This window comes from Sinohyriopsis cumingii, chromosome 5, assembly GCF_028554795.1.
Source record: "Sinohyriopsis cumingii isolate HCF-2022 chromosome 5, ASM2855479v2, whole genome shotgun sequence".
Taxonomy (NCBI): Eukaryota; Metazoa; Mollusca; class Bivalvia; order Unionida; family Unionidae; genus Sinohyriopsis; species Sinohyriopsis cumingii.
In genome coordinates this window covers 92,729,145-92,850,716 of record NC_142965.1, presented here as the reverse complement: position 1 = coordinate 92,850,716, position 121,572 = coordinate 92,729,145, and the positions used below count along the sequence as shown (strand labels likewise).

Genomic DNA, 121,572 nt, shown 5'->3' with positions numbered 1-121,572 from the left:
TTGCTCATCAGATCTGTTCGCTTGAAGTACATTGCTAGGTAGAATACCAACTTGATACTTCAGGAGTTCTCCTTCTAATTTATCGGCAGCCTTTCCTGCAGCAAGGTACATCAAATGACATGGACAACCTGATTTGTACACTGATGGAGGCAAACTATAGAATGCAGCTCCTTTATGAATTCCAGTCATCGTTTATGCATTATTAGCTGAAAACCCCATACAGTTCTACCAACTTATGTTTATTCAAAGCAGTATCAGGCAATCAAACATGTTTTCGCCAGTGGAATGTACTGTTAATTCTGGTAATGACAGAAGAACATACTGACTTTGATCGTTTCACTGTCAAAGTCTCTTACACAGACCGAGTACAACTTTTTGTCATCATAATCACTACCCCTGTCTGTGGCAATACTAAATGGCCCAATTTTCATGCCTTCTGCACCTTTAACTGAAGTATGCTCTGCTAAACACCAAACAATATTAGATTGTTTTGTTCTTGCACATGCATATATTCTCCAATTCGGGAATCAGAAAACAGCCTTTTAAACGATGGATCAACGTAGTCTTTTGCAGATAGCGGTAGTGCGTGTTCTATTAAGAAATCGGCAAATAACGCCTCTGCATGTATGAAATTTGTGTCCACAATTGAGTTCTGTAAAAAGAAATTACTTTAGTATTAGAGTTAGTAAAACGAACTATTTTAAGATTTCTTAGTTTTACCTCCATGACCAATATTAAAATTCTTTCCACACAGCCTGTGTAGGATTAAAGTTTGATCCGGTCGGGGCATTTTTCAACGGCCGTGATCATAATTTCACGTTAAAATGTGACCGTTTTTAAATGTCCTGTCAAATAAAGACGCAGGTGTAATATTAACTTTCGACCCTCATTGAATTAGAACCCTTTCGGACATTTGTCAAAGGCCATGATTGCATCAAAATCATTACTGAGGAACAAAGTGGATGTTAAATTCAGTCCTTCAAAAACACATTTGAAGCTACATGGCTCACATTTTCAGTCGGTGTCGTACCGTTAAAATTTAAATAGTACAACTGTAATGGGCGTGTCGCTGCCGTAGAATGGAACGCTGTATTATGTAATTCATGTATTCATCTTGGAATCGTTTTTTCGTTTTTTTTTCTAATCCATCTGTGAAATTATTTGAATTTTTTTTCTCTAACACACGCATAGACAGGAATAAATCTGACGACTTTTAGCGCCAATACCTACAGACTGGTTCTGTGCCAGATATTATGAATTAAAACAAAGAATCTGCACTCAAAGATTAAAAGTTAGAAAACTAGTATGTGCTCATCTAACTAAGCCATAAATCTGCTATCAATATAAACGAAGGGTAAAAAGTTTGAAAGTGAAACCAGCATGTTTATTGGTAATAAGGGCAGCTGCTATAAATAGAACATAATACTGTTAGGAAAGTGCATGCAAGTCTCTGGACAATAGTACTCCTATGTCGTGGTTACGTGGGATGAATGGGATGTTTAAAAAAATGAGAAAACAAATTATTTTTATTTTTATTTTATGGGAATATACCGAAAATGCGTAATCCGATGACATTTACTCGTAAATGACAGCGAAAATTGGTGAACCTAATGGAAATAAATATATTACTTGAACCAATGCTGCAGAACAAAAGTGAATGTTTATGTTTTGTAATTGGATATAATGCATATTGTATTCAAATGTACATTTTAGGACGTATATGTTTCTATAATTATCGTAATAGGTGATTTGGAACCAAAGTATATACAAACATAGGTCGTAGACTTCTTTTATTAAAAACAGTCTAGATACTGTCCATCATATCATTCTTCAATGTCTGCCTCACAATGGATACACAGTGAATAAGTATTAGTAGTTAACAGGCCCTTTATATAGCCTAATTTGTGTGTAAGCTTTCTATAGCTAAATTCATGCATTAACCATTAAGATACCTCGAACACTGTACAACCTAGATAAACCTTACAGTTTATTTTATTGTTTCTCAGACTTAGTAACACCGAGTCATTGTGAACAAGTGTTCAACGTGCCATATATAGAGTATATTAGTGCTGCCGAACACATACATTATTTATTTTCATCAACACTTCTGAACTATTCTTCTTTTCCTGAGATTATCCACCTGTTTACCGGACACATCATTATTCCTCAGTTTGAATAAGTCCTGATTGTAATAGTGTAGAAAGTCTTTCTCGAAAGTACAGGTTCGTTCAGTGTAACACATTAATGTTACATTAAATACAAGATTTAACACACCACTGTTTATCAAAAAAGACAACTCTGTAGATGTAGTCTTAGATATTTAACAGACCTATAAGTAAAGGTTTAGACTTATAAAGAGTATGACATATTTATTTTAAATTTTAATGTACCGGAATGTTTGGATTCCGTGGGTAATGTTGACTGGTTAACGTTTTTCAACTACTTTTGCAAGGGAGATAACTCATTTTCATGTGGAAGTAATTGATCTGGGACAAATTGGCAGTTCTTGAAAGGCGTAATCGAATCTTTGAATCCATTTCTTAAACGCTACCAATATCAAAGTGACAAAATATGTTTATAAAATATATTGTCTATGTATCTAACTGGTTCATTGGTTTCCAATTAAATGATTAACATAGATATATTGACACATTACCATTGCATAAATGTTATTGTTATCAAGCTACTTTATATATTAACTTAACCTTGACATTTCATATTCACCATCGTTATTAAGCTCACCTTCTTTGCCCATGTAGTGTCAATTTTATTTGAACATGTTATTCCACTTTCGATCGTATGTCCGTCACATGTTTTATTCAAGACATTTTCTGGACCCACATGTGCTTAAACATATTCTTTCAATTCCGCGCCAAACAGTCAGGCGCTAATGTAAAGTAATGAGTGTAATATACTCAAGACTGTTAAAAGACTGAAATTCCATCAATTTCAGTTACCATTAGGATGCGCTCATAAACGATTCTTTTAGCTAAATTCTATCTTTCAGTATCAACTAATCCTGGCCAGCCCAATCTATATATGCCCTATTTTATCTTCACCCATGTCCAGACTGGTTCCCATTTTTGCATACAATTAATACCCTGCGTCCTATAGCATCAATGTATCGATCTCAGAGTAATATCCTGAAGATCTCCAAGAGTTGCCGGGTTAAACTGTTCCATGATATAATGAACATGCAGTTAATAAACAAATAAACATGTTTTAATGTCACCAGGAGCGGAAGTAGTTTTGATTGTTCCACGATTATCACTATAGGACTTCTGAACAGAATTTGTCTCGTAACAAAAGATCAAATTGTCTCTTTGAGGAAATTTCTTTTCTCATGGACGAGTGCAACCAGCTTCTATATTCTAACTACTATAACGGCTAGACAGCAAAGGAGACAAAATGCAACACACACACACACACACACACACACACACACACATATATATATATATATATATATATATATATATATATATATATATATATATATATATATATATATATATATATATATATATATGGATGGGTTTATATTCTGCATTTTTTTCATTCGTTGTCTAGCTATGTTCAGCTGCATATTCGTCAACTAACTATAGTTGTCCTAAGTCCCATGATTAAGATTGGAACATAATCTTGATTGCCAACGTCTGGTATGTACGTGTCTAGCAAGGGCTATTTTTCTGGGAGAAGGTTTAGCCTTGTTAAATGATCCATAGATCTTATTTATGTCCTGATAGATGAATCCAGATATTGTTTTATTCATGACTTCTCGAAATTTTCACAGCTCCAGAAGGCTCCCTCCTAGTTAAGAATACCTATTAAAATATGTTTCTCCTTGCTAACACCACGGATGTCAAAAAGTGTGCCGCAACAAATGTAGTTAACGATAGACTCCTACACGTATATTCAAGATTACAACTAGATAATGTGTTCAGGGCAGCAAAAGAGTCCCCACCTTGCAAACATGGCAGCCGACAGTATACTAGTATTGCCACGTATACTGGTCACCATGTATAGCCTGTATTGTGCTGCAAAATGTCGTTAAGTCATAAAACTACAAAACACATATCGTTTATGTATTTTGTTACCATTTCCGCCTACATGTATGTCCTCAAGCTTACGGTCTAGCTAGATATTATTTTCTCTTACATATATAGGATTTTTTAATTTCAGCGTGCAGTAGCAATATCATCGATCAATTTAATTTTCAGTGATGTCCTTTGTTGTGTAATTTAGTCAAATTTCGACATAATCAAACAAAGTTCGAATGGAATGATATATGTTTAGCACATTTTTTATATAGATTTACAACCAAAAAATCAGACTACTTTAAAATTTCAAAGAAGGAGATCTGGACAAATGGAAATTGAAGGAGCAATAACTGGCCGAGTTTGACTAAATGCAGTTTATCCAACGAATCAAATCCAAACGTTAACAAACGTTTTTCAATGAGCAATATCATCTGTTTCGTCCCAGTTTTCAAATTTGCACAAAACACACACATACACACACAGATATATATATATATATCTCTGTGTGTGTATGCTTGTGTTTTTTATACATATATCTGTGTGTGTATGTGTGTGTTATATATATATATATATATATATATAACACATACACACACAGATATATATATATATATATATATATATATATATATATATATATATATATATATATATATATATATATATATATTAATTTATTTATATATACCTAATATATTTAATGAGTAAATTTCCACTATTGCGAATAAATAATAATTTAGTAAAGTCATAAGTTTAGTGGCGGAATAAAATGTACTCGATCCCGTAATCAATCAATTTGAATACTTGATATGGAGGCCTTAGCTTAGAATATACCACTAAAATAGTTTCATTTTCAACATAATTGTTTGGATTCATAGCATTCTAGATAGGTGTCTACATGATTTAAAGCTTGACTTTGTATAGTGTGTGTCTTGTAACAACACTTAATATGGATATAGCTTTAAACTCTGCGTCGCTGACATGTATAATGTAGGCAGCCAATCGTATCAGACTGTATGTTATTAACTAACATTCAGACCCACCTTCCTAGGAGTCCATACATATTTGCCAACATGATGAAGATGAGCCCACGCATGACAAAACTGGTCTTCTCCACGACTGTCTTAGTGGGACTTATCTTCGCTCTTTGGAGTAAGTATTATGTTACCTTAAATGTGTAGTATGCAGTATCTTAAAATTTAATTTTAACTGATCTCTGTCAAATCGGTTGTCATTTTGGTTGGTTATGTGCTCTATCATCATAGGAGGAGTAAAACATGGCCACTGGCAATTTGCTTTCGCGGTTTGTTTCGATGAAATGTTTTACTTCAGTTAACTTCCTTGTACTCAGTTTGTACACGAGGGAGAATATCAATGTCCCTTTTTATCCGTTTATTTGTCATTTCATTAATATTGCCGCCAATAAAGTATATCCTCAATTGTGTTTTTTAGCGAGATATTAATTTGCCTCAGTTGCTGAGTTTTATACGAATATTTCATTTAGGCTTGTGCTTGCAACAGCCTTGCATATTTTTTTAAATGTTATCATTTATTGTATTATGTAGAAAATGACCTTATGTATTATTATAGTTTTTATCATTGTCCTTTTGCAACATGTTACATAATTGTCATAAACATGGCATCTTGCATCAGAGTTAATTTCCAATGCATTTAGCAAAGACGCTAAGTAATATATCAATGAAGGCATGGAACTATAAACTATATTAAGAGTTTCATCAATGTTACTGGACGTGATACTAATGGAAGATAACGAGTAAATTGCGTATAATTATTGATTAATTCTATTAAGAAAGAAGAAAGTATAAGCATGTTTTGTACAACTATTAAAAGATATAAATGCATACTTACTCCCCAGACGATATATTAATTGCATAACTCCTACTCTGTCTACCCTGTATTTGGTTTACGCGGAATAAATCATTTTGTATGTCCCTTGAAATTTAATTATCGTTTGTAATAAGATGTTTTGATTCGACTACGAAGACTTCTTCATGAAAGCAACATAGCTTACAAGTGTTATAGTCCTTGGAACCAGTATTCATTAATTCCATTATATTTCCAACGGTACTTTGATTTCTATTTTCTTAATGTTTGTAGACACGTTAATATAAAATTATATTTCCCCAGCTTGTGTCTGTCTGTCCACTTTTTTCAATACATATATATTGTACTTGTACTTGATTTCCATATATAGGAGGCTTAAGTATTTATTTAGCTGTAGTAGTGCTGGAGATTAAGGATAGGGATCATATATCACGTGTCGCGTGTCGCTTCTGATTTCAACTTATAACAGACGTGGAAGAAAAGGTAGGCTTTCAATGTCTTCAGTTATATGGCAGTTTCGTTTATAGTAACCGTGAGAGTAAGTAGCTATAATCTGGGGTATCACTATTCCCATAAACACACATGGATAACATGAGTGTCACCAAAGTCGCACTACGTTATGATGGTTAACCGACGACTAAAGTTTTTCGAAGTAATTTGTTTGCGATGTTTACCTCGATGATATTCTTATCACAGTTATATTCCTTCCACACCGTATGCAATACGAGTAAAATGTAAATAGGCTTATTATCAATATGTGTCCGTTATTATGTGTTAGCCCGGGTGGTAGTGTAGCTTAAGGACTCGTTGTTGCCGAGGAGCTTGACGCATCCATCGTGGGCGTTCAAAAATATTGCAAGTAGCTTCCCGTGGGTCAGACGTTCTTTCCCAGGTTCTTTCAGTACCACGTATACTGCTCACCATGTACAGTATGTCGTGTGCTGCAAAATGTCGTAAAGTCATAAAACCACAAAACACATATCGTTTATGTATTTTGTCACCATTTCCTCCTACATGTATGTCCTCAAGCTAACCGTCTAGCCATATATTTTTCTCTTACATATCTAGGATTGTTTTTATTTCAGCGTGCGGTAGCAATATCATTGATCAATTTAATTATATATATATAAGATCATAATCAGCAGTTTGCTCTACTGACAGGGAAGCATATATATCTCGGGATTCGCCAAAACGTGCACTCTGTTATAATTGAGTTCAATGCTCGTTTGGCGTTTCTAAATTTCTTCAGTGTTTTCAAAATGAGGACATTTTTTATCTACTTCTTTTTCTCTAGGAAGTGGCTCTTAGGAAGATCTAAATTTGGGAATGATCTTTTCACCTGCCAGCTCAATATATTTAAAATCTGAATTGAAACAGCATTTCTTTCAGTTTGAACTTGCATTTGTCTCTCTTTCTATCCTCTTTCTCTAATTGCTATTACATTTATTTATATTTCTCTTCTTTCTCCACTATTAGTTTCTTCTTTCTGTAACTGCATTGTCACTAACTACTCTTTCTCCAAATTGCATGTGCATTTGTTTCTCTCTCCTCTTTCTGAAATTACATTTGCTCTCTCTTTCTTCTCGTTTCTAACGGCATATGTATTTCCCGAAGCTCAAGCTTTATTAACTCTAATACCCTCGCTTATTTGAATTTTAATTCCTTTACTTTTATGTTAGATGTTGATACAGACGTACTAATCAAATCCAAAGCACGTTTATCCAAGACATTTTTTCCCCACCAAATATTGCACCAAAATATGTTGTATTTCTTGCTTCGTTAAAGAACGTTTTGCATCAGAAATATCATTTTTGTTTTGGCAAGCTGAAGCAATTAATTTGTTTCCAAGAAGTCTAACCTTTCCTGGGTAGGATTTGAATTAAAATCTTCACTTTATATGACTTTGTAAAAAATGTTTGTTGATGTCGCTAACGATTTCTAAAATCTGACATAATACTTAGGATTTTAAAAAGTCCGAAACTAGGATAATTTAAATTTCAAAAATAATATTTTATGAAATATTTTAGCATGATTCGTCTTCCGGAAAGAAAAAAAACTCCATTATTTGTTACGAGAATATGCTCTTACAATAAATAACAGAAAAGTGTGAAAGACAACAAATATTGCAAAATTGAACAATTAATTTATTTTCCTAGAATACAAAGTGAAAAAGAGAACACAATTTACGGTATACAATGTAGTGTCTTGAATAAAACACAGTATAAATCTCGAAGAAATCCAAAGCTGAAAGCGATGATGTGTTTTTATAGCTCATGGAGTGGAGTACTGACGTGTCAACAATCGTTTCTTGGACCACAATAATATAATACCAGGTTTGAATATACTATATTTCAGTGAATGTCTTTATCCAAAATTAGAATCAGAGCCCGTTTGTACTTCCAGAGGAAATAATCACATGAAGTCAATAATTTGAAGAAAAACAAATTCAACCCAAACTGGTCACACCATAATGCAAAATTAAGACGCTAGATGTTAAAGTACGAATGACCAAATACTCAAAATCACTTGATTATATGGTTATCTGCTTGATATCAGGTGAAAAACATTACCTAATGGAAAATGACGTTCAAGAATGATCTAATGAGCCTTGTTTATTTTCCACAATAACCTGTAAAATGCACTTAGAAAGCCCCAAAACCCTGCCCCAAATCAACATATGTACATCTCCTTTTTTCCGGAATAAAATCCTGATGTTAAGTTCATATAGAAATAGAAAAATGAAGCTATTATTAATTGTTTACATAAACTGAAGTAAAATAAAATTTAAAAATTTAATCAGGTCAAGCAGAAAGAAATTTCATTTAGGACCAGGTCAAGTCCAGCAAATAATGCTACATTAAAATAGCATGTAATGAAATCAAACAATTTAAAACTAACAAACAAATGATTAAATTAAATACACATAACACATACAAAGGTCAGTATCTGTCTCATTATTGTTTATAATCCCACTGCTTTTTGACGATGATTAGTACAAACGTTCACTCATAACTATCCATGTATGTATGCTTGAGAGAGTGAGGCAGATAAACAGATAGGCAGACAGACAGACAGAATCAATAACAATGGCACTATTGACAAAACCCTGGAGAGGACGGAGTCTTTTGTGGTCTATCATTTTCGATCTTGCCGGTGTTCAGTTGCTGGATTATAAATGCCATATACCTGTTATCGTTTGTTATAACTTGAAAAGGTACATGCATTTTGTATATTTGCTTGTACTTGGTTAAAGTTGGGCGAGAGGGACTATTGCTCCATGTTTCAAATTTAAGTATAAACGAACGGTTCCATTGTGGGTCTTACCACTGGTAGAAGTCTCTATACTCTTGCGTAAACCGCCTATTTGAACGTTTTAATGTCAATGGACTATTTATGTGTGCATATGTCTATGTTCGCTCAGTCTGTCGGGTACACTCAAGCGTGATTTTCCATGGCATTTAATACAATTGTTTTTAGAAACCTGGGGAAAATAAATGCAATAATGTGGCACGAAATGTAGAGCTGATTATATTAACCCAACATAAGCATGAGTTTGATGGATAAATACCACCTATTGAAGATACAAATTACGAGATAATGTTGATTTCAAATTGCTTATGCCAATCCATGATAAGATCGTAGTTACGGAAACATTATGCACCGAGCTAATTCATTGAATATATAATGAGAATCCAATGCCAGTTGCCCCACACGTTGCATAGTTTACAGCTATTGTCCTTCCTCCATTTCGGTCTCCTTCTCCTATTGTTTTCTCTTATAAAATTAATAGAAATATGTCAATATTTTTTAATTAGTCATCATCACATGGAATAGTTTCTTACTATTATTAATAACACAAACTACGTTTTTCACACGAATAATGCATAATAAAAACTGCTTTTGTCGCAAACATCTTGACCATTTTTAAATCTTCTCGGTACACAGTATCTAAGTTATTCTGTTATTATCTATCAAAGTACATGCTCCACAATTTTTGTGTGTGAAAACATGATGAACCAGCACATAAAGTACCTTCCCTGGGACGATTTAGCAACAGTACTACGGAAAGACATCACTATACACAAACATGAACGAAATGTTTTAAATAAGACGAAACAAAATCTTACAGTACCTACTCCTTTTGCTCACTACCCAGTCCAATATTTAATCTAATATTAATATGAATTGGCATACGTCATTTCAAGGTTTAGTTATATGTTTACATGCCTCGAAGAAGATTAATGTTATCATGCCAATCTGAATGACCTAGTTTATTTGAAGTATAGAGGTGTGAGAATATAGAGTACATGTAAGAAGGAGAAATTTTGATGTCTATATAGATATTCGTAAGTGTTTTCCGTTAATTCTACCTAATTTAATACAAAAATAAAACTCGGGGAAATCAACGCATATATATGGCACGAATTTCTCCAAAAATTGCGTCTAGTGACCTTTCATGATTATATCGACCACTTAATATTGAGGAACTTAAAACAATACTCTGTGTTTAGTATTAACGAGATGTTGATTTTTAACTTGTGATGCCTCGGTAATGATAATCACAGAGAGAGCAATGCACACGGGAACAAATACATTTGTATTAATATATCGTACTGTATTGTTTTGTTGTATACATTCTAGAAACCATTTGATATAAAGATAACAATGATTGCTCACTCATACTCTTGACAATACATGTATCCACAATGATATTGTCATTCGCTGTAGTAATAACACCACGCCATGTACGTTGTATATTTGTCCCTAGGTGATGTATGCTTTAATTGTTATTGTGGTCTCTGTTGTTTTTAAAAGTTCGTATAAAGTTTTATAAGTTTAGGATCAATCATCAGCAAAAGGACTAATTTTATGGAGTCATGAATAACATAAGGAAAATTTTCCTCCGGGCAATAACATAACCAAAACAGCTTTGTTCCCTAATGTTTTGAAAACGTTTAATTCATCTATACAGTATATCAACTTTCGGCTATTAGAAATGTACAAAATGTTTACATGGTATTTCGGTGAAGATATATCAGAAATACATAAATCGTCATCGTCTAGCAGGAGCCCCGAGTGGCTCAGTGGTCTAGAGCGCTCACTGTTACCAATCCTTGCCATCTCACCTCTTTCCTAGCGGGTTCGACCAATGTGGGTTATGTAAGAAACCTTGCCAATTGGTGGTTCTTTCTGAGGTGTTCCTTGGGTTTTCCTCCACCATTTATGCTGAACGCCATGTTCAGCCTATCTTGAAATATGGCGTTAAACTTAACAACAACAACAATATTTCTTGTCTGGGGCGATTCTAGTCGTATTTTGCACCATGTCATTGCTAAACATAAACACGAGTGATACGTTTCAAATGACGAGGGAAATTGGTGTCAGAGGTAATCAAATGAACCTAATGGAAATATGCATATTATCAAAATCAATGTTGAAAACCAAAAGTTAAGTTTAAAAAGGCATGTAATTGATTTAACGCATATTATATTCAAATATACAATTTATAGCGTATATGTTTCGGTAATTATAGTGATATATGCTTGTTGTTGTTCTTATCGTGGGATTTAACGCCATTATTTCAGCACACGATAGGCTATACATGGCGGCCAGTATTAATGGAGGAGGAAGAACCCTGGAAAATCCCGGAAAGAACTATCGACCCACGATACGCTATTAGCAAGCTTTCTCACATACCCACATTGGCCGAATCCAAGACTCGAACCCACGCAGACAGAGATGAGATGGCAATGATCCGTAACGGAGAGTTTCTTTAGACCACTCGGCCTTCGGGGCCCCTCGACAGGTGCTTTGTAGCCAACGTATATACAAATATTGGCGGTTGGTTTATTTCATTAAAGCCAGTCATAATTAAAAAGGAAATACATATTTAAGAAATAGAAAACAATCTCTCATCGACACAAGTTTAATTTTGATATGATTAGGGATCGACGATGACAGGGCATAATCCTTTGAAAAGAAAAAGACCATACGTTCTGCATGTGACCATACTAGTTAAGGAAACATATGTTCCGACACAACCTGCACATTTTAATTGGATATTTCTTTGGAAATAACAATGGCAAAATTAACAAACGTTGAATGTTCTCTCGTACGTTTGTACATTTAGCACCACATCGGTATTACGCTCTGAAAACCTAACTCATTACCCATCTATGAATGACACCATTAGCTGTGTAAACAGTTATTTTCATGCATGTACATGGTGCTCATAAATTTAGCATATCGTTGAGGCATAATGTACAATGTTGCAGCAATGCTACCTAGATATACGTGCATGAAATTCTAAATTCAGAGCTGTTTGAATTTAAATTCAAAACATATTGGGCGACTCTCGTGCCTGCTATGTTTACAAAATTGAAACGGACAGAACAAGTGTTGTTTATTACCAGCAGTCAACTGACAAGCTGCTTTTTCCTCCAACCGCATTTCAACCTTATTTGATTCTAAAATGTTGTTTCCCAAACAGAACGTTTCTCATTTTCTCAACTCCACTGCTTGAATTGCTGCAGACCAATAGCAATGCACCCTTTTTACGATTTAGTTTGGAAGGTTGGAAATAGGCCTGTATAAAATATTGTCATCGGGCAAAATATCTTCAAATTTAGATCGAAACAATAGAAACATGGTACGATAACTGGCATCTTGTTGGAAGGTCTGTCATGTATCTCTGTTGATTTAATACAGTCGAGTAAATGAGGTTAGAACGTATGTTCACTATACACTAGTAACTTCCTGATGAGTGTTAACAAATTATAAAAGCAAAACTAAATCTGAAGTTTGGTTTAAATTGCAGAAACAAATAATGCGAAAAAGGATATGGTTCATCTCGCTGGATACGACAATACACATGAATATTTCTAAAGGCAATTGTTTACATTTGGAAGAGGGTTCTATTTTTGCAAGATCAATGATTCCTAATTTTCATTTTGTAGCGCAGCTATATGGGAGGATTGGGTGCCGGGGGCCAAGTTAACGGCCACCAACCCATTTAAATAATGAGCGCAGAACGATCTTAACATGTCCAGGACACGAATTCTATCGCGCATACCACTTATCTCTTGGTTTATCGTCCCCCTCTACACAATTATATTTCTGGGTCCTCTCATTAGGTTTTCGCCGATGTTTTTTTTATTTTGTCGTCCAACAGTAATGGCAAAGAAAATAGTTGCAAACTGCTAGTATATCAAAAGCATTCATGTTGAAATATACTATTTGGTTTTTCTAAAATCATTTTGTCATACTTAATCATCAAAACGTAAGTTGTTAAGAAATTTACAAAGCATGTTTACAGTGACAAACATGGAAATTAAATGAGAAGTTATAATGAAAATTGGGAATCACTGATCTTGATAGATACTATTTAGTCAGCCGCAACATCTGTACAATTATACATGATAGCGCCAGGTCGGTTAGTGTTGCACGAGATCACATCCATTCAACTTCGTATGTGTCTACTTACAGGGAACACCTTACTATTGAATCTAAGTAGAGTCCGCTAAACGTTTGAAAATGAATGCTCATATAGAGAACTAACTCCCATGGAAGGAAACATCAATATATAACTCAAAGGAACCTTTACTATAAGGAAGAATTGGGTGAAACGTGTTTGTATTGAGTTTTAATACATCAAGCTAACATTGGTTTGTGTTTTATGGCACTGAAATACAAGTATATTGTTTAAGGACACACAATCACAGTCCTGGATATATCGTGCTAACTAGTAGCATAGTTCTAAAAATATACGCAAGAATACTTGCAAAGTTCCTGATTTAAACGTTCCATTTATGTAATGTAAACATAAATTCATAACAAAATAAGTTCATGAACAACGGACGGCTTGCTGATTTGGCAAATCAAATATAATTAACTACAACAAAAATGCTCATCTACTTGAAAAAATACAAACACATTTCTTTCTTATAGATCAAATGCTGCCGATAACTTCAATAGTAGAATTAAATGACATCATGAAAACTAAATAACTGCTAGGAGGTTAATAATTGACAAAGGTACATTTCCCGTTACATTCCATTGCGTTTCCAGGTTATATAAAGATTCAAATCCTCAATATTCTCATATATTTTAGTCTAAAACCTTGCTTGAAAAGGAAGTATCTTTTTATGGCTTTGTGAAAGCTCGAGGACTGTTTGTAGGTGCACATTTATGATTACGAACCTAATACCCAGGCTTCAAACATGGAGCAATAACATTTGACACAAATATATATTTCTTCAATACTCTGCATAAGTGGAATCTTACTAAAGACAAGGAGAAATTGCTCAAAATTATGTCAGAATAGGATATAGTTCCGTAATAAACGTGGTCTGTATCTGTCAGTGTCTAACTACACACCTCTGAGTTTGTTAAAATGTGAAACTAGCTTTTTACGGCCTATGTTCCCAGCAATTTGTTTTTTTCCGTATAATGTTATTTCAGAGTACTGTCATCTGATATTTAATGCTTACAGGAGTTCATATTATCTAGAAAAATACTGAATGGACAACAATTGAAAATTTCACAATGGAATTTTGCACAGAGAAAGAAAAAAATATATTTATATATACTACTTTTAAACTATATCCCGCTTCTCTCGTTATTTGCTTTTTTATTTATCTGTTTATATTTCTCTCTAACGTGTGAGTTTTCTTCTTTGCCATATATTTACTTTTCCATTTATCTCTACCTCGTTTTACAATTCCATCATTTTTATCGGAAACTGAATCTTTGCTTTTTCCAATTCTATGTTGGTTTTTTTAACTATAAATTCCATCATTTTTTATCGGAAACTGAGACTTTGTTAATTCCAATTCTGTGTGGTTTTCTAACTCTAGATTCCATTAATTTCCAATCAATCCCAAGCGATTATTATCAAAAACTTGATGTCAAGACATTTTTTTATTTCTTGTGCTTTGATAAAAATAATTGCACATAAAAAATATAAAAACGCCTGGCAAACAAAAGCAATTGATCTTTTTAAAAGGCTCTAATACTTTTTGGATTGGCTTTGGAAAAAGAATAACTAGATGACATTGTGAATGTTTGCTGGTTTCACTAAAGATTTATTAAATGCGTCTAATAGCTTTATAAGGGACAATAATCATTCCCAAAATAAGCAAATCTAACTGTTAATGATAAATTTCAATTACCTTGAAATGTTTATACAAATATTCAAATACCTTACGAGTCCCAAATTATGCTACAACGGTATGGTCTTTAGACATCACACCTGAAAAAAAGCAACTCGTTTAGTAGAATTCAGAAAATAATGCATATCCCTAAAAAACAAAGTGAAAAAAACAAAGTGACAATTTAAAAGACACTTACAGTATTGTGAATAAAATCCCAACTAAGCTTAAATATTATGTCATAAGCCCAAAGTATATACTGTTCCAAATGCATTTCAAAAGTTTTGAATCTTCTGGTGTACAAATAGTATTTAATTTAATTGATCTACCAATAGTATTCATTGTGCTTCATTAGCACAATGTTACAATCATGTATGCATTTGAACGAGTCCTAGATTATATTATCCATAAGTAGTGTTTTAGTAAAAAAGGTATTTAACAACTTTGTAATTTCAATGAGTAATTTAAATAAATATCTCCTCTCAAATTGTTTCAGAACACAATTATAATTATACCTGATCTTAAGATAGGAATGGACACTTGACGTACAAAATCGCCACTCCTGACGTATGTCACAATAACACTGGTAGAAAGTAAATCCGTGCATCATCAACAATGATCATCTTCCTTAAGTATTGCTAATCCATCATGCGCAAAACCTTTCTGATCTTCAAATGAATCTTCAAAATATTATAAACATCTGAGGAATGAATGCCCGTGATAATATAACATTATCTGCTACGGTGTGTCAAGCATCTTCACATGAGTATCATTAAGACGAATAAATTTCTTTGAGATGTATTGTATTATCCCTTCAGTTAATACATTATTATCACTAAGACGAATACATTTCGTCGAGATGTATTGTATTATCCCTTTAGTTAATACATGAGTATCATTAAGACGAATACATTTCTTCGAGATGTATTTTATTATCCCTTCAGTAAATACATGCTTCAAATCTTATGTTCATTCAGAAAAATAAGCAAATTACAAGTGTTTGGTAATTTGTTTTTAATCTATAAAGCAGCTGGTAAATGGTATAACTATCAACACCGAAATAAGTGTCATTTACAATAGTAGTTATCGTGCAATGAACATCTTTAAAAACGATAAAGTTTCTGAAGCATCGGATATGACATAGCATTACGTTCCCAAACCTTATGCCACTAGGTCTTGATGTCAGTAAAATAGTATCTTAAGTAAAGAATACTTTTAAAGCATGGTCCTTTTGTTTTTTTGTAGTCGAATTGCTTCTTCTTCTGCGACAGTTTACGTCACTGCCATTTATCTATGTTAAGTCACTCTCAGTGAATTGCATGTATCTCGCTTACTGTACCTGTATCTTTAGATCGTTTTACTGAAAGTCATTTTCTCTATCGATGGACAGAACAATAATTGACAGATTCAAAGAAACAAAAACGTTATAAGAAAGTATTTAGAGAGTTTAAAATAGTCATCGTTCTAACAATGTTTATTAAACCATTTCGAACCTTTACTTGTTTCATTATGTTATCGATGACTTAAATCAATTGATTTTTTTATTGTTTTTTATGTTTACCTTACACTTTTCAGTCACGTTCAAAGGAAATTGGGTCAGGTATTACTCACCTAAACCCTTGACAAGAAAGCAACCAGACCTAATCGAAGAAGGTTAGTATGTACTTTATTAGGAGTATTATATTACTCAGTGCATAAGCTACGCCGTTATCACCCATGCTAACCTTACTGTTTTATCTCAGTCCAGTCATCTCAGACCAGTCGTCTTAGTCAAAGTATCCACGCGCTCAGAACTACTTTTTTTTAAAAAAGAAACCCTTTTTTGTCTTCTGCTGTGCCTGACGTACTAAAATCAAACAACACCAACAATATCAACAAATATATAACGAAAACATAGTAACTTAAGGTAAATCGATCTTTGAGAACACACCATGCAAAAGCATTTCGAGAGAGACACAGACACACACAATGTCGACCTTTTTGGTATTATGTTAATGAGGGCTGTGGTGTGACCGTTGCGTCCAAAGTACACAGTCTATATGCGTGAGCAAAGAAAAATAAAACCATAAAACGTCGCATAATAATGACGTATTATCACATTTAATATATGGATGTTATATGAAATTGACAATAAATAATTAATATTTATTACAAGAAACTTTTATTTTCATCACTTCCAATTTTGAAAAGTTATCTTGTAAATAATAAAACGATATTGGCTACTCAGCTGTACTCTATTTATACTTGGTACAAGCTGTAACGAAGAGTAACATCTTTCTTTAGATTATTCATGGGAAACAACAACAACACAACAACCACAAATATAAAACAAAAACATAGTAACTTAAGGTAAATCAATCTTTGAGAACACACCATGCAAAGGCATTTCGAGAGAGACACAGACACACACAATGTCGACATTTTTGGTATTATGCTGGTTCGTTCCACACATCATAGAAAATTGTATCCTATATACAGGCCTAGCTCATTACATTTTCAGGTCGGCGTCATTAATGTAGCTAAAGGTACCTAACTAGTTTTAAATACTTCGTGTGAAACAAATTATATATTGTTAACTACATTTAATGACGCTGACCTGAAAAATGACTGCTACAAATATAATAAAATTCTCAATGCTGCGTGAAATGAACTATGACAGAAAACACTGATCCATCCACATAGTCTAAAGACATATACACTTCAGAGCCTGCTAACTCTCTTAACAACTACGGAAAACTTAGTAACAGTACGGAGAAGTGTTATATAAAACATGCTTTATTATAATTGTGTTAGGCATCCATATTGTGCCCCGGCTGAATCAAACATATACCTACAATATTTAACGAAAGAAAATGCACTTACCAGCCAGAAGGAACCATTTGTCCGTCAGCACATTAAACCATAAGCAAATTTCACTGTAGCAGTTGCCATATTTACAGGACAGAAAAAGAAATGTTCAGGGAATCTGTAAACTTCAACGTGTAGGACATAGTTATCGCAAGAGTTCGTTTATAAAGGGTTTATTATACACGTGGGTAATTTTCCAATCAATATTAAGGACAGCATAAGCATGACACACCCAGTTTCACCTCCTCCAAGGAAAAGAATAGTTATATACGATAGTGACACAGAACTCTAATTACCAATGCATAATACAGCAAGATGTTACTCTTCGTTACAGCTTGTACTAAGTATAACTATAGTATAGCTGAGTAGCCAATATTGTTTAATTATTTCCAATATTACTTTTCAAAATTGGAACTAATGATAATAAAAGTTTCGTGTAATAAATATTAATTATTTATTGTCAATTTCATATAAAAATCCATTCATTAAATGTGATTATACCTCATTACTTTGCGACGTTTTATGTTGTTATTTTTCTTTATTTACGCGTATAAACTGTGTTCTTCGGACGTAACAGTCACACCACAGCCCATATTAACATATTTATATTCATGCGCCGCATGTAAACATTGCACGAGTACACTTGTGAATAATTCTTTTTACTTTAGAGGAAAATATTGGGTGAGAAAAATAATCTACGTTGGGGTTTGGACCGAGAAAAAGAAATCCCAGTCGCGGAGTTACATTATGTGTCTCCACACTCGGGCAGGACTCGTGGGGAGACAAATAATATAACCCCTTGACTGGGATTTCCCTGTCTCGGTCCAAACCCCAACATAGATTATATATGTCTATGAACAGAGTAGACCAACAATGCGCAGATCATAAGGATGTAATACACTAGAAGACTCATAGTGTTGTGGCTAAATGTGAGTGGTCCACTTCTACCCAATGCCCCCTCCCTCAAAAACAACACCCTAATCCACCACTGTCATGTTACATTACGGTAACGCATCCGGGACAATAATGATTTTTAACTCTTTGCATACCACTCCAATGATGGATGCCTTTGAATACAGCAATGACTAGGTTTGGACAGTACTTTTTCTTTAAGGCAAGACAATTAATGATGCTATCAAAAGATGTTGCGGATTGCATGTTTAAGTTAGACAACGTGATGAAGAATTTCGAAGAATTTGTGCAACTCTTTCTTAGATGTACAATATAACTAAGATATGAGGTGTTATGAATTTGCACCATTTCGATATTAATTATCTACATAAATGTTGAACATTGAGAAAAACCTGTCAGTAACATAAATCATAAACATTGTTTAAATCAACACTTGAATTTTGGGTCATCATTGGAAGGTTGTTACAAATGATACAATTTAACTTGTATTTGATTCCTTAGTTTTAACTTTTTCTATGGGATAAGACACGTTTGGGCGATTAGATGCATACAGATTAACGCATCAGTCACAATGTTTAAATTCTTAGTAAACAATCCCTGTGTTCTCACTGTTTCATTCACGAAGTGAAGTGTGTTTACCCTCTTTTTATTGGGGTCTGCAGTTTTTCCATGCATGTCCGTCAGGAATTTATCATAGAGACTTCTTTCTTTATCTGTTTCAGTAAGATAAAATATACCAGGAATACGATTTAAATGTTAAAATGTTCATGTAGTCTATTCCGACAATCAAACAAATACAGTCCAAAATATGGAACAAAATCCATTCGGAATTGTCTACATTGATGCAGTATGTAATGGTCAAACTGAGCCACTAATGTTATATCCACCCCAGGCCGCTAGGGCCTCAAGTACGATTGGTTAGTTTCTTAAATTGCTCGAGGTTAATGTAACATATAGTAGAAAACAGCTCTATTTATCTTCATACATGATCATGACCCATACTGATATTAGCAAGCTTTGTGAAGCCAAATATTGTGAATCCAAATATTGATGGATCTGTGTTGGTTAGTTTAGCTCACTCGATTGCAAAGATCTTTCACACGCTGATATCACTAACGCGTATAGATGAGATGCACACAGCGCATGCAATTTTCAGTTGCAAATTAAACGAAATAAATTAAAAGGTCCAGTGAGTTTCATGACTTCTGCGGGTATGATTACCACTTACTGATGCAGGTAATTGCAACAGCATCATATCGTCATTCCCCAAAATATGGAAAAATATATGAAGTTTAGACTCGGTTTGTTCCAGTTACTTAATTTTGCATTATACACGATAACTAAATTCGTTGCAGCCAATATTGACGGATTAAATATCTCTCCTCGATATGATATTCAATATACTCATCCGCAATGGTAGTGTGTGTGCTTCAGATAAGATGAACCATTGGCAATCGTTTTCAGAAATTATATTGCCACCCGTCGAGGCCTTTTATTCGTCACTGTATCATAAGGGAAGTTTTAGAATATACAAAAACACAGTATGGTTGCAAAACCTTGGCGACTATCAATCTTTTTATTTACACAGATTTATAGTACTACTTCGTTGATGCGTTTGAGTCATTCCCCGAACTGTCATGTGGATTTATAAGTTAGACTTCGCGCACTATTGCATATCCCCAGGCATGACCCATGAGTCGCTGCTAATAAAAATCAAAGCTGAGTTGGAAAGTACTCACCAATCTTGATCAACATTTCGTTTTTGTTTCAAGTGAAAGTCGCAGTGGGATTTCGATGAGCCGTTTTAAATGCATGCAGCATGTACTTACATATCAACAATCTTTATGAATGGTTAATGATGCAATCCATTATCTTTCGTAGATTTTCTAATGAATTCAGCCCACACACATGGATGTGAAAAAAACACGTACACCTGACAATACAAAGAACGTCGACGGATATTTCGTTGATGTTTATCAAGACTATGAAGCGAGTGGTTGTCCCCTTATCAAAGTGTAATTGTAAACGATTCTGGATGCAAGTTTAATGAATGAACCTAACCTGTCCCAAATCTTTAGACTGAGGCAATTACTTATTTCACGCGCGAAATATATAGTGGTGTTTGTGTTTAGTAATGGATGTTATTAAAATCTACTGGGTTTTCAACGACAAGCTTTGATATCACTCTACACACATCAGCGAACGAATGCTTAAATATAGTTTAGAAAGACACGCTCATACTTATGAATAATTCTGTATTTGGCAGAGCTCTTGAGAATGTTCAAAAATGAATCCGAGTCGATCTTGCTTAGGAGAGTGAACAATGTAAGCTACGAAGGTGTCTAGCTGACTGAACATTCGAATCGTGAAGATCTCAATGGTAATGTTATCGCTCACCATATTAAACGCTCGAAGATGAAGATTACATAAACTTGGCACGGGGTCAGTCTATAAAGGGTATAGACCAATACGAAATCGTTGTTGATGCATAGTACTACTCTTAATGTATACGCAGATAGTAAACGAATTTGAGAATAGGGTGTATCTGAAAGATTACCCTCAGTTTAATGACACCAACAAGAAAATCCTTTGAAAATTCAAGAAACTTGATCAATGAGTATGGTATGACCTATTATGTCCAAAAAGTGTATGAAATCGACATATGAACACATCCCTCCTAAAACAGAAAGAATTCAAAAGGAATCGCATGTGTAATTGTTACAAAGGATCTTCGGCATGAGATTGAATATCTTCACCAGCGACGTAGATTTAGAAACACGGTGAATATGATTTAGTAAAACAAACATCGCATTGGGGTATACCGTTGCACTTTGTTGAGAGTTTCAACGCTTTATACCAAACGAAGAGTATTCCTCGACGAAATTGCAACTTCTTTGCTTGGGCATCACGATATTGCGTAACAAAATAATCTTGGTGATAGTTTCTAATCTCCAGGAACGATTGGCATCTCCTCTTTGTAGGTGTGCTTATTATATATCCACACGCGCTAAAAGAGTCTGTCCGATGCGAGACTGTAAATAAATAAATGGACTATGGTGGGAAAGTAGCGTGACGTTGCTCTCCTTCTAACTCTCCGGATGCATATAAATACCGAACTAAATAGGTTCCTAGTGAAGCTAACAGTGTGGTTGTGAAATCTGTTTATAAGTAACTGTTACAACCTTTTGTCGAATCGTTTGAGTGGGTTGTAATACAATTGCTCGTTTTGTACTTTGTAGTGCTTGTGTGAATAATGAAATTCGTTTAACCCACACATGTGATTACTCAAGGAGAACAAACCCCAATTAACTGCACCCAGAGACCTTAGTAACAGTTTTAATTGCATGTGTTACACTTGTTGAATCTTAGTGATCTGCAAAGACTATCCAAGTTTCATAGACGAATTCTAGCCTACACTCGGTACTCTCATTTCAATCGAATCTGCACATTATGTGAATGATTTCACACAGTCGTCAATACAAACAGTTGTTGGTTCGCCTGATAATATTCTCAATAATACATGATTTGTTTGCATGGGATATCATAATGAGCATGACATTATCTGGATAATCTCAACGACTTAAATTAATTTAACCCGTGGTGCCATCACTAGCAATTATGAAAATATAACTGTGGAGACGGGTGCTGCATTCGAGGGTTAAATACGTTTTGGGTTTTCACCAACTATGGAACAAGGTGATTTGATATCAATTACTTCCTCGTCTTCTGTGTATGTTTCATGTTTTAATAATCTGCTAACATATGTATTTACTACTGTGAACCAAGACGTGCAGATAGTAAGTCGTAGCGCTGATACCTTGACAATGTAATTGTACATTTTAAGTGGTCGACCTTATATTTAAATATTATGATTTTGGTGCTCAGACGTGTGATACCAGTGCCTGTTGTTTAGGTGAGACAATCCGTTTACATGACAAATTATGGAAATAGCCTTCTTTATGTTTTTGGAGCGTTTGTTATCGCACCAAACTTGCTTGTTGTCTTGTCTTCGCGCCATACACTAATTGCTACACAAATTGCAACGCAGGTCGTTGATGGAATCGAAAATAGTCTTGCTGCAGCTCTGTTGCAAACAATCTAGGTTTGCGGTCGGTTCAATTTATTCGAGATTGATTACAATGCTTATTAGTTGAGCATCACTAAAATCGACTACACTACTATGAACAGAAACAATGCAAGACTTGGTTAGTAAAATCATTAATAAAGCTGCTTAACGACATTTAAGATATCATAAATATGAAAATAGGATGCAGCCACACAAATTCCGAGCGTAACCAATAATGTATTGTTTCACCATGGCTCAGTTCAAAGATCTATCCAATCATTCATTTGACATTGGCTGTCCTGTGTTGATAGAAAAAGGCAAACTAGTTCCAGCATTATACGTAAACATTATGGTTCCTGAACAACAGAAAAAGATTACAGGTGCAGGACATGTCTAGGATGTTTTCCATGTCTGGTCTACTTAGAAAGTGAATGGAAAAAACTTAGCAATTCTGATGATGATGCCTATGTTGATTTTATCAAACTTCGCGTTGTGGTGTTGTTCAACAGCGAATGTTGTTCAATCACTGGAAAGGAAATCGAAGCACGTCTCGACAACGTTGACAGTGTATAGATGTCAGAAACCCTTTAAAGAATCATTGTCTATTTTTAGCGATAAGCAAGTGGCACGTGACTATCATAACATGTGGTGATACATTGATCCGCGTCAGAATATTGACATTAGCTTGCATGTTTACCATGATTACTTTAGTACATTTTACCTATTTTATTAATTTCCATTGGGACATACAGTCCGTTGTCGACTTGTATTTGCTTGCAAGTCCAGTTTCTGCCTGTGGTTATAGATGTGTTGCTGTGATCATCTCTTTATAACAATATAATCATATGTATGACTGTTTGTCTCTAGTTTATTTTATTATTTTACTAATTGTAATCATCTCTGACAAGACTATGTTGATCGAAGGGCGTGGCAGCTCGAGTTAGGGTCCTAGATACGCCTATGGAAAACGAGTAAGGTTTTATAAAATAATTGTTAGAGTAATTAAATCTGTTACATTTTTAACAATAAATACGTGAAGGTTGGCCTCAGCGAAGACCAAATATTACACTATAAACGACAAAAAATAAATGATCGCCTACTCTCATGGAATCTTTCTCAAAATCATTAACTAGAATTCTCACTGTTTGGTTGATACAAACTCAACCTAATCAGCTTAATGCTGCATAAGGACAGAACACTTTATTGACATTACAATTGTCTAAGTCCGAAGCTATGCAAATGCAAAATACCGGTGGAATACTTTCAGCTTCGCAGCAACTGTAGCATTGGGATCGTCTGGTATCTTCGCTGTTGCAAAAGCACCTGTATTATGAGCTGTCGGAACTGCATCCAAAACAAAGAATGTTAGTTGACAAATACAAATTTAATACCAGGATTGATACTGGATTACACGGAATGATATTCTTAAACTACCAAATGCAGATAGCAGAAAGCCACACCTGTTAAACAATCTTGATTTACTCGCGAATGTAGATTCAGTCAAGCATTTCCGATGTGTCTTTATGCAAAACAGACTAGCATCATGATTCCACGCACAATGTAAATTGGCAGGGTTAATCTGGATTTGACCACAGGGCCTGGAACGCATTTGGGTGAATGCATATTATCATCCAAACATCGTTGATATTTTGCTCACGCCGTTAACCAAACCAATTAACTCGCGATGGTAAAACCGGTCTAGCATTTCCGATATGTATTTATGCAAAACGAACACGCATCATGATTCCACGCACAAGTGAATCTGAACGTATTAGTCTGGATTTGACAACAGGACCTGGAAGGCAATTAGTTGCATACACAATAACAGCAATCGTTTATATTTTTAACTCGTATTGGACGGAAATTACCACTTGAAGTTGTTGATATTTTCACCTATGGTATCAGCTCCATCACTTATTTTATTCAGACTCGGATGATCACGCTAATATGCAGTCATCTTGTTGCAAATCATCGCACGATCTTGCAGGACGCCCCAAACCGCGAATGCGTGTTGACTTTTCATTAAAGTACGCTTAACATGATGTAAAATGTACTTTAACATTTAAAGACGCTACTGAAATAGACGCAGCTCTGGTGTGGATATGACAAGATCTGATACAAACGCGGTGACTTTAGATTTGCTTTTATTAGATCCGGATATTGTTTATTTAGTATGTACATGTGGTCTCTCAATATTCAGTTACTAGAATCAAGATAATCATTGGAAGATGTGAAACCAAAATAATAGACACAATACTTTATTTTGGTCAGATTATATAGACGACTCATCCAAAACATTTTGAATTGCAGGTTCCTTTATCGGTAAAAGGACTAGAGAATAACAATAGAAATAACATGAGATAATAAGAGTTAATTGTTATTAACCATCTTTATTATTTGTGTTTAAGATTAGATTTTATTATTACATATAGGTGATTAGTTCTGAGACGAGTGACGAGGTTGATGAATTTACAAACTACATAACAAAGGATGTCAGCATCAATATTATTGTCTTCCTCTTGGTAATGTATATATGCGTTAAAAGTGGGTTAAGAAGCCGTTGTATGCACTGAGACAGAATACTGCTTAATGCCGAAAATAAATCAGCAGTTGGGGCCCCCCTAATGTATCAATACCACCTCAGGACAGCATTCTACAATAGCATTTGTACGTGCAAGTACTGCATAGTTGACCGCACCACCAGCTGACATCAAAACACTCATCTAGCCTTTTGCAAGCACGGACGCACTTATCTTTGTAACCAATATGATTATAGATGGTGTCCCAGAACCTATCATTTCCAGATATTTAAATATTCGCCAGGTCAATATTTTGCTATGATTGCTTGGCAGTTTTACAAGTAGAAATAACATTTTTTAGAAGTTCGACGGCTTGTTGCACCTAGTTAAGGGAGTCTTCAATCATAAAACACGCTTAAACTCTTTGTATAATAACTATAATGGACCATAGATTTCACCGGAGCTTAAAAGAAATCCAAGAAGAACAATAACTGCGAGGTTAAATTACCAACACATCCGCTTTTCTCGTAAAATACAAACGAGCATGTCTTGACATCAATGATAAATGTGGCGTGACTGTGGCAGATATATTGGTCATGGTATGGAGATAGTTGCAACAGCATCAACCATTACATTCACCCCAAATCGGATTTGTGATCTGGAAAATATTTTAGTAACCGGTTTCGATGGCAGTGCTGGTAGAAACATTTTCGATACGATTCCCTTCGCGAATACACTTTTATTCAGAACGTTTCAAAGCTGCACAAAGTATCTCAATCCGATTAGTAAACTGTACACAGTGGCTAACGATACTAAAATAATTAGTATGACTTCTTTCGAGGCGTGTTCGTAGAAACGGTAAACCGCCGGCGACACAGAGAACCAATAAAGAACCTGGATGTTTTGATTGTACAGACAGTAAAAGTTGTTTAATTCCTTTAAAAACAAAACCATATATAAATACTAAAAACATGTCAGTCTGTGTCTGTACTTATATGTTTTATATGTGACGCCAGAACATCACATATGTTAATGCATAGCTGAACGATAATGCGAGGTTACTGTTAAGTCATAGTCTTCTATAATCCTCGACTTTGCCCTCTTGCATGGTCACATTGATTCTAAGCAAGGAGACAAGAGTATGTACAGTAGTATGTAACAGTCAGGTTTACGATTCAATATAGCAAGACATGGGCGTCTACTTTACTTTATTTTAGTTACTTATATAAGTTATTTAGTATTTATTTTGAAATTATATTCAATGCATTAACAATTTCGTATTTAAAGAATGTTAAGATACACATAGTTAATGTTGTAATTTCAGTATTTAAAGTAAAACTTAAATCTCTTAGTATTCTAAAATAACAAGTTTCTTTACTTCTAATATTTCATCTAGGATCCATTTTCATGAGTTTGAAATATTTATATATGTGGAAGTTAGTTTCTGTTCTTTGAGAAGATTTGTTTGTAAATCCCAATTGTGTAAATGTGAAAGAGTTCGCCTTGACGTCAGGATACATTGCAGTTAGAAAACGTCGTTTAGGTGATCATTGGTGACGTTTTCTCACCACATATCTCCCCGTTCTAATTAATCGTGTGTGGTTATTGAATGAACCAATTTCTCTTCAGATATCACACTTTCGCTAATATTAATTGCGCGTGATCATTGAACGAGCTTCTTTTGTCTTCACCTACCACGCTTTGACAAGTCTACATTGTGTGATCATTGGATGAAAATAATTATCTCCTCATATCACACTTATTCAATTCTATAAATGTATGTGTGATCATTGAATGTATATATCTATCTTGAAATATCACACATTTTAGACTAAAACTCGACCTGATGAACGTACATGCGTTCGTCGGGCAAACATAATCCCCCCCCCCCCACCATATCCAACTTCAAGTAGTCGCCAGTTCAGACTCCGTCTAAGGGAAACAACTCTTTTTTATCGAGACAGTCACATAACAAGTTGTCTCCCTTGATTTACTGCAGACCCGTTGATTCAAGTCAACATTATCTACTAGAATCCTAAGTGATAAAAGTCGTTTTCTTCCCTAGATTGTGTATTATATGAATAAAGACAATCTTCTCAAAATTACACACCCCTTTTTCACAGTCAGGAAGTAATAATAAACTGAGTAGGGGTCAAGTCACACAGACAAAGAAAGTTGATGACATTTTCCCCTGTATACCAGTGACTGCAAGCAATGATAAAGGTCAACGTTGTGGGAAGGATACCCGAATGCTAGACCAGATGCCAAAGATTTCATCTTCATCATTGCGACGCGATTCTGGGAATCTACGTGATTGCTGGATATCCATTATATTGTTGTATACTGTGTTTGAATCTTACATCTTGAATAAATATGTTATGTATGCATACCGAAGTCTGACTATATCATGCTTTTAATTAAGTTTATTGCATAAGGCGACCTTACGAAATAAAGTGTCAGTGGTGTCTGGGGTTGTCGTATAAAAAAAGTGATAGCGAAATAAAGTACTTAACGACCAAAAACCGTTACATCTTTTATGCTGTCAGAAGTGGAATCCAGATTTGAAGAGTTCCAAGTAGAAATAACGAGAGTCTAAACATTATTAGAAACCATGGTAAGGAAAAGTAACAATAAATCTAGACTTGTTACTGTTGACATTGTTGATAGTAAAGAGAGCCCAAGGTTTTCAGAGAATGATAGTGATAATACACTGTAGAGGTAGGTACATTTAGGCCATATTGTAATGGAACAAGTAACCACTGAAGTCGGTACAGAGAAAGGGATGTCTGATTGTATGCCGGACAGAGAAACAAAGTCAAGATAACAACAAAGGGTGTTACAACATGTAAGAAACCTGCATGCAGAAATGGATTCTACAGACAGCGAAAACCCAAACACTAAGTAGAGAGTTTATGAAAAAGCATAGGGACCAGCTGGAGATTTAGGGACGACTAACATTGAAGTAGGAAATCAGCTTAAGACTGCATTGCAGGAGACTGCGTCGATAATTGTAGACTCAATCCAACAATCTAACATATATATCAATGAGAGTATCAGAGATTTTGCACATGCTAAATATAAACCCAAAGGAATGTGTATCTCTGCCAAGGCAGAATAATGTAGGACAAAGAACAAGGGCTGATCAGAGTAGAAGAATCAACATATCTTCATAGGAACATGTCCGGTTTCCAGTCAAGTAGTGATGGAAATTTAGAACATTTCATATTTAGTGATATTTTCACTATTGGAAGCAGTAGATGTACATATGAGAGACATGAACATGCAAAGTTATCTCCCTTTAATGGCAAGGCGCAGTGGGAAGTGTGGTGTAATAGGTTCAGGGAAGTTGCAGATCGCAAGGGATGGACAAATGATGTTAGATTAGATGAACTACTGGCACGGTTACACGGGGTAGCTAGTGAGTTTGTGTTTGGTCAGCTGTCAAGGTTGGCATGGTCAAATTATATAACACTTATTTAAGAAATGAACAGTAGATCTCGAATTGTGGAGACAAGGAAAACATGGTGCACAATTCAGTCGCAGAAATCAGAAAGCAAAGAGACGGTACAAGAATATGAGTAGTATATGGGGATACTAGACGTACAATGGGAATTAGCATTAAAAACACCCCTGGGTCAATATACGTACAAGGGAAATTTAACATGGCGAAAAATCGTGGGTCAATATACGTACAAGGGGAATTTAACATGGGAATAAATCGTGGGTCAATATACGTACAAGGGGAATTTAACATGGGGAATAGAGTTTGGGCTTGTTTAGGGACAAGGGGAATTGAATATGGGATTATTTTTTTTTTTTTTTTTAAATTTTTTTTAAATTTAAATTTAAATTTAGGCAATTGAAAAGTCATTCTCTTTTCGAGAAATATGGGGGCCCTGAAAAGGGCCTTTGGCTTTCCTCTATTTCCTCCATTTACTCATCCAGCCCCTAATTTTTCCCCAAATCCCTTTTTTCTTCTTCTTTTCATTGTCCGGTATCCAGTCCGGGTGACCCATGGCTCGGAACTTCTGTTGGATTTTTATCCAGTTATTGTTCAGTCTCTCATATTCTTCTTTTTTCTTTCTATTCTCTTGTTCTTTTCTATCTTTTGCCCACCTGTCCTTAATTTTCTGCACTTCTTCCTCTATTATCTTTTTCATCTTTTCTTCCGCTTTCTTTAGTTGTTCAATGCCCCTTTTCACGAACTTCCACTCTGACCATTTCTCTAGCTCTTCTAAATAGCATCTCACTGCTTTTACCTTGTCCATAGACTCTTTTATAGTCCCCACTCTTACATACTCTGGTTGAATCAATCCTCTCAATCTCTTAATTTCTTCCTCTATCATCTCCTCTATCATCTTCCTCGCTAATTGTAGTTCATTGACATAGTCAAGACTTTTTCTCAACCTCCATTCTCTTTCTATCCTTTCAATAGTGTACTCTCCATCCATCATCCAAAAGTAAACATTTCTTAAGTCATTAAACAACGCCGACACTTCCATCTTGTATCTGTTATTCCGTAGAATGGTTTGAACGACGGATACTGTGGGTTCTTATACGAAAAGCGCGGAAGTGAAGGAAAATATCCCCCTAAAACATAAAATTGATCTTACCTAGATCATGACCGAACAACGCGCGGACGTGAAGGAAAACATCCCCGTACTTTCTCATTTCATATAATAAAACCCTAACTATACTCTTCACATATGCTAATAAATAATAAAGAAACCCATAATCTACCATTCACACAAACTTACATGAGCAGTTACAGACACAAACACAAATACATACACTCCCACTCTGAAAAAATAGTTAGTGTTTATATTCGCACTACTCTACCTACACACACTGGCAAATGGATCGTTGTTTCTTTTCTAGAGTATTGGGGTAGCCCTGAAAAGGGCTGTTTTTTTTTTTTGAACTTCATGGACACCTGGTTAATGGTGGCACCTTCCAGGCCTGGCGCCGCATACACATCTTGTCCCCCAGTTACTTTTTACCTTTTGGGGGTAGAGAGCAGAGGCAGGATATGTGGCTTCAGAATCCCAATTTTCGCTCTCTGGGATTCTGAAATTTCTTCTTCTTCTCTCCTTTTCCTCCTCTTCTTTGTTTCTTCTCTCCTCCTCCTCCTTTTCTTTATTTCTTCTTTCCTCCTCCTCTCTCATCCTTCCTTCTTCCACAATGGCTTCCGCGGCCAGTTCGTTCAACAGGCGCCTGGCATATTCCAGATGCACATGAAGTTCCAACAGTTTCGCCAGTCTCGTGTTCATTTTTGGTGTTGATCAATCAACAAGGGTAGCTAGACTGCCGAGCGAGTTTCAATTTATACTGAAAGCGCGGACGTGAAGGAAAACATCCCCCTAAAAAACATAAAATTGATCTTACCTAGATCATGACCAAAAACAAAAACGCGCGGACCTAAAAGAAACACTCACTTACTATTTTATGCTACCCATTACTATTGTAAAAAATTTTTGTTATTAACCACTTCAATAGACTATCCACATACGCAAAGCAATCCAATCTAACCCCAAATCTACACCTCTAACACCATAAAAAAGACATCATTTTAATCTACTATCCACACCAACGTACGTGAGCACTTACAAACACACAAACACATTCCCTCACATTTTTTAAAAAAGAGTTAGTGTTTATATTCACACTACTCTACCTGTACATTGGCAAATTGATGGTTATTTCTTTTCTAGAGTATTGGGGTAGCCCTGAAAAGGGCTGTTTTTTTGTTTGCTATGGCAATCTTTTTTAGTTTCTAATAATGCGATGTCCTCTGAGGATAGACATTCTGGCGCTAGGTCTGCTTCTTCGGAAAGAGAAGAAGAACTCTTTGGTGTCGATACGGCAATCGACAAAGCCTCTGTCAGCTTCAGGTTGCTGCTGCTGTTGTTGTTGCTGCTGTTGCTGTTGCTGCTGTCTCTGAAGTCTGTACTTTTCTGTCCATTCTTCTTTCTCCCTGTTCACTTCTTCTCTGAAGAATTCTTCTATCAGGTCTTCAGTGATTTTTAACATTCTCACATTCTCTATTTCTTCTGGCTTCGGTATCAGACTGTGTCTGACCCTATGCAAATTCACGTAGGCTTCGTTGAGCTTAGCTAGTTTGGAGCACATCTTCGTAGGAGGATGAGTCGACAATGGATGGTTAGACTGGAAACTGCCCCGGTTCTTAAAGTCAAAGCACGGACGTGAAGGAAAACATCCCCACGGTTTTCGAGTCGCAACGTTCAATGAGTGTCATGAGAGGGATAGTAAGAAATGAAAGAGCATGAATCCAACATTCTTATAGCTAAACAAAAGACAAAGGCATTTTTTTCAAAACACAACATTTTTTATTCAAAAATCACTTAACACTAAACAACAACTCTAACATTTTTAACAATAATCCAACAATATAACATCAAGCAATTGTTTCATAAATGACAAACATTTTTTTCTTAATTGACAGTCTACTTTAAACAGGGCTGACAACGTTGTGAATGAAATTGTGATTTCCACTGTTGGAAGTCATTAGGCCATTGATGGACACTACGTTTCCTAGCTTGAGACAAAAGATAAGCATAATGGTCACAGAACCATCGATCTACTTTCACATCGTTTCTAGAAGAAGAACGAGGATCAAAATGAGTCACTAAATGTTCTAAGGAATAGCCCAGGCTGCGATGATGCAAAAAATACACACAGTACTGTCCGCACACCAAGGAATCTGTGCCTTGTAATTTCACATTATTGAATCGGGTGGTCTAAGCATTTCTTCTCATAAAGTCAATGATATCGTCTTCCAAAGGGGGCAATCCGTACGAATCGAAATATTCCACACATCCTTCTTGAGGAAAGTAGACGGCTACCCAGTGGGTTCCTGGGAGATGACTGTCGTCCGTGTTGATCACGTAAGCTAGATGGTCTTTAGGTTTGCGATGAGGGAGTTCATCTTTAGCACAGACCACAGGATTCCAAGAAGACGTATACGAACTGTGGTTCAAAAGGTAATAAAGTTCCCAGGTATCCATTGATTTGTGTGTTGTTTTCTTCTTCACAGATAATAATACGTCGTCAGTTCGATCCTGACTTTTTGCTTGAAAATGTCTGACAAATAACCGTTTCTTCGTTTCGTCTCCTCACTCTGATTCAGGAGAGCTTCGATACGATGGATCTCTTGAGTGGTTAATGGTGGACAAGAATGTTCACGCAAGTCTTTATACCACTGGTGCAACACATCTTTGTCCGAGATGAGACTCCAAGCTTCATCCAGATACTCGTCCAATTTTTCTTCTTGACTCAACATCAGGCATTTATCGTGTTGAATTTGACTGGGATGATCGTTTTCACATCCATAACAATTTTTCTTGATCAATTCCGTCATTTTTTCGACCAAGTGTTTGGCAAAACAGGAGACTAAATGGGCTTCTTGTTCTGACCATCTCGATTTCATCATGATCACTTCTTCTTCTTTTTCCACGGTCTCCTCACATTTCATGTCCAAAGTTTCTCCACTAGGTAAAGAGGGATAACAGTCTTCCATGGCTTCTAATAATCTAGAATGACTTCTCTCAAACTGTTGATTTCTATCGTATTATCGAATTCTGCATACATGATGACGTTCACTGTCTCGTTCAGTGGCTTTGCAAACTGAAGTTCCACACGAATCTGGCCGGATTTTATAGGGTGGAAATGTTCCTCGTCGCTGCCCTGGTCTGGAGTGAAATCGAAAGCCCACAAAGCATAGCCTCCTGCGTAATCTTCGTACGTAATGCCGTGACTGGTGTTGGTTCCTAACTGGCCGGTGGCTTCGTACAAGGACAAGTACGATCTCAAGTCATTTTTGTTGGTAAAGTCAGGTTCGAAAGGTCGGGTACACAAGGTCTTGCCATCGCGACTGACTTCGATTTTCTTCACGTTGAAGTGTTGAAAGTTGAAAGGATTTTTAGCGAAGGCTCCGTTGAAGGCTTCATTCTCGACCATACCAAGGACTAAACGCTTGGGTAACTGTCCTTGGAACAGATGATCTTCGATCATGGAATGATGGTTAGCGGGAATGGTGAACGTTTTCACTTCCACCCTTCGTATGGGATACTTGGCGGTCGTTCTGCTCAACGTTTGACTGATTTCGTTACCTACTTTGGGTAGCACTTCCACGCCTCGTACGTAGAGTTTGGCCTCCTCGATTTTGCTTTTAGGAGCCTTAGCAGGATCAGCCAACAAATGGAAAGCGGTACTGCTGCGATTCAGTCTCAAGCGGACATTGACTCCGTTCAGCAAATATTTCTCTTGCAACCACATGTCCAAATGCAAACGATCCATCAGTTCTAAGCTCTTCTTATTTAAGATTTTGCTTTCTCTTTGCTCAAAGCCGGGATTGGCGGTTCCATCCAATGCGTCGAACTTGGTCGCTTCGTCAGGTTCCCACAGCACACAGGCATTGAGATGAGTATCCTTGGCATCTATTCCGTACGTCAAGAGATTTTCCAGGTAGGCACGGTAAGGGTAAGTATCCATGCTGCTGCTGACTAGTTTGTTATTCAAGTACAAATCCACTGAGCTGAACAAGGAATGCATGAAATTGTTGACGGGAGCTATATTCTCAGTGTCATCTACTTTATCATTATCCTTATCTAGAACTTGGACTTTCAAGTACAAGTAACTGCTATTCAGATCGATGTAATCTTCGGGCTGTCCTTTGATTTCAAACTCGATGGGAGCGGAATCCGTCAAAGAGGAGACGGGGTGAAATTCCACCCACTGGGATTCTTGCATCGTCATCATGGTGGGGGGCATGGCAAACAGATCCAGTTCCGTCTTGGAACAAGCGCAAGACTCTCGGTGCATCATTTTGTTCTGTGTTTCAATAATCGAAAACGTCTAAGTCTCGAACGGTTCTTCTTTTCTTGGCCTTTCTAGCTTGAAGTCTGGTGAAAGGGTGTTTTCTGCGTCGTCTCTTTCTGCCTTGTCCTTGCTGAATGCCTGACTCGGTAGCGTGCAGGGCATTTATAGGTGTGTCTCGTCGGCCCAACATGTCTTTGCCCGTTTGCAGCAAGACATTTTTGCCTGCCCTCATGAAGGCTTCTTTAGGGTTTTGTTTGTCGATGATGACATTTTGGAGAAATTCTTTGCCTTGCGTCAGTGCCGCATCTTTCAAGGCGTGCAATCCGCGTGTCACCATCGGTTTCAACACTGGGGCCACCGAACGAAAGGCCGATTTTAACATATCTCCTAAACCGTGTCCTCGCTGTCGTGCAACCCCTCGGTACACTGGATACATGACTTACGAGTCGTGAGAGAACCGTTTTCGAAAATGGAGTTTCACCGTGACTTTTCCTTTGGTGAATGGAATATTTTGTCCCAAATCTCCTTTTATCGTAATGTTGACCGTGTCCAAATACGACTTGCTGACCGGCAAATAGTGAGGATGGACAAATTCGCGGTGGACGTGGTAAGTGTTTCCACCTTCCTCGTCAGCGTTCGTGGCAGAATCCACTTTGAAAGGAATGACACGCAGTAACGGTACGGAGGTGTGTCCCACCACGTTGTATTCCACCACATCGGAATACACGAATATCAAATTCAATCCTTGGTTCAGTTCTACCGGGGTACGAAATAACTTGCTAAAAGACTCGTTGTCGTAAAGAATGGGTAATTCGTTGTTGTTCATTATGGTTGTTCTCATGTTCATGTCTCCGCCCAACATGTCAAACAATTCAGGACAAAATAAAATGGACACGATTTTACTCCGCTCAAATTTCATCGAGAAGCGACGACCTACTTTGTGGTACTCCATGGTGACAGTTTTGTTGTTGACATTCTCCAAAGCTTTCCCAAACACGCCATTAAACTTGGCAGCTATGGTGTTGACTAAATGTTGACCACTGAAATAATAGCCTGGGAGAATGGACAAGTGGTAGGTCCACTTTTGAGTTTTCTAATTATAGGTTTTAATGTCAGATATGGCTCTCTTATTCAATTCCGGTTGCAATTGCTCGTCATAAACTTCCACATCAAATTTATTTTGATTGGGAAGGACATTGAGGACTTGGGTCGGGTGAATCATTTCTACTAAAGCCACTTCCCAATGGGCTTCGTGATCTAAGGGGATGGCTTGAGGTAATTTGGCCGTGTAACAGCACAACGTGTTGTTGGGAAACACCTCCATGGAACTGTCACTGGGTAAGGTTAAGTAAAATTGGTTTCGGTGACTCATAATTCCAGAGTTCTGTGGCTGTCCGAGGGGTTACTGGACGTCAGAGGCGTGTCTCCGTCTAAAATGGGGTTCTGATTGTTGTTGTTGGAGTGGTGACTGACACTGGCACTGGACACAAGGTTCCCGTTCGAGGAGAATTTCAGGGAGGGATTGGGAAGCAGGTAACCGATGCAACTGCTCAATAAAATGGTCCACAATTGTTTGTCTCCTTGTTGCAAACTCAAATTGGCGATGGCTGCCCCGATGACACAATACACCACGAAGATTTGGCAGAAAAAGACGATTTGCGTTTTAGGCACACGTTCTCCACACCACACCCACAAGGGTTGTTTTTGTAAATCTTGCACAGAAGAACTAGGTCAAGGAGTGGTCGACGTAGCTGCGTCTGCTGTGTGAAAGGGCATGATGGTCACTTCTTTTTATAGTCGATGACTTGCGAAGCGTCGATCCAAGAATCAAAACTGGGCGGATATCCTTTCCAACGTACTTTGACTTCTTTGACACGTCGTTTGCCCACTTTACGGGTTCTGCGTTCGAGAATGCTTTCGATGTCGTACACGTCGTCTTCTTTTTTGGTCACACGTTGTAACTCGGACAAATAAAACGTTCCTTTGAGTATTTCTCCGTTCATGTCTTCCAATTTATAGACGGCATGATGACGGCCATGTACTCGTCCAGTGACGCGAAACAGTTCGATCGTCCAGTTAGGTAAGTAACCTTTGTCGAAAGTGCGTTTGGTTTTGCCAATGCGCACCCAATCTCCTACGACCAACTCTCCACTTTTCTTGGGGACAGCCCTCGTCGGGGACGTACCGAACAGACGCTCAAACACCAACACTTCGTTGTCGGGAGTCACGTCTTGCGGGGCACGTCCGATGCTTCGATGGTAAGATTGGTTGTACGCTTGCACCAGGTGCGGTAAGATGTCGATGTACTTCAGAGTGTGGTGATGCGTAAAATATTTCCACATGCGTTCTTTCAAAGTGCGTTGAAAACGTTCCACGATGCTGGCTTTGGTTTCGGGATTCTCGGTGGTAAAAAAATGAATGTCACGTTTCTTTAATTCTTTTTGGAAAGCTTGGTTCAGAAATTCGGTGCCTTTGTCCGTTTGCCATCGAAGAGGGTGACGACCGCTTTGTTTCAACACCCGTTGCAGGGCTCGCACTAACTCGCTGCTCGATTTGGAAGTCAAGGGCACGACCCAGGCAAATTTGGAAAAGACGTCGATGACACAAAACAAATATTTGTAGCCACGATTGTAGCTGGCCAAATGAGAGACATCGGCTAAATCGGCTTGCCATTGATGATCGATGCCTTCCACTCGGGTGCGACTTCTGGCAAACTTGCGTCGAATGGGTTTGTGTAAAGTGTAGGTAGCTTGTTCTTGTAACCATCGTTGCACTTGAGGTAAACGGAGACTTTTCAGTCGCGTTTTGTCAGCACGATACAATTTTTGAACTCCTGCGTAACCTGCAGGATGCGAGGGATCGTAGTAAATGCTGGCTAAGACTTTTTCCATTTTTTGTGTTTGTGTGTTAATAAGGCACCCACTCTTGGAGGATGCTACTCTTTTTCTCTTGGGGTATTTTCTTGGATTGCAATGCTTTGCGTGTGCGACAGGCAATAGGTGTTGAAGAGGAGGATGTCTGAGCGGGGGATATCGGTTCTTGTTTCACTTCTGTCTTCACTTTCTTTTTCTCTTGTGATGAAGAAGGGGTGGCCATCATCTTTTTAATCCATCCAATTCTGGAGGTAGGTGGTGTTGTTAACTTGCGTACTTTTTCTGGTGGAGTTTGAAACCCTTCTTCTTCTTCTTTTCCTTTTTCTGTCTTGGTCACTGGTAGTGGTGGTACTGGTACTGGTACTGGTGATGGTGCTGGACTTTTCATCAAGCTCTTAAAATCTTTCAGAGTGGGTAGAGCTGTTTCGTCTAAAGCTTTCTGGTGAAAGAGTTGCAGTCGTTGCAAGAGTTGACCGTACTTTTGTGATTTTTCTGTTTCGGACAAATCTTGGCGATCCATCAAGGACTGCAATTCGTGTTGTAACTGGGACATCTCGCTCAAATTGGGATTGGGAGGTAAATGTGGGGTGCGTTGTTCTTGCTACCGATGGTATTCCATCCATCGTTTGTAAGGCACTAAAACTAGTTTTCGTCCTTCCATGGGGTTGTCAGGGGTCGATTCTGAGATCTTGGGACTTCCGAGGGCCTTTTTATCTTGCTCCCACCAGTCCTCCCAACATGGTTCCCAAGACTCCTTTCAGTATGGGACCTAACAAGAGGGGTAAAATACCTCCACGTTGGACCAACATCTTCTTTTTTTGACGAATGGGAATTTTTTTTGAACCATTTGGCGAAGAACGTGACGATGTTTGTCTAAGCATTGTTTCTGGTGTTTGGACAAAGGGATCGTGCCTTTCAAGACGTTCAAACAACATTCGCACACGGTATCGATGACCTCTTTGGAGGCCGATTGAATGAGTTTTTTCGTAGGGGTGGAGAAGCTTTGGACAGGACAGATAACATGTCCCCATGTTTGACTAAACGTGGTGGCAGTCCTTTCCTTTTCTTTCCTTGGGGTTTTCTGGAGGGTGACATCTTTGAGTCTTCAGGAGCACCAAAAAAACACTGATATCCTACTTGATCACACGCCTTTTTTATACTGGAACTCGTCGCCACTGATTGTCTTTACGTCGTATCAGTTTGAGGACAGGCATGACTCGTCGTGCAGGGGTACGTAACGCACTAAACCGATCCAGTTCTTGCTTGGACAAATCCAGTAAACTTTGTAACATGCCCGATCTTTCTTGGACTTTGATTTTGGGAGAAGGTACTTTGTGAGCAGCAGCCACTGCCACTAAATTGGAGGGTCCTGCCACTGGGGAAGTTCTTTTTGGGGTCATTAACGGAGAAGTTCTTGGTGTGATCAACGTCTCTAAGTACTCTTCAGTTCTTGGTGTCATTAATGTAGAAGTGGATAAACGTGAGGCTACCGGATACGCAGTCACTGCTGTGGCAGATCGTGGTTTGCGAGTGTAAGGTTGCGTCCTGGCCGAAGTGCCTCTCTTGCGACTAGTTTTCTTCTGTGGACTTTTCTTTTTCTTGGGGTTTATTTTCTTTTTCCGGGGTGGTGTCTGGTCATAGGAGGGTCCCGCCACTGGAGAAGTTCTTCGTGGGGACCTGGTCTTTTTCTTTATCTTCTTGGGGCTTCGTTGGACTTTTGTCTTGGGTATAACTTTGGGGGCATTAGGATCCCATCTTAATAGAGAGCGAATGATGACCCCTCCTAGAGTACCGCTCCCTCCAGGTTTCAAAATGATTTGTTTTTTGGTTTGAGTGTCGATACGGGGATCGGCCAGTTGAACCAAAGCGACTTTGTTTCGATCGAAAAAGCGTTTGGTTTGATGAGGAATCTGAATGATTCCTTGGTGTATTTGACGTGCCGTCACCGTGAACCATCGTAAGACTTCTTTGAGACTAGCTTCTAAGACACGAGCTCGTGTTTGTGGATTTTTTTCTCGACTGATGCCATACAAGGCACGAATCAATTTGACGGGAAGATGCGACTGAAGGGACGTGATGTTGACGTTGTGTGAGACAGACGAAAAGGGGTCTGAGGTTTTTATAGATTTTTTTTATGTGGAGTGAAATGAAGTCGAGGACGGAGACGTGTACAGGACAGGCCCTCCGTCTTGGCACCAGTGGTGAAACAAGTGGGTACGAAATCGCAAATCCTCGGGGTCGTAGGTTTCAAATCGACGAGTAAATAGGCGTGTGGCGTTTGAGTGGCATCGTCGTACGCCTGAGTCAGCCAAGGCGTTCCTAACTGTTTGGCTAAGACTTGCACTTGTGATTTATCTCGAGGGCTTTTAAACAAGACCACGTAATGCGCATTGAGACTGATGGTGCGATGGGCTTTACTTTGTTGAAACAAATTTTGGGTGATGTAAACGACACTGGCATTACGGTGATGCCCTTTGCGCGTGAACCACAGTTTAATTTCTTCTTCGTCTTCTCCTAACATGTCGTCGAAAATGACCAAATGGGTTTGACGAGAGTCAGAGACGATGCTGTCGTCTTCTTTAGGAATGCCTTCCACAAACACGATGGAATCGCCTTGAATTTCTCGCAAGAGGCTGTACGCCCATTGCCACTCTTTGTAACACCACACGATCCGCTGAGGTGGCCGATCGATCAAATGATGTTTATGTTCGATCAAACGTTTGACGAATTCGGTTTTGCCAGAACCGCTAGGTCCAGCAATGAGCATGTTAAAGGGATGGCGAAGATACAAAGCCTCCCAACTGGCACGATCTAAGTGTTCGTCGATGACTTTGACAGAAGAGGAAGAGGGAGCAGAGACAGCAGAGGTAGCCATGGTGTGAGAAATGTCACTTGTGACACGAAAACAAACAAGACAAGAGTTTATATACTTTTTCAGAACATGTTTATTGAATGTTTTTTTTCAAACATGAATACGAAAGACAAAAATACATAAAAGCCAAAGGCTTAAGTACAAGGATAAAAGGCACATGATAACCATTAACGTGGAATAAAAACAAGTGTCTGTACAACATGTTTTGGGTAATGTTCTAACCAGTTCAATAGTAGGGTGTAAGGTCACACAAGTGTCCTCCCGAAAGGGTCTTTCAGGCCTGTCCACGACAGTCCTGTCCTGGGTGACGGGTTCTTCTGGCACCGTCACTAACACGGGTTGAAAAGTAACTTTTTTCCTTGAACAACTCTCGTGCATACTGGGCCACTTCTTGGGTCCAAGCCTCAAAACCCCATTCTTTCCAGGCACGGACATCTGTCCAATGGGGATGTAAGTCACAAGCTACACACACATCGTCATACACGTCTTGGGTAGCTAAAAGTTGACGAATCTTTTTTTCCTGTTGAGGTCGAGAAGTATCCAGATGAAAACGCAAGGCTTTGAGCAAAAGAAGTTTTTCGTGACCATTTAGGGCCATTGAGGTGGTAAGTACTGATCGTAAAGAGTCCACAAAGAATTGGCTGGTAAACGAAATCCCAGAAAACAAATCACTAAGAGACATACCACTTGTCGTCCCAAATTGAATGGATACAGTTCTTTTAATAATCGATGGTAATGATCCACGGTTTGAATATGGTCATTGAGTTCCTTCCACGGAATCTGTTCAATGACATGTGACATAAGCCGTGGCATGGCAGCCTGATTTTATAGTCTCTTTGTTTCGGAAGCAATACAGCTCTCGGTAAATCCTTTCTCTCAACTCCTCAGGCAAGCCCAAAATGTTCTCTTGTAAAGTATCCATAAGTATATACACTGTTTTTGGAATCGTTGGGTGGTGGCCAATAGCCTCGTTTAACTTTGTGCCTGATGTAATATCCACTCATAATCAGTCTTCTTGTACTTTGGAACAGAGCATAATTTAAAAACGGATGAATAACTTTGAGTTTGCGTTTCACTTGTATTTTGATCAGTTCTCGGTAAATGCGTTCTCTCAACTCCACAGGCAAAGCACGAATGTTCTCTAGCAAAGTATCCATGAATAGGTCATACTAAATCCTCTTTGGTCTGACACAAGAAATGTACTCTTTGCACAAACATGGTTTTACTTCAGTGTCGAATTTAAATCGTTTTGTCACTAATTTGCACATTACAATTCGTTCAGAAGTTTCCTCTTTCACTAAGTTGACATTGTGTTCAAGATGTTGGTAATTCGTTAACTCTTCCTCTGGAATTCGATGCAGTAAGTTTACAATGATGTAGATAGAATCGTCCATAACAAACCAATCCTTTTTAAAACTAGAGGATCGTTGATCAATGTCTGTCCGATGGAACACTTTCAATTGAATCAATCCTTGTATAGCCTTCAGGTACCAGTGGTTCAAACACCGGTGACGTAACGGATGCAATTGTTCTTTACGTTTCACTTGTATTTTGGCCAGCTCTCGGTAAATGCGTTCTCTCAACTCCACAGGCAAAGCACGAATGTTCTCTTGTAAAGTATCCATGAACAGATTATGGTAAGTTACTTCAATGTCTCGGTCCTACTAAGGGTAAGTAATGACAATTCGGTGACCATCGAGCATGTTCTACGTAGGCCGAATCTTGCGGTTCCCAGTGGTGAAGTGACACACCGCAACTGAAGCACCTGACTTTATCTCCTTCGCCCAAGTAGAAAAATCCGGCTCTGGCTAATTCTTCGGGGGTCGGTCCTCCCAGATACTTAGGTCATTTTCCTTTGAACGATTGAAGACGATTTTCAAAGACGCAGTATTCCGACAAACGCACAGGGAACGAATATTCGTCTTTCACAGGTTCGTTTCGATGAGGGTTGAGTGACATGGGCAGGAGTTTGCTCAGGGCTGGATGACATCCGTAGGGGGGTAGACGTGAAGGTGAACATTCCCCTTTAAATCGAAACCCAGTAAAATGTCCAAGAGGACGAGCGGCATCACTTTCGCATCCCTCAGGTTTGACACGCACAGCATCCCTTTCCATGATAGGGGTAGTGACACTAAAGTTCCCATGATGCTTTACGGCATCGCTCAGGTCACAAGGTACAGCATCGTACCCATCGCAAGGCTCACAATCGCATTCCACTTCCGAAGCCTCACACTTGAATTGTGCCTTTCTAAACAACTTGTTTCGTGTTTCTCTGAAAGTATTCATCTTGTTCGCTCGGTCTTGGTAGTCACAATGAACTATCGATCTTGCCTACGGTTTCTTTTTTATATACAGACCAATACCGACGGGTCCATACGGTAAGGTGAAATGATTGGGAAGTCGAACTCGCTTCTGGTACACGATTTGATAGACTTTTTCCAAGGGCCGACTGACGATGTGGTGAGTGGGTAAACGTACAATCTTGTTCGGTTGATAGGTGGTCACTTTAAAGTTTCCATCCTCTCCCGATTGCAAGGCTTCTTTCAATACCCCAAAATTGACCACACGACTGGTACGATAATTCAGAGTCAGTCCTTTCACTTTGCACGTCGTGTGCACTTCTCCTTGTTTGTCCCGGTATTCGTAGCCGTAATTTTTGGGACCGCCACTGACGAAACTTAGAATCTTGTCGTCGGGATGCTCGTCTGTCCAGGCTCCTAAACGGTCTCCTTCGATGTCAGGGTGATGTTGAATCGGGTGATGGATGTAAATGCAACTGTCCGTGTCAAAGTACAGGACGCGTTCTTCTAACAGTTCTAAAGCTTCGTACAATTTTAAGCGAGCATGAGCTGTCACGTAAGCCGCAATGATGACATTTCCAAAAGGGTCGTCTTGTACAAAGTCCAGATCTTCTTCGTAATTGACCAAGATCAAATTCTCTCGAACGACGTCCACGTGTTTCATGTATTTGGTTTTGTCGTGAATCATCTGGAAGTAGCGGGAAGGTTCTGTCAAATATTCCGTCTTGGGTAAACACGGTCGTTGTGCCATTTTACCCCACAAGCAATTTAACATCACTTTTGCAAACGATCGCCTGCCTTCGTTTTTCTCGATGTGGTCTAAGGTGATGCCTTCTTGTTCCCGGTATTTCTCTTTGAATTGTATTTGGTCTTCGGGAGTGCGACACCAGGACGGATAGCCACTGGCTTCATGTTTCAGTTTCAAAAAGGCATCCACGTAGTCAGCGATAATGCCTTTCTGACTGGGATCACCCTTGTGGTATTGTTGTGTCTTGGGAAAGTGACAAATTTCGTACACTTCTAACAGTTGGGATCCCATGTCCAGAGCTTTGAACAATTCTACGCTGACCCAGGTTCCCGTCAAGGCACGTTCTTCCTGGGTGTGCTGACAAGGTTGGTCTTGGTTGCACGTTTCGGGACAAGTACGGCACAAGGGAAACATCAGTTTGCCTTGACAATGGTGAGGTAAGACGGGATGGTACAAGTCCGTGGGAGGCAAAACTTTACACTTGATCAAGCCTTCGTATTGTCGAATGTTTTTCAGATCGATGTGTTCCGTTAACAATTGCGGGTGCCCTACAGGAAAGCGACAATATTTGCACACGTAGGGATACAGCGAACACACGTCCAAGTATTTGATTTCTTCTCCTTTCTCTTCGTCGACTTGGTACAGCAAACAGGTGGCATTGGTCCTTCCTCCGTACAAACTATCCCTCGGGTTCAGGGGGTCCATCAGCTTGTAACTTTCCACGACACGTTTAAACTCGGGATCGATTTTCAAACGGTGATCGTATTCGTGTTCCCACATTTCCACCACTTGGTATCCTTGCTGTTCTGACTTCAAGCGTCGCTGACAAGTGTCCTGGTACAGGTCTTCCATGGTCCGTTGTAAAAACTGATTTTTAGTGTCACGGTCAGGGTAGCAGACGGGACATCCGTGAAATAAGCAACCGTTAAACTCGTACACGATCTTGGGGTTTTCTAAGTCCCAGCCATCGACCGAATACGTTCCGATGGTCTTTTCACCCCCTCCGTTGCGGGCATGCTGAATCCACTTGTCTTCCTTGTCGCACAAGTAATGTAACCAGCGTAGGGCTTTGACCGAGTATTGACGCTTGACATAGTGGGTCGTTTGAGGGCTGATGACAGCCACGGTCTTTTGAGGCATGAATCGTTGGCGGTACACTAAGGAACACGCTTTGGCAATGGTGCAAGCTTCTTTCAAAGGATCGACCCCTCCGTGTTCCATGAACAGTTCTCGAAATTTTCCACAGCAACGTCGTAAAATGTCCACGTCGGAACGACAATACTTTAACATTTCTTCCTGAAAGTCGAAGGGGTCAGAGGCATGAGCCTGGTACCAAGCGTAGAAATCTTCTCGTTGTTCGGTACGCATGTTGTCGGGGTCGTAATAGTGAGCCTCAGGCAAATGGGGTAGAACGGCATGTTGATTGGCTTCCGTATTGAAAAAGTGAGAAAATAACCTTTAGCCATTTCTGTCATTCCAAACGTTTTGGGCATTCGACTCAAAGGCATGGCCAAGTAACTCATCGAATCTTTAAACTGTACTTGTCCCACTTGCATGAAAATGATTTTGGCTCCGTTCAAAGTCACTTTAGGACGCTCGGTGCCTTGTTCCGTATAGTATCTGAGAAGAAACTGTCCATCGTATCCGGAGAAATTGTGAGCCATCACTGTGGCATGACGATGACAATCTCGGTAACGTTCGATGTCCTCTTGGCTCCACGTCTTGTCGATGGGGTCTAAGACCCATTGGGCAAAATCGGCTAACGTGTTCGGTCCCCGAAAGATTTTTTCACACCCTCCAGGAATCTTGCTGCAGTGAGGGCAATGACTGAAGATAGGTTCTTGAATGCACTTCTCGCACGCTCGATGAGCCACGCAGAAATTAGGAATGTGAATGCCGGTCTCTTGCATGCATTCGAAATCGAAAAAGATGAAATTGCCTTTCTTCTTGTGACCGTCCTCTTTCTCTGGTGGGGTTTGGTATTTTTGCATGTAACATTGGTGTTCCAAGTCCACGATGTGGTGACAAATTTGACATTTTTTCTTTCCTGAACATACGTGTGCCTTGGTACTATTGGAACGTAGGCCTTGTCCACAGGTAGGGCACATTCTCAGCAGTTGACAAGCACATTTCTGCTGTGAACCTTATGTTTTCAAATGTTGTTGGTAACAGGTAGGGCTGACAAACGTGCGCAGACAAGTTGAACAAGGCACTGGTTCTTCGCTCAGACAGGGTGGAGAGGCCAAACATCCTGGACATTTCATTCCACAATGCTTGTGTTGCTCTCGATTGTTATAAACATAAGCACATTTCTCACAACAATAACCGTATCCCAGGAATCCGGTGATGGTGGTAATGGTATCGAAATGGTCATCGTGATAATAAACGTGAATGTATTTTCCGTCCTTAAAATCTTGGCCTCGAAACAACAGAGGCCCGCGCACTTCTTGAGGGTGCACTTTCAAGGTGTAGCGTGGTGCTAGGACATCTTGCAATTTTTGCATTTCAGGAATGCCACAGCGTGTGTCTTTGGACAGGCCAGCTTGTTGCAACAGGAGTTCTGCTTCGTTTCGTTGTTTGGCTCGATAGGAACGTTGAATAGTGTTCCAGGTTCTTTTCCATTCTACCGTGTCGATCTTGTTGGCATAGGTTCGTCCCACCACGATGGCACGGGCTAAACACATCTGGTCATGAGGATTCTGAATTTGGACAAGGCTAAGCTTAATGCTGCGAAGGTCGTTCACCAATAACATCTTTTTGCGTCCGGTCCCTTGAGGAGGAGAGACGTGGGTCATGTCCAATGTGGCTTTTCCATCGGTGATGTCAAACTGGTCATTAGATTGTTGCACGTGTTGAATCTTGTCCATGACTTTGGAAGCGGTCAATTCTGCAGTGGTGCTAAACTCGATCCAAACAGGGGATTTCAAACCGTCGTGTTGTATGGAAAGTCTCAAACGATCGTCTTCTTTGGGTTGACATTGTCGCTTGAGTGCAGTGAGCAGAGAATCCCACACCCCAGTGATAAACACTTCTGCTTTCTCTAACGGCACTTCAGCCTTGAAATCTTTAAACTTCACTGAGTATTTGTAAGCCGTGGTTCTAAATTTTCTAGAGGAACGCTTTTCCGTCTCTCGAATGGAATAGTATTTTTCAGGGTTGACTAAGGGTGGTGAACTTGGTTTTAGAGGTTTCAAATTCTGGTTCACTCATGTCCTCTTCAAAATCACTGGCATGAATTTGTGCCAAGATTTCAACCCTGGTACGAGGCGATAGATCACGTTTCTGCCTCTTACTTTCTTCTTCTTCTTTCTTCTCGAATGAATAGGATCGTTTCATCTTGAGTGTAAAACGTCAAATGACTCAAGTTTAAACACCATACACTAATTTATAGTCATGGCAGACCAGCGTATATAAAAGGGTGTGTGTCTTGTCCTTTCACTATTCATTTCACTCTCAGGCCGAGCACAACGATGGAAGAGACTAACCAAATCGAACGTTTCGTCAGAGCTTTGCGAGGGGTCATTAGAAAATTCTCTTCAGACCAGTCTACTGACTACTCTCCTTCCTTTCGAGATAAAAGTCAAGATACTTGCTATATCTGTCAGAAGAAAGGACATTGGTCTTCAGAGTGTCCAGACCGTCAAAAAAGAACAAAAACAGGGACTAAAAAAGACAAAAGTCAAGATACCTGTTATTATTGTAAAGAAAAAGGACATTGGTCTCCAGATTGCCCAAAAAAGAAACAAGAGGAGTCAGAAGAAAAGAGGAATTCTTCAGAAGAAGAGAGGGATTCTTCGGAAGAAGAGAGGGATTTTTCAGAGGAAGAAAGCAGACAGGTGAAGAAAAAGAAACAGGAGAAGAAAAGAACAAGGGAAGAAAGTGAGGAGGAAGAAGAGGAAAAGAGTGTGACGGTGAAGAAATTCAAAAAACAGAGAGACTAAACAAGGAGAAAGAAGAAGTGTATGAACTTTATATTAAAGTGTTCTGTTGTGAATTGTGAATTGGATTGTAAATATTCATAAAAGAATAAAGTAATGATATAAGGTAAGTGTCTTTGAGTTATGATTTTAAAATAAGAACGTACACTCACGCACTCATACAAAGATACGTACTATAAGGGGTAAAATGGGGTTGTTTTTATGTTTTTTTTTGAGTGATTGGCAAATTGAAAGGCTATCTCTTTTCGAGAAATGTGGGTGGCCCTGAAAAGGGCCTTTTTATTCTGGTGTAGGGGTGAGTTTAAGCAATCAACTTTAACTGCCTTAAGCCTTTGCCACGGCCAAGGCCTACTTCTGGACTGCGTAATGCTGCTGCTGATGATGATGATTGGGTTGAAATCACTAAGGGTGGTACGGTAGGTTTGGTCACAGGGCTAACGTGTTTAGCTCGGGAAGGTCGTATTCTCTTCGGTCGTAATAAAGAAGTCTGATACATTTGTTTCAGACTTCTTAACTCCGCTAAAATGTCCAACAGTATCGTGACCGTTTGATTTTCACCCTCTTGTTTCTTTGCTGCTACTTCTTGCTGTTGTTGCTGTTGTTTTTCTCTTACCTCTTCTTCTTGCTGCTGTTGCTGTAGGAGAAAAGCTTGTTCCGCTTCCTTTTGTCGTTGTATAAATTTCTCCAATTCTTCTTTCTGTCTCTGTCTAAAATTCTCCACTTGCGGTAATGAAGAAGGTAACGAAGGTTCCGGAACAAATTCTTGCGAGGAGAGAAAATCCACAAAATCCCAATTCACCTCTTCTGAAAGTAAGTCCGGGTTCCCTTGGGCAGTCTCCCCTCTTGGTGCACCCCAATGGATCGTTTTCTGAATTTCCGTCATGTCAATCACTGTCGCATAGATTGACTGTACACAAGCGCTAGCGAATCTATATAGACCACGTGACGTCACAGACTACTCTCTTCGGATTGGATGCGGGCTGACTGAATTTTGTAACGCGTGTTCGGATTGGTGAATGAACTCAATCCGTTTCAATCCTTCCTCTACCTATAAATAAGCGCAGTTCACTGCATTGATTCACCTGTTCTCGTCGCTTCAAGATGTGGACCGATGTGCAATCTTCTACGCTTGTGTCTTCCATGATGTTCCGGACGGACATACCCATGTATGTCCGATCCAAGTGGACCGTTGTCCACAGGACGGACACCAGCCTGTGGATACGTAGGATTTACGTGGAGAGGCAAGGATGCCTCAAAAGAGTCCTGATTTACGGGCCAACAGTGAGACGCAGCCTAAGGACAAGAAGAAGACCAATGCGGTGCCCTTTATGTTAATGGATACATTAACATAAACCCAAAGGCCCTTTTCAGGGCCCCCATATTTCTCGAAAAGAGAATGACTTTTCAATTGCCTAAATTTAAATTTAAATTTAAAAATTTTTTTTTTAAAAAAGAAAAATAATCCCATATTCAATTCCCCTTGTCCCTAAACAAGCCCAAACTCTATTCCCCATGTTAAATTCCCCTTGTACGTATATTGACCCACGATTTATTCCCATGTTAAATTCCCCTTGTACGTATATTGACCCACGATTTTTCGCCATGTTAAATTTCCCTTGTACGTATATTGACCCAGGGGTGTTTTTAATGCTAATTCCCATTGTACGTCTAGTATCCCCATATACTACTAATATGCGGCAGAGTTAACATGTTTATATGACAAAGCTCATGCGAATCGCGACGTTGAAACAAGACAGGAATATCTTTTACTTAAATGCGTTGATGTCCTCCATGATGATGGAGCAAGAGTTCATGTCGAATTTGTGAAAGAACCAAAACACATAGATGAATTTTTATTCCAAGTAGTCGAATTACTTGAAACAAGAAAGCGCCCACCTTGGCAAGATGGGTATCATGACCATAAGCCAAGGAGACCAACCAGAGTTAAGTGTACTAAGTCCAGTGAAACTAGCGACAGCACATGTACAACAGACGAAGAAGAAAATGTTCGCCAGATTAGAAAACCTATGGCAAAAAGTATACAGAAGAAACCCATATACAGTAATCAAGAGACCCAAGTGGGGTGATTGTCCGAACTTGAAAAGAAAATGTCTGAACTGATGGAAAAAATTGAAACGTTAGAGAAAGAGAATAATCCTTTAAACTAGAGGGGTCGCCTCTAGTGGCCATGAGACGACCCAAGCTAGTTTCAGAATTGGCCAAGAAGGATATTTTCCAGAACACAATCACAAAAATGATACAATGATTCTACGACGACGAATTCCAAGAAAAATGGGGTATACATTGAGGGTATGATTGATAGAGTCAATCTAATTTTCACTGCAGACACAGGCGCAACACGTACTATTATCTCGGAAAGAGTCTATAAACAGATAGACTCCGAAATTCGCCTCAGGCTGTGCAAATCAGTAATCCTTTAAGAGAATATGGAAAAGGAATATTTAGAATTGAAATATGCTATCTCGAGTTGGAAAAAGTAGTCATAGTTGCAGAAAGTGAAGATGACGGATTATTGGAGATTGGCATCCTACAACTTGATGAGAGTGTACCCGCAGATATAGTTCTCAGCAAACGATTAATAAGATTACATGGAGTAGAAATACCGTGCATACAAGTAGGCCTTGAAGACAAATTGCGAAAGGTTAGCGCTTCAGACCATTATTTTATACCAGGAAATTGAGAAGAAATTATTGATGTATATGTAGAATGATATGAATCAGACGATTGCAGTCGACCATATGAACTGATTATTGAGCCTAACATGAATTTCAAACAAGCGTAACCAAGTGATAAGTATCATGGCAGAAACAGTAGTTGATATCAACAATGGGGTCACGCAGAAGGTACGAATCCTTAATCCATTTTCCACTGTTGTTTCACTTAAACAGGCTGCAGTGATTGGGACCGCAGAGACATTTCAAAGTATGGAAGTCCTAGTGGACTCGGAGTGCCAAGAACCTGTTGGAAATTGTAGTTCAATCAGAATAGTGGAATATGGAGAGCAAGCACATTTAACAAGTAGATCTCAAATTGGTCCGGAACAGGAAGTTCTGCGAGACTCTGAAGTGCCAGATCACTTGAAGGTAAGTGCAAGTGAATGACGATCAGAACAATAAAGGATTGTAATTGCAAAAATGCTGATACAATATCAGAGCACTTTTCAAAAGACGATACAGACTTAGGACAGACAACACTTGGTGAACATGTCATTGATACAGGAAATGCGACACCCATTAAACAACCCCCTCGACGTGTTAAATTAGCCTTCGCTACAGAAGAACAATCAAGAAAATGGAAACACAGAAGATCATTAGAAAATCAACGTCACCATGGGTTTCTCCACTTGTGCTAGTTAGAAAGAAGAATGGAAAAATAGACCTTGTGTGGACTATACATGGGTTGAATGCTGTGACAAAGCCTGATGCATTTCCTATACCACGTACATAAGACTGTCTTGATGCCTTAGCGGGAGCGACATTATTTTCAACTTTTGATCTTACATCTGGTTACCATCAGATACCTGTGAAGAAGAAAGATGTACCCTAGAGTGCTTTTGTTACAAAATATGGGCTGTATGAATTAATTGCAATGTCAATGGGAATGATTAACTCAGGGGCCACATTCCAGAGAATTATGGAAATTGCACTTCATGGAGTACATTGTATTACTTCTCTAATCTATTTAGATGACATTATATTGTTTGGATCTAACTTTTAAGAACACATTTCCAGAGTTGAGATGGTGTTAAATCGACTAGAGATTGCTGGGTTGAAACTGAAACCGCAAAATGCCGATTGTTGAGTGACGACGTTACCTTTCTTGGGCACATGATTTGAGGAGAATGAGTACAACCGAATCCAGAAAATATTGATAAAATCTTAAAATTTCCAGTATCTACAAATGTTACAGAAGTAAGGCAGATACACGGAATGAGAAGTTATTACAAACGATTTGTTAAGAATGCTGACTTAGTGAAGCCACTAACAGAGTTAACAACGAAGGGTAAAGAATATAAGTGGAATGTAAAATGCCAAGAATCTTTTGAAAAACTGAAAACTGCCCTTACAGGAACCGAAATAATGGGATACCCACTTCAAGCGGGGGAATTTATGTTAGACACAGATGCAAGTGATATGGGCATTGGAGCCGTCTTGAGTCAAATGCAAAGTGACAGAGAGAGGGTACATGCATATGGAAGTCGAATACTCAATAAAGCCGAGGGAAATTATTGTCTGACAGATAAAGAAATATTAGCCGTGAGATATTTTATAGAGTATTATATACAGTATTTGCTTCCTATACAGCTTAGAGTCAGGACTGATCATCAGGCACTAGTTTGGATGTTTAGTTTCAGGGAACCGAAAGGGAAAATAGCAAGATGGTTGGAAATTTTGTCAGCATGGGATTTCACTGTTGAATACAGACCAGGAAGGAAACATGGAAATGCAGATGCAATGTCAAGATGCTTAAGCCCTTGGGATTGCAAATGTACAGAAGTGGACATGATGGAACCTTTCAAGTGTGGTCCTTGTAAAAAGTGTCAAAGGAGAACAATGGAAATGTTAAGCTCAATAAAGTGGTGAATGAATTTAGCAGAAGACATACATGAAGAAAATTGTATTTGTAACCGACCATGTGAGATTGATTCTAAAGACTTGAGTTCATGAACCGAGCATAGGGTTGCTGGGAAACATCTGCAAAATACTGGGAGAAAATAAAACGCTCTACACTCTAGGCTACCATCCCAGTCACATCCCTTCCTTCTTAACTTACAACTCAACACACGGTCCAGCAGGAAGTGATGGAAGATATAAGTACATCTCAGAGTTTGCAAGATTTGATTGATGACGATATAACGTTCTAACTGCTACCCCAGGAAGAATTCCAATTAGAAAACATGAGTCCGAAAACAACTACTGCAGCAGACAATAATCTCACTAGCTCATATACCTAATTATAATTGCAGCCTGGCTGGGCAGGCATTATTAATGGCATTGAACAAACATCAGATCTGATGATAAAACATATGGTCACCAACAACAAGGCCCTTGAACTCATCAACATCTCTTTGTAAAATCAAACAGAACGTATAAGACCTCACAAAAACCGTACAGGAGTTAAAGGCGAGAATTACAATGAGTAATCAGACACGAAGAATGTCACGGTCAAGATCACTACGGGATGCAACACGCGTCAAAACCAGGGAGAATATTAGTCACAAAACTGAAAGAGAGGGTAATGAAACGAGATAGTGTGAACGTGTAACAAATAAATTTAGTTGTATGTTCGGATTGCTTTAGTGTCGCCAATCAAAAAAAAATATTTTACAATGAAGGGTATATATGCTTGTTTTCATTTTGTTTATTTTTTATTATTAAAGCAGTGTTTGCGAGGAGGCTTCACATCAAGCAGAGGGTAATGTAACAGTCGGAGTTTTATAGTCTTTACAGTAATCGATGAAAGTTTGCTAAATACTATACTCAACGACACATAAAACCACCAGAAATACTACATAACACAACTGATTTTTGTTATTCAGCATGTATATTTTTCAAACGGGAAGAAAAATAACTATAAATACCAATATAATGGTTGCTAGAACTATCATCTTATCGCCGTTCATACTATGTGTACATCTACGTCGACCTACTTACCTACTGACGTTATAATAGGATGCCTTTGCATATTTGGCATGATAAAGAGAAGTTGTATAGATCTGGGGTATTTGAGGAGATCATATTTGATTACAGGAGATGATATTTAATATATGTCATCGATCCTTATATAAAATACTGGGCTTCATTTGATCCATCACATGTAGCTTTCGTAAGCCGCTACCACTGCAGTTTATAATTTACTGAGCATGCGTAAGGTAGGTCAAGTGTAGTATACCCGTACGGTGAGCGATGAGTTACCAAATTACGATTGAGCAATGTATTATGGATGAAGTTTCAATAAAGTATTTTTTGTAACGATAATTTAAACGAATATATCATTTTGTTTGGAAATAATCATTATTTTTGTGTAGATTTACAGTCTCAAAGAAAGGTATTTTCCAACGATCTTTCAACTTCTCCAACATCCAACGCTTTTTCAACATTATTCCAGCTTTCAACAGTTTTCCAGCAAATTTATAACTATATGGTATTTAAGGTATTTCAATAAACGGATTTCCATATATGGTAGTTAGGGCTCGGGAAATTTCGAATCTAGAGCTAGAACGCCTGAACGTCGGTGAGCTGCCATGCCCTTCCAGCAACACAGTCTCGTCAGAAATGATCACATCAACATATATATATATATATATATATATATATATATATATATATATATATATATATATATATATATATATATATATATATATATATATAACCACGGTCAGAAACTGGACTTATACGTGCAAGTAAATACATGACGACAATGAACTGTCTGTCCCAATAGAAATTAATAAAATAGGTAAAATGTACTAAAGTCATCATGGTAAACTTGCATGCTAATGTCAATGTTCTGATGCTGAAAAATGTCTCACCAGATGTTATGATAGGCACGTGCAACATGCTCGTCTCTAAAGTTAGACAATGTGTTTCTGACATCTATACACTGTCAACGTTGTCCAGACGTGCTTCGATTTCCTTTCCGTTGATGGAAAAACGTTGAACAACACCACATCAAAATAGGCATCATCATCATGATTGTTAAGTTTTTTTTCAACTCAATTTCTAAGAAGACCAGACGTGGAAAAAGCCCTAGACAGGTCCTGCACCTGTAATCCTTAAATGTTTGTGAACACAGGAACAGTTAAATGAACTGCAACGAGAACATATTATTACGACAGTATGTGATAGAGATCAAATTCTGTATTGTGCACCTTCAATAAATAGTATAATCAGAATAAAACTAAAACTTTTATAATCAGAATAAAAATAAATACTAGATCAGAATACAATTGTTTTCTGCTGATACATTATATTGAGACTTGTTTGAAAATTCTTGTTCTTTTAGCCACATTCTATTAAAGTCTTTGGAAAACTAACCACGTAACAAAGTCAAGCAGTAAAACATAAGATTGTTACAATTTTCAAACTAAACAAGAATATTTAATACAAATCAGAATATTATTGGAGGAATTCCTAATATTAGAACCGTGTCACAAATTTAACTTTCTTTAGACATTGTCATTACTTTCTCTTTCCAAATCACACATAAAAAAATCAACTGTCTTACATGCGCATTCAGAATCTTTTTTATTTCGTATTCTTATGGCAATCCTCATCTAACTTTCTCAGAATTGATCAATTTGTTTTATCGACGGTATATTTACCTTTGTAGCATTGTTCCTGCAGTGATTCAAAATCAAATCTAATTTTTCAGGATCAAGTTTTGGATACGATTATCATGTAAGCTATGAATTACAGAAATAATCACATTAATATTGTTCTAAATCATTATAAAATAGATATATGTTTCAGATTTAAAAAAAATATATTTGTATTCCTGAACCAGTACTGAACTAACATAATTCTGGAACCCCTAATTGCGGGAATGCATACACCTCCACTTTGACTCACTTACAGTGTGAAAGTTCTCATTAGAACAGTGCCACTGCTTTATGAGACTCACATACAGGCTAAAGTTTTTATTTGCCAGTCTTTATATTTTACTTACATTCGTGAAGTTATCTCTGTATTTACATATATACATCTATGTATATCTTTATTTACATGTATTCACATATATACATCTATTTACATTTTCTTTTTCATGTATTTACATATAATTACATGTTATCATATCTATTTATTTGTTGATTGGCATGTATTTGCATATGTACATCTGTGTACATTTATTGACAGATATAAATCTGTTTACATGTTTGTTTACATGTATTTACATCTATTTACATATGTACAGTATGTACGCTGTATCACTGAGATGCATAAAGGTTTCAGTAAAATAAAACGAGGCTCGAAAAACATATACAACGAGAGGTGCATCATTTATACAGCGTACATTTTATACATATATTTTATTTATATCACATGCAAATACACATATTTGATACTTGAATGGAGTTGGATTGACTTGGTGAATGATCTCATATCCCTGTCGAGTGTGTCTGCTATAATATGTGTGTCTGTCTATGTGGCTGCATATTCACAATCACCATTTCATAATGATCAGTTGATTAATTTCATTTTTGAGTTTCTATTGTTATTTACATTGATTAAATCAATGTAGGTTGCACTTTTTATTTATAAATGAAAGATGGTTTTAATGAAGAAAGAAGAGTACAAAGGCATACATACACATTGATTCTGGAATACTAAACCCACATCAATGCATTGACGTACAGGCCCATGAAGTGTCGTGTGAAATGTAATCTAAACGACACTACGAACTAAAAAGAGGGAATACAACTATTTAAGGTATATCTTGGTCATTATCCTGTTTTAATTCACATTACTAATGACCATATTTTCTCCCTCTCTCTCTCTCTTTCTTTGGTCGATTTGACTTTATATTTATTTTAGGTCCAGTGATGCTGTGGTGTTACGTAAAATAAAAATTGCCTATTCTCGTATTTTCATGTAATTTAGCCCCTAGCTTGATGCAGTGATGAGCAGAGAGATGGGTGGCCTTTGTATATTTTCCTATTTAATTAGATCCACATTATATCATTAATTTTATAAACACTTTAGATAGGTCCCAATGAAAATGTAAACATACCATTATGACGAACTATATTGTAGGTTAATTAGTGCTATTTCAGTTTTAAGTTTTTTCATCCAGCCCAGTTTCTTTTTCTCTCTCTCTCAATCCAGATTTCTGCATTGATCTATATAAATAGAACCAAAAGCACACAGTTCCAAAATTGTTTATGAATGCGTATTATTGCAAGATAGGAGGATCTCAATTTGATAATAATATTGGTACATCAAATTGCTTTATACCAACACTTTAAAATCTATGTCAGTTTTAATGTATGTGGTATAAATGTTGATATGTTGTGCCGTCCTGAGCGCATTCCTGGTTGATAAATACGTTGCATGTATATCCACAAACATGGTCCTTCTCTACGTTCAAAATATTTATGCACACCCTTCACTGAACAACACCGCCAGTGACAAATACAACCCACCACATGGTGACATAGTGCGATTGTGTACTTTCTGTGTTGAGTTTAGAGCACAATCATGGAAAAGCAACACTAGCAATATGTGTCACATGCTATGTAAGGAGGAAATATAAAAGTAGCGCACACAACTGGCATGGCTTATTCGTTTTCAGTTTTTCTCATTTTTCATAACTATTATCCCTAATAAGATCTGAAGGAAGTAAGAAACCTGACATGGGCTATATCCCTCGCTTTTGGCAATGACTTAGTCATTGGACGTTGACTTTAACTGTCTTACAATTATCTTTCAGAAGTGAGATACCCTTGTGTGTGTTCCTTTGAAACAACCGATAATGTTGTATTATCTGCGACATGATGAGGAAAAACAGACATAAATAATTAATTAATAAGCAAATATTATTAACAAATACAAGCGAGATTACTCTTTAATCTCTCAACGTATCATTGACAGAGTTTTCTCTCTTCATTTAGTATACAGTTGAATTAAGCGAAAGTAGTGGCGGCGTCTGTCTTTGGAAATGCTGATTTTATATGCGACATATTGAACCAAAAGCCCACAATTATCAAAATATTTGTCACATATATTTATAAAAGGACATTCTTTTTCTTCGCCATTATCCATGTTCACACATTTAACTGCATTCGTAAATTTATTATATTTTCCCCAAAACACCAAGTGCAGAATTCTGACTTTGTATAATAGCTTGTAAATGTTTTCAATATATTTTTCAGATTTGAATGAATATGAACGATCTCAATTCCATCTTCGATGATTCCGTGAAAACATTCATATATAAAACTATGACAAAGTTATATTTTATTTCCCCGGCATTACACATGATATACCCAGTATTAGAGAAAATACAGATTGTGTTTTTTTAGTTGACAGTTCCTGATGATACCATCACGAGATCCCTCAATATTGTTTGTCATGGGATGTGTTACAAATTCATTTTGATCCATTTATATAGCATTATTAATTTTGTAAATAATTTCTTTATTAGCGTGAAAATCTGGCGAGATATTATTTGGCATTTTATGGGAGATTCATCGGCGTTTTTAAAAATATGATATCGTTTCAGTTCTCTGTTTTTTTTTTCACTAACGTATCATACTCACAAATGCGTTTCCCCCGGACTCCCTTGCTACATTTTAAACAAGGTTTTGGTAATAACACTCTGTTTGCACGCTTTGTAATTGGTATCCACAAAATTCTTTTACGCTGGGTTTCTTTCAATTACAGTTATTCTTTGCTGAATCATTATACATTATAAACTAAACTTCTATTAAAAATAGTTTTGCCATAATTATAACAATGGAGGAATTTACGAGATTATATTTGATTAAACCTTCTCAATGAATATTTGATCTTGACAGAATAACTCCTGATTTGCCGAGTTCTGGTTGATCTGAAGAATAAGACCTTAATCACTCGTATCAGTGATTCAAAGAAGGAATTTCGCGACGACGGCGCGGCTGATGTGTGTTTAACATTCAGTCATGCGATACGTTAATGCTACGATGAACACCCAACGATCAGCGACGATTATTACTTATCTGGAGGTTTAACGAACTCACAAAAGATATTTTTTTAGAATAAGGTTTATTGCGGAGGTAGTTGATACTTGGAGTATCCGTTACAAACGTGACCCTGTTCGATGTTTTAGAATTTATTCTAAATTCTACAGAGAGTCAATACCTATGTTATACAACGCCATTATATTAGAAATACTATAGTCTGGTTCGAGTTAGCTATTTGTTGTAACTGAACAGACGAAAATTAATTTAATTATACGCTGCATGCATTGAACGATTAATGTAATCGGTAACGAATTCATGTGTGCCCATGCGTAACATATCAATGCAGAATTACTTAACCGTGCCATATGTACTACACGGTTTAGTTGTTATAATTTTAGCTGCCTTATATATGGTTTGGTGATCCTCGTCTGTGTCTTTGATTTCGTATCGGTATTATGAGACCTTTTACATTTCAGAAGTAAGATCTGCAGAAACGAACCTGTTCGAAGCATCGCTTCAGAGGCATTCCAAAAGAAAAGATATAAAACTCATATCCGAGTTGCCTGTAGCATGGACGTACCAAAGTTACAACGTCACCAGCAACTTGACTTGTTGGAGTGAAAGTAAATTTGCACCCACTTTTGAGGAAAACAAGAAAATAGTTCAACAGTATCCCAACGGAACATCGGTTCCATATCTGGCAGACTTTGGCCTTTTACAGCCATATAAATCCATGGTAGTCCCAAAACTTCCGGTTTTCGTCACTGGTGCATCTTCAAACCATTACCTCGAATCTCAAGCGATGTTACGTGACTTTCACAACAAAATCTTGGCAAAATTTAACAACGCAAAACTAATATATTACGACATTGGGTTAAATGAAATAGAAAGAAATCAGGTATGCTATGTTTTAAATTCCGGTACTATCTCTTCTACTAATCACCACAATAACACCATCAACTACATTACAACTGATGTTGTTATAACTACTTCAACTAAAGGAGTAACAAGTATAGCTTCAGATGCTTTTAGTGCTGCTTCATTTGCATATTTTATGTGGTACTTCATTTACTACTGCATATACTGGAGAGCAAGGGTAAATCAGTGACTAGCGAGCCCGCCTCACAGCCGAAATGATCCGGGTGTGAATCCTTCCAATCGGTCCAACCAGGTACAGCCACCCTGGTGTATCTTTCAACAAGGCATTTTATTCCAGTTGGTTCGGCACTAAATAACCTACTTATGTCGCTTTGTCTGAATGCACTTAATTAAATCAAACTTCATCTACTGTCACTTACGCTTCTGATACTTCTTTTATTAATTTTTAGCTGAATATATTGTCACAAAATTGGCAAAAATACAAGAATAAAACAATTAATTTGCTTCTGCCTTTATAAATACTGCTAATAAAGGTTTAATTGCTTTACTATTTTGCAAAAGAATATTTGTTCGTTCTAGCAACTATCTTTTAGAGAAGTTAGATAATACAAATTTCTATTACATATTTCTAATCTAATTTATATAACGATGATAGCCCTATTTCCTAAGATTACTGTGCGACAAAGAACAAAAGCGCGCAATGATATGTTGAGATTTCCGATTTCTTTTCGAAATAAGAATATCTACGATGTTTACATCAAGACATGTATATACGACTTCCAATCGGGAAGGATTTTATTCGTATGCTGATGTTGTTTCAGTTTCGGTGTGGCAAAATGTTGGCACAATAAATGAAACTTAAAATTTAAGCATTCGCATTTACATAATATTAGTAAAATTTTAAAACATTTCATAGCAGACCTTCATAATGTGATTTATATAGCTGTTTACGCAAAAAAATTTTTTTCTGTAATTGGGTGCGAGCTGGGGTCTTTTTGAAGACAAACCTAATTGTATTTGCCATATTTTTATTTGCAAATAGAAACAACTTGTGTGATTCTTTGCGTCCAGCTAGTAAATAGAAAAACTGACGCTAGCCATTACGTCGTCGGTAAAGTATTTATGACAAAAGCGCTATTAGAAACCATGTTGTAAATAACAACGAAGGACGGAAATTTAAATCTGTTGGTTACACCATTTTACGTTCGGATAGATTGTGTCGACTATAAGGTATACAATGTAATCCCTACATCGGACCTTCTTTGTGTCAGTTCCAACCACTAATTGCCCTAGCCAAGCGCTTATCATTTGATTTTTATATTCGACATGTGACCAGCATCATAAAGATTATTTGTCATTTACTGTCACAGCATTGTGGAGGTGGGAAGAGGTTGATCGTAGTAAACATACTAGATTAACGCGGCAGAGGAAACCGCCGTTGTGCCTCACAACCCAACTTCTGACCCATTGAAACGACCAGCAAAGAGATAGTGTCCATAATTTACAACATCCCAGCGCGAATGTCAATTGAAAACCGAAAACTACATATGTTCAAAAAAGATTATTATATGTTGAGGAGATCCGGTAGAGCCAGGAGGTAAGGCCTATCCCCTTAGTTCAGGTGTTTGCAGGCTCTTTAATTCTGCTTGTTCATACTATTGCCCATTGCGATCTGCTCACAACTGTCGTTTCGGAATGAAGTCCTTTCATGCACTTTAAAATGAAATGAAACTGTGGATCAGCTATGTTTAAATATGCTACTTTATTATCAACGGTAAGTATGTTTGGATATTTGTTTTAGCCACAAGGAGGCGCATATACATTCACAGTTTGTATTCCTTGTCCATGTCACGTACTAACACTACTTCGTCGATTTTTCTAGGTTGACAATGATTCGTCTTTCTTGCCTATGTATGGTCTGTCCCCCATGGCTATATTATTTTGCCTTTAAAAGTATAGCGCGGGTTCTAATTGCAAGATCTGAGTATGGTTCAAGTGTTCGAAAATCCCAACATGTATGCGTTCTCGTTGAGACGACCCTAGCACTGAATGTTGTCTTCAGCGGTAGAAGTAGACGCAAAACTTTTTCAAACACTTTCGTGTGAGACGTGAACGGGAACGGCAGACATATTACTGCTGTTATTATATGCCCGTACTACCCCGTTTATATTGATGGAACCCGTATCCCACATTAAGTTACAATGATTCTCGTGCAGATTGATTAACTAAATTGGTGTTTGGGACAGTATTGTGCTCCAGTTCTTCTTGTTGAGGGTAAAAACACCAGTCGTTTGATAGTTTGCGTTGTTTCCTAGCAATATTAACCAAGTATATATGTTGAGGTTATTTGCTCACTGATGCTATACTGTCGGTCATTATGTACACGACCTTTCAGGCGACACAAATATCTTTGCTTGCGATAGAACTGCTAGAACTGCGAGCCTCATGACCGAAATTTCATTATGTGGGACAAGATTAAACGGGGTCGATAGTCCCAAGGTGATATAAGCACTGATACTAACGAAGACAGACCCGAGAAGACATAATCTGTAAGTACGTTTTGTCAAACGTTTGCTTTCATGTCAACGGTGATGGTGCACTACATGATATTACCTGACATACATCTTCTGCTTAAAATACGTATTCTGAGTTACTAGATGACACTATTAGGTATAACGGTACCAATTGCGCAAGTCCAGGTGGGCGGCGCTTAAGGTGTATGGAACATTGTATTCAGAATTAAAGAACAACACTAGCTGTGATTGGTGCATTATGTAAGAGTTGTACTTTCTGTTTGGCTTAAAAAAATGTTGAGCCTCTTGGCAACATGTGAGTTTGTGTTAATTTCTATCTAGATCATATTTTGTATTTTTTATGATTTTTTTAAAATATGGTACACATGGCTGAAAATGTGCTTGTTGTGACTAGATAACTCTTACCCCTGTCTAGTTCCAGTAGAGTTATCTCTCCTAAATGCAATGGAGTACCTGGTTATGTCATTGTCAAATTGACAATCTAGCATTGTTCTATATGACAGTGTGTGACATGCATGCCCAAGTAGGACAGAAAGTATATTTATTTCACAAAACATTAGCATTGAGGTATATGGAAAAACAATTGGTACCGTGATACCATTACCACGTTGGCTCCAATGTGGAATTTCGTGTGTCACAGTACGTGACTCCACATTGGACTCACAAGTAAAATAAATAACTTGTAGCAGGATGCATTTTTCCCAATAAACATTGTTTTCAGTTGAACGTATTAGTTTGAGTGGTATATACAACTGTAGAAGTTGCCAAACGTTAATGAATGGGCGTAGTATGTTTGATTCTTACACCAAAACAATCCTCTCTTTTGGGTAAAATCCTAGATTGGTCTAATTGTCATAGTTGGAGCGCCCAGTTTGGTTCAGTAGCCACCATTTCCAGCGTATTTATTTTGCAATACCAATCAGGAAAGTTTGCACGAACGTTGTGGAACCGTAAATTAAAACATATCAAATGTGTTCTGGCCCGGCTCAGCCGAAACGTTGCACCAACATTGGGTGGAACAATCTCTCAATGCACAACATGAGTACTAGTACAAGTACGCATCACCAGTTTTAGAGCCACCGTTTCAGGGAAAGGAATAGTCAATACAACATTCATTTTAGAACCATCTCGAGTGCAAGAGAAATGATATTACCCAAATAACTTTGTTTCAATAGTGTAGGCGGCTTTAGAAGCCATATTTATTCACCAGAGAGAGAGAGAGAGAGAGAGAGAGCTCGGATTGACGAAATGTTTGTCAGTTTGGTCCTATATGCTACAGATGGCGTTTCGTTTTGGACCATATTTGTCGTGGTGTCCAATAGGTACGTGCTAAACTTAGTCAATACCAAATTTATTGTGAATAATTGGAACTCAAATGATAGTATTTTGGCAAATTCACTTAAACATTGCTGCTGGTGCGCGAGCTCTGGTTGTGTTGTTAGCACCTGAAACCGCCTGTTTTGTGCTCCAACAGCAGGGGCATGGCTGCCATATATTTTGCACAGATTAATCGGTTCCAAGTTTAACTACTAAGTGACATAGACCCTCACTCAGAAGAGCTGCTTCCTGCCTTAACAAACTGGACAGAACGTCTTTGACAGTGACATAGTTCATATCGAAAGCCTTTATGACGAGTTTAATGTCGTTGCATAAACGGCCTGTCAGAACAACGAATTGTTCATGATATATATCAATGCCACCACTATTAAGCACCAAGGTTTTGTTGTTGTAGGTAAAACACTTTCCAAGGGGACAAAGAATTGCCAAGCTGAGAAAAGGAGGACACGAGTAGCTACATTATCACCAAAGAGTCAAGATAAACAACCGAGATGCCATCGTTTGTGCTTTGTGGCATACTCACTTTGGTATATGTCTTTATTTACACATCATACCTCAATCCATGATAAATTTGCGGAAACGCAGGTACTACAGCTGTTGGAAATACATAGCAAAGCAGATTCTGGACGTCCGTTAGAACAACAGGCACCGCATATGTTCTCAGTATCTATTAAACATTGTCTGATAAGGGGTGGCTAAAGTGTCCTGCGATTTCCGATGAAGAGTCAGTTGCTTTCATTCCAACTGACGGATAAGCACAGCCCCAATTTTCCCGATAAGAAAATCGTGGTGCTGCCAGCAAATTATCGGTAGTCGTTGAATCTTTCATGCGAAACAGGGCAAGCGACATCCAATAACCAGATATCTACACGATCGTGGATGTCATTGGATATTCATCCTTGATACTCCACTGTCCAAAGCAGCAAACCGTTGCTTTCGTAAAGAACATGACATTTGTTCTTGCACATAAAGTCGGCTCTTTCGTAGCAGATTTGATTTTCCTTTTCATGGGCTGAAGAAGCGCATCCATTGGACTAGTTGGTCGAGCTATATGTAGAGTTAGGTGTAACCCGTACGGCCCAAGTAAGAAACATTGCTTTATGTTAATGCCCGTGTAGCTAAGGATGAAATTCGAAGGTGCGTGCAGTGCGACTGCGAGCTGTAGTAGTAATAAAGATGTTCCAAAGGGGAACCTTATAATAAATAACAAGCGAGTCAGTCTTGCTACACACGATTAAATCCAGCTCACCACTGTTGGCGGCCAACTTGCGTGTCTTTCACATGCAGTCCTTTGCAGTACTGGCTGCAAATTTGCCAATGAAAATAACCCAAATGTCCTCGCTCTCCTTCTTCTAGGCTTCGGTTTATTTCTTGTAGAAAATAATGCCACTTCAATGTGCGCAAGCAATCCGTCTAAATCAACAGCGCCACGTGAGTTCAATCGTGGTCGTTGTATGCAGCCTAATTCTATTTAAGCTTGCTTCAGTGACGGACAAAACAGACAGGGGAGTATTATTCATCTTTCTGCCCTAGCGATTTTCTGTCCTTAGTGGGTCATGGTTGTCTACTACTGTTAACCCTGCCTTGTACTCATAATGGAAAAGAAACATAATGAGAATGACAAACATGTCATCTTTCGCAACAATGGGTAGCTCACTAATACCAACTGCGTGTGCTTCGATAACTTTCCTGTTCAAGATCAGGCGATTGCCTAGAACTTGGTATCCCGGAAGAATGTCAGGGTCGTCTAGTACGATGAAGTTTTCCTCTTGGAAACAAATTTACTTGAAGGCGTCCACAGCTTCGTTGACTTTAAATCGTCTTTTGTGTCACTGAAGTGCGTGTATGAATTAAAGTTTAGAGTTTGAAGGATAGACGAAGCCTACTGCAATATAGTGTGTTGATCAAAGGAGTCAAGAAAAGAGGCAAAGCGACATAACTGTGGCTACAGGACCTGGACTGTGTGTTCATTTTCTCTTATCCGATAGATGATGCAGTGCTGTGGGGCTCGTAGCGTAAGATATAACACTCTTAATGTTTGCAACTCGTCTCGCAATAAACGTGCTTGCTGTGTATGTGCCGTATTTATTAATATTGCTATAACTGAGTAATATTCAATATTGATACATGATATCAGTTCTTGCAACACAGGAACAGATATCAGTATTTGCCACCAATTGAGCCTAGCGAAATATACACAGTCGGGATTATCGGCAACAAAGTACAAGGAGCTACTTCCTTGTTATTGTTTTTGCTAAAGTAGTCAATAAACCCTAATAAATACAGCTCTGTCACATATTTGATCTTTACTAATGAAACGATGTTGACACTTATTGTGGACTCTTCTAATTGTTGATATATTATCAGTCACAATATATTTAAATTAAAATATTTAATGTACGATCTGTGCCAACTTACACACAAGACAAGGAAAATCCTTCACAGCAGAAACCTTCTCTCGGGCCCCAAGACAAAGTAGTAAACGTTATTTTGTTTTCAAATATCATATCCTCGGTTTATTGACAAAAATTTAAATTAAAGCGGTGATTATAAATCAAGTAAACATATTTGGTAATCAATATTATTATGTATATTCAACTTATATTGTGTAATTGAGTTTGTTCATAATTGAAGATACAATGTTTGTGTGTACGTGACGTGACTTATTAAGTTTTTGAACATGTTTATTTGCATTTAAGTTCAAGACCTGATTTTTTTCCTTGGATATTTTGTTGTCTATCTGATTTTTTAATGCTCTTTAATCACATTTAAATAAAAAGACGCGAGTTTGCTTATAGCATAGAATGTTCTGGAAGAGAACTTTGACACACATCTTGGTCATTATATTGTGTCTTAGGTTTTTATAGAAGGATAACGTGAACACAAATTATTCAATCCTTTATTTAATTCATCTTAAAGCCTGGTATACTGAAAATAAGCAGGCATGGGGTGGCGATCCCTTCACTCCTTTAGATCTACCACTGATTGATCTAACGTGATTGCATGACATAATTAATAAACACCTTAAGAGGTACTGGAAGCTAACTCCTAATGTATTCTATGAAGAAATGTTTTACCATTTACGTAACAGTACTATAGTTATAAAATATGTAGCTTTGATTTTAGATGTACGTGTTTCAAAGCAGGTTTTACTCTCAGCATCATCTATTACGGTTCCTGTTCTAAATCTTAACATTATGATAAGAAATTAATGCATATATCATGAGGAAATAGCACTGCAAATTCTTTTAAAACGCGTCAAAAAGTGATCTACGTATTTCAGAGTAATCATTGAAAATGTTGCAATTAGAACCATTTGCTACTCGGGTTCTATACCTCCAAATAAGCATGCAGTGTGTCTTTGTTTTGAAATTCAGAATACATATATTGTTGCTAATATATGGTCATAAACTAAATTACAGATAGAAGCAAAACCATCCAATATGAATTAACTTATTTCTTTTTAGATATCACCTTACCGATCTGTCCAATCAGAAAATGGCCAAATTTTGTAAACATATTTACTAATAATTTTATAATTAGTAACTGTCAACACATACATAAGCATCTATTTATTAATCATATGCAACTTTATGATTTTTAACATCTATGCATGTACGAAATCCAGCTACATTTAATCATTATAAATTACAGCCATAAATAAAAACAATATAACAAATTAGAAATAAATCATGTATCAGTCGATACAACATTTATAGAAATATATAACTGTATATACTGCAAAGTTTACATGATCCTGATTATATATTGAGTATAATCGGTTACAGATCGTAAATGTTTTCTGGTTTTAAGCTTGAGTTTATAGCACGAACGGGCTTCCAGATGTTAAATGTCAGGCAGCATAAGGAGTACCCATACATCTTATTTGTCGAATCATGTAACAGGATCAGAATGCTAATGATGATGATAATGATGATGACATTGCGGGGAAGTAAAAGCGAAATGGGAGAAAACAACGGGAATGATAATGGTGATAAATATTGCAAAAGCAATCTTTAAGAGTTCATATTGCTTTATTCCAGGTTCGACGCTACTGCCGCTGTGAGGTTCGTAGTTTTCCCTTTGACAAATATCCTGTTCACGTGCGGCACTTAACTGGTTACACGTGGAAGGTGTTGATAATCCAGGTAAATATAATTGCTAAAGTTTTAAAGCTTACAAGGCAGATAAATAAACGAATATGTCGTATTTCATCATAACTGCGGCTTTATTTTAATCTGCTTTTGTATTCGTTTTTCAAATTGTAAACTTGATTCACCTATTGATTTTGTTTTCCTCTATACTATCAGCTGTTTATTTCCCTACTAATATACAAAGATGTTCAGTTGGTAAAAATCCCATCGACATGGTACATCTATGTAAAGATAAAATGGGGCACATTTTACAGCAGGTTTTATTTTATCTTTCTTATAGTTGCGTTCAATATTTATTCTATAGAATCTCTGAATGAATATATTGCGCTTGGAACAACGGGAATACAAGTTATACTGCTTCTTAGTATATATCATTCTCCTACGGCAAATAGTAGGAATGTTTCAGAATTGCATTGATTACCACAGCTCATGGAACCTTAGGGATATGTACTAAGTGAATACTATTTTCAAACAACGATTATAGTCTTTTTGATGCTCAATATAAGGGATGCAATCATTGATAATATTGTAGAAATACGGAGCTTTTAGGTCGATACAAAGTGATCAAGATACGGTCAAAATAATTTTAGTCTGTGAGGACATATGAAATATAAAACTTGAAGTCATCTGGGACTGATTAACGTGTATAACAAGTTTACATGAGTGTACGTTTTGTACAAAAAAGGTGTGCATATATATGCTTTTGTATCTAAAGGTCTTCATTGTCTGTGGTGAGTCAATATCCCTTACTTGTATTTTTGCCAAACGGCTACAATGCACCACGAAGCCGAACTTTATGACATTAGATGTTCAGTTAAGTCCGCAAAGTGAGACAGGCATAGACAGGTTACCATTATCCTTGCCGAAGCAGAAGTGGTGCATAGGAAATTCTAACGAAACTAAGGAACAAAGGTTATATTGTTCATCCGGGATATGTTACGTTTCAGTCGGGTCAGTGATCTTATCATTGCTTATATTGGATACGACTGCAGTTTACATAGCTACATAGTGAATACCATGTTACTTTCGTTCACTCTACTATCACATACTTTGTTTTTATTTTCATCAAAATATTATCCTAAATTCCCACAACGACTCGTGGATAGTTCTTCGCCCATAGACGTGTTAAGTTTCTTTTTGTTCGTCTTCAGTACGTTTTAGTTTAAGAATCTAATACGCATTGTTTTCGAAAATGGAGAACCTATGTAATTTCTAAACGATTGTTTCTCCCCCAACAAATAAATCAGGTTATTGAAAGTACGGTTTATACAGATCTTAAATCTCTAACAAAATCTTGCTATTTTTAGTCAAGAAAGTCTGCTCAGGTTAAATTTCACTCTCTTTATAGTGAAACAATTGTGTAATTTATTTTTGTACATTTGATAGTAGCGATTCTGAACACAAATGGAAACATACGACTTGATGCTACATGTTTACAGTGCACATTCAATATGTAAGGCAGTAACGATATCACAAACATTAATAATATCACCAAAGAAGTAACAAACTATGTGTATTAAAACTACGCCGTGGGTGCAGGTTGGTGACGATGTTAGTTACTTCACACTTTTATCTTTATGCATCTATTATTAGCATAATCAAAACATTTTGGACAACTTGTATAGTGTTTAGTCCAATAAGAACATATAAGGAATGAAAGAAAAGAAAAATTTTATTATGTTTTTAGAATATATTTAATCGCGTAATTAGCTACATATATTTCAACATAATGATCCACATTCATATTGTCAATACTACTACTACTACTGCTAATAATAATAATAATAATAATAATAATAATAATAATAGTAATAGTAATAGTAACGAAAGAGAAATATAAAGCAACAACAGCAAAACAACAATAGATACAACAATGGCAACACTAGTTGTATATTCAGTTCATGTTTAACAGTGAAAAGGTAATGCAACATTCATATTCTATTGCCATACGTGTACATACTCCCTAAGAAACTTAATTATTTCTGGAAGGTCCCATCTTCCGTGACGCATCAAATATGTGTTTAGATGTGTGTTTAGCAGGTGATATCTGCAAACTCATATTTATGAATTTTGAACTGTACTATTTTCCTTAGATAACCGTATGTTTTAAACGAGCATTCATCTGCGAACTTACTTCTTCTATTATATTGCTTATAGTGCCGTTAGTAATTTTTCCTTTTCGATTTGATAATAATATTGTTGTTACGAATCAAAGATTACGAACATTTATAGCTTTTTGTTATTTAATTAAAGACATTGCTTACAATAACAGTGTCGCATAATAAAGCGATTACTTGGCAATATATCAGATTGTTACGATGAGCTCTAAGTATATCACTGCCAATTGTTCCATCCTCGTAACATAATGAGATATTTGGATATCAGGATAAAAATGGACGCGTGTAAAATACAAATATCAATAAATAGGCACGGAATATAACTATAACTTAAAAAACTGTATATTATCTAAATATATGGCATACAATGAAAGTCTTAATAAAACAATGAAACTGACAGAAATATAATATTGATTGCAAACAAACGGAAATTACTTTGATAATACCGCTTAGATTAAAGCAACAGTAAAACTCAAAATCTGTCAAAAAATTTACACTCGATTTATTGAAGACAAGAGAAGACGAAAATATGTTAGAAACTATCAAAATAATATAAAAATTAGAAACAAATTTAGGAAGAATATAATTGCAGCAAATGGTATTTTGTACAAGTGTTGTTTAGATGAAAAATTAGGAAACATATGGAAACAAAATTCTAAAGTTGTATAAAATATAGAATCTGAAAAATACAATAGTCAAAATGCAAACACAAATATTTGAAACAAAAATAGAAACATAATTTTTTAAACAATATAAACAAATTAAAAACTGTAAAACTATCAAGTTTAAATATTGGAGAAAAATACATGTTTAAAAATGTGAATACAATTGTTTTTATGTTATAAAACAACAAATTGTAGAAGGAAGTTTTAAAAGTTGCGAACGACATTGAAATAATAGTAATATGATTGAAAACCTAGGAAGATGACAAGTTTTTAAAGAAATTAATAAGCATTTTCCAAGTTAATAACGTGAAGAGAGCTACAGAATAAATACTCGTCGAAATGTAGAAAAGACTGAAAAAAGTTAACATTGTATAAAAATGTATATGATTGGAGACAAAGTTTGACAAATTCAAACTTTTTCAGTAAGTTAACTTAAACAAAATTGTAAACAAAGGTAAAGAAATGCTCTGAAGAATTGTACAAACTGTAAATTTGAAAATTTAATTACCAAACCTTTTAAAAGACCATCACTTTGTCCTTGTAATGTTTGGACCGATGCTGTTAAGCTGCGTGCATTTGTGTGTTTGTCTGTCCCTATAATAATAATAATAATAATAATAATAATATTTTTTAAAATAATAATGATCTTTATTTGCAACACAAGACATCGGCCCAAATTACATGCATGGATTAAAATTTGGTACAACCACAAAACATAACAATGATAAAATTGATACACTGACTCTCTAAGTTTGATAGAGTTTCTTAGATAATAGGAAAAATAATGAAGATTGTTATATCAATATTTGCAATTATGGACTAGGTTATATTTCTGAACAAGTATAACAAGCTTACACTGTACGAAGGATTCGAACAATCTATGTAGTATAGGCAACTCAGATCGTTCCTTATCTTATTATAGAGTCGCAATGTATCCATTGAATTAAGCACTGCATTTAGTTTGTGTTGCAAAATATATATTCAACATTTTTTAAATATAATGCAATATATTTTCTCAACCCCACCCCATTGACTAACTCAATCATCTCCCCATTCCGTATGTAAAAAAGTATTTTTTAACTTTACTTATTTATTTACAGTTTCTCCCTTTGTCATTTGTACGTAATCGTTGTTTTGGAAATCAGTCATCAGTCATCTGTACTAATTAAAATCAAATCCTCAGAACTCTTCCATACCTTACAACTTGCATCGGTAATCTACCTAACGCATTATAAATAAAAGCGTTTGGAGTTTATTTTAATACCAATATGGAAAAGAGTCTTTGTAGCTAGTTTACCAAATCGATTATCGTTAGTCTTCGAACATTAAAGTGACTTAACCCTTGAGCGGCTAAAGGTTTTGGACTCACACTAGATGATATTTTAGAAGAAAATAAACAGTGACGATATCTGTAAAAACATAATATCTCTATCATGCTATCATTAGAATACCAACTTTCATGTCTTTTCAGATATCTCCCTTTCGAACTACAATTGTATGTGTTTCCTCCCAGATTTAGCTTAGTTTCCAGATGTTGCAGCATTCGTTTAATTTATTTACCATTCGTGAAGTTAAGTAGCGGTTTCCACAAAGGCAACCAAAACATTTTGTATACCACAGTGGAACTTAATTAACAAATTCAAACCTTGCACCGCTATTGTTGTTACCTATAAATCATTTGTAAGTAAAGAAAATAAAATAGCTGGGTAAACACATCCTTGCCATACCCTATCAGGAGAGTTAATATTTATGTCACGCCATTTTGGAGTTTACACAGGTTTTGATATTGTCTTTTATGGCTTTTAATATCGTTTTCATTTTACTTACACTTTTCTATAATTAACAAAAGGACAAAAATCATACTTCTATGTTTCCTAAGATATTTATGTGTCAATGAGCTTTATGTTATCTACAATGGAATATCCACTTCTAAAAGCAGTTTGATCGTAACGTAAAATATATTTTTCTTTGATTTAGTTAGATAATCTTTATTTTAAAAATGAGGTAAATATTTTGCTGTGGATGGGTAAAAGGCTAACCCCTCTCGAACTGTCAGGCATATTTATATTTCCCTTTTTGTGAAAGGGAGCTATAACAGACGTGGTCCAACACTTCGGGAAGTATCCAAGATCAAATTATTTATTGGAAATAGACAATAAGATAAGTATCTAAGATTTCTAGTGGCCTTAAAAACTCACTCGAAAGGACATAAATTCCACCTATTTTACCAACTTCATACTTATTTTAGCATGCTACTCTCGTATTTAGCAATGTTACCGTCCTAATGTTCATGATGAATATTAGTTGTTTCATTCAATCTGAAAGTTTCGTCCATCTGATATTATATATTATTTGATTCTAAAAAGTACTGGTACCATCCGGTGATGTTAATTTGTATTATTCGTATTGTTTGGACATTTTAATAGTCTCCAGAATTGATGCTGAAATTGCTTTCTCAAGACTTGCCTTTTCATTGTCTCTGTGCAGCTTGCGTTTGTTCCTGATGCATATCTTGGCAGTGCTATATAAAGCCAAGCTATCTGTCGTGTTACCATTTCTGAAGTTTCTAAGTAATGATAAGTACGTAGTCCGTGCTTCTAGCTGTTATTTTGTATTCATGTAAAGTTCACAACACCTTTATCATCAAAACTTCCTCATTCAGATAGCTGACAAGTTCAGTAAATTCTGATCATAGTGACCTAGCTCTTTTTTGTCCTTATTTGCTAATCCCTGTAAATCTGTATCCTCGACGTGCGTAATATTATTATCACTGATCTGGTTACTACCATGTATAACATAATCAAATGCTGTGGAGGTATACACATTGAAATTTCCACCAATTATAAATGAGTAATGTTGATACATAACACGATAGTGTGCTGTTTAGTTTATGTGATGGAAAACAAATCTTCTCCATGTACTGATGCGTGTTCATGTTACAGATTTAGAACGCCCCAAAATATGTCATCCTAAAGTGTTTGTATACAAAATGGAGAATTTGAACAAGACATTGTTTTATATACTCTCACGTTTACAGATATTGAAAGTATGTCTTATTTGTTCGTTGCAAATATAGCAATACCACCAGAATGACGTGTAAGAATAAGTTGTATATATCTGACACTTGTGAAACCAAATATGTTGATTTTATCACGGACCAAAGTGTCGACCAGTGCAAAAATTACCAGTAACGCATACAATTAATTACATTACTACTACTGAGCCCCGAGTGGCCGAGTGGTCTAAAGCGCTCACCGTTACGGATCACTGACATCTCATCTCTGTCTGCGTGGGTTCGAATCCAAGGCTCGGCTAGCGTGGGTACGTGAGAAAGCCTGCCAGTAGCTTCTCGTGGGTCGGTGGTTCTTCCCTCGGTTTTTAAGAGTTCTTCCTCCACCAGTTATACTGGTCGCCATGTATAGCCTATCTTGTGCTGAAAATGGCGTTAAACCCTAGAACAACAACAACAACAACATTAGTACTACTGAAATTAGAATGTTCATCAAATAGATTGTTTTCGTTTTGTTAAACCTGTGATATTCCAAATAAAAAACTTGATTTCACTAATCCCCTGCACATCATGCATCACATGCGATAAATGTCCTCGGCCAGACGCCTGTCTATCCTATATACTGCCATATCCTGCAGCCCATCATTGGACACATATGCAGTTATATTTATAACCAGTGGGTCCTATTTCAAGCAACCTGCTATACCTTCCATGCGCGCCTGGTTGAAGAAAGGTTATATACCAGTTAGTGCCTGGCACACTCTTTCTGGGAAGTCTTCAGATACTCGGGTATGTGGTTCAGATATCGCCAAAACAGTTTGATATTCGTTGTTCACGTTGCTGCTACTTCTCTTTCTCTCTTGTCCGCCTGTTCCTTGTTTCACGGTTCTGTTGTAAAACTGGTTACTCATCTGTAAAGCTAGACAACTTACTAATTGCTGTCCCTGGACTACGTTTCAATGTAGGATGTAAGCGCGTTCGTTTTCAATTTGCGTCTCCTCTATGTACTGTGTTTGCTTTATATATTCTCATATCATGATTACCGTGTCGTTCTACTGTCTTATCTGATTTATGGAAGATCATAGGATATCAAGTTGTCTATGCGTGATTATATTTCCTGATTCTCATGTTTCAAATGTTTTGCTTGTAGGCTGAACATTGATTCAGTGAGGTCATTCACATGTTTCGTACAAGTCGATGCTATGCGTCTTTAAATCTTTTATTGAGTCTTTTTTTAGTTCTTTAATCGCATCCTCTAAGCTATCGGATTTATCATTCAGGCGTCTCACGTCAGCACGGATATAATTCATTATTTGTATCGATTATCTTTACATGCTTTCACAGCGGAATGCTGATCCTGGTTCCTCGTTCTTCAAAACTTGTGGCTGAGTACAATGCGGGGATGCTTCTCTGGCTTAATCCGAAATGATTAATTCCGACTGTATTTTACCACTGATACTCCTTGTATAATTCCTATTAAGCCATGCGTTCATAAATGACATTTCTATTCCGTATTTCCAGCTCTCAATGTGTATCGATGACAGATTCTCTATGACTGTTATTTAAACGCGCATGGTTTCTTGCTGGTCCCCGGTCTGTCTGTCCCATGCAGTGGATACCGATTCCATTCTAAAACCAGAAAAGAAAAGACAGATTGCTAAAGAGATGTTGATTTACAAAAGGTTTTAAGGGCATCGATCTGCAGGGAATGTTTATACCGATATTAACCATAAGCTTTAATTTCTCAAATGAGATCATTGCATGTAATGAAACTTGGATGCACTACCATCAACCCGAGAGTAAGAGACAAAGTAGTGTACAGAAGCATACAAATGCACAATTGTTTATAAAAAGAACGCATTGCCAATTCTACTGGAAAAGTTATGTGCATTATGTGCTGCAACAATCAAATGCCACATTAATCAGAGAGAATTTACGTTAAGCTATTTTCAAACGGATGGCCACCTGTTGAAATTTGGCATCAATTTGCACATGGATAAGTCCCCCTCACCCCAGCAACTCTATAACGTGGCCTAGCAATCCTTTAGATTTCTGTTTTTTTCCCATATTGAACGATTACTTACGGCGAAATCATAGCATGGCAGAGAAGAACTAAAGGAATGCAGTCACCGGGTCGCAACAAATGCTGACACGTGACAGGCTGCTTCAAGTGTTCAGGACACGGTTCATAGGATGAAGAAGTGCATTTAGTCGAAAGTAAATTACCTTAAGAAGGACCATTCATATTAGAATAGTTAAGGAATGTATTTGTACAGCGTTTGTCCATACAGTTTTGATCAGCCCTCGTGGAAATATATATATATATATATATATATATATATATATATATATATATATATATATATATATATATATATATATATATATATATATATATTCAGATGTTGGAGATAAAATACTGAATTAATAAAATCTTAGATACTATTTGACCAATTGTAAATAAAGATGCTAAATATATATCTCAAACAATATTCAATATAGACTTTTGGCTAGTTATTATTATTATTGGTGTTATTATTACTTTCAGATCCTTTTAAATGAGTTTGGCTACGTATTTTGGTTGGATGCATCGATGAGATTCATAAATATGAATTTATTTGCTGAGCTAGAGATAAAAGTGGAAAAATACGGACTCGCTTCTTGGGATTTTGGTTACTCTCTAGCAGTTACAATTGACCCCGATACATTTCACTTCCTTAATGAAGACCCATGTCTGTTTGTAAACAAACCGTCATGTGCAACTGGTGGAATTTTGGTGAAGAGAAGCAATTTTACATTGGAGTACATTATGCGTCCTTGGGTATCTTGCGCTTTAACCTTCGGCTGTATGGTTAATAACAGATCACAACAGATGTTGCATTGTCCGGCTCCAGAGGACTGGGCGCTTGGAGCATGTCAACGCTATGAACAGGCAGTACTCAGCATAATACTCTGGCGATTATATGGAAGATATGATGTTGTTATGTTTCCCAAAGGTTTGGTTGAGGCAAGGAGAGGTGATCAATTTCAATATTTCCGTATGCTTGAACAACAAAATGCAACAAATGGGACTAAAAGCCAAAGACCGTTGCGCAGTGCATAACATATTTTCTTGATATTTTTTCTTTCTCACCTATCTCTCACTCTCTTTTTTGATGATATTTACACACACACACACACACACACACACACACACACACGGTGCAAATTTGTACGTGGATGAATACAATACATGTTATGTCAATTCGTAATAGTAAGTAAATAATATGTCGAAACAAATCCAGATCAATCGAAGTTTCAGGCCTAGATAAAAGTGTCTCGGGATATTATCACTCCAATAGGCTATGCCTAGATACAGACACAAAGGTCAAAGTTAGACTGAGCAATGCAACCGTTACATCGCCACCAAACAATCCGCCATTTGAAATTGGTGAGAAGTCAGCTACACCCCAAAGGTTATTAAGGGAGATAAAGAGAAGGTATGGCTTAGATTGAAGGAAAATTCCAGTTTCTCTCCCTACAGTTGTGGGAAAATAGAGACTCTTGAGCGTAGTGATAGGACTTGAAATGAGTTCACAATAATGACCGACGCTAATCTCGAAAAGAGTAAAATTGCTTTGATAGAAGTTAAACAAGAACGGGAGTAGACCCAAGTTAATCTGCTGAAACTTGAAAAACTGAGCTTAGCTAATCCAGATATCAAAAACCAGTTAGAAGATATTGTTGAGTACACATATATATTGATATCTTTATTCTTTGTTGATACTGTACAAAGATTTGTTTTATATTAGAATTTGGCGAAGACAAACCGTATCTATTTTCATGTTCATATGACTGTAAAGTGTTAAAATAAGTAATATAAACGAATCAGAAGCAACAAGGTTTCTAAAATTCGGTACATAAACGATTTCTTTCTAATACAAAGTGAACATGAAAACAAAGGAACTTACGGTATTAGGAATAAAAACGCAAACAATCCTGGAATTACAGCCACAAGTTCTAATGATTAGTGTTTTGATTAAACTAGGGTGGAAATCCAAATGACATGCAACGCTCAATGTGTTACCATGCCTGTGGTGAGCCGTGTCGTGGTGATGTTCCAACAGTCTTTAGCAACTATATTTATCTCTCTGTGTCCTCTTTCTCTAACTACATTTGTATTTTTGTCTTTCTTGAGGCTCAATCGTTCTTAACGCTATTTCATTCCTGTATTTTAACCTCAGTTCCATAATGTTTAAGTCAGAGATAGATGGAAACTCACCAATCAAATCTAAAACACGTTTATACAAAACATTATGTTTCACCAAATATTGTTATTTCTTGCTTCGTTAAAGAAACGTTTGTCTCAGGAAGACCACATTTTCTGGCAAACTGGAGAAATTAATCCTCTTTCAAAGGGACTAGGTTTTTCTGGGTAGGATGAGAAATAACGTTCTCCACTTGAGATGACGTTGTGAAAGCTTGTTGGTTTCATTACAATTTTCAAAAATATGAATTAATACCTGGGGCTGAGCAATTTCCAAAACAAAGTGAATTTTAATTTCAAGAACAACGAGCAAAGTTTTCTGAGATATTTGATAGACATTTGTATCCCAAGGACAACCTCCAATTTTCTTTTAAGATTATGATCTTAAGGTACGTATAAAAAAAGAGTGAGAAGCAGCAAGATTTGTAAAGTTGAAAAAAGAATTTTGTTCCCTAGAATACTAAGAGAAAATATAAAGAAGGAACTTACGGTATTGCGAATTAAATTTCACATAATTCTATAATGACAGACATAAGTCCTCATGATTAAAGTTCTGAATAAACTTTAGTGTAAATCAAAATTAAATCCAACGCTGAAAGTGTTGATGTGCTTGTGGTGTCGTGATGATTTGCAAACAGTCTTTTGTTGTATCACAATAATACAATACAAAAATAAAAACCGTATTTGAAATTTTACTATAAATTCAAGTCTCTATTTCAAAGAATGTAAGCGCACATTGTATTTCCAGAAAAGATTCGCTTGAATTTTTCAATTTCATCGATAAATACCATCCCAAATGCATTACTGGGCACAAAATAAATACAACTGATTCTGCTAAGATCTTACGGCACGAACAATTAATTGCTAGAGAAACAAGATTATATAGCCCTCTACGTTACCTCGTGTCACAACTAACATTTTGTAAACCACCCCCCAAATAAAGAAAAATATTACCTAATGTAAAGTTTCCTTCTAAAAGGCACTGAATATTTACAAGATAACATCTTAGTTATAATTATAAATCTATTACTAAACTTATAATATAAAATGTAGTAAACAACAAGTAGACCCAATAATTCATGGGGAGTTTCTAAAGTTCTAGACTCAGATTTAAAAAAAAACAAAAAAACTTTGATGTTTACAAAATCAGTATCAATGACTCAAGTCAGGTAGAAAACGAACGGGATTTTGGATAAGGCCAAATCCAACATAAAATGCTATATTATCAATAGCATACAAAGAAATAAAAAATAGAAAACTGGGTAACAAACAATGCTAATTAAATATACATAACACTGTAAAGGAAATAACTTCTATCCGTGATCCATCTGGTAGACTAAATGAAGTTTTCCCAGGGCTAGTACATAAAAGTAACTTTTACCCTGATGCAGACAGTTAGAAAATGGTTACAAGAAGTGCACTGACAGGCATATAGACATGGGACAACGAGAGTCATAAAGTATTTAGAAATTTTAATTATAAGATATGACTTAAAACATAACTAATGCTATTTTCATACATGTATCCTGCTGTATATACATGCTCTCATTAATCGACGTACGTATTATCAGTCTAAGCCTGTTCAAGCACAGATGAAAGATGCATCCCAAAGTCCTAATGTCTCTCTCAAATAAGAGATTTGAATGATATTTGTATTGCTTGGTACATAATGCTCAATTATTTCAATGCGTTAAATATTCAAGATAAAAAGCGGCGTGACATTTTGACCACTAACTCTGCCTCTGTCACACATATTGATGTAATCTGAAGTATGGAAGATAATTTAATATGTCAATTTAAAGACATGTTTAGAATATTATCGAAACTAGGGCCAGAACATCAAATATATCAGAGTTATGTGGCCAGAACATCAAATAATCAAATATATCAGAGTTATGTACACTTATTAACTCCATTGTCACGATATTTATTCGCATCATTATATATAAGTGATTATCGAGAATCTTAATTAAATAAAGATTGTATCACTGTATCTCCGATGACCTAATAATTAATGTATACAACATAACATAATTTTAAAGAAAGCAATGTACTCTGAATAAATAACAATATATTCTATTCATGCTGACTAATTTCCTTGGAAATGTATTTGCGTTTGTTTTGAGTCGTACATTTTCAAATCCGTTTTTATATATGCATGTATTTCTGTTTTGAAATTTTGAATAATATCGAAAAATATATATGTTTGTGTTGCATATTCTGTATTTCTTGTTCGTCTCTGAAAAAGTGTGTTTGTGTGTGTGTGTGTGTCTATGTCTGCCTAAGCGTCAGTAATAGAAAGATAATATTTTGCAACACCAGGAAGAAATCTACAACTGTTTATTAAACAATATAGGTGTCAGACCACTATTTAATTTTCCGTAGATATTAATTGTAACGTTGGAGAAAATGAAATATAGTGTGCATTAAAAGGACCTGTACACAACATATGAAGTTATTTATTAACGATAGTGGAAACAGTTGGAGGAATCAAAAGGATGTGCTTCGAGGCATTTTCTCCACATAAATGTCCCTTAATCAGGATACAGGTTATCTTAACCATTAATTTCGCACCGAGTATGTATATTATAATCGTTTAGCCTTCCTTAAAATCTTAATCGAGAATTAAAGAATGAATCTATGTAGAAACTCTGGAGGCATTTTTGATAGATATATGTAAAGCTTATAAGTAAAACAAGGGAGGAAAAGATGTATGAACAAGAAGAAATTCCAATTAGATAAAGCCTTAAAAAACATACGTACAAAAGAGGAGGATATTTTTGTACTGTACATACACTCGTATTTAACGTGGATACCCATTTTACAACTACATTTTTATAATTGCAGGCATTTCCGTTGAGTTGCAAACGATGATAATATGGTTTAAATTCATTCACAGGAGAAACTAACATACATATTTATCTCCTCCTGAGAGTGTTCAAAACGTTTCAATTTTCATCAATTTCACTCGTTTATTTTGTAATACTACATGTAAACTGAGCAGAAGACCTAACCACATATTCTAAGTACATGTATTAAGCTGTTGGTTATAGAATTCGGAATCAAGTTGCTTGTAGAGCCTTTGTACAAACCGTAGGTAATGGATTCAAGTAAATACGTGTCTGGTTCCTAAGAAAATGTGTCGCATATATTTGGGTCGCAATTACTAAACGGGCTGGCCTATCCGTTGTTTAAAACTGGATAGCGCTATGTATATTTCATTGCGTGTGAACTTTTTAAGCAAACACTTTAAATATGACTGGCAGAATGAAACCCGCTAATACTTAAGTGCAATTTGTTTTCCCATGCTTTGTGTCTAAAAGCAGAATTTCTCTCATATTAAAATTACTATAATGAATGTTTTACAATTTGTGAAACATCTTAAGTGTCGAAGCATTCTTTGTTCTGAATATTTATCCTCTCGCAATACACGTCTGCGATTGCGTCTAAGTGGGCGAGTCTTTTTGAATATTAAACGGCATTGTGTACAACTTAAAAATGAGCAAATGCGCTATGTGCTGCAGCTGGGCAAACAGGTGAGTTCCATGTGCTGCAGTGAAAGTCCGCGACATTACTGCGACTTCAACTAGGGGCAATACAACTTAGTTCGTCCATTACAAATCATAACGCTATGGAGTGATTAATTTTAATCTAGGGATATGAATTCAAAACTAGTATAGAATGATGCATTCACTGTTGCACCCAACTGAACCAACCGGTCGTTTTACATATATGGACTCTACAACAATAACATAATTATGCAACAGTTAGAGAATCCAGCTGAAACAACCAGTCTCACTCTATTGATATAGACCCGAACATAATATATAATGATACATTCACTTTAACACACAAGAAGACTAAACCAGTTTTGTCTATCTACATAAACTCCGTAACACTATGGAATAATATAGCAGTTGGAAAACTAAGCTGAATAAACAGTAATACTTTAACTACATGTATTTTCATCCCGCACCAAACTGACACAAGTAATCATGCCAGTACTCTAGCTTCATAGACACTACACAACTGTACGTCATACTGTAGCTATATAACACCCAGTTGACAATGAATATTGTTCTATCCACACAGAGCCCACAATTACGCTTCTGCTGAAACACATCCGCTAGTCTTACTTTTGGTGTAGAGCCTGATCAATGCTACAGAATGTTGCATTAGTTTTAACCAACCATTCTTCTTCTATCTATATAGACCTCTGTAACACTATGAAATGATTTATCAATTACGACACCTATTCGACACAAGTCATATTCTAACTTTTCTACATATACCCCAAAATACTACAGATTGAAGAGATGGCTGTTGACACCCTGTTGACATAACCATTTTGTTTCTAAAATGAAGGTTCATTATCATTTACAGTAATAAAAGAAACTGTTTTACACACAGGCCCAGGAATGTTGTATTTTAATAAAAGCACATTCCCAAAATCTAATTATACTAGCCCGGAACTATTTGCTTATGTCCAAAATTGTCCCTTTTTAACATTGTCACAAACCATTGCTATTGGTACACTACAAAACAAAAAAAAACTATTGAATTTACTTTGTGTTTATTTGGATCTCAAAAGATTTATGACACAACACTATTTTCCTCCATGTCCTTAGGTTTACCTGGATCTGATTACACAATCAATATCATTAATACTCAGTGGATCAACAGTGTTATGTTTAATAGCATCTGAATCCTGAATTGATGTACAGTTTATATGTACAGTGTTGTTGTTAATAGATGCCGCTAATATGTTTATCCAGTAAGCAGCGTTTCAACACGTTAGTGTTAGCGTGAGCAAAGGGCAGGTGCATTTTTTATATCATTATTGACCTTAACTTTAAACAATTTCAACAATGCAAAAGCAGTTAAACAAGACGATATACATACTTACTCAAGTGGCTTTTCCAAAATAATTTTTAGTCAGGCCTTTTATCTCAACTCCAACAAAAAAGATGGTCAAATTTTAATCAACGACTCAAGAGCCATCATAACTATGCTTTATCCCTTTCTTACTTATAATTCCTCAAATAGCATCCCGCATGTTGCCTAAAGTATTCAGATTACAACAGCTTTTGGATAAACGTATGAACGCTAGCCTCAGGTACGTTACGCAACTACTCATCATTGTACCTGTTGCGATTTGGACAGTTTCGGTAGGCAAAGACTGGCTTTGGCTGGATTCAGGCTCATAAATATCCAAAAAGACATTTTTGACTCACATGTACGTTACAGGTACGTAAGCACTAATAGCCCAGGAAATATGATCCCCATTCATGGATCACATACTTCACTTTGAACACAAAGTGTACAGCTTTCCATAGAAGTTAAGTGCTACGTAGACGATCTTCATAAGGCTAAAAGGCATACATGAGGATAAATATAAATAATTTGTTAGTCTTCCAACATTTTGAAATTAAATAGCCGCATTTCATCAGCGCATCGGAGTTTTCTTAGGCAAATCTGATTCGTTTTACAAGCCCGACGGGTATATCAATTAGAAATATAGGACGGTCCCTATCTGAAATTACAGAGGCCCTGTGGGTATGGATAATGGATATTTGGAGCACTGATGTATTTAGTAGTTCAAAAAAAAAAACACAACAAACATCAACCTACAGTATATAACAATAGAATTATCCTGAGAAAATGATATGAAAAAATGTTGATGTAACCTATTTGGGAAGATTAGTCTCTGTATCATTCATCACCAGGAACAATAAATTAAGGCATAATGTATGCGTAGCGTCCCTTTTCTAAATTTACTTTTATTGAAACTTGTGACTTGATAGATGTATTATATAGTATTATTGCATGGTAGGTGTATAACTGTATGTAGTCAAAAGGTAATCAAAGATACCGAGCCATGTGGTCTGTATGAATTGTTCCTGTTCATGATGGAAATCGCTTGAGAGCTCACAATATTACGGGAAGTTACTCCGTCATAATAATGCCCATGCTCTATGTATATGCGATTCCAATCCTCATCTTATGCCTTAGAGATTGAAGAAATCTTGAATGCGTCATATGAATCCTTTGCGTCAAAAATATGCACGGCATAAAATGTGTACGTCAAATATTTCCTACGTGCGTCTCTGACGCACAAATATGCATAAAGGGAACATTGAAGTCTCTTCTTAAATATGAAATGTGATTTAAAAATTTAGTACCAATTTTGTTTAACTAAATTATATGAGCCCTTGTTATTGAATCCCCTGCACCTTAACTATCGGCATGAAGTTTCCAGATGAAAATTAGCGATCGCTATCGATCTGTATAGTGGTACTAAACCAGATCAAGAAAAGATCTCGTCTATTCTAATCGTCATACTTTAGAGCAGTACGAATGTATTTATCAACATGCGTATCTTTCATTGTGGCATCACAGCGTGCGACATTCAATCCAGACCGCACTGGAGCACAAATTTATTTCGATCATGTCCAAGTATGTCATTGTTCTCAGATATTGAGTTTACAGTATGTAATTATCTCAACGTGTAGAAAAATGAGTTTCAAAAGGAATAGGGATATGACGATCCAAATAAAGTGAATTGTAAAGGTATGTAGAATCAAATTTTGAAAAATAATGACACCCATTACTGAAATAATCGGTTCTAAACGCTTACATAGCCATTACGAATTTTACTTTAATATTTCGTGTGTTTAGACAATAAAGTCAAATTGAATGTAAATAGTTATTTGTTATGTGCTATTGTACCATGAAGGGAGTTTGGGTTGGGAAGTTCTGACAATTATTGAGATTGTTATTCAGAATATATTTTACTTCAATAACTTAAATGTATGCTAATCAGTTAAAAAAGAACATAACTTCCATGGGAGAGGTATAAGCGTAATTTATGCTAAGATCGGTGGCATGAAAACGTAATAAGAGCAATAAATGTGCAACCTATATATTCCTAGTTCTAATTTTATTATCCCTATCTCGTCGAGGCTACGACATTGTAGCTAATTAATATTACTAGACAGACAATGTAAGACTTATTACATGACATTTTTGTTATGGTGCTACGTCTTCCTATTTAAATAACGGCCTTGTGTAGCGTGTTCCCTATGGTACTGACAGGAGAACAAGAGGACACAGTTTTTTGGAATATCTCAACACTTGGCCGCCCATGTTGTCTCTCTTCCATAAATTAAAATCTAATTCGTTATGCTAAGTTTGCTGTCTTTATCTTGATGGAATCAAAAGCTGACAATATACGACGGATCGATTTCCATCTTCCGCTCAGCTGATTGGAATGCGATGGAGGCCGGTTGCAGAATGTTTCTTTTAAGAAAGGAATAAAAAATATAATAATATTGATGCAAGTGTTTAGTAAGCTTCCTTTCGTTCAAGATATGTATAATCCTTGTAGCCAAGTTTAGCATTTCTGGCTTTCAACGCATTCCAACCAACTGAAAAAACGCCCATCTGCATATAAGCGAATTTGAATTTATTCGAAAAAAGGCATAACAGTAAATAAAGTACCCTTAAATCAACATGACTTTAATTTGTGGAAATGCTTCGATATTTGCTTCCAATTGTGTGAAATATTCTTGAAATTGTTTTCTCTCGTTCTGATGTCAGTCAACATCTTAACACGCTACCCAACGCCGTTATTTAGGTAGTAAATCTTGGCATCAAAATATGAATAACAGAAGATATGTCTTACATTTTAGGACTACATAACACGCAATTAATACAGCAAACTGAATTTTAAAAAATTGCATTTATTGTTACTTTTTCCGATTGATCGTGACGTGAAATCCACACATTATGTGTTCAGTCCGATCGCCGTATTGCATCATTCTTGTATTCTTTAATTTGTTTCATTAATTATGCAGTCCTTTGTCACAAAAAATTGCCTCCAATATAACGCTATATCTAAACTCCAAATAATAACAAATAATCTCATTGCAAACATTTTAAAAAGCAGTCTATACATCCTGCTGGAACAATACATAATTGATTGTTTTGTTCGTGGTCAATATTTTTTCGTTGCGCTTCTAAATTGTTACGTGTCGCATTCAATGTTCGAAATGATATTAGCATTGGCAGACCGGACAGTGTTAATATCATTATCATCATGATCATCATCCTTCATACTTACACTGTTTCTATAGATTTTTACTTGTTTTGAACTCTGCGATTTATTGTGGTACTGTCATTGATTGGTTATTGATGAATGTGTAAAATCAAGTGCAAACGAGTTGCTGGATATCTGTAAATAGCTGTTATGTGCGACAATAATATTCATTTGTATCACAAATCTTCAGTCTAAATTTCGTCTGCATGTAGTTAACATAAGAGCAGGCGTAAGATACACCGAAGCACGGATTATGTTTTAAGTTCTTCTCCCTCGTTATCTTCAAGTATTTATTTTTTCCCTTAAATTATCTTCAGTCATGTTGTTGTGGAAACTTCAAATTGTCACAGATTAAATGAATTTGTAAAATGCAAGTTATTTATATTCAGTCAGCAATGTTGGCATAGGTAATTGCTCATTTAAATTGTGTACTGATTGGTACACTGGTACCTTTGTGTCTATCGAATGCATTAACGAAATTTGAAAAGCGTATGATGCCATCCAAAATGAGCAGTTTTATGGTTATACCAAGATTGCGTTTCATACTTCTTTTGCAGAGTTATCATTGGTATATCCAATTTAGTATCATTGTATTGTTTTTACAATAACTGAATGAAATATATTCTTTTTCAGACATAAATATAGGAATCTTCAAAAAAATCAGAATCAACATCATACACCTCTGATTGAAAACTCCAAATCGAATTTTTCTTATCTGTATTGTTTTCACTTCCACAACTTTTAATTATATTTTATTACATAATTATTATTGCTTTAACAAACGAAGGAACTTACGTTCTGAAGAATAAATATACGTCAATGAATAATTTCCAAAACATGTGGAGTTAAATCACAAATAGCATAACTTGCATAAAAAATAATATGTAAATTGTTTGGTTGATATTTTGCAAAGATTTGTATGTAACTCTTTACAAATGTGAGCAATTGTACAGGTTATCTGATGCTGTAAACTGTATGCATTATGTCTTTTTCAGTTTTCATAGAGAATTTTTTTTTATTGGTGCATTCAGCTGATAAAATAACTGGAGTTTAATAATATATAAAAGTAACCTTTCGACAGGTTTCTAAATATAGAGCTTTGCTGCACGAAGCACACTGACGTAAATATATACATATGAGTCAAGGATAATGGAGTTTTGTTGTTATTGCTTGTTGTTTAACAGCCGTTTTCAGCATATGATAGGATATATATGGCGTTCAGTCTATAATTTGTGGAGAAACAAACCGAGAAAATCCCAGGAAAATTCAGCGACCGACGGGAAGCTACATTTTTGCATAAATGCCTCGAGTAAGTGTACTATATATGTAAATCAATTCAAATACCAATTAAAGGCGCATGTCAAAGTTTCATATTCACTAAATATAATTAAGAGTTTTGACTGTCATTGTTGTTGTTTGGTTGATATTAACTAATTTTGAAAAATATTCAACAGGACTAGGGATATAAAATAAAATCATGACATCTTGAATTATCTTTCAAGCCGTGTTGTCTGAAGTATCATAATCAAAATTATATAAAATTTCAATTTGAAAAGACAATTGGAAAATTGTACTAAAATCTATTTGAGTCATGTGTAATTATTAACTCCATTGTCAAAGTACTTATTCACATCGTTTGCCATTTTTTACTTTTATGAGATGGAAATGCTTATCGAGAATATGAATGAAATAAAGATTACCCTCTCTTGACTTAATTATATATATATATATATATATATATATATATATATATATATATATATATATATATATATATATATATATATATATATATATATATATATATATATGTTAACGTGCTTGTAAAGAAAGTAATTTACGCTGATGTCACCTTTATGTTTTGTGCGTATTCATGTGTGTTTGTGCGTGTGTTTGTGTGTGTGTGTGAATGTGCGTGTGTGTTTGTATGTCTGTCTAAATGTTTCAACGAGTTGGATGATTATTTTTAAATACCATTTAAAAATGTTCAAATATTTGTTTTAACAATCTATGGATCAGACCACTAATTAATTTTCCAATGACTGCAATGTTAGCGATGGAAATTATGAAAATATTTTGTGTATTAAATGTCCCAGTACAAAGCACATGTACTTGTTATAGGAAACGATTTACACAATCAAAATTATGTGCTTTAAAGCAATTGTTTCCAAATAAATGTCCCTAAAACAGTCTGCTGATAAAAACAAACTTAGTCGTCAATTTCGCACTGCGTATGCATAACATCAGTCTTCAATAAACAAAAAGAAAAAATAATACGTGCGCATAACGAACATATGTATAAGCTGAATGCACGGATGACAGTCTCAAAAATTTCAAAAGACAAAATTATATGCTGTTATTACAGTCAATGCTATGATCTCCAGTAATTAAGTACGGTATGAAATGTTTTTCTGGTTCGAGACTTGTACCCTGCATACTTAGTAATTAGTGTTCTGATGTCTATCTCACGGAATACACTAACTAACCCTCTTGTTTTAAATGGGTTTATTTGCTTGTTGATGCTAAATTTAAGATAGTTAGATGAATACAGGCTTATATTGTAGACTACATATCACGTCTAGGAGCTAAATAAACTGTTTGGTGGATCAAAAAAGTATGTTGCTATTTTATATCTTTGATCGTCGCATTGTTTTTCTTGTCTCGTTTGCTTGTGTCCAGGTTTTTCTTTTGTTGTTGTCTATAATAAAGATACAATTCTTTCAGATAATAAACTCATTAGATTCATTTTGTTATAATTATTCTATTTAATTGCGTGCACGTATTTGTAATTTTAGAATGTACTTGAAAATCCGTACAATACAATATGAAATACGCATATTAAGTCTTCAGTATTAATTTGCAACTAATTATAAATGCTGAAAACTTAAGTCTTTATAATGCGTGTCCTCTTACCTATGCTCCTAATATATTTATACATGTACTTCATGTTTGAGTTTTGTTATAAGAATAATAAAAAATAACAAATCAGTATGTAATTTGATGGGGCTCTTCAAATAAATAAAGAACTGAAGGAAATATAGTAGTAGCTATAGTAATAGTAGAAGTAGTAGTAGTAGTTCGTGTGGTAGTATCGTGATAACTGTTGTTATTATAACTGTTACTGGTGTAATAAAAACAAAGGCATAATCATTTTCTTATTTGAACAAAAAATATACATGGACAATTTCAAGTAATTTTTGAATAAGGGTTGTAAATTAGTATCCCAATCCAAATAGATGGACTGCTAAACAAAAGCTTTTACAGTCCCAATATCGAACTTATTTTCCGTGTGAATCCTAGATATTCAATAATTTTCAAATTTGTTTTAGATATGGGTTGTGTTTGTTGTTTAGGTCAATACATGACGGTCAATATAGCTGGTCAAGGAAGAATCAAGGACACATTTGAAGCTACTTGCATACTTTTTCAAATATCCACATTTGCCGACCTCGAAATGGACATATATGAGGTGGCAATGATATGTCTGACGAACTCTCATTGATAAATCACCCATCAGTGCAGTATCCGTATGCACCTGCATATCATGAACTAACGTGAATATACATTTTACCTTGAAGGAATAAAAGAGAGTTCGCCACTTTGATTGTTTGCATATCCACTTTTCCTTCTTTGGATCTGTTCTTCAAATGTAAAGTACTAAGTAACATGGATGGATCATGTATTGTTTAACTAGTTAAAGACTGCAAACATGGAGCTAAAATCTCAATAATATATATATGATCCTCAAATTTACATCCGACTAAAGTCTACTGACCTCATCAAATCTTTTTACCTGTTGCCATTTGCATACTCGCTCATTGATAAATACAGCCAAACAGCGCTATTGATGCTGATTCAGCTTTCATAACGTCAAGAAAATGTAAACGTTCTGCAGGACATTATCGCAGTCCTTTCAACTTAAAAAGAAATGTTTGCCGAGTCTGCGATGTAACGAAACTCTAGTGTCATCAAATATAAATAGTCAAGTTCGCAATACATAACATTCCAATTCAAAATACTTATTCCATCAATGAATATATAAAGGAACCTTATAGCCTTATATATCTTCAATTGGATATTATGTTCGGAGCCGATATTTGTAGAGACATGCTGCAACTATCAAGCTGACATGGGTGTGTGAATTCGTCAATGCTGCGACAGGAGCACATAGCACAAAACAAAAATATTGTGACGGAAATTTATTCTGAAGACTTAATTCTGCTTTGGATTTAGATGGAGACAAAAACAAATTACATTGACTAATTGTATCAAAGCGTGAAACTTCGTGACAGAAAAACAGAAGTCAAAAATGTGAACCAGAAGTACAACTTGCACTGTTGAACTCTGGATTTACTATTTCAAAAGATATTAACGGGTTACAAATATTCCAGCAGAGTCCGAAACCATGGCTAAAACGTTATAGAAATGAAGACAGGAGAAGATATAAAAAATGACTTCAATTGGGATGACATTTTGAAATTAATATTAACACATTGCGATGAGGGGAATGGCTGGTATAAAATTTCACGTCAATCCATTGATACATCATTCCAGGCTGGAAACCACTTTGTCTTGATCATATCAGAAAATATTGCAAATAAAAAAGCAATGCATTATGTGCATACAGAAAACAAGATATGCAAGACAAGAAAGGTACTGCAAATTCAAAAAATTGAATGTGGAATGTCATAACCATCATGGATGTGCACTTCAAATGTTCCTTTGTAGTATCATATGCATGATTCTTCTTGACTGACCAAAAGGTGTGACTGAGACACAACGGATTATGATGGATTTAAAAAGGTGTTTAAAAAGAAGGTAACAATTGAGAAGGATATAAGACATCCAGTTACTTCTCTGCAATGATATGACCATTTATTGATGTGCCAGAGCCAACACAGTGAATAAAGTGAAAGAGATTGTCATATGACTTCCAAATGATATGTGCAGCAGATTCGTCAACGTGATATTTTTATTTTGATTCTTATTGATGACATAATAATGTCTTCGCGTGGCGAATGCGGATAGAATCATAATGACCATTCAGTTGTGTTTTCAGCTGGATAAGATAGGAAGCATTCCAGAATGAAATCTTTTTCTTGCAGACGTTCTGTATGTAGAATAACTATGGCAGATAATGATATCATTTTATTTCATTCATGTGTTGTAGCCTATTTCTTAGATGAAAGAATTTGGAGACATTGAAATTCTAGACAACTACGCAGCAATATGAGATTTGACAAGGGATGTTAAAAAGAACCGATTCAAATCTTGTTAGATGTTTTATTGACGTTCCAGCCAGAGTGTACATTTCAATACAAATGTAGAACATTGAATATGCCAATTCGAAGGTAGTTCCAATTAATTTAAGCAGTGCTATATCAAATGTCTAAAGTTACCAAACGTGTAAAGTACATGCAGTTGATGAAATATCACAGATTCCGAATCGAATGGTTTCCGGCTCAAGTGTAAGAGATCTACGTTAATTAAAAAAATACAAAGGATATCTGGAATGTTTTAATCAAACTTTATTAATGTAATTACACATACAAACGTTACAGCACCATCTTTATGTTGATTGCCACAACAACTCAACATAATGACTGAGATTCTCATAGAAATGAACAAATAAATGATAGGAATAAACGGTATTCTGAGAAACATGTTTAACCTGAGAGGATTTCCTTATCATTATTTAATTCTGGTGGATGTGGATAGGTGGCACAGCATATGCCTATTCAGTCCTTTATATCAATCTGTGCATAAAATATGACAATCTTGAAAATATCGTGTAATGTTTCCTATAATGGAGTTTGGAATTTGTTGTCTTCCATTTAATCCATATTTGACTTTCAGAGCTTCTGCACGTTGAATATTATATTTGCACCCTGCTAGTGTCTCAGTTACGAACTGAAGGTAGCCATCAGGACGTATATCCGGATCTTTCTTTCGTGAAGATGTACATATTTCTTGCCTGTGCGGCCACTATAACTTCTTGGAACTGAGATTTTTCTGCAAATTCAAATTATGCTGGATCATCAAGCATCGACACAATTTCTGGAATCAGTTTCAGATGAAAGTCTTCTTATATTTTTCTTTGATGCTTTCGATCTCTGGATTATTTGTTATCTTTTTCATCGAATGAATGAGCAATTCGTTATGATCTATAAATATATCTAGAATTTCTACATATAAACTCAGAAATGAAATGTTAGCAATATTATTTACATTATATTAGAAATTAACGTATTTATCAACAAATTATACCTTGCAAAGTTGAATAGATTTAAAAGAATGTATTAAAATGCATGATTCAGATCCCGGAAATATAGTTATTAGAATATGATCCTCCACCTGCTGCACACTAATGCTCGTGAATTGCCTGAATCTTCGAAAAATGAATTATATGTTTTACGAATGATTCTGAACGTCACCAAGTTTCCGAAATGTTATCAATGCTTGTATATCAGGACAAGAAAGTTACTACAATGTCATAGGTTGAATGTGGAACGCCCTAATCATCATGGATGTGCACTATCATATTGGTGACTATTCTGGACTGATCAAAAGGTGTGACTGGGACACAACAGTTTACGATAGATTTAAGTAAGTTCTGAAAGAGAAGGTTGCAATTTCGAAGCATGTAAGACACCTATTTACTTCTCTGCAATGGTATATTTTTTGTGCAATCATCAGTGACCATTTATTTATGTGCCGGAGCCAACACAGAAAATAATTGAATGAAATTGCCCTAAGACTTCCAAATGATATGTGCTGCCAATTCCTCAACGTGATATGTTTCTTTTGATTCTTACTGATTTCGTAATAATGTCTTCGCGTGGCGAATGGTAATAGAAACATCATGACCATTCAGCTGTGTTTTCAGCTTGTAAAGGATGGAAGCATTAGAGAAAGAAATGTTACTCTTGCAAACGCTATGTATGTGCAATATCACTAGCAGATAATGATATCATTTTATTTCGTTCAGCTGTTGAAGCGTATTTCGTAGACGAAAGACCTTGGAGGTATCGGAAGTCTACACAACATAGTAGCAATATGAGACTCGACAAGGGAAGTTAAAATGTACCGATTCAAATCTTGTTTCATGTTTTAATAAAGTTCCAGCCAGAGTGTACACTTCAATACATATGTCGAACATTGAATATGCAAGTTCGAAGGTATTTCCAATTAATTTGAGCAGTGCCATATCAAATGTCTAATGTGACCAAACGTCTAAAGTACATGCAGTTTTATGAATTATCACAGATGCAGTTTTATGAATTATCACAGATTCCGAATGGAAATGTTTCCGGCTCAAGTGTAAGAGATCTTCTTCAAGTATATAAGGGACAAAGCAACTCTTGAATTACGTGATCAAAATTTATTAATTGGATTGCACATACAAACGTCCCAGCACCATCTTTATGTTGATTGCCACAACCACTCAACATAATGAATCAGATTCTCATAGAAATGAACAAAGAAGAAATGACAAGAATAGATGGTATTCTGAGAAACATGTTTAAATTTTGCGGATTTCCTTATCATTATTTCATTTCCGCGAATGTGGATGGATGGCACAACATATGCCCATTCAGTGCTATATATCAATCTGTGTATAAAAGATGACAATCTTGGAAAAATTGTGTAACATTTCATAAAATCTAATTTGGGATTTGTTCTCTCCCAAAGACATCTCAAACAACAAACAAAGGTGACAGATATTGTGAATTCAAAAAATTGGGAATTGCAGACAATATTATTTCTTAACTGCTTACAGTACATTTAATCCAAATTGGTCTTTCCGAACCCCTGCAAATTGAAAATTCTATTTTCACCCTACTACTGTCTCAAGTACATATTGAAGATGGATATCGTGACTTATATCTTGACATTGTTCTCTTCAAGAACAACAGTACATGTCCCTCGCCAGTGCGCCAAAATAACCTCTTGGAGTTGAGATTCGTCCAGCCAATTCAAGGTTCGTCAGACAAAGGCACAGTTACCGGAATCCAGTTCAGATGAAGGTATTCATATCGTTTTCTTTGATGCTTTCGAACTCTGGATTATATGCTATCGTTTCCATCTAATCAATGAACAATTTGATATACCTATAAATTTGTATGTAATTCCTACATATAAAATCAGAAGCTAACCATTAGTAATATGTTTACATGTATTTGAAATTAACTAAATTATAAACGAATGGTGTCTTGCAAATTTGAATACAATAAAACGAGAAAACAATGTATGCATATGTACGATTTTCATCCCAAACGTTACAGTTATTGAATGGGTTCATCCACCTCCTGCACACTAATGTTCGCTGATTCCATCACTCGTCAACAAATTGATTACATGTTGTACGAATGTTTCTTAACGTCAACCAGTTTCCAAAATGTTCTCAATCCTTGTATGTATCTCATATTTCAAAGAACTAAAAGGTGAATAGAAGAAAAAAATGAGTAGATCTTAGGAGTGACGACAATCTTGCTCGTATAAGAAAGGAGAAATCTCCATTTCTTCCTGAATAGTGACATACATGTCTGACGAACTCTTACTGATAAATGATCCGTCAGTGCATCATCCGTATGCACCTGCATATCTTGAACTAATGTGAATATACATTTTACCTTGAAGGAATAGAAAAGAGTTCGCCACTTCGATAGTTTGCATATCCTTTTTTCCCTCTTTGGATCTGTTGTTCAAATGTTCCGGACGACATGACTTGGATGGATGATGCATTGTTTAACGAGTTCAAGACTCTGCAAAGTGGGAGCTAATGCGGATAGAATCATAATGACCATTCAGCTGTGTTTTCCGCTGGTAAAGGATGGAAGCATTGGAGAAAGAAATGTTACTCTTGCAAACGCTATGTATGTGGAATATCACTGGCAGATCATGATATCATTTTATTTCGTTCAGCTTTTGAAGCGTATTTCGTAGATGAAAGACCTTGGAGGCATTGGAAGTCTAAACAACAGCGTAGCAATATGAGACTTGACAAGGGAAGTTAAAATGTACCGATTCAAATCTTGTTTCATGTTTTACTAAAGTTCCAGCCAGAGTGTACACTTCAATACATATGTAGAACATTGAATATGCAAGTTCGAAGGTATTTCCAATTAATTTCAGCAATGCCATATCAAATGTCTAATGTGACCAAACGTCTAAAGTACATGTAGTTTTATGAATTATCACAGATTCCGAATGGAATGGTTTAGATGTTCAAGTGTAAGAGATCTTCTTCAAGTATATAAGGGACAAAGGAACTCTGGAACTCAAATTGTATTAATTTCATTACACATACAATCGTCCCAGCACCATCTTTATGTTGATTGCCACAACAACTCAACATAATGACTGAGATTCTCATAGAAATAAACAAAGAAGAAATGACAAGAATAAACGGTATTCTGAGAAACATGCTTAAATTTAGCAGATATTGTGAATTCAAACAATTGGGAATTGCAGACAATATTATTTCTTAACTGCTTACAGTACATTTAAACCTTGTTAACTGTTGTCATTTGCATACTATCACTCATTGATAAATACATCCAAACAGCGCTATTGATGCTGATTCAGCTTTCATAACGTGAAGAAATTTAAACGTTCTGGCGGATATTATTGCAGCCCTTTCTAGGGAAAACGAAATGTTTGCCGAGTCTGCGATGTAACGAAACTCTAGTGTCCTCAAATATAAATTGTCAAGTTCGCAATACATAACATTCCAATTCAAAGTAATTATTCCATCAGTGACTGTATAATGGAACTTTATAGCTTTATAAATCTTTAATTGGATATTATGTTTGAAGCCGATATTTATAGAGACATGCTGCAACTATCAAACTAACATGGATGTGTGAATTCGACAATGCTGCGACAGGAGCACATAGCAAAAAACAAAAAGATTGTGACGGATATTTATTCTGAAGACTTAATTCTGCTTTGGATAGATATAGAGAGAAGAAAAAAAAATTACACTGACTAATTGTATCAAGCGTGAAACTTCGTGACAAAAAAAAGAAAAGTCACAAATGTGAACCAAGCAGTACAACATGTACTGTTGAACTCTGGATTTACTATTTTAAAAGATATTAACGGGTTTACAAATATTCTAGCACAGTCTGAAACAATGGCTAAAACGTTATAGAAATGAATACAGGAGAAAAGACAAAACATGAATTCAATTTGGATGATATTTTGAAATTAATATTAACACATTGCTATGAGGAGAATGGCTGGTATAACGTCAATCCATGGAGACAGCAGTCCAGGCTTTAAACCACTTTGTCTTGATCATATGAGAAAATATTGCAAATAGAAAGGCAATGCATTATGTGCATACAGGAAACAAGATATGGAAGACAAGAAATGTAATGGAAATTCAAAGAATTCAATGTGGAATGCCATAACCATCATGGATGTGCACTTGAAATTTTCATTTGTTGTATCATATGCATGATTATTCTTGACTGACCAAAAGGTGTGACTGAGACACAACTGGTTATGATGGATTTAAAAAAGTGTTTAAAAAGAAGTTAACAATTTAGAAGGATATAAGACATCCAGTTACTTCTCTGCAATGGTATATTTTTTATGCAATCATCAGTGACCATTTATTTATGTGCCGGAGCCAACACAGAACAGAAGTGAATGAAATCGTCATAAGACTTCCAAATGATAAGTGCTGCAGATTCCTCAACGTGGTATGTTTCTTTTGATTCTTACTGATTCCGTAATAATGTCTTCTCGTGGCGAATGGGGATAGAAGCATAATGACCATTCAGCTGTGTTTTCAGCTGGTAAAGGATGGAAGTAATAGTGAAAGAAAGGTTTATTTTGCAAACGTTCTGTATGTGGAATAACACTGGCAGGTAATAATTTGATGTTATTTCGTTCAACTGTTGAAGGGTACTTTTTGGATGAAAGACTTTGGAGGCATTGAAATTCTAGATAACAACGCAGGAATATGAGATTTGACAAGGGAAGTAAAAAAGTACCGACCCAAATCTTGTTACATGTTTTAATAATACTTGATCAAAAGTTATTAATGTGATTACATATACAAACGTCCCAACAAAATCTGTATGTTAATTGCCACAGCAACTCAACATAATGACTGAGATTCTCATATAAATGACAACTGAAGATATGACAGAAATTAGCGGTAATTTGAGAAAGATATTTAATGTGAGCGGATTTCTTGATCATTATTGAAGTGTTGATGATGTGGATGAATGGTGCAACAGATGCCGATTAAGTGCTGTATATTAATCTGTGCATAAATGCTGACAGTCTAGGACAATTTGTGCAATGTTTTCTAGGATCGAATTTAGGATATGTTGTCTCTCAAAGGACTCTTCAAACAACAAGCAAGGATGAGAGATATTATGAATTCAAGCAAAGAAATTGAAAACTATATTATTCTAAACAGCTTACAGTACATTTAATCCAAATTTGTCTTTCCGAATGCCTGCACATTTAAAATTATATTTGCACACTCCTACTGTCGCAGTTACGAACTGAGGATAACCATCATGACGTATATCCTAACCTCACTTTCTTTAAGAGAAACTGTACATATTTCTCGTCAGTGCGGCCACAATAACATCTTGGAGCTATGATTTGTCAATCGAATTCATGGTATAATTGATCGTCAGTCAACGACACAATTTCCGGAATCCAGTTGAAACGAAGTTCTTCATATCTTTTCCTTTGATGCTTTGGAACTTTGGTTTATATGCAGTCGTTTTCATCGAATGAATGAAACAATCCATATCACCTATAAATATGTCTAGAATTCCGACATATAAAATCAGATGTAAGACATGGAATTTAGAGTATCCTACATTTCCAGCTGAAATACATTCTTACTGCACTGAATTTATTTAATAATCCAGTCCCTCATAATCAGAAGAGCTAAACTGATTTGAAGCAACATACGAGCAAAATCCATACTCATTCATTCATAACATGACTATAAATTTCAATTTTACGTAGACCAAGACGACAATTCTTTTTTAAACTGATTTAGAACTCTCAATTAAGTTAAAAGGTCGCCGGGAGGAGCATTGTGTACATGAATCCGTTAATGTGCATTTATGAATTTACGATTCTGAATTTGTTTTGGAATCAAGCATAATTTCAGTTTCCTTGTTTCTTGTCTCTTATTATTGAGACTTATATAAATGACAAAATGATTGTATATGAACTTATAATAAAAAGGTTACAGCATTTGTATGGTGAAAAAAAACTCGTCATTTATGAAAAATACTTTACTCCTCAACGTCGGGCAGTATTTTGCAGGAAAACCCGTTTAAATTTTCCTATAGAAATGCAATAACGTACAAATACTCGGAACCACAGCAAATAGAATAACCAATAATTAAAGATTTCAGATCATTTTCCCAAAATTTGCATTCGCTAAATTCTTTAATTTAAGTAATAAGAGGAGGAAAGACTGATTCGTTTCATCGAGTTAGTGAAAGAAATCATAAGAATTCGATCGTCTTTCACCAGTAAGTCTCCCTTGTGAGTATATTTTTTTTTGCCTTCGATTTCAATATTACTCTGTCGTTATGTTTCTCCTTATTCCTTCTAGTTCTGTTTATTTAGTAGTAATGTTTATCTGCAGTCTCTACACTATTTATTTAAGTCATTTGTTTCAGCTTAAAATTTCAACTTCAATTCTTTTAACATCTTGTTCAAGTTATTTTTCTTGTTTTGCCTTTGCAATTGATTCAGTTCTAATTTTTCATTCCTAGAATGTCAAAAAGAGCAGGTCATTATATGGTAGCAGAAACTCCCTCAGCTATATAACCCCGAGGCTCGCTATATCGGGTTCTTTAGGATAGGTCTTTGTATATGAAGTGATTCACCGATGTATCTGTCTGAGGACTGGCGCTCAAGACGCGACAGACATCTTCCCCAGCGGGATACCGATATATTTCTGGCTACTTTTTCACAGACTGGGTTGTCCTGGTCGTCGACTGAGTCGCGAAATCGTCCTCCTATGCCGTCCTCAGGTCTACGACAATGTCGTAGACTGAGTTGCTGAGTTGTTGACGGGGTCGTCCTTCTGGGTCGCCAACTGGGTCGTATTTCTTTATCGCCGACTGGGTCGCCGAGTCTCTGTGTCTCTGAGTCAACAACTTAGTCGCTTACTGTGTCATTTCGACTGAGTTGTCCTTCTGCGTCATAGACTGGGTCACTAAGACCTAGACTGGGTCACCGGCAATGTCGTCCAGTGAGTTGCTGAGTCATCGACCTGATCGTCCTTCTGTGTCGCAGAATGTGGCGTCGAAAAGGTTGTGGTCACGTTTAATTAATCGCTTAAGATCGACAGTTACAAGGTGTATTGTTGCAACGTAGCGATTCTAATATTTTCGCGCTTTTTGGACGAGCCTTGTAGCGCCTGTATTCTGGTCAGCAAAAGACCTTGTCCCTACACTTTTTAGATTTCCCGGCCTGGCGCTTTCCTGTTGGGCGAACTATGACCAAATGTGCTTACGCCGGCAGGGTGATTATCTTATTTCACTTGCAAGTGGACGTATTCATACAATACCACTTCATACCACACCACCATTGCAACCACACTTGGCTCATTTATACATCCAACAGGCGGAATCACGTGACCAAAACCTGAAACGCTAGATGACACTACAAAGACCGTTAACATTTAAAAATAAATATAAACGTAAGCGTTAGGGAAACGAAAATTAGTGGATACGAGAAGAAAATGGGTTTTTTCACATTACACAACCCAAGCCTTCCACTATTATGTACTTCCACGAACATAAGAATATACAAAAATATTTAAAACTAAAAATCACATAAGGCACAGATAAATTAGAGCATAACATGACAGAAAATATTCATAAATGAATTAATGTTCAGTTCGAATGACTGTCGTTTTTTCACAGTACTTCCTTCCAGCCATCATGAGACTTATCACCATTCCGAATTAGAACGTTGAACAAAGAATTCCGCCAGCTTGTTGGTTAATTTCATTGGTGTCCTAGGTCACTAATCACCCGCTGTTTGTGACTCGACATTATCGCTGTCGCTCACTGGCGGAATATATGTCATGGTGTCGATGGTGGTAAGGCGCAACGACAGTGGTATCATCAAGGTCGTCATTCCCTAGCTTTGATCAATACTTTACCTTCTCAGAATATGTCTCTCGCTCCGTCAGCGACTACATTATGTCCCTGATAACTTTTCAATCGTTCTGCGTGCAGAACGAGAGGCTTCTCGTGTATACCGCATTTAATTATGTAAGTTATTTTAAGGACAAGGGCACATACACCAAGTCTGTAATTTAGGCAAAATTCCTCTTCTTTTCGGCGTAAACAGCAAGACAAGATCGCCTGTCATCTCGTCCTGCCAGGTCCTCCTGTCATAAAAGCGCCTCTTTCATCCCAGTCTCCTTGTAGTTCTTTGTGGTTCATCCTTTCCACAATGTCATCACCTTGTGCGTGATACGGACTGTTCATAGTTTTCCGGATTCCAAGGAGTCGACTTATTTCATTACATTATGTCCCTGATACATTTTCAAGAGTTCCACGTGCAGAACGAGAGGCTTCTTGTGTCTACCGTATTTAATTATGTAAGTAACTTCAAGGACTTCGTAGAGCACATACCACCAAGTCTGTAATTTAGGCAAAATTCCTCTTCTTTTTGGCGTAAACAACCAGACATGTTCGCCTGTCATCTCGTCCTGCCAAGTGAACTCGCACCCATCTGGTCCTCCTGTCATAAAGGCGCTTTGTAGTTCTTTGTGGTTCATCCTTTCCACAATGTCATCACCTTGTGCGTGGTACGGACTGTTCCTAGTTTTCTGGATTCCAAGGAGTCGACGCATTTCACGAAGTTCTTTCTCAAATTCTCGGCCTTGATCTGTGTGAATTTGTCTTGGCACACTAAAATCTTTGACGACTTCCTCTGTTATCCGTTTTGCAACTAATGTAGCTTCCAGGCAAGGCATTGGGAATATCTCCATTTGGTAAAGTAGTCAGAGAATGTAAACGTTTCCATTTTCGGTCATCAGAAGTTTCCATAAGATATGGGCAGCTATACGTTCCATCGGAACCCCTGACGCAATCATCTGCATTGGAGCAAGCCTTTTCTGTCCTGATGACTTTTGTTTCTCACAGGTCTCACATCTCTGGCACCACAGTCTCACAGCTTTCTTCAGTCTGACCCAACAATACCCTTTTCTGATCTTCACTAGAGTTTTACTGATGCCAATGTGTTTTCCACTGCGCGAATCGTGAGCCATACGTAGATCATGTTTCTTTTCTCTTGAAACAATAGCTTGAATGTGAACTTCTCTACCATTGTGCGACTCCCATCTACGACATAGTATGGCACAGTATATATTTAGCTGGTCCCACTGACTCTAGCGGATTCTCACCAGCATTCCATATCTGGCAACTTCTTCTCATGATGTTCGTTGCTTGCTTTCCAATTAGCTAATTACAACTGCGGCACACCGGTTGGATCTCTGAGCCTCGGCGAAATCGTTGCTGCCACAGGACATCTGAATCACAGCCACTGGCATATCAGTCGCAACACTCCATTCTTTGTCTAACGTGGGATCATTGATGATTACTTTTCTTTCTTCCTTCTCGGTTTGTGTCTCTACTTGAAAACTGTATTGCCTACATGGGCTCTGGAAATGTCGCCAGCGTTATGATGCCATCTTCCGGGACGATATTTAACCTCAAAATCATAATGCAACAGCACTTCGATCCATCTTGCGAGTTTTCCTTCCTGGCTCTGGAAATGAAATAACCACTTCAGGGCACTGTGGTATATCCTAATAAAGAAACGTGTTCCATACAGGTAATAGTTGAAATATTTCACAAAGAATAGGACCGACAATAGTTCTGATTTCTCGTCACGTAGTATCTTTTCTCGCCTTTCGTTAGCTATCGGCCAGCATATACTACAACCCTCTCGAATAAGTTGTGAACTCTCGACAGGACGTCTCCAAGTCCACTGTAGCTCGCGCCTGTGTCAAGAATGAAGGGCTTTCCAGGGTCTGTAAATGCTAATACAAAGCATGTCGTCAATCGCCTCTTCAATTCGTCGAAGAAGACTAATAATTCTTATTCCAGACCAAAAGTCTCCATTTTACTTTCCGTCTGTGTAAGCTAGCTGCAGTATCGACAAATCCTTTGTGAACTGGGGATGGTATGAGCATAGTCTTAAGAAGCTGCTAAGTTCTGTCTGAAACTTCGGATTTCTTAAGTCGACGATGGTGGACACTTTCTCTAGATATTCACGCATGTCCTCCTTCGACACAATGTGTCCCAAGTACTTGACTGCTTTGGCAAACAAACCACAATTCTTGGGCTTCAGCTTCAGACCAGCTTGCAACAACCAAAGACCTGTCGTAGACGATCCACCTTCTCTTCGAATGTGCGTCCAACGAGTATTATGTCGTCCAGATACACCAAATATATATGCCATTGCAGCCCTGCCATAACTATCTCCATCAGTCTTTTGAAGGTCCCTGGTGCATTATAGAGCCCGAACGGCATAACATTTCACTTGTATAAACCATGTCTAGTTGCTAATGCCGTCCTCGACATATTTTCGGGTTCCATTTCTACCCGCCAATATCCAACATTAGGTATGAGGTCGAGAACCAAGATAATCAGGATAATGATGCAAGCGACTCGTCGATCCGTGGTAAAGGGTATGCGTCTTTTGCAGTCACTTCTTTCAAGGAACGGGAATCAACGCAGACCGTCGCTGTGCCATCTTTTTCTTTACTAAAACCACTTTCAAATACCATGGTCCAAAAGATAGTTAAGTTATCCCTTTCTTCAAGAAACAATTGACATATGTTACACGTTCCTAACCCAATACTTACCTGTTGACAGTAACTAACTTCGCTCAGGTAAGATATTCTGCCCGATTTTCGCTTTACAATTACTGCAAGTTACTGAAATCTACCAAGCATGCAAATATCAAAATACAACATACACAAGTAAGTTGAAATTATAAACATTCAAAATACACAGGATGGAAAGTATCTCACAACTGTTCACTAATACTTCCTAAAATATAATACTTTATATCGTAAAGATAATATTTATGTCTTATGTCAGATCCTAGACAATGTCGCCACTATGAAAATTATTATAGTTGGGATAGGGTGCTCCCGATATTTTATTTGAACTATTATGGAAGTCCCACCCAGGCTCTATTTTGGTTGGAAGTTAAATTAGTGAAAGATAGATGTAAAGCTCTGAGCCCCCAGTCAGCAATGCCGACGGTTAGATGGTTAAATATACAAAAGTGGAAGTTCAATGAATAACGATTTAATAACAATTAAATAATCAAATGATTCGAATTCCTAATTACACTCCTTCCGCTCGATCCTTTAATAGCCTATTCATCACTTGATTAGCAGTGTGATATAAATTTTCACCTGTCCTTGTATTCTACTTATCTGTGGTATTCTTCTCTCTCCTATTTCTCTTAATTCCTTTATCCTCTTCCTCCCCGAATATCTCCAAATTTTTTCTCCTCTTCCTCTAATTTTCTATACTCCTTCCCCACCCCCTCAACTTTCTCCTCCAGACTATTTTTCCTCCACCTACACCTTCTCTATACCTTCTCTCCACTGACTATATTTCCGTCGACTTTGACTCTTTCAGCTAGTCTCAACTTCCGTCTCCAAATCGTGAAGACTCGGGACTCAATCGAACCCGAAGTTATGTGTCCTCTAAGAAGCTTCCCGTGAAAACACAAGGACGGTAAATATTTTTTCTTAGCCCTCTCATCTCACACTACATACAGCCTTTCATCAGATAACGGCTATTACTATTTTTCGGTCATGCATTCATTAATAACGAGATACCCATACATTCTTGTATGGTAAAACAACGTCATGATACAGCACGGTCTAAATTACTTCTTATACACACATCAATAAACTCTATCACATCAATACATATTCCTAATTCTGTTATACTAAACAAAATCACAATAATCAGATGCATTCCTTTACCTTACACTCATACAAAGTACACAAATATTCAAATATCCGTGCTCTGATATATGCATACATCCGTAGTAACTAATCTCACATGCTTCACCCATTTTCTAAATTCACAATCCATGCATGTGTAAATTCTAACATAACACATTAATAAATGCACTACATTACTATAAAGTGACCTAATAGCGAATTACAACATTAATTCTGACCACAAGCTAACAATCTACATAATTCTCTACCTAAAACGCAACCCATTTCTCAAATACGCATGAAATGAAATACTACAAAGGTAATTCCTCATACTAAACGATCCTAGTAATTAAGTATACATACTACAAATAATTACAATTATGATGACGTAATATTCTGCAAAATTCGAACAAATAACTTAATGACCTTTTCGAACCTTGTTATTTCCGTAGAATATGTCTTTATGTTTTACCTCCAAATTACGAGTGGCTCTCTCGGAATAACCCTATATTGTTCAGCAATCTTCCTAGGCGAGACTAAATTTTCGCTTGCTAGTAAGAAGGTATAATTTGCGTCGAATTGTAATCACACCCTCTATCTCAATTTTGATTGGATATCGCTGTGGATCGATCCAATCAAACTTAGTAGACAATGTCCCTCTCGCTGTCTTTCAACGTGGGTACGGAAAAGAACATGCCTCTTTCATTCCGCGGGCTTCCCTCTGATCTTAGGACTAAGCTGTAACACCTAGGTATGGTAACTACAAGCCTTTGTTTAGATGCGATCGATCTATCGCCTCTTGCCTTTTCAAGATTTCGGTCTTCTGGCTGGTCACGGTAATAGTCCGTAAGAGTTCAACACCACCCTGCAGAATTCTTGAAACATCAAACAAATGGCCGCAGTAATATTTCAAACACAGCATATTATAACTTATACATGACTTTATAGGTGGGACTTAACATAAGCGACAGGCCGATAGAATGTTAACTCGTATTTTGTGACTCTCTAATAGGCAGTTGTATAGGACTTTCTACCCCAGGCCGCATCACTGATATAGTTTTGTTGCGGTGCCTAAACTTGTCAATATCACTTTCTCAGGAAAAGTCGATGCCTGTTAAGTCCTGCTTGCCCAAATGCCGGCAATACTTTCCTGGTCGATCGTCTGCTGGGTACTCAGTCAAATTTTTGCTTCTTCCTCACATTGATAACTAACTCTTGGTATGCGCTTTGATGTAGGAATGTGCTATTGTCTCAAAATAATTTGTACTGTGACGCTTAAAGTTAAGAACAAATACCCATCCTGACCCATTGAGCATGTAGTCTTCAATGTAGTTTAAAAATTAGCTACATCAGTATGCCACATTAGCTCATCAGTGCGCAGTATGACAATGGCGTCATTTCCAAAATATGATTCAATATTATCGAAGTCTAGCTTAGCTTCATAATTGTATACGTTTTGCATAACTAGTACAGATTTTTTACAAACGTACTTTCTACACCAGTCTAAATTACAGATCACCATGTTCCCCAAGTTCCTTATCTAGCACAGCTTGTATACTAGGACTCATACTATCTTAAAAGACAAAAGCGTCGGATTCAAGCCACTTTTTTGCTATAGTGGCGCGATAGTCATTTACAATAATCGACCATTTGCCAACCTTTTTAAAGGCTGGTAACTTGATATGGTTCTCTCTCTCTCTCTCTCTCTCTCTCTCTCTCTCAGACGAAACCAACGAAAAAGGTCTTTCGTCTCAACTACTTTGGTGCCGTGCTTGTTCTTGGCCGCTGTAATGAAACTCTATGCATGACTGGTACGCACTGAATAATAAGCCCAGTTGCATAGGTCTATGGGATAATCGCCCCGCTCTGTAGTAGTAAGCTCCTGTACTGCTTTCCCAACGCTCTACCAAACTTTATTTTGGTTTTAAGGAATGTCTACACTGAAATTTAAATCCCTTTAGCTTTGCTATAAATCGCTCAAAACTGCTTTCTGGCACGTCTCTCTGTTGTGTTTCACCTTGCATTGCAGTGAACATTTCTACATTGCGTGACTAAAAGCGGACCCTGCATCCATCACTGCAATCCTGACACCCTCTAGCCATCATACAAGCTTTCCTTAAAACTGCAGTATGTTTATCGCATACGTTTACAGCACACGGCCAGCTGAAACTAATTATCTTGCCAGTCGGTAGCCAAAAACACTTGTGTTTTGCAAACGATGTATGCAAACCTTGAACTATTAAGTACGACAATATATCTAAATGGAAAATATATACCTTGTTCACCTGTTTCACTTTAATATGAGTGACATGAGTACATTGTAAAATACTTAATTCTGAGACGCCAGTTGGAGGGGGAAACTCGGCCTAACAAACCCCTTTTCCCTCGCATTCAGATGAGGCTAACGTCCTGGCTCAAACCGTCTTAGCACTGACCCTCCATCTGACTGGTCCTACAGTCTGCTAATAGCCGGTTCCTCCAGGGTTACCACCCGCCCAAAACTGGCTTACCCCCATATGGGGCAAATCACGACTACAACCAGCTACAACCAGCTACCCAGGTTCGAAACAGGATTACACACAGGATGTCCCCAGGCCGGGCAAATCGCTCCTGCTTCATCTACCAACTCAAAACATATATGACTAGCATGCTCAATAATCCGCGTCGCACTGCGTTCGAGCAATAGCTTTGAAACTTTCTCGACATGCTCCTAACAAGAAACACAAGGCCAAAGATGCTCCGATTGGTGATTGTAATAAAAACATATTTTTTCAGTCGATTATCAGCAAGGTACGAAGTGCTCTATAATCGCATGCCGAGATTTAAAATTTGCGCCAGCGAGTAGAGTAGATAATTGCTAGTGTACTATCCACATGATGCTTTGCTTCTCCAGTGAAAAGTTGGTGTATTTCAAAGTGCATAAATATAAAGACCATACATCGTCTATTAACTGCCGTTTATGTCATTAGCCACGTGGTATTTCACAAAGAAAAGTTGTTGCGAAAAATAGTCATCTTCAGGAACATACAGCCACTTGTATTCATTAACAAGTTAAATGGAGAATAAATTGTTCTCCAGCGATTTATATTCCCATAGATGTCTATGATATTCCGTCACTCTTCAACGTGTAAACAATGTAAGACGTAAATTACCCACGATAAGGCTTTATTGCAAATACCAGAGCACGGTTGTTGTCATGCATGCTAAGAGAGGACTGAAAATTAACTTTTTCATCTTTCCAAAGCGTGACTACAGTCGCTCTGTCTCAAAAACCCACCCGCTTTCAGGGCCAGATTGCCAATATTTATGGAGAAAAAAAAAACTCTCCTGGTAGAAGAATAACTTATATATCTTGCTATTGAACTTCCATACAGCTCTCTCTCTCTCTCTCTCTCTCTCTCTCTCTCTCTCTCTCTCTCTCTTCCAATACAGTACCTGTTGAGCATCTTATTCCGAATTAGATATAAACCGCACTCCAATCAAAAGCTGTTTCATAGTATTCATAAAAGAAGAATTGGGCAAGTATTGCGTACAATTTAAAATGCACAGGAGAAGCACATGGATGCATTGAATAATAATCTATCGGGATCTGAAAGTATAATGGTTTATAAACATTTGTTTGCGACTGTATTGCTGTAATATCAGTAATGAGAGCATATCTGGTCGTAACATTTTCAATTTATCATTCAATATGCATTGTTCAATCCTATTGTTCAAAAAGAAAATAGATAACCACAGTTATGTATGTGTATCAAACATTTTGTAGTCATTCACCTTCACACGAATTCTACCTAAATTATGTAGCAATGCACTGTTTCCGTACTTTTTACCTTCACAAAGAACGACACGAACTTTAATCATTGTCTTTGAAATTAGCTTTATATACAAACGTTTTGAAAAAAGTCTGGGTTAATGTTTCTTGATTTTTGTATGCATCCTTGTATGAATGTGTGTGCTGCATATTTACTTAGTTGTTGTATAGCTTGTACATTAGTTAGATTATTTGGTTGAGTTATTGAACCAAATATACACTAGTATTCGTCATTTAGCTGGCAAAGGCCGCATGATCACGGATTTTGGATACGATTTTCATTGTCAGTTTGCTCTCTCTCTCTCTCTCTCTCTCTCTCTCTCTCAATATCGTACATGTCCCATCTCGCAAGGCATTTTAACCTAGGTCACTGCTTAACCCAGACGTAAATTCACGTAGCTAATTTATGATATTTGAGCCACTGAAGGGTCGCTGGCAAACACACAGACAAAAAGACAGACAGATGCACCGAGATATTGTTTCGTTCATGACTGCATGAAACTTCTACACCTCTCCAAATCAAAAACCTCTCTCCTGGTTATCAGTACCTATTTTTGGACAACATGGTTGCCCCTAAGCGTGCCTCAACAAATGCAGTTAACACATAAGCAACGGACTTGTACACGTATATTCAACGTTACCGTCAGATGAGCATAAGAGTCCCCACCTTGCAAAAATGACAGCAGGTAGTAATGTCGGCCACAATTTTCTTGGCAAATCTGGACTAAAAGTGTCCGACATTTGCCTCGGGACAATGACGTTCGAACATTGAAGGGATCTTTGGCCTAAGTATGTTTAACCTTACATTCCAGATTTTATGGAAATTCATTTTTTGTTGTTGTAATAATTAAACTTCGGCTCATCAAACAAACTCTAAATACTTTAAACGCGCCCTACTTTTGTTCCGTTTGATTGTCAACATTCACTGCATGAAAACGGATCAATCGTTGTTGTTTTATTTTTATTGGTGCAAAGGGGTGGGAGTAGTGGGTAGGAATCCAAAACGCATATCGTGTTATGATATATCTCTATTAAGTTTTCAATACAGATATCAAAGTGGGATAGAACTGAAATGACTTTTGTAATACATATGGCGATTCAAATATTTTTACTATATATATATATATATATATATATATATATGTGTGTGTGTGTGTGTGTGTGTGTGTGTGTGTGTCTACAGTTATACAGTGATTATCACATAGGTTAAGCGAAGCATTTAATTTTGCAGATTAGCTATGGTTTGTATGTGGATTAGCTATGGTTTGTACGTGGATTAGCTATGGCGTTTTTAGTGCAAATTTGCCAGTACATGAACACTTACATGGTTTCGCGTGCCTACACACTATGCTTTATATACATATAGTTGAGGAATCTGATCCTATGCTCAGTCATTACCAATTATATACCAAAAGTTTAATCAATGTACTTTTCAAAGCATGCAGCATTAGTTTCAATCTAAAATGTGAAGAAGAATTTTGAATCAAATAACGTAGTAACCTACACGTGTCAAAAACTAATTCACTAGCTATATTCTGTAACGGAAATTACACTGTAGGTTAAAATGAAGCAAACGGTCAAAACCTCTCTTAGTTTGTACAAGAACAATCCGAATATTCTTTTCTCCCTAGGCTTCTCTTTGCCACAAAATGTTCGTTACAATACCAAGGACCTTAAACTTATCGACGAGTATTCATCATCGCCAGTCACATAAACCTCGACAATGGACAGTAAGGACAGTTTGTTACAATACCAAGGACCTTAAACTTATCGACGAGTATTCATCATCGCCAGTCACATAAACCTCGACAATGGACAGTAGGGACAGTTTGTTACAATACCAAGGACCTTAAACTTATCGACGAGTATTCATCATCGCCAGTCACATAAACCTCGACAATGGACAGTAGGGACAGTTTGTTAGATAAGACGAATCTTGAAAAATGAAAAGAGGAACCGCAGAATCTAAGAAAGGCAACAAAGCATTGGGCCGATAGAATTATTTTAACCCGTGGACCTTAAGAGAACTACACAGTTTTTGTTTGTTTTGGACGGAGTGACTCTGAAGTAATACTTTATAAATGCCCAGTTATAAATTATAAAAGACTGATCAGTTTCTTCATAATTAAAAAATTTACGAAACTTTCAGTGTAAAACCCAGTATAAAAATTAAATTACTGATTGAATGATACTTACCGATGCCGCTCCATATTTGCAACAGCTATACAAATTTAACAATACTTACTGATAATGCGTCTTATTTACAACAGCTATACAACTTTAACGATACTTACTGATAATACGTCTTATTTAAAACAACTGTCAAGTTGTGATGATACTGATATTGCTCCGTATTTGCAACCTACTGTCATAATTCTAAAATTACGAACAAACAAGAATGAAAGTTATGATATTGCGGAAAATCTAGCGAATCTCTCAGCTGAAAATTCATTTACGGACACACGCTTACCGAAAGTCATAGGTGTCCGACAAAAAGTGCATGTAGGTATACCAAATGAGTCGAATCCGATGAAAAGTGCATATAGGTATACGTAGGGTGATGAAATTGCCATACAGGCCAAGAATTCGTATATTTACGCAAGTGTTACACCAACGCTGCTGTGAAAAGCGTATACCGAGAGCTGTTGTCGCATCATGCAAGACCCTTTCTAACTTTGTTGCATTCAACTTCTTGGTGCATAGAGGAGGCATGCCATAAAATGAAAATAATCCATGCTTGACTTTGCTCCAGGAGGATCATAAGAAATATAAATAAACTAGACATCATGTTACCGACTGGAGTATGCTTTGTGAAGCCGTCCCATCCGATGTCAATTTCTAGAACATCATGGTTAATATATTTCACCCAGCTCAGTTCGCATGTCCCACCTTCAGTCTGGAAGCTGGCGGAAGTGCAACCATCAGTCTCAGTGCATTTTATCCAGCATTCTTGCCCTGATAAAGGTACTGTACCCTCGCTGTACTCTGCTTGTAATCTGTAGTTTTTCAAACGATTGTATGCTAAAGTCAGGCCTTTAAAAATAAAAATATTGATATACTTTCTGAGCAGAGGAGAAAATAATCAAAGGTAAACTCATATTACAATAAATGGTAGTGTATATTAACGATGAGTGGTGGTGAATGTAAAATATTTAGATCAATAAAAATGTCATTACATTCATTTAGCAATCCGTCCGCCTCGGGTGAAGGAGTTCGCAGATTCGAACCCGGGCCGAGTCATACCAAAGATTTAATACAATGGTACTAGCAGCTACCTCGCTAGGCGCTCAGCATTAAGAGGTTAGTGTTAGGGATCGCTCGGCCTAGTGGCAGGATGGGTGGGATATGATGCTACAGGACTGAAGCATGATGACCCAGTGCTAGACATCACTATAAACTGTCACACTGCAGACATCGTAGCGATAGGACTTACATTTTTTTAAAGCTACGTTAATGATCAAAATCACACACATTCTCTCTCTCTCTCTCTCTCTCTCTCTCTCTCTCTCTCTCACACACACACACACACACATACACACACATACACACACACACACTTCATTTCTCATTTTGTTTTATTTTTTTTTTCTCTTATCAAACCAAAATAAACTGAACCATCAAGAAAGAACTATTTCTACTGGTTAGATAGAATCCAATATATACCAGTATGGCTACACATGATTGCGGCAGTCCGAATGTAAATTATAAAACTTCCTTTCTAACGGCGGTTAAATGTTTAGTATATGTTACCACTTCTCACCATCGCACACACAAACACACATACACACACACATATATGTATGTATGTATGTATGTATGTATGTATGTATATATATATATATATATATATATATATATATATATATATATATATATATATATATATATATATTCGACTCGTCGGGCTATTTTACTTTTCAGCTTCACATTAAAAGAATTACCTAATTAGAGGTAAATGCAATTCTTACACAGTCGTACTTAATCTTTTTACATTAGTTTTAATACGAACGGAACACCTTTCATAGCGATATACGTCTATAACCACGCATGTCTACAATATTCAAGTAGGAATAATGTTGTATGGGGCGGTTTCAAGGGAGATGCAACCAGAAAGCTAGACAGGAAGCAATCGATGTCAGAAACTATAAATTGTGTGAAAATAAATCGCAGCCTTACTAAGATATCAAATGTCTGTGATACCTAACCATGTCCCAACAAAATCCAGATATAGTCAAAGAAAAGTATCTGATGTGATGCCATTTTGGCTGCAGGGGAGTAGACATCCCGGAAAGGATCCGTATCATGCTGGACTTGAATAGCATATATAGAACTGAGTTACACATCCTTTATGCATGGAAACAGATGCTAATATTCGCCCCCTCCATGTGCAACGTTTTAAAATTATTAAGTACTACTTGATAGAATGAATGGAGTTGAGAAGCAGCTTAAAGGAACGAAATGCTAACGAAACGTAAGTGCACTTGAAGAAACAATAGGAAGTTAATCTTTGCTGTTTAGAAAGAGAGAGAGAGAGAGAGAGATTGTTTGAACACAGGTATGCATGATTCATCCACTTGGATAAATGTCGATAATTGATAGCTGGTATTTTTTTTGTCCGCATGTCGCATTTTCCTTAATAAATGCCTTTCATGTTGCCTTTTATATGAAGAAAACTCCAGATGTGATTTGTTGTTCAGAATGTTTTTTTGTCATTCGTTAAAAGGTTCGTACAAGTTAATACAATTATCAAATGGGAATGTTTTAAAATGTATTTCTTCGTCGTTTTTTATTTGTTTGTATGTTACTTATCATCACATAATTCGTACTTGTTTCTGGACACCTTCCCTTGATGGCCATGTTGCTACATTCGACCGAAGACAATAATAACGGCTCCGTGACTTCTCTAAATTCAGCGCATAACCTTGTACTTGTTAGGTGTAGCCTAACATGCTATTCATGGACGGACACCGAATTTCAAAAATGTATACCAGGTTCATGCAATGATGCTAGACCAAAGCAAAAACAGGTGGGAAAATCGGCCAAACAGCAATATACATAAAATGCAATTCTCACGCATGTTTCACTAAATATTTTAAGACCACTGAAGGGCTTTCGAAGAGACGTTTGAAACGGACGATATGGTTATCTTTGGCACTGATGCAGAATATTTTCATCGGAATTAAAACGGCTGTTACGACTAGGAAACATAATGGAGAACATGCCATAAAGCAATACATCTTTTATAACAAAGTTCTCTTTTCATCTCCCCCCCCCCCCCAGGAAAGTTTAAAATTTCCATTTTAATGTCCCCATTGTTGGTATTTAAAGTATGTACTGAGTATTACGACATAATTTTAGTAGGGACAACAGCAACAACAACAACAATCATGGAAGGTGATGAAAGCAATTATAAATGACATTGGTGGAATAAGGCATAACAGGTATATTTTATACAAATCGTAAATGTCTTTAACTATGTGAATCAAAATGTAGATAACATAATGGTTTTAGGCTGAATAATTTTGTTTTTGTTTCCCACGTATACGGCGTCTTATTCACTACAATTATCTACGAAATGCATTACATGGGAAGATTGACATCTGAAGCATTTTAATAGTTTCGGTTGATTACGAAAATATATTACTCGAATGATAGCAGGCAAGGCTGAAACGCCAATCGTAAGAATGGTCTTTATGCCTTTCTTTGTTTAATGACACATTTAATACATTTCACAAAAGGTGAGAAATTGTTACTCGAATCTTTTCCTTTATTAATATGTAGATAGTCATACAGCAAGGCCTGAAAGAAAGATAAGACGACCTTTCTTTAGTTTGTTGATCTCGTCTTTGATCTCTACGAATTCAGGAAAGAGCTCCAGGACAGAAGAAACATCACGGGTGCTCTCGTCACTTTAAACGACATCTAAGTACATCGGAAGAAGGAAAATGATAACAATGGAAAAATGAATGGTAGGAGCTTGAATTAATATTTAGGAATGGTATAACTATTGTATTAATACACTCAGTGAATTCAGTATATAACAACCAATGCGACAGAGCAGTTTGAGGAGAAAAATTGATACTAATATTGTAATCTTCCTGTGTAAGTGTTTACTATATCATTATGTCAATCACCTTTAGCTATCACCGCCTTAAATCCTAACGTGGACCTATTTGGGTGATTAAGCTTATGTCCCACCCATATTGTCACATAACACTTCGTCATCTACAACGTATAATTTGTTGGATTTCTTAAGTTAAATCGTTTTCACGTTTGCAAAATTTCTTTAGGATTTGATATATTTCAGAGAATTAGGAGAAAATATAGCATGCTAATGATAGTGGGCGGCGCTAAAAGCTAGAAGAGGGATTACTTCTTAATTTGCATATACTTGTCACAAACGATGTGCCAGTCATGTTGGCTCTATGACATGTTACATTCGTGACAGTAACTACTATTAAAAAATACGTTTACACTTGTGCTATGGACGGAGCGTCCATACTTATTTATTTCGTATGAAAACGTTATTGCAAACACAGACATACATATAACACAGTCAAACACAAAAAATTAAGAACCATCAATCACAGTAATCTATGCACTAGTGTGAAAACATTTTAATCAACTGCGTTTACAATAAATCGGATGTAATTGAAAAAATGCAACGATTTCTACAGCAGTAAGTTGCTGGAAAATTTGCGACTATTTAAACAAAGTAGCGTGCATAAAAAAGCAGATCAATACGGATAAAAAGATGGATAAAAAGAAGAGTTAAATTTCAAAGAGTTTCAAACACGAGGACACTTCCTTTCAATTGTACATGAACAACAATTAATCTTTTACCAGTTATTGATTACTTGTCAAAACAGTAAGCACATAGTCTTGGAACGGGGAAAGAGGAAACAATGATACAGTTTTATATCAGTTGCACGTCCTGCATTTGACTGGTTATCTTTCTACAGTGGGTTTGTTTCTTTATAAATATGTTCTGTCTAAGTTACAGGTTGTTGTTGTTGAAGTATTTAACGCCATTTTTCAGCACAAGATAGGCTATATATGGCGGCCAGTATAAATGGTGGATGAAGAACCTGGAAAACCCAGGATAGAACCACCGACCCACGAGAAGCTACTTACAAGCTTTCTCACATATCCACATTGGCCGAGCCTGACACTCGAACCCACGCAGACAGAGGTAAGATGGCAGTTATCCGTAACGGTGAGAGCTTTAGACCACTCGGCCATTCGGGGTCCCTTAAGTTACAGGATAAAATGCATGGGATTGTGTCACTCACAGAGAATGGTATTCTCAATGTTTTCATGTGGTTTTGTACAAAAAAAGGGTTTGGCTAAATTTTTATTTCATGTAAGTCGTCAAGAATAATTTTGAGTAGAGGGTATTGTTTTGGCTTAACATAGGAATATGAAGGGTGGGAGTCTTTGGGAGGGGTTTTGTTTGTTTTTTTTTATTGGGGGGATGCATCAACATGTGACCATTTAGGAGTCCAATTTATTTATCCATAAGTCGAGTGCAGCTGTGAAAAACATAGACACAGACCACGCAATGTGCCAGCAAAACATGGTTTATTATATTTGTTCTACTGATTTCTTCTAAGAAACTGCATAGACCATGATCTGCCGGCATTTTGCAATTTGCTGTTGTTCTAGACTTGTAATCGAGTGTATATAATAATTCGTTTCATGGATCTTTTTGCTATTTTGGAACAATTCTTCCTCCTATCGTTTACAGTGACATTCAATTTGTGGACATGCCTGCAGAAAATATGTCATACTCGTCATTACATTCTTACACTGTCAAACTTCCAGCAACTATCTGTGATGTTAACAGGCTGCAACGATGTCTTTCGGACTTATTTTAAAGTCGAATGTTTACAAATATCCAGTAAAGATTTTCTTTTATTGCGTGTTCTATACCGAACTTTCTTTCTTTTTATCTAAATATCTAAATAAATACGTTATTTAATTTCATAATATCCCCAATGTAACATATTCAACTCCTGGACTATTCTTATTCAAACTTTCAAAACAATCTATTCAATGAAAAAATGTATACTTTTAGAAATACCAATGCTTATTTTGTTATTAGGTTATTGTTAATCTCTCAATATTCAACCTCTTTGATACAGTTACTTTCATTACGATATTAATATATCGTTTTAAATTAATTGTATCCTGCCCCATTAGAGCTAAGGGGAAACGACGATAAGTGAGCCACTTAGCAGAGAAACTGTGTATGCACCACCAGTTTCGTTTACTGTTTCATGTTAGTGGTACATTCGCACGTGTTCTGAAACAATTGGAGTAATGTGCCATGCCCAGAGAGTTTCTCTGCAGCTGATCAGTACTGGTCTTGGCAGGATTCGAACTCGGGTATTTCTGGTCGTACGTCCGGCACGCTGCGCACGAGCCAACGTGGAATCTGTTCATATTTCATACTTTTTATCAATCCCATCTACATAATTTAGTTGTTTCACACCCAAACTTCTGAATAAAGCGCTTCTAGTAACCCAGTTGACAATCGGGGTAATAATAATAATAATAATAATGAGGACTTTGTATAGCGCCTAATCTTTAGAAGCTGTAAGCGCTTTACAAAATTAGACAACACCTATAAGATAAAAAAACATATAATGATATGATTACTAAAACAAACACCATGAAATTAGAAAACATTAAAAAAAAAAAAAAAACATGCAGTCGAAATAAGTGAGTTTGAGAGCCCTTTTGAATGTGATCACTGTGCCTTTGTGTCTAAGTTCAATGGGCAATTCATTCCACGTTGCTGGGCCCTGGTATTCAAAAAAACGCTGTCCATATGACTTTGTTTTCATAGTGGGAATAATGAGTATACGATTGTCAGAAGAGGAGCGTAATTATCTTGCTGGTGTGTACAAATGGGTGAGGTCGGATAGGTATGTTGGACTAGAGTCCGACAATGAAACGTATCACAGAGAACAAATTTTGTGTTTAATTCTGCATCGAATGGATAGCCAGTTTAGGATACAGAGCAGCGAGGAGGTGTGCTCTGATCATGGTACTCTAAGCATAATCCGAGCGGCTTTCTTTTGAACTTTTTGAAGTTTCTGGAGTAGATATTGAGATGAACCAGACAGAATTGAGTTACAATAGTCCAGTCTTGAAAGTACTAATGAACACACAAGCGTTTTAGTGGCATCAACTGAAAGATATTTGCGAATTGAGCCGATGCGTCTCAGCTCAAGATATGCAGTTCATGACATGTTGGTGCAATGTGAGAGTACTGTCCAGAGTAACACCTAGGTTTCCTACTGATTGTGTGAATTTAATGTTGGTGTTGCTGATATTTATTGTTTGAGGTAAAGGATGTGAATGAGAAAGTCTTTGTGTTGTGATCAGAATGGCCTCAGTTTTTTCATCATTCATCTGCAGCTTGTTACATGTCATCCATGATTTCACATCAGAAATGCACCTCTCTACACCTAGGATGGTAGCATCAACTTCAGTTGGGTGGCTAGATTTGTATATTTGGGTGTCATCAGCGTACAATTGGTGAGACAGTGGATGATGATCTATGACACTTGAGAGCGGCTGAGTGTATAGAATGAAGAGAACATGTCCAAGAACAGACCCCTGTGGAACACCACAACATATATCAACTGGGCTGGAATGTATTCCATTTGTAGAAACAATTTGTGTCCTGTTGACCAAGTACGACTTGAACCACAGTAAGGTTGTATCATGAATGCCAAATACATGCTGGAAACGGTGAAGTAATATATCATGGTCTATTGTGTCAAATGCTGCAGATAGATCAAAGAGGGTGAGGACTGTAATCTTTCCTTCTATCCAACGCAGAGAGAATGTCATTAACTACTTTTAGAAGAGTAGCTTCAGTACTGTGGCAAGGGCGATATGCAGATTGTACATTACTAAAAAGACTATGAATTTAGATGAGATACAAGCTGGGATAGAACAACCTTTTCTAAGATTTTTGATAGGAATGGGAGATTAGAAACTGGGTGGTAGTTCTTTAAATCATTATGGTCTAGTGTTGGCTTCTTCAGGAGAGGCTTTACAATGGCATGTTTGAAAAATGATGGGAATTCCCCGGATGAGAGAGAGGTATTAATAACATCAGTTAATGAAGGCAATACTGGATTTAAGCACTCAAGCAGCAGTGATGTTGGAATTGGATCAAGTTCACATGACTGGTGCACTCTTCATCAGGATTGTACGTACGAAATCCATAGAGACAGATTCAAATGCTGCTAATGGTTGCCGCTCAAATTCTGTATCGCAACTGTATGGTGACGATGAGCCAATTGAAATTGTAATGTCAAGCTTATCTCTGATGGTTTGTACTTTGTCACGGAAGTAACCTGCAAACATGTCCGGAAGTTCGACTGGAGAGAAGGTAGTTGGAAGTGGTGTAGATTTGTTCCTTGACATTAGCTTGTTAGTAATCTCGAAGAGCTCTTTGCAGCTGGAACTTTCCATGATTTTAGAAGAGTAGTGGGCTGATTTCACTGCATGGACTATATCTGTGACATTCTTCTTAGTGGCTTCATAGATTTGCTTATGAATAGTGAGTCTGGTGGAAAGCCAAAGCCTCTCAGCTTTACGGCGCTCTCTTTTAGCAGTGGGAAGCTGGTCCCTAACACTGCTATACCATGGAGAACACTTTTGAATTGATACTCTGCACTTGGTAGCTGGTGCATATTTGTCAAGCAATGAACACAGGCAGTTATCGAGTTGTTCTGCGGTAGGAGATAAGCAAGTTATTAGGTTAGTTTGGATGTCGTGCATTAGTTTGGTTCTATTTATCATACGGAGGTTTCTCTTAGTAGCAGATAAAGGTGGAGGGTTAGGAACTGATACGTCAAGATGGCATATAATGCAGGTGTGATCTGATGCAAGGTCATGGGATACCAGGGAGGACCGTATAATGTTATCATCAGGTCTATGAAAAATCCAGTCTAAAATATGACCATGTTTATGGGTGGGTTGATTAACTGACTGTTTGAGGTTGAAAACATAAATGAATCTATGAGTTCTGATGTATTTTGGTTTCCGGGACAGTCAAAGTGAAAGTTGAAATCTCCAAGAATAATCAGGTTGCCACCTATCGAATTTCCATAGTCCAGGAGATTCGGAAACTGCTCTAAAAAGAGAGGGTCCGCCAGCTTGTTTTTTTTTCTACTAGCAGGAGGGCGGTATAGGCAGAAAAAATGGACTGACCTTTGCTCCAGTGTGAGTGTGGTTTGGACTAGTTCAAACGATGTGTGGTCCAAATTGAATGTTATGGTGTTTAAGATGTTTTATCATGGAGTTCTTTGTGATGACAGCAATTCCACCTCCGCGAGGATTACGGGGGAACGACTTGATGGAGTAACCAGTGGGTGCTAGATCCGCACACTTGGGCTCATCGCCTGATTTTTCAGGGATGTTTCTGTCAGGAAAAAGACGTCAATATTCTGGTCGTTGATAAATGTGACACACTCATCTGTAAAACACTGCGTCGAAACGGAAACCGTTGCGCTTCATTGTATGTTTGTGTGTTCGTGGTGTTGATAGTGATGGTGCATTTCCCGGTGGTCTTTAATGAAGGGCCTTGTTTCATTTTAAGTTAATCTAAAATGCACATTTCTAACAAAAGCCTGACTATTGTAGGCTATTATTGTGCTTCTTCATAAACTTTACAACCAACTTACGGTATCAACACTTTTAGGACGCATATTACATTGTCTAATGCACAAATATTACTTTAAGAATTAATTCATCTAAAGTGAAATGTGAAAATGCTCTTATTAACGTATATGTACGTGCGTTTAATTACAAATAATATTAAGACGATATAAATGGCGGTGGTTAAACCGCTTTTCAGCCCTTTAATTTCGAATATATATCTAGATGCTGGTGTTTTCATTCTACACTGATTAAATTGTTTGAGGATTTATAATAATAATAATAATAATAATAATAATAATAATAATATTGTACAAATTATAAAGATTTAGCGATAGCAAACACGTACAGAGTGCCAGGATATTGTGAACCATAATTTCAATTTCAGGCAAGCGGTCCCGTCTGAATTGTTTTGTATTAAGCATTATAAAATGGTTGGTTGACAAGAAACGGTCATTTAAATCATAACGCTACTAATATGTATACATATGCCAATCCTCCCTCTACCCTTTTATCAGCTGATTTGTAAGCGTGAAGTCCATGGAACTTTTTTGGTCAATATAATAATATCCTGTTGAATATAAATATCGAAAACATATGGCCATCGTATGTAAACCAAAGAGAAGACAGATAGTTCACGTTCAGGCAAATTAGAAAAATAATCATATTAATTACACAGCAATAGCTGGTTTGCGCCGTTGTGTATTATTACCTACTGAATATTCATTTCGTTTTTATGTCATTAGAAATTTTGATATCAGGGATATAATTCATGTTACTAATATATAAAACTTACACGAGTTGTTTACCTTAGAGCCTCAGATACTAGGTAGCTGACTGCGGATAGTACTGCGAAGTTATATCTGTTTTCGTTTGATATGGATGTAAGAGTAGGATAATCAGACCAATACCAAATGGTGCAACACAATAGAGCAAGAGAGGTCATTTAAAATGATCAATATAAGAATGTGTGAATTTCACAACATTGGTTCAAAGTGTAACAGTTACCGTACTCGTGAGATCGTTTACCAAGTTTCCTCTGATCCTTCCAACCTCACTTTAGATATGTTGACATCAATGTCAAAATATCTAACACGATGAGGGAAGGGTCAGAGTAAATCGGACTAGTGAGACCACATAAACCTATGGTATTTAACTTAACCCACACACATGCACACTGATTTAAAAAAATAACAAACACAAAACTAAAGAGACTGTGGATATAAAAAATGCTCAAAACTGATCTCTGCCTTGGATTCTCCAACTCTGTTATCTTCTTAGCGTTGCGTTTCTTTACTTACACGGTCACCATATTTGCGTGAGTATTTCATCAGATAACAAATGTGATGTAGATCGCGGTATTCGGTAAACTCCAAAAAATTCCATAAATTTATGTAAGTTTGGGAGTTACATTCTTTTTAGCCCATGTTTATAAGAGTTACTTCTTTTTAAATGTTCATTTTGAAAATAATAGAAATATGTAAAATATACATTTCCAATATTGGATCCACGTGTCACAGTTTGCACTGAAAATGTACTGTTCTAGGAACAGGAAATGCATAGTGATTAGTCTTTGTCTTGGATTGAAACGCAAACAAGATTACAATGCTAGGGTCTCCATACTGACATTCAGGTTCACAGTAATACATTGATGAACAAACCGACTGAGTTTGCATACCTTATATATCCTTACTTCTTTTAGTCTTTAGAATGACTATAGTGGTCAAACCTGCTAGGAGTGTAGGCGAATACTATATCATCCACCATTTCAGTAAAAGTACTGAATATCTTGATATCCCCCACTCACTCCCACCCACCCTAACCCCCCTTTGTACGGCGCTGGCCTAACGCTATCGGGCAGTCATTACAGTTCACTAAAAAGTTTCCTACTAGCTGTTAGAGAATGACGTTACTTCTACATCTTTTACAAGCTATCGGCCTATGATATTGGCTGGTATATAGGCCGGATACAGCCAGAGTATTTATGGGCAAAAGCGGTAGTAACATAAAGACCAAGGATTTATATTATTAGGATCACAGAAGAGTTTGATCTGCGCGTACTAATGAGGTGACCTCTTACTGGATTATTTGACCTTGGTGTCACTCTAGAATCAATATTGTTGACCTGACATTGATCCAATTGCTGGTACGGGCTTACGTACAAACATTCGCGTAAAATCAACATATTTGAATCAGGTAATCTCACATCTGATTCGTTGAGATTGTTACTGCAAGAGACTGCATTCCTGATCCCATGTTTTATAAAACTTTGTAAAAATTAAACTTAAAAATATTAGTAAATTTCTTGGATGTGTTACACATGCTCACCTCACAGTACTAGTTAGAAATTTAGACCGATGCATTATATTTCAGCAGGAACCTATAAACCCGGTTTTAGTGCACCAATACAGCTTAATTGCAAAATGCACCCAACCGGCATATATGGTGGCAACGGATGAAAACGTACTGACATAGCCTGTTCACTATTCATAAGTACAGTTGAATAAAACCATAAAAATAGGTCACCACATTCACCAAATGGGCATATCTGGTGGCTACGGATAATGTACTGGAATAACCAGTTCACTCTTTATAAGTAGTTGAATAAAATCTGGGTAATATATCACAGAAATCGACTTTTGCTCATGAAACAACCTTGTTGCAAAATACAAACACTTAATGTGTAATATTCCATGTGTTATGTATAGCTATGTTTTGTGTTTTTAGTGGTACATGATCTCATTTAATTTTCATGATGTTACACATAGTTATAAATTGTATAGAGTATCTTTTGCAATAAAGACAAGTACGTCACCTGACTGTTAAGAACGCATATTAGGCAAAGTCAGTGCAAAATTAATTGTGTATGCGGTCACGAGGGGTCTATTGCAAAGTACAGTCGCTATAGACGATGTATATAAAGATGAAATCAAGCATTTACAGTCATTCTCACTTTTGTGTTCCTTTTGCAATGCTGCAGACTTCTTTTATGTTGTACTTAGAGAGGAAAAAATATTTGTTTAGATTGTGAACTGGAAATAAAAAGTGCCCGTGTTTGGACTATAATATAATTATGGAATTGTGATAAATTAATTGTTTGAAATTCGGAGCAACGCCATCTTGACAACTTCACGATTGGTGGAGGACAGTTTCGGTTTTGAATGTATAAGGAACGTTTCATTCATTACTTTCGTTGACCTTTATAAGGATTGGTTTTGGATTTATTTCACAATATTGTAAGTTCCTCTCACAATTTAAAGTATAACCTTGATAATTAAAAGTGTGTGTTAAGTTTTACAAAACATGGTGGTTTTACTTCTTTCTGTTACTTAGTTTGTGACCATAGAGTCGTATTATAAATGTCTGTATTGGTCAGTCTTTTGATGAGGTCACCTTTGCTGCTTTCATTGATCTATCA

At 36.7% G+C, this 121,572-nt stretch overlaps 1 protein-coding gene across 1 annotated transcript; it reads left to right on the top strand.

The window, feature by feature from the left end:
• The first annotated feature begins 16,619 nt into the window (after positions 1 to 16,619).
• On the top strand, positions 16,620 to 78,650 carry LOC149799769 (uncharacterized). Its single transcript, XM_089957128.1, has 4 exons — positions 16,620 to 16,687; positions 58,105 to 58,526; positions 66,423 to 66,527; positions 74,874 to 78,650. Exons 2-4 carry the CDS (start codon positions 58,362 to 58,364, stop codon positions 75,426 to 75,428), a joined length of 825 nt encoding a protein of 274 aa, XP_089813254.1. The 5' UTR covers positions 16,620 to 16,687; positions 58,105 to 58,361; the 3' UTR covers positions 75,429 to 78,650.
• Positions 78,651 to 121,572: the final 42,922 nt, after the last annotated feature.

Excerpts from the sequence above, each read along its gene's own strand:
- LOC149799769 (XM_089957128.1), top strand. The coding sequence starts at position 58,362 with ATGGTAGTCCCAAAACTTCCGGTTTTCGTCACTGGTGCATCTTCAAAC. Across the intron at positions 58,527-66,422 it reads ATGAAATAGAAAGAAATCAG|GTTCGACGCTACTGCCGCTG; the intron begins GTATGCTATGTT and ends GCTTTATTCCAG. Across the intron at positions 66,528-74,873 it reads GGAAGGTGTTGATAATCCAG|ATCCTTTTAAATGAGTTTGG; the intron begins GTAAATATAATT and ends TATTACTTTCAG.